Below are 138,801 nucleotides of genomic sequence, written 5' to 3' on the forward strand. Positions count from 1 at the left end.
TCCTGCCTCCTCCTTCAGCTCCAGCAGGAAGCTCAGGGAGGCTGGACCCAATAATGCTATTGCGTCTGTCCCTGCCCCTGTCCCTCCCCCATCTTTCCCTCTGCCCCCTCCCCCATCTTTCCCTCTGCCCCCTCCCCCTCACTGGCTCCCAGACACACCAGGTAGAGTGGGACAAGCTAAGGAGCAAGAGTGACATTCGAACATTTGATGGCTGTGTGACCTCGGGCAGGTTACATAACCTTTCTGTGCCCCAGTTTCCTCCTCTTTGAAATAAGAAAAGTAGTAGTACCTATGTCACCGGAGTGCTGTGAGGACCAAACAAGGTGTAAAGTAAGACAGGTCAGCAGCACAATACCTGCTACATAGTAACCAGCCCCCAAACATTGTAACCCTTGCTACCAGGATTATTATTTGTTGGGTCCCTTTAATTCACTGGCCCGCAAGCTCTCCCAAGCACAGCTCCCCTCCTCTTCTCACTCCAGGCCCTGTCACCAAACCCCAAAGTGGCAAATGAATCCCCAGCGCCTGAATGTCATGTCTATCCCACGAGAGGAGGTGGCCTGGTCAGGGACTGGAAGGCAGGCACCATGGACACAGCCCCCTAATGGTTCCGTAGGCCCTTCCGGCCCAGGGCAAGCTCGGCCAAGGTGGAGTCTCGGAGAAGGGCTAACACCCTGGAGGGTTTCTCTGCGGCCAAGAGGAGAACAGGTTGAAAGACAGTGTCAATGCCTTCCCGAGTTTCTAGAATTATTCTGAGGGTCCAGTTCTAACAATTGGACACCACCACCCCTTGAAAAATCCCTCCTCGATTTTTCCTCCCCACCCCCCCCACCAGGTTAGGAGCCAGGCAGATGTGGGTTCAAACCCTGGCCCCGCCGCTCACAAGCTGTGTGATCCCGGGAAGAGATCGGACGACTCTGAAGTTTAGTTTCCCCGTCTGTAAAGTGGGGACGATGACGGGATTGTCCAGATCTGGTTCTTGGGTCTGGAATAGAGTGCACAGCGCCGTCTGGAACGTGGCCCTTTGAGCTGCTTCTTCATCAGTTCATAAACATAAATTCATCATCCGTTTCCCCAACTTCTGCTCTTCCTCCCGGATTCCCTGTTCATCCACGGAGGAGCCGTCCCTGTTGTCCCCCGACGACACCTGTTCCTTTGTGCCTCCAGGCCTCTGCCTGTGGCCGTGGGAGAGCCTCTGCCCCTAAGACCACTCACTGACTGCTTGGCCTCCCCAGCCCCCCTTCATGGAGCTAAGCACCCCGCTTCTGGGCGCCCCCCCCCCGGCCTCTCTCAGACCCCCGTGGTGGCCCTCACACCAAAGTGTGCGTTTGGCCCACTTACCTGACCAGTCGATCCTGGAGGACACGAGGGAGCTTTGGTTGAAACCAAGGCCTCTAGAGTCATGTCCTTTGCTTAGACTTAAGTCCTGGGTCTTTGTGACATTTTACTGAGAGGATGCCTGCTGAATCGTAGGTGTGCAATAAATGGAAGTGATTCTTTTTATTCATATTCCCCCACAAGACTATAAAATCCTGGAGGGCGAGACGCGGGTCTTATTTATTTCTGTATCCCCAGGAACTAGCATGGGATCCGGCCCACAGGAGAAGTTTAATAGCTGGACGACTGGATGTGGCTGAAAGAAGAGGAAGGAAAATGTAAGAGCAGCCACGTCTCGTAATTAGGCAGAAACACGCAGAGCACTTTACAAAGTGATGCCATTTAATCTTCACGTCACCGTGGAGATAGAATCTATTTCTGTCCCCATTTCAAGGGGGAGGAATCTGGCTCAGAGAGGTGAAGGCACCTGCCAGAGTCCCGGAGGGATGATGTTGGGGACAAAGCTGATACTCAAAGTCACTTCTCTCTGGCCACAAACCCCATGCAATTTCCGTCTCTCCTCCACCCTACCTCCTTCAAAGGGGGCAGTTGGGATAACAGCCAGCATCTGGAGGAAGTAATAACTAGCATTTATTTGGAGTTTGCTAAAGATGTCAGGTGTTTCACACTTACAGTTAATTCTCGCAAGAAGGGAGGCTGCTATCACTCACCCCCATTATACAGATGAGGAAACAGGCATAGGGAACAGTAGCTGCTGACAGATACGGGGCTTTTGACTGCCGCATGAGCCATTCTGCCTCCTGGATGCTGGTGGGACCTGATTCAGCACAGAGGAACCTGGTGGGGAGAACCAGGACCTGAAAGCCAGAGGCAAACAGAGGCAAGGAGGTAGAGATGTCTCCAGACATTCAGGGCTCAGTATTAGGGTGCCCAGGAAATATCGCTGTTATTACTGCTACTAATAACAAACTCTATTATTACGGATGCTACCTAAGAAGATACCATAAAATCACTTACGTCGTCAGGGCACTTTACAATTTTCAGAGCACTTTTGCATGCACGATTCATTTCTCCTCACCACAGTCCCTCGAGATACGCAAGGCAGAGATCTTTCTCACCACCCCACAAAGCAAATAGCTTCAGAGGAGTTACGTGAATCCTCCCAAGGTCCTATAGCTACTAAGTGGTTTCCCCGGGTTCTGATCTAGGCTCTTCTGACTCCTGATCTGTGCTGTTTCTCGGGCACCTGCAGCTTCCCCAAGAACCTCGAGGGGTCGCTCAGTAGCCTGATGTGAGTGTTGGAGAGAGAGAGATGGATGGGAAAAGAGGAAGCGGGATCATTAGGGAACTAGGAAGGGAGGTTCTGTCGGGACAGGGAACAAGACGAGGCAAGACAGGCCTCTCTGGGGTTCTCCCCAGGACCCAGCTTCTGCTTGGAACCACGCACCAGGCCGGCAACCTAGATGCTGGCACAAGATGGCGCCCTTGGCTAGAGAACCAGCTGCAGTGAGCCCATCAGGGCGGCTGAGGAGGCGGGCCTGTGGTTCCCACCCTGCCTCTGATGAGAAGGGGCATCTCGGTCCATCCGCTGGTGTTTCAGAAGGGCCCTGTCAAGCGTCCTCTTCTGAAATCCTAGGTCTGTCCACTCAAATCCACAGACAACGAAGCCACATAGTTAATCAAAGGTTCACAGTACCACTCAGGGCAACCGAACATGGGCGAATGCAGATTTTAACCACAGTCCAGGCCTCCAAAGGATGTCCCTGGGAAAGGCAAAGTGGGGGGGGGGAGGTTAGGCAGAGATCTTTCTAAAGTTTACCGAGCCCTTCCAATGGGACAGGCACTATGCTAAGTGATTCCTCCGCATGTGAGCTTGTCAGATAGAACACAGGACACCCAGTTAACTTGGAATTCCAGATGAACAAGGAATAATTTATTAGAATGAGTATGTCCCAAATATCATATGAGACATACCTATACTAAAAAATTATTTCTTGCTTATCTGGAAATCAAATTGAACTGAACATCCTGTGTTTCTACTTGCTAAATCTGGCAAACTTTCTTGTATTACATCATCGTTACAGCCACCAAAGATTTTGAAACTCACTTCTGCTTCAACAGGTCTTATAACCGAGGTTCCAAGAGGTGCAGGAACCAGCCGATGTTCACAGCAGGTGAGCGGACGGGGCCGCAAGTCGGGTCCAGGTCTGCCCTACTCCTGAATCCACACCCTCGCCAGCCTCCTCTCTAACCATCACGAGGGGCTAAGAGGCTGAAGGCCTCGGTTCTCTCAGCAAATGGCCAGTTCAGACTGGACTCTGGGGGCCCTTGAGTGGCTCAGTGGTAAGCGACTGACTCTTGATTTCGACTCAGGTGGTAATCTCACGGTTCGTGAGGTTGAGCCCTGCTTCTGGCTACACATGGACAGCATGGAGCCTGCTTAGCATTCTCTCTCTCCATCTCTCTCTGCCCCTTCCCTGCTCTCTCTGTCTCTCAAAATAAATGAATAAATAAATAAACAAACAAACAAACTTAAAAAAAAAAACAAAACCCTGGACTTTGAAGGCATCAAATGTAAATATCCTCATCATGAGAATAATAGAGTTTCCGGGGCGCCTGGATGGCTCAGTCGGTTGGGCGTCTGACTTCGGCTCAGGTCATGATCTCGCAGTTGTGAGTTCGAGCCCTGCATCGGGCTCTGGGCTGACAGCTCGGAGCCTGGAGCCTGTTTTGGATTCTGTGTCTCCCTCTCTCTCTGACCCTCCCCCGTTCATGCTCTGTCTCTCTCTGTCTCAAAAATAAGTAAATGTTAAAAAAAAATTTTTTTTAAAGGAATAATAGAGTTTCCACTGTAAAGCAGGAATGGGTCTTATAAATACATCATGCAGCTGAGAAGGAGCTCGGCTTTGGGGTTTTAAGAGGTGGTCTCTGGAAGCCGGTCGTTGGATAAAAGCCCCAGCTCCATTTGTTACTAGCTGTGAGACTTTGGGCACGTTATTTGACCTTTCTGTGCCTTGGTTTCCCCATTAAGAATATGAAGGAAATACTACCCATGTTGCAGGGTTATTGTAAAGGTTAAATGGGGTAATACAGGGGCACCTGTGTGGCTCAGTCGATTGAGTGTGAGACCTTGACTCAGGTCATGATCTCACAGTTCGGGGGTTTGAGCTCCCCATCGGGCTCTGTGCTGACAGCTCAGAGCCTGGAGCCTGCTTCCGATTCTGTGTCTCCCTCTTTCTCTGTCCCTCCCCTCCTCATGCTCTGTCTCTCTCCCTCTCTCTGTCTCTCAAAAATAAATAAACATTTAAAAACATTTTTTTTTAATGGAGTAATACATGCACAGCACTCAGAACAGTGCCTGGTGCTTGTAAGAGACCAGATTTTTTTTAAGTAGGCTCCATGCCCGATGTGGGGCTTGAACTCACAACCCAGAGGTCAAGGGTCCTCGCGCTCTACTGACTGAGCCAGCGAGGTGCCCCAGGTAAGAGCCCAAAATTATGTATATTAGCTCTGTGTATGCGATCCAAACACTTTGCTTCTCAAAGGGCAACACAGAAGCCCAGAGAGGGAACTGCCTTGCTCGAAGCCACACAGCAAATGAGTGTCTGAGGAGAGTCTGGATCCCAGGTCTCTGAAGGGAAGTTTGTGGTACCAGCCTCAAAAGAAAAAGAGAGAGGAATCAGCCTCTGTGGCAGACAGAGGCTCGGTTCCTCACCCTCCCGTCCTGGCTTCTCCCATGCCGGGTGGTACAAAGGACTCCTACTTCAAACCAGAACTAAGATCTCCCAGTTCTTTTGCACCAATGCAATATTGTAAATTTATTTCTCCTTTCCCTCCACACTTACTGGGGGCCTGCCTTGTGTCAGGTGCTGTGGTAGGCACACGGGATAGAGCAATTTGGCCTTTGTGCCCCTGTGAATATGAATTCATCCACCACTAGGTAACTGAGGCTGGAAAGGAGGCCAGGTGTCACTGCATCCCCAGAGTCCCCAGAATAAAGGCTGCAGGGCTGGCTCAAGGCAGATCTTCAGCAAATCTCCATGTTTCATCTTGGTGTCCTCAATGCAGAAGATGAGTTCTAGTCACTACCAGGCCAGAGAGGTGGGCAGCTATGCACTCTGAAGTCAGGGCAACTCCAGCCCTCGATTGGAGAGCTTCCCCCACTGGCTTTGTGCTCCCTTGGATCTTCCTCTGAAGGTCATTACTACCAAGGTCATTGGCAGCACTGCATCTCTGGGAGGCCAGGGGTATTTGCTGGTTATTGGATGACATTTCTTCCGGCAACCTAAGGGAGCCTCAGTTGTGCGAATGGCAGGAAGTCTGAAATGCCCGCATGGCCGAAATTGTCGATGTCATCCCTGCCCAGCTACTCCCTCCACTGCAGGTGCTCTGCCCTCTTCTCCTGGGAGTTATTCCCCACCCCCCACCTCTACTCCCTAGAAGAAGATGGAGGTGGATTTAAGGGGGACGTAAGTGTTTAGCCACCAGAGCCACCCCAACACCATTCTCATGGACTTGAGGCTGTAAATGGCACCATAACCAGCCAGTTGGGCAAGTCAAAGCTACGGAGACCATCTCTGCCTTCTGTCTGTCCTTCAGCCCCCCTGGGCTTCAGGTCCTAGAGCTATTCCCCTACCAAGCCTCTCTGTCCGCTTTCTCCACCACCCCTCACTACCACCCTGGTCAAAGCCACATCACCTCAAGTCTGGGCACTGCGTTAGCCAACCTAGCAGCCTGTCCAACAGCCTCCAATTGTACCCTGTGTGATCTCTTTGCAATTCTACAACTAGAGGGATTGTTCTAAAATTAGAATGTGGTCGGGGCGCCTCGGTGGCTCAGTCGGTTGAGCGCCCGACTTCAGCTCAGGTCATGATCTCGCAGTCTGGGTTCGAGCCCCACGCCGGGCTCTGGGCTGACGGCTCGGAGCCTGGAGCCTGCTTCCGATTCTGTGTCTCCCTCACTCTCTGCCGCTCCCCCACTCACGCTCTGTCTCTCTATCAAAAAATGAATGAAGGGGCGCCTGGGTGGTGCAGTCGGTTAAGCGTCCGACTTCAGCCAGGTCACGATCTCGCGGTCCGTGAGTTCGAGCCCCGCGTCAGGCTCTGGGCTGATGGCTCAGAGCCTGGAGCCTGTTTCCGATTCTGTGTCTCCCTCTCTCTCTGACCCTCCCCCATTCATGCTCTGTCTCTCTCTGTCCCAAAAATAAATAAACGTTGATAAAAAAAAAAATTAAAAAAAAAATGAATGAAAAATGTTAAAAAAATTTTAATTAGAATGTGGTCTCCCTGTTTAAGACCCTCCCAGTCATTCATTAATTCAGTCAGTCAGTCAGTCAGTCACTTCTTCAATAACTAGTGTTTGGCCTACCGTGTGCCAAACATTACTGATTATGCCATTAGGAGTACATCAAAACAAAGCCCCTGCCTTCACAGCCCTCATAGCATTTGCCTTCTAGTGCACGAGTGTCAGGAAATACACAACTCAACATGTGATAGGAAGAACAATAAAGCGGAGGAGATAGGGAATGATGGAGAGGACGGCCATTTTCTAAGGGCGGTGGGGGAAGGGCCCTCTGAGGACCATTTGAGTAGATACCTGAATGAAGTATCTGGCCAGACAGAGACGTGGAATCTTGGAGAACATGTGAAAATACTTGTCCTACTGCACATCAAAACTTTATAAAGTGCTAAACACTGAGAGAGTGGAGTGTGGGTACAAAGACAAAGAGAAACGTAGAATAGAATAGAGAACCCACAAACACACCCTCACCTGCCTGGAGATTGGATTTATAACAAAAGGGTGGATGATGGTCTTTTTTGATGAATGGCTTGGGGAAAATTAAATACCTATACAGAAAAAAAATGTATCTCCTTTCATTCCCTCTTCCCCCCCCTCACCTAAATCCAAGTGGGTTATAGATCTTAATGTGAAAGACAAAAGAATAAAAATTACAGAAGATAATATAGGAATATTTATTCTCATGACTTAATGGTAGGAAAAAATCAAGCTGTACCCCCTCTGCTGACCAGCTGTGTGAACCTGGGGACAGTCCATCACCTCCCTGAGCCTCGGTTTCCTCCTCTGTAAGATGGGGTCAATATCACCCACCTCTGGTTATTGTGAAGCTTTAAAAATGGCAAACACTGTGCTTAAGACAAAGCTTGAGGGGCGCCTGGGTGGCTCTGTCGGTTGAGAGTCCGACTTCGGCTCAGGTCACAATCTCGCGGTCTGTGAGTTCAAGCCCCGCATCGGGCTCTGGGCTGATGGCTCAGAGGCTGGAGCCTGTTTCCGATTCTGTGTCTCCCTCTCTCTCTGACCCTCCCCCGTTCATGCTCTGTCCCTCTCTGTCTCAAAAATAAATAAACGGTTAAAAAAAAAAAAAAAGACAAAGCTTGATGTGGAACTGGATAATATGACCTCCCTCCCATCCTGTAGCTCTTACTCCTCTGTTCATAGGCACACGCTCTCCACAAAGGCATCCCTGGGGCAGGGAAGTCAGGTGGTGGGATTTCATTACCAGAATCTTCCAACCTCCATACACCCTTTTTTGTTTAAAAAAAAAAAAAATGCACACACACACACACACACACACACACACACAAAACACACACCAAAGACCCTGGTTCAGATCAGAGCTGATCTATATCTTTCCAGGTGATTCCAGGCCAAGGGTTCCAGACTAAATTTGGGAAAGCACCGTCCTGGAGCACTCAGGCAGAGAGCAAGCCGAAGAGCCCAGGAAAAATAAGAGCTGTCCAAGATGGGTTCTAGGCAAAGTCTAGGTAAAAAATGCAACAATTTGAGTGCAAAATATCATAGTTGATGAAAAACGATATCCCAAAGGAAACAGTATAAAGTTTTGTGAGTATATAAAACTTCGCAAAAGAGAGATTGGTCATCTTTACAAAAAGCTAGCTGTTTAGAAAAACGCTTATTAGCTGTACAGCCTGGAGCCAATGACTTAGCCACTCTGTTCCTCTGTTTTCTCATCTATAAAATGGAAATTCTATCGTCAGTATCTATTCATCGGGTTGTCGTAAGGACGAAATTAGCTAATGCATATAAAGTGCTTCAGCATGGCTGCTGGTACATGTCAGCCGTGATTGGGATCATCGTCCACACCTTTTAATGGGGATCACGGACCCCTCTGAGACCGACGAAAAATGTGCACATGTACACGCACAATTCAGCACACAATTTCAGAGGTTCATAGAGTCCCTGAAACCAGTCCTCAGTGGTGGGGGAGGGCCACATGGACAGAGCTTGGAAACTTCCAGCTCCAGGTTCAATGAGAGAAGCTGCATGTTCACCTGTCTGACATATCTGGACATTGTATTTCTATATGTGATTTCATTTCTTTTTTAAAAAATATGAAAAATGCCCATCTTTCCCTTCTCATTGCTTAAAATTCTTTGAATGTTTATTTATTTCTGAGAGACAGAAAGAGACAGAGAACGAGTGGGGGAGGGGCAGTGGGGGAGAGAGGGGCAGTGGGGGAGAGAGATGGAGACACAGAATCTGAGGCAGGTTCCAAGCTCTGAGCTGTCAGCACAGCCCTGACCCGGGGCTCAAACCCATGTAACTTGAGATCATGACCTGAGCCAAAGTCGATGGCTTAACTGACTGAGCCACCCAGGCGCGCCCCCCTCTTATTTTGCAGATGAGGCAACTGAAGGTCAGAGAGGGGAAGATACACAGCCCAGGGTCACAGTAAATTACAGACAGAGTCAGGCCAAAGTCCAAATCTCTGGTCTCCCGGGTTAGCAGCCCTGCCCTCAGAGAGAAATATAAAAAGGGACTTGGCAGAGGCCTCAATGGGCAAAAATGGTCCCATTGGAGTGGGCACAGCTTGGTGGATGAGAACAGAGGTCTGGGAGACAGGCCTGGGTATAAATCTTGAATCAGCCACTTACTCACCTTGAGTAAGTTTCTTAACCTCTCTGGCCATCAATTTCCTTGTCTCTAAAATGATGTCGAAATTACTAAGGTGTATCAAAAGTCCTTTCTCGTGAAGGGGCAGTGTCGAGCATAGAATGGAAAAGGCGACTGCGTGTAAACAGTTTGGCATCACTTTCAAATATGTCTTAAAGCCCTTGTGACCCTGCATGTCTGTGTTCCTTCTGTACAAAAGCCTTGAGTGATAAGACAGTTGCTAAATAAACCTGTGAAGTTGAAGGCAAAGGTGTGCTTGATGGGAAAAGAGCATCGAGAGCCCCTGGGGAAGAGGTGGGGGGAGAGCGGGGAGGCTCTGCGGGAGCTCTGCACCTGTTCCACGTAGTTGTGCCCTGGATGCCGCTCTCTGGAAGCCTCCATCTGGCTTTGACAAGATAATTCTGTTGTTTTATTTATTGCTCACAAACTGCATGCTTCCAGGAAAGAAATTTTGGAACACTCTAATAATATCAACCTCATAGTATTGTTGGGAGGTTTGAAAAAGATAATGGATGTTAACGAGATTCAGTCTGTGCTTAGCACGGAGTAAACTTTCAATACCCGTATACCAATTTTAGAAAGGTGAGGTCGGTGTCATTTGTGAAAGGAGAAACAAAAATTATGAGGCAGGGTCTGCAGAACCCCCAGCACTGAGCACAGGACCTGGCACATGGTAGGAGCTCAATCAATCTTAGGTGAACCATAAAGACAGAGCTGAAAGATTAACAGCAAAGGGAAGAAATGTGGGGGTGCCTGGGTGGCTCTGTCGGTTAAGCGTCCGACTTAGGCTCAGGTCACGATCTCCCAGTTTGTGAGTTCAAGCCCCGCGTCGGGCTCTGTGCTGACAGCTGAGAGCCTGGAACCTGCTTCGGATTCTGTGTCTCCCTCTCTCTCCCCTGCTCACACTGTCTCCCAATAATAAATAAACATTAAAAATTTTTTTTAATGGAGAAATGCTTTTTGGGTTAATTATAAAAAAATATACTGAACTGGAGTATAAGGGAGACATTTTTACAAAACCCTTCAGAAAATTCCTCATTCATGCCGTCCCTGCACATTTAGTGAGCACCTTCTCTGTTCCAGGCACTTTTCCCAATGGGGGGACAGAGCAGTGAACAAAGGAGATAAGGTCTCTGTTCTCATGGAGCTCACATTCTTGGGAGGGGACATCTAATAAATGAATGAACATATAGTACAATATAATAATAAGTGCCCTGAAGAAACATAAAACAAGAGTAAAAAACCAGGGAGTAACGGAGATGCTGTGATAAACAGGGAAAGCCTCCCCTAAAAAAAATGACATTTGAGCAGATATGTGAGCGAAGCCATGTGAATATCTGAGGGAAGAGATTGCCACACTTGGAAACAGTTGAAAAGAGAGCAAATGCATTTCATCCAGGACATAGGCCTCATTTTCAATCGACTGAAACAAAATAAAGACTCTTTGTAGTGCCTCGCCTGAAAGTTGAACAGAAACACACTCAACATGAAAGGCAAACCTTTAGTTAATCTGTTTTTGTTGTTATTGAAATCTTAAGTACCTTCTTTATCGCAGATGGCTCGAAACCTGCAGGGAAAGAGATACTTTCGAAACACAATTCCAAATGAAAAACAAAAAACCCCAGCAATGATAATGGCCTCACAAGAAATAACTCGAAATTGTGGGCGCGCTGCTTGATGAGATTAAACAGTTGGAGGCAAATGATGCAAGCCCCAAAGAGGAAAATATTCCTATGAATCACTGCACAAATCCCATGTTGTAGCACATCAGACACAGCGATTTTATGCTTGGGGAATAGTCATCCATTCATTCAAGAAACATTGTGGAGCACTCGGTTATTTGTAAAACTGGGTGTTTTGTGGCCTGAAAGATGAATTGAGCCCAGATCTACACTTAAGGAGCTTTAATCCTGCTCCACGTTGGCACAAATTTATTATTTATTTTTATCTATTATTATTTTCTTCTTCAATTTAATTTTTTTCTGTTCATCTTCCATTCCCCCTTCCCCATAGGCACTGTTCTCAGGTTCTCTGTCCATTTTATTTACACTTTTAAATGCATTCACATTTTAGATACATATATATCTATTTACGTAATACAACATACGGTATTATTATGTGTGCATATTTCATGTACACAAGGGCTATGTTGCCATTTATCTCATTCTGCTTCTTTGAGATCTGTTCATGCCGATTAACGTAGACCTAGTCCTTTTCTTTTGACTGTTGCGTCATATTCCATCATTTACACTTATTATATTTCGTGAGTATTTCCTTATTGAAGAACATTGAAGCTAGTTCCAACTCTGTTATTATAAATTAATGCTATATAAACTAATAAACATCCTTGAACATATCCCTTTGTGGGCTTAGGCAAGAATTTCTCTGGGGTTTATACACGAGCCAGGATCTCCAGTGTAAAGTGATGTGCATTTTGTCCATATCACTAAATACCTCCAAATTGCCCTTCAAAATGATTGTACCATTTTCCCTCTGGTAGTGCCTACAAGTTGCATTTTCCCCACATCTTTGACAGTTTGATAGTATCACATATTTTATCTTTGAATGCAAAGCAGTATCTATTTCTCACTTTATTTTGCATTTCTATGATTATTAAGGTTAAACATCTCTTTATCTGTTTATTAGCCACTTAGATTTCTGAGTTCCTCTTCAGTGAATTGCTTGCTTTTATTTCCACATTTTTGTATAGAATTTTTTTTTTTTCTGATTTGGTGGTTTCAGGCACTGACAGTCATATGTATTGAATATATGTTCACCCAGGGTTTTTAAAAAAATTTTTTTTAATGTTTATTTATTTTTGAGAGAGAGACAGAACATGAGCAGGGAGGGGCAGAGAGAGAGAGAGATACAGAATCTGAAGCAGGATCCAGGCTCTGAGCTGTCAGCACAGAGCCCTATGCAGGGCTCGGACCCACAAACCATGAGATCATGACCTGAGCCAAAGTTGTATGCTTAACCGACTGAGCCACCCAGGCACCCAAGTTTTTCAATTGCTGGTTAACTCTGTGGTGTTTTTTCATTTTCGTTTTATTTTGTTTTGTTTTGTATAGGTATTAGCTATCGTCAATAACTCCTTTTCTTTGTTTATTAAAATAGACAAACTGGGGGTGCCTGGGTGGCTCAGTCAGTTAAGCATCTGACTTGAGCTCAGGTCATGATCTCACAGTTCATGAGTTCAAGCCCCGCGTGGGGCTCTGCTGATAACTGGGAGCCTGAAGCCTGGTTTGGACTCTGTGTCTCCCTCTCTCTCTCTCTGCCCCTCCCCTGCTCACACGCTCTCTCTCTCTCTCTCTCAAAAATAAACATTAAAAAAAAATTTTTTTTTAAGACAAACTGTTTTTTAACTGGATACAAGGCTTTCTGGCATAAACACTATATTTCCCAGCATACCTTGCAAGGTGTGACCATGTGACTAACTTCTGGCCAATAGGATGTAAGAAAAGGTATTATGGGAAATTTGCAGGAGATAGTCTTATGGAGAAACCACTCCCTTCTTTCCTCTTTTTTCCTCACTGGTTGGCATGTTGGGTCATGAGTAGGGAGCCCTGATGCCTGGCATGGACCACTTATTTCTGGACTGCTTACTTCTCTCAGAGCTGAACCTTAAATCTAAATGATAGGAGCAAAAGTCTTTCATTTTGAAATAGTCTACTCCTTTGGTTTTCCTCTTTAAAAAAATTCTTACCAATTCCAAAGTCACAATGACATTTGCCTACCTTTTTCTTCTATAGCTTTGCTTTCTCACATTCGGTCTTTAATCCATCTGGAAGTATTTTGACTTTTTTTTTTTTAATAGTGTATGATAGGAGTCCAAGTTCACTTTCTTTACATTTTGAATCAATTCTCCCACTACCACATATTAAAATAATTCGTTCTTTCCTTGCTGGGTTGTGATGCCATGTCTCTCATGTATCAGCTCCCAATACTACATTAGACAGTAGTGTTAGTGGGACGTATGCTTCTCTGGTTTCCGTGTTAGCTAGAAATCGACATTGCTTTTCATCAAATATGTTGTGTGTTGTAAGTTTCTAATAGAGAATTTTTAGGAGGTTAAGAAAACTACTTTAATCACAAATAGATCTCTTTCTTGTATCTATTGAAATACTGTATTTTCTTCTTTAACCTGAAACACCTTGATAGATTTATCTGTTGTTAAGCCATCCTTACATTTCTAAACTAAATCCCACTTGGGTTTTTTTTTGAGTTAGGAATGTTGCATCTGTAACTATAAGTAAAAACAGCTTAAAATTACTGTTCCTATCTTCTATAATATCAAGGTTTAACTAGATTCATAAATTGGTTGCATGACACCCCCTCTCCCGCCTCCCCCTGCTTCTCTGCGAAAACTTGAATGATGTAGGAACTAGCTGTCCTCTAAAAGTTTGGTAGAATTTACCTGCAAAATGATTCTGGTCTGGTGATTTTTTTTTTCCTTGGAGGGGTGAGGGGGGTAGGGAGGGGAGGTGTGGGAGAGTCAGGAGGCGTGGCAGAGGGGGAGTGGTAGTGCTTACTAATCACACTTATCAAGAGTGCCTAGCACTTAACAAATAATAAGTATTTATTGAATGAATGGGTGAATGGATATTTTATACAAATATACACTGTATTTTTCTTGTTGTGCTATTTTGGGCATCTCATATTTTTCCAAGCCCTTACGCAATTTGCTTAAGCTTTCCAAATTTTTTGGCATCAAGTTTTTCATAGCAAGAGCAGACATGTTGACAGCCTCGCCAGCCGTCATCTCCCTTATACCCCCATTTTTCTCCACTTGGTCACATATTTCGAGAGAGCGTAGCCTCCTGCAGCCTTAGAGAGCCATTTGGACAGTGACCCAGATCTGGCCGATGCCAAACACAGTGGTTCCCTGTTCCTTGTCAGCGATTAGCTCAGATGTGAGTATATGATGCAGTGAGGCAGAAAAGTACAGTTCACCCTTGACCAACACGGGTCTGAACCGCACGGGTCCACTTATACAAGGAGTCTTTGCAATACAGTGCTGTAAATGTACTCTTCCTTAGGATTTTCCTAATGATACTTTCTTTTCTACAGCTTACTTTTTTGTATAATTCATAAATATACAAAATATGTGCTAATTGACTGTTTATGTTATCAGCAAGGCTTCCCATCAACAGTGGGCTATTAGTAGTTACAATCCAGGGGGTTCAAAGTTATACACAGATTTCTTTTTTTTTTTTTTAATTTTTTTTTAATTTTTTTTTCTTTTTTTCTTTTTTTTTTTCTTTTTCAATGTTTATTTATTTTTGGGACAGAGAGAGACAGAGCATGAACGGGGGAGGGGCAGAGAGAGAGGGAGACACAGCATCAGAAACAGGCTCCAGGCTCCGAGCCATCAGCCCAGAGCCTGACGCGGGGCTCGAACTCACGGACCGCGAGATGGTGACCTGGCTGAAGTCGGACGCTTAACCGACTGCGCCACCCAGGCGCCCCTATACACAGATTTCTAACTGCACAGGGCTGGCATCCCTAACACCCGCCTTGTCCAAGGGTTCACCGGATAGGTAGAGGATGAGGGGCTTTGGGGAAAGATATCTTTCTCCGAGAAATGGGAAGCCTGGAGCTGATGAGCTCTCTTGTGTCTAGGAGGGGAGCTGGTCTGTGGATGAGTCTGCTGCACTGAGGATGGAAAAGTAGGATGAAAAGAAGCTTGGCTTTGATGTCTTGATGAAGGTACTGTTCTTCCAGTTCTGGTGCTTTCCTTTCTGGCTTCTATCATGTGGCGGCTTCCTTATTAGCAGGCACTTCTCTGTCAAAGGTATGCCGGAAACCCAGCGGCAAGTACATACCAGTATCCCGTGGGCTACAGCTATACCCTCTCCAATGAGGTGCAAATTTAATTTTGGGGGGGGAGGGTGAGGGGCTCTTCCAAGTTTGTTTCTCCCTGAGTACATTCCTCAGCTGAGAGCTGGCAGCAACTCCCCACACCTCTGCTCATGTGGTAGCCACTAGTCCAGTGTGGCGACTTAGGTTTAAACACAAATTAATTAGGGGCTCCTGGGTGGTTCAGTCGGTTAAGCGTCCAACTTTGGCTCAGGTCATGATCTCGCAGTTCTTGGGTCTGAGCCCCGTGTCAGGCTCTGTCCTGACAGCTCAGAGCCCGGAGCCTGCCTCAGATTCTGCGTCTCCCTCTCTCTGCCCCTCCCCTGCTCATACGCTCTCTCTTTCTCAAAAATAAATCAACGTGAAAAACAAATTTTTAACATTAATTAAAATAAAATCGAATTAAAAACCCCGTTCCTCAATCACAGTAGCTACATTTCAAGAGTTTAATAGCCACATGTGGCTAATGACTACCACGCTGGGCAGTACAGACAGAACCCACCCAGTATTTCAGACCATTCTGTCGGACTCACGGCTTCAGAGGTCTCTCTATCCCTTTGAGGACTTAATCTCCTTTATCAGTTAATAATTCTTGACATCATATTAGTTAATATTATATGAGTTACATGACTAGCTAATAATTCTTTTTTTTTATTTTTTTAATGTTTTATTTATTTTTGAGACAGAGAGAGACAGAGCATGAACAGGGGAGGGGCAGAGAGAGAGGGAAACACAGAATCCGAAGCAGGCTCCAGGCTCTGAGCTGTCAGCACAGAGCCCGATGCGGGGCTCGAACTCACGAACCGTAAGATCATGACCTGAGCCGAAGTCAGACGCTTTAACCGACTGAGCCACCCAGGCGCCCCTAATAATTCTTTATCTTAAAGTTTCTCTGTTCAGATTTCCCTGGTTTCTGTCTCCCTATTGGCCCCTAACTGATACACACTCCGTTTTTCGTATGTATCTTTTCAATGTTTCTATGCAAATATAAACAAATACAAATATAGATTCTCATCTACACACACACACACTCATTTACACAAAAATAACAAGCCATATATCCAGGGCAGAGGTCTGACAAACCACTGCAGCAGGCCAAATCCAGCCAAATCTGGCCACACCTGTTTAGTTATATATGTCTGAACGCTTTCCTGCTACAATGACAGGTTAGCAAGTTGAGTAGATGCAACACAGATTACATGGCCCGAAAAGCCGAAACCACTTAGCGTCTGGCCCTTTACAAAAAAACGCTTGTTGATTGCTGTTCTGTATCTTGCTTTTTCATTTTAGCAATATATTTGGAGTTCTTTCCTTACAAGAATTCTAGAGCTTCCTCACTTTCTTTTTTAAGCTGCATAGTATTCCATTGAATAAATGCATCACAATATACTTAGGCCATTTTGTTTTTGGTTTAAATTCCATTTTCTTCCTATTTCATGAACTATTTCAGTAAGTAACCTTGTATATGTGCCATTTTGTACGCAGGCAGGTGCATATATAAAATGAATACCCAGAAGTGAAATTATTGGGTCAAAGGGAAAATGCATTTTAAAATTGCGAGAAGTATTGTTAATCTACATAGGAACTGTACTAATTTATATTCCAACCTGCAGTGTATGAGAGTGTCTGTTTACTATCACATGGTCACATTTCCAGAATTTTTTCCAATTTTATGTGTTAAAAAAAAGATACTCCAAGGGAGTTTTAATTTGCACTGCTCATATTATGAATGGGTTGAACATCTTTTCGTGTATTTATAGGCTGTCTGTGTGTCTTCTTGTGTGTGTGTGATGTGTCTTTTCACATCTTTGCCCATTTTTCTAAGACTTTGGAGAGAGTTTTGTTCTTGTTCCTATGAATTTCTAGAAGCTCTTCACGTATTAGGGAAATTAATCCTTTGTAGTATGAGTTGCAAATATATTTTCCCAGGATGTCATCTTTTTTTTAAGTTCATTTATTTACTTTGAAAGAAAAAGAGAAGGTGGGGGGGAACATGAACAAGGGAGGGGCAGAGAAGATCTGCACTGGGCTCCATGCTGACAGCAGTCTGCCCAAAGTGGGGCTCAAACTTACAAACCACGAGATCATGACCTAAGCCAAAGTCGGACACTTAACCAACTGAGCCACCCAGATGCCCTTCCCAGGATGTCATTTATATTTAGACTTTGTTCGTGATCCTTAAATGTGGTTAATCGATCAGTCTTTGTTCGTGATTTTTAAATGTGGTTAAGTTGATCAGTCTTTTCTTATTTGGTTTTTGGATTTTGAGTCAATTAAAAAGAATTTTACCACCTCACAGTTTTAAAGAAATTTGTCCACTTCTTTCTAGGACTTTAATGTGTACAATTTTTTAGCTTCAAATCTTTGATCTATTTTTAGTTACCCTAGCATAAGATGTGAGATATAGATAAAACATCTTTTTCAAATGATTACCCAATTATCCCCACACCATTAATTATAAAATTTACCTTTTCTCTTACACTTTTAGCATATGCTAAATTCCTCTATGTGATTTTGGTCTGTTCCTGGACTTGTTAATTTGTTCTATTGGTTTTGTTTGTCTATTTGTGTGCCCACTATTTTAATTGCCGACACTTTTTAAAAAAATTTTTTTTAAATGTTTATTTATTTTTGAGACAATGCAAGAGACAGAGTGCAAGCAGCGGAGGGGCAGACAGAGGGAGACGCAGAATCTGAAGCGGGCTCCAGGCTCCGAGCTGTCAGCCCAGAGCCCGACGCGGGGCTCGAACTCACGAACCACGAGATCATGACCTGAGCTGAAGTCGGACGCTTAACTAAATGAGCCACTCAGGCCCCCCAATTGCTGAAACTTTAGAATGTAGTTTAATATCTGGTAGAGCTGGTTCTCCATATTCTTTGTTGTCTATTTTTCCACTTAAACGTTATAATCAGCTTCTTGGCAGGAAAAAACCCAAACAACCAAAAAACAACCCAAAGCCCTATTGGTGTGTTTTGCTGAGAATCAACATTTTTACCATGTTTAGTCTTCTTGCTATTTAGGAAATGGTCTGTCTTTCTGCTCAAGTTTTCTGTTGTGTCCTTCACTAATGTTTTAAGTTTATACATTGGTATTTTTATCTTTTGTTGCTATTGTAAATACACTCTTTTCTTCCATTACCTCTTATAACTGGGTTCTGTGTAAAGTTTACACATTAATGCATCAGTCATGGTTCTCCAGAGAAAAAGAACCAATAGCATAGAGATCAAGATAGGGATAGGAATATATAAGAGGAGATTTATTTGGGGAATTGGCTTTCACAATTACAGAGGCTGAGATATGCCATGATATACCATCTGCAAACTGAGGAACCAGGAAGTCTAGTGGTATAATTCAGTCCACGGCCAAAGTCCTGAGAACTGAAGCCAATGGTAGAATTCCCAGTCCAAGGCAGAGGGCCTTTGTCTTCTAGTTGGTTTCTGCATGTTTGTTTCACACATCATCAGCTTACTTACTTTACCACCTTCTCCTCCCTCTCCCTTCCCCCATCCTCTCTAGCTTTCCCTCCCTTCTCTCATTCTTTTTCTTAGAATAGGTTATTCAGGTGATTCTTTGGGGGTTTCCAGATCTATAATCCTATTATCTCTCTTTTCTCTTATCCAATTGTGTTGAGTCATACATCCAAAGTAATCTTAAAAAAAATAATAATAATGGTGATGGTAGCCATCCTTGTTGTTCCTAACTTTTAGCAGAATGCCCCAGGGTTCCCCCCTTTAAGTAGTTGCACTGTGTTAACAGTTTTCCTTTTATTTTTTTTTTAATTTTTTTTTAACGTTTATTTATTTTTGAGACAGAGACAGAGCATGAACGGGGGAGGGGCAGAGAGAGAGGGAGACACAGAATCGGAAACAGGCTCCAGGCTCTGAGCCATCAGCCCAGAGCCTGACGCGGGGCTCGAACTCATGGACCGCGAGATCGTGACCTGGCTGAAGTCGGACGCTTAACTGACTGAGACACCCAGGCGCCCCAACGGTTTTCCTTTTAAAAAGAAAAATTGATAAATTGGATTTCATCAAAATCCAAAGCTTTTGCTCCTTGATTGACACCATCAAAAAAAAAAAAAAAATGAAAAGGGAAGCCAGGACTGAAATATTCCCAATACCTATATCTGATAAAGAACTTATATCCTTGTATCCAAAATATATAGAGAATTTCTATAACTCAATAATAATTTAAAAAAACAATATGCAAAAGGAAATGAAAATGAAAACCAAAAGCAAATACCCACTTCACAGGCATTACAATGACTACATTTAAAATAACTGACAATTGGGGCGCCTGGGTGGCGCAGTCGGTTAAGCGTCCGACTTCAGCCAGGTCACGATCTCGCAGTCCGTGAGTTCGAGCCTCGCGTCAGGCTCTGGGCTGATGGCTCGGAGCCTGGAGCCTGTTTCCGATTCTGTGTCTCCCTCTCTCTCTGCCCCTCCCCCGTTCATGCTCTGTGTCTCTTTGTCCCAAAAATAAATAAACGTTGAAAAAAAATATATTAAAATAACTGACAATAGATGACGAGGAGGTGGATTAATTGGAACTCTCAGCATTGATGTTGGGAACACAGATGTTATAGCCACTTTGGGGAACTCTTTGGTCCCTTCTTATAAAGATAAATAGTTACTATATAATCTGGCCATTCCATTCCTAGGTGTTTGCCTAGGACAAACAAAAACACACACCTACAGAGACTTGTAGACAAATATTCACAGCAGCATTATTCATAATACCCTAAAGCTGGAAACACCCAAGTTAATAGGTGAATGACTACACAAATGGTGGTCTATCAAAACCAAAGGGCCCAGCAATTAAAAGGAATAAAGTATTGATAAACTCAGCAACATGGATGAAGCTCACCTAAGTTATGCTGAGTGAAAGAAGTGAGGCACAAGATACTACATACTATGTAATCTGATTATTTGACATTCTAGAACAGACAAGAGTCGCCTATACTGACAGCGAGTTAGATCGGTGGTTGCTGGGGGGCTGCGGCAGGGCAGCTGAACAGGGAAGGGACACAAGGGAACAGTGCACTTTTTCAGGTGATGGAAATGTCTTAAGACTCTGGTTTCTAGTCTGGCACGAAAGAAACTTGGAAATAGCTACTCTGTCCTAACAAATAAAAAGCTGAATAAGTTGAAAAATCAACAATTCTTTTTAGATTCATCAGAGAAGTGAGGTCACAGGGAAAACTGCTGCCCCCCCAAGTTGAGAGACAGACAGGTGGACACAGAGAATCCCAACCCACCCGAGCAGAAACCCAGGAACAGAAACCTTGGCGGGAACCAGCGTAGGGACAGGGAAACCTGAACTATAGTTGACAAAAAGCCAGAGGCTCAGTGTGGACAAGTCTAATTAAGAGTTAAAAACTCCAGAGGGACCGGTCATGGGGGGAGGTTAGTCATATTCGTTTTTGTTACTTTACCTCCTGGAGCTCTACTAGTGAATATGAGAGAAAAGTCCCTTGGTGCTTTTGTCAGGGGGAAAGGAAATACCCCACTCCAACCCACTCTAGATGTCCCATACCACTGATATCTAAGGGATCAAACTGATTCCAGAGTTTATATGGAAAGGCAAAAGACCCAGATTAGACAACCCAATTGTGAAGGAGGAGGACTGACACTACTCAACTAACGATGGAATATTATTCAGTGATAAAAAGAAATGAGCTATCCAGTCATGGAAAGACATGGTGAAAACTTCAATGCATATTACCAAATAAAAGAAGCCAATCTGAAAAGGCCACATACTGTATGATTCCCATTACATGACATCCTGGAAAAGACAAAACTATGGAGATAGTCCAAAAGTGAATTGTCAGTGGTCAGACGGGGGAGGATGAATATGTGGAGCACAGAGGATCTTTAGAGCAGTGAAATTCTCCTGTATGATATGATAATGGTGGATACATGCCCTTCTACATTTGGCCAAACCCCCAGAATCCACAACACCAAGAGTGAACGGTCATGTAAACTGTGGACTTCAGGGGATAATGATGTGTCAATGTCGGTCCATCAACCGTAACAAATGTATCACTCTGGTGGGGATGCTGGTGGTAGAGAGGAGGCTATGCACTGTGTATAGGCCGGGGAATATTGGACATCTGTGTACTTACCTCTCATTTTTGCTATGAATCTAAAACTGCCCTAAAAAAATAAAAAATGTCCTATATCTTGATATAGTGGTGGTTACACAGGTGTATATATTTGCCCAAACTCTGCTTTAATTGAGTACATTTTCTTTAATGTAAAATGTTCTTAATAACGTTGACATGAAAAACTAGGCTGGCTTGCATGTGCAGAGTGAAGTAAAGGCTGGAGGATGAGGACATCACAATAGGTGAGAGGTAAAGGTTGACTGGATTTTGTCCGTGGAAATGGAGAGTATATATTTAGAGGTAAAATCAATAAGACTGGGGGACTGATTGAGCGTGAGCAACAGAAGTGTCAGGGACAACCTCCATGTGTCTGACCCGCAAGTGGGCAGAGAATGGTGGGTGGGTTGTCCTCTCTGAGCTAAGGAGCTGAAGAGGAGAGGCAGACTTGGCTGGAAAATCATAGCTTCTGTGGATGGCCTATCTCCATGGAGATGTCAATTTCATTTCATCATCCTGAATGCAAGAGTGCCTTTTGTTTGGGGGGAAACCAAGGCAAGGGATTCATTCACAGTGTCAGATGTTGGTGGGGCCAGACCCACAGAAGGGCCCCAGATTCCATTGGCCGGGGCAGCCCCTTTGCAGCGAGAAAGTCTCCCTCCTCCACGTCTTCTGTCATGTCGGATGGATGAGCAGGCGGCTGACCTTTCTGAGTCATTCGGTAAATTCCAACAGCTTTCTCATCTGAGACTAGCTGGTCTCCACTGGGCAAGATCTGAAGACCAAGCTTCATTTGGATTTGAGAAAAGGGGAGTGAATTTGAACACTTAAAAAGCCAGGGAAAAAGAAAGCCAAAGCCCAGATACCTACCCTAACAAATAAAAAGCGTATGCCGAGCATCTAGCAAATTTCACTTCTACAAATACCGCCACCGCCTTAGGGAACAGCAGAGACATTTGACCGGGCAGCAGCTGTGTAGAGGGTGCTATTTAAAGACTCAGCTTTTGCAGCCCAAGGACTCTGGGTTTAGGATTTGATTAGGAGGCGGAGAGAAGAGAGCAAAGACTGAGGAAAAGAACCAGATTTGGGGAAAAACATCACCGGGTGGTTGGCTGCTGCTGTGAACCCTGAGTATGTTAAATGAGTTCCTTTTAATAAAATTATGTCTCTCCACCTCTCTCTGAGTAAATTAAATGTGTTAATTCATGGAAAGTGTTTGGAACAGTGTCCAGTCCATAGTGCATACTGGAGGGAAGCTCATCATTATCATTATTACCCCTCCATCTACCCACCTACATATATATGCCAGAGATGGAGAAATGCTCAGCTATAATGATACGTTATTGTTAAGTGCTAGGATTTAGAGTGATTCTGTTTTTAAATCTCTTCTCCATTTTTTTTCCCCCCGTAATCCTTGAACTCTTTATAACAGACACATATATTTCATAAAACCCTCAAGTCATTCTGAGGGGAAAAAGTGAAGATTCTAGAGTCAGACTTCCTAGGTTTAACCCCCAACTCCATTGCCTAGGAGCTGCGTCACCGTCACTGAACCAGTTTTTATTTTATTTTAATTAATTAGTTAATTAATTTAAGAGAGAAAGAGAGCATGAGGGGGGAGAGATGAAGAGGGGCAGAGGGAGAGAGACCATCTTAAGCAGGTTCCACTCTCAGTGCAGAGCCCAACACAAGGCTCCTTCCCACGACCCTGAGATCATGACCTGAGCCGAAGTTAAGAGTCGGACGCTCAACCAGGCCAGCCACCCAGGCACACCTGAATCTGTTTTCTCTTGAATAATAATAGTAATAGTAATAATAATAATAATAATAATAATAATAAAGGTAATAATATCACTTACCTCTGCCAGGGGTTAGGAGAATTAAATGAGATATCTAGGTAGAGCTTGGCATTGTACCTGGCAGAGAATGAGAGTGAGGCTATTAGCAGTAGAAGTGGTGAAGGCTGTACTATTTCTTATGGCAGTGACCGTGTTCCATTGACCTCAATGTCCTTGGCATGTGGTAGCCGTTCCAGAAACAGCCGGTAGTTTAGCTGGAGCCACCTCAGGCAGAGCCTGGGAACATTCTCTGTCAAGGTAGAAGAAAGGGGGGAAAAGTTTTCAAGTACCTTCCTCCTTTAGGTTCAAGGATTGGTCCTTCTGGCAACTGGGAAGCACAAGTTATTTCTTCCAAATCCTTGAGGCTCTCTGGAGAGATGAGGTCCTTAGAGGTTCCCGACATTGTTTTCTTCTTCTCCCATGTGCTGGGCCAGCTATAGGCAAGAAGTTCCCCTGAAAATTTCCAATAATGCAAAACCTCAAGTGAACAATTACGGAGAAAACTGTAGCCATGACTGTGTGTGAGGGTGCTGGGGGAGGGTATTCTTTGACATCCTAAAACAATCCTTCAGAGGCAAAAGAGTCCTTCCCATATTTTATAAACACTCTACAATAAACATGCATTCCTTTCATTTTTTAAAAATGTCCATTTATTTTGAGAGAGAGAGGGTGGGGGAAGGGCAGAGAGACAGGGAGAGAGAGAGAGAGAGAGAGAGAGAGAGAGAGAGAGAGAGAGAATCTCAAGCAGTCTCTACACTCAGTGCAGAGCCCGACACAGGGCTTGATCTCATGAACCGTGAGACCACAAACTGCGACGAGATCAAGAGTTGGACACTTAACCAACTTAGCCACCCTGGCACCCCAACATGCATTCCTTTTAAAATAAGAAATCCAGGGGCGCCTGGGTGGCACAGTCGGTTAAGCGTCCGACTTCAGCCAGGTCACGATCTCGCGGTCCGTGAGTTTGAGCCCCGCGTCGGGCTCTGGGCTGATGGCTCAGAGCCTGGAGCCTGTTTCCGATTCTGTGTCTCCCTCTCTCTCTGCCCCTCCCCCGTTCATGCTCTGTCTCTCTCTATCCCAAAAATAAATAAACGTTGAAAAAAAAAATTTTTTTTTTAAATAAGAAATCCAAAGTTAAGGAATCCTATTCTTTGTAACCATGGTCCCAGGATTCATGTACCTGATAGGCACATTTCTCATGTTTTCTCCTAGTGCCTGTAGGATGCAGAGTGTTGTTAAGTGGACCAATGAGGACAGCCTACTGTTTGAGATGTTTGAACCTCAAGCCATTCACATTTACAAACAGCACATTGCCAATAATGTTGTTTTTGTGTTTTTTTTTTTTATTAAAAGAAATCCATTTTGGGGTGCCTGAGTGGCTCAATTGGTTGAGCGTCCAACTTTGGGTCAGGTCATGATAGTGCGGTTTGTGGGTTCAAGGCCCCCACTGAGCTCTGTGCTGACAGCTCAGAGCCTGGAGCCTGCTTCGAATTCTGGGTCTCTCTCTCTGCCCCTCCTCTGCTCGCTCTCTCTCTCTCTCTCTCTCTCTCTCTCTCAAAATAAACAAATAAACATTTTTTAAAAATCCATTAATTTGGGGCACCTGGGTGGCTCAGTCGGTTAAGCCTCCGTCTTCAGCTCAGGTCATGATCTCGCGGTCTGTGAGTTCGAGCCCCGCGTCGGGCTCTGTGCTGACAGCTCAGAGCCTGGAGCCTGCTTCGGATTCTGTGTCTCCCTCTCTCTCTGACCCTCCCCCGTTCATGCTCTGTCTCTCTCTGTCTTAAAAATAAGTAAACGTTAAAAAAAATAAAAAATCCATTAATTTGGGAAATATATTTTGAGCACCTACTACGTGCCAAGTACCATTCTAGGTAGTTGTGGTTTGTTTGCTAAATGTGGCAACCCTGTGTATTGGGGGCTCCCGTTAAGGGACAAGGCAGAGGTGGTGGAAATGAGTGATTAGGGGGCACAACAGCTGTGGTGCGGCTCTAGTGACTACAAGAGTGACTGGATGTCAGCTATAGTAAATCTGACCCTGAACGTGACAGTGACATGAGAGTATAATAGTGAAAGTGACTAATCGGGCAGTAACAAGGACAGCTGTGTACCCAGTAGGGGCCTGCTGAATATTGGCTTGACTATGGGGCAGTGAAAGTAGCTGAGTGACAATGACAGTGAAAACAACCGAAAGGGTGACAGCTGGGCACAGAGTCCAATTGCTATACTGTACAGAACTGTTTGAAGTTTGTAGTCCTTGACAGTGGTCGCCTGTGGTCGGACAGTGACAGTAAACAATAATGAACCCAACGACAGCAACAATGCAAGTGACAGTTCTGCCCAGCAGATTGAATTTGTGATTAAAAACGGTGATGGAGTGGGAGTCAGCCTGACAGTGTCAGCTCTCAGAACGACCGAATATTGACACTGTGGATGTAACAGCTGTAACCACAGAGGGAACTCGGCATTGTACTGAGACTGCTGGATTTGGGTGGCATGACTGGCAGTGACAGAAAAATTGGCTGCGCGTCAGTGACGGAGTGACAGTGTGAGGTTCAGTGGGCCAGCACTGATGTGACTTAATTTGTCTGATACTGTCTGGATCTGACTTAATCTCTTTGGCTGTATGAGGGTGGCAACAGGAGCTCCAACGTGGAACGCTCACTGTGCAACAAAGCGTGTGAAAGAAACTGAGCAGAAGAAAAGCTATGACCACCCCCCCCCCCACAACACGCACCCTAAATTCCTGAGCGGGAGGAGGGAAAGGCGGGATCAAAACGCCTTCCGGGCACCTCGATTGGCTGATACGACCCTGGTAGCCTATCACGTCCGAGCGGTGCCAAGACTCTCCACCTATGAGGATGCGTCTGGGGACGCGGCTCAGGTCACGTCTCTGCCTTGCACGTGAACATGTTTTGGAAAAATGTAGAGAAACCGTTTTGTGTCTACTTCTGTGCCATTCTGGAAACAAGATCCCCACTCTAGTACTGCCCAAGCGAGAGTCCGTGGAACCCCATCAAAACTTTCATAAGAGAGTGTGGGGAGGGGAGGGAGTGGCTAAGGTCATAGGTCAGAGAACAGGCTAACAACCGGTTAGCCCCCGCGCCCTAGCATTGGTGGAGGGCGCGCTCGACGCAGGCCCCGCCCCCCGAGGCCCGCCCCCGACACGTGACCACGGCGCGCGGGGCAGGCCGGGCCGCCCCCTCGCCGCTCTACTCCTTACGCGCCGGCCTCAAAATGGCCGCCTTCTGGCGTCTCTGCCGCTGTTGAATGGAGAAAGCTTTATTGTTCCCTTCGGGCAGGAGTGTTCGTGTCCTCTATGGCGCTGTCAATAAAGAACGGCAGTTTGAATCGGTGCTGAACAGGTAACCATAGAAACGGGGCTGGGACTCAGCGTGGAGACCCCTTTAGCTGTTGAGGCCCGAGAGGCGCCCCAAATGAGGGGCGCGCTGAGACCCTTCGGCGTGGCGAACTCCGTGGGGCTCTGCCAAGTCGCAGCCGCCTCCTCTTGCCCCGGACGCGGACCCCCTGGGGAGGCTCCCACCCCGAGCGCAGGCTCGGCTGTAAGTCTCCGGTGGGGAGAGGCCGCGGGGCCCTGTCGGGGTGCACCCGGCTTGGCCCCCGCCTGGGGCCTGCCCTCGCTCGTCACCGCCTGCTCCTCGGCGCGATCCGAGGCCTCCTCGCTGCTGCTTCTCGAGTCTCTCCCCCCTCCTGCCAAGTCTGCGCCAGGCTTCGGCAAACTCCGGCCTGGGGCCAAATCCCCGGTCCCCCACCCCACCCCACCCCACCCCGTTTTGGTCTGTGGGGAACTAACAGTGGTTTTTACATTTTTAAATGCTTGGGAGGGAAAAAAGAAGACTTTCTTGTAATTTACGAAATGTATATGAAATCAGATTTCAGTGTCCCCAAGTGAAATTTTGTTGGAACATAGCCATGTTCATTGTTTTATATCATCTGTGGCTCGTTTCTTGCTACGAGGGCTACGTTGAGTTGTTGCGACAGACATGGCATGGCTTTGAGGGCATGGCCCACAAGGCCAAAAATACCTAAGGTCCGGCCCTTCCCAGAAGTGTGCCAGCCCCTGCCCTAGACACAAGTAGACGGGTCAGCGTTGTCCGGCGATTCTTCTGATCGTTTCTCACGGAAAGGGAAACTCGACTTAAACTACCCCATGCACCTAAAGCTCTAGACTTATTGATCTGATCTGTTAATCAATGTGGGAATTGTTTCCCACTGTTTTTCGTAACAGTACCATCCACCAGCGCCTACAATAAGGTGCTTCGTTTCTATTCATACCCAGCGGTTTTTTGCTAACAACATTTCCTAAGTAAGTATCCATGTTTCCGCTTAAGACGGGAATACCAGATTCTGAGGTTAAGCTTCCTAAGGGTGTACTAGATTATAGGTCTGGCAGATGGAGCTCATTCCAGGGAGCCCTCTGCTTTGTGACCCGCCTCATACTGCTGGAACTTCTTTGAAGGCTCAACCTGGGGCTCTTTGGTTCTTCCCTGAAATCCTATTCCAAATCTTTGTATGGCTTATGGAGATCTAATTACAACCTCGAAGGGAAGTTTTTCTTAGCGAAATCATCAAATTTATACCACACCCTACTTTCTAATTTAGATGCATTTCTTTCATGGCAGTAGTTCCCAAACTTAGCTGTTCATCCCTAGTCGAACTAACAAACGATTTCAGAACACCCCTTGCCTGCACGTATGCATTCGTGAATCTTTCAGTGTTTTTTTAGCACCTACTATGTACTAAGGATGATTCAAATCCCTGGAAGAAAAGTGGTGGACAAGATCAACAAGCTCTTTGCCCTTTCACAGGATTTAAATTCAGCAAGGGTCTTGGACAGATGGTATACCTGTAAACAAAGCTAATTTCAAATACAGCTGTCATAGCATCATAATAAAGACACTAGTTCGTATATATTAAATGATTTCTGCAAAGCACTGTGTGCTCTATTTACATGGAATATCATTCGGCTCTCTCACCAACACTGTGACGAAGGTAGTATTAATAATCCTGTTGTAAAGATGAGAAAATTGAGATTCAGAGCAATGTCCAGGGTTACATAGTTAATGTACGAGGGAGCTGGGTTCTGAACCTCAACTGATCACACCAGTCTGTATTATTCCGTCTGTTAAATTACCTTTTCTTGGGAGGCTCTCCAGGGCAGGACCACACCTTACCTATTTTTGTATCAGCTGCTAGCCAGTGCCCACAGCCTGTAGTCTGGTAGGTATTAAATAAACAATTCAGGCCATTTGTTGATCAAATATTTGAGTGCCTGCTATGTACCAGACCCCACTGTGCTGGGCCGTATGATTACCGTGAGCAAGATGGACCTAACGCCTCGTGTCTAAGGCAAATAGTGGCAACTGTGATAAAGGTGATAAAACAGTGCTGACCCAGAGGACCCCTCTTACCGGCCTGGCCCAGCAAGGCACTTGAGAAAGGTAGTTTAAACCGAACCTGTTTGAGTGACGAGAATCCAGTCCAGGCAAGAAGGGAGAAGGGAGAGAACTGGGAAGGAAGAACTTTTTAGTAGGATCAGAGATTGTGAGGTGGCAAGAATGTGGGGTGTTGGAAGGATTGAAACAAGTGAGTAGTGGTGCCGTGATTCGGTCCCGTGCTCTGAGTCACTGGCCCTCAAGCCAGCTTTACTGCTGGGAGAGCTGCGTGCCGTGGGCCGGTTACAGATGGTCTAGTATGTGAAATGCGGATAGTGGTACCTCCTGAAAAGGGTTGTTGTGTGGATTAAATAAGAAAAAGTGTAATAACAGGTTTGCTGTTTCCTTTTTGTTGTTGTTACACATGTTGCTGAATTCCAATCAGAGAAAACCAAATTGGGCCCCAAATGGAAATGTATTTAAAGTGCTAAATAATAACAAAAGTCTAGGATTATGTTACCAACAAAGCTGAGGGTGTGTGTGTATGCTTCTATCTTTGGGGACGACAGGAACAGCTCTTATTTTTTCTCATTGTGCTTGTTGAGAGAGGAACTCCTCCAAACGAGTTTTAAATTTTTTTCAACCAAATTATACAACTATCTATTCAGAGTTCTTTTCATTATTTTAGTGTGTTCCTCCATTGAAGGCATGTGCATTTTCTTAAGGCAGTGTAAGAAAATTACAGGTTTCTTCTAGTTGGTGGTCATTTCAAAGTTTGTTTGCAAATGATTTTTGGTTTCCTCTGAAAGTTTTCAAAATAATGTTGCATACTTTAAGCAGGGCGTTGGACGCTTTAAAGCGAGTAACAGACTTTTTGAATTGGTAAAAATAGGAAGGTATTTGGGGTCATGAACGTGAAAAATTGCAGAGGCAGTGAGAAATCAAGCAGACCGTGTAAGAGGATCGGCAGTGTCAGGTTTTGCTTTAAACTGCGTCTAGTAACCCGATTGCACGTGTCCTTAGAAGGTGTAGTCCAGCCCGGCAAATGGAGCAAGGAACAGGAGGGAGAGTGGCATGTTAATGCAATGTTAAACAATAAGCCCAGCATTAAGTTGCTATTTTAGGTTTGGGTGGGACCTGCACATTTAAAGTGTTGCCGCTTTACTCTGTTATTTGGGTCTGTTGGGTTCCAGTAAAGAGAAGGTGGTAACACTAGTTTTGAAGGATAATATAAAACTGCAGGGAGAGCGAGGGCATACCAATTTGTTTTTCAATCTATTTTATTTCAGTTCAAAGCCTCATTGCAGACGGGCAGCGCAGGGAAACGAGCCACGCTTTGGCAATACTCAGCTGCTTTTGGAGATTGAAGAAGACTGAGTACAACCAAAGTGTGGCTGTTTTTGTGGACTGTCTGTCTGCAAAGAAGCTCTGAACTGAAATAAAATAGATTGGAAAACAAATTGGTATGCCCTGTTGCCTCATACTGAGTGTTTACATTACCCTTCTGGAACACTGCCTGTACCAGCACCCTGGAGGAAGGCAGTGACCCCTCAGACGCTTTCAACTCTTCAAGCGAGTGAGCTCTTTGATTTTCACAAGGAAATTGAATTGGAATTTATGGTTTTCTGGATCTCCAATAGGCTGCCTCCGAAAGCCATCATCCCGATAATGTGAAAAAAGCAAGCTGTAACCACGTAGAGGAAAGAATTAAATATTAAGGGCATTTAAATTCGGAGATGAGATTGTCACTGTCTTGAAGTCCTGCAGAGGGTGTGGTGTGTCGATTGCAGAGACCTTTGCGGTTTTGAGACGTCTGCAGCCCTCAAGGGAGAGAAGGGTAAGGAAAGAACGCCGGCTTTCCTTGTATTTCCCTGATGTTGTTATTTAACTCCAAATCCTCAAATTCATGACACCCAGGTTTTTCCTGTCCTTAGATGAAGTACATACATTCTAGCTGATCCCAGATTGTTAAACTGGGGTCAGTGGTTGAGCTGCGGGGGATTCACGAATCCTTTGAATTTGCCTGCAGATTTGTCTGTCGTTTTTGTGGGGAGTGAGCCCATTCTTTAATCAGGTCTCAGAGGGATCCTTGACCCTCGAAAGGTGCAGAGCCAACAATGAAACGTCACATGTAATAAAAACCAGTGAACCAAAGTGGTGATGAATCCCACCTGAAACCAGTTACTTCTTACTGCCGTGTGGTCTTGACTTCAGTTTTGAAAGTATCTTTCCAGGCCTCGTTTCTTCTCTAAAGTGGCCAAGCAGAGTTGGGTGTTCCTGTCTCATAGGGATATTTACCCAGTGAGGTACTTGGAAATGCCTCAGAGATCATCGTCCTTATTTTATAGGACACTGTTGAAATGGCAGTGCGTTGTCTTGGCAACCTTGGTAGCCGTTGCCCTGCTGGTTTCCTCTGACCCGTGAAAGGAACAGTGGTAGGGGCCTAATAACTCGGGCTCTAGGAATCCACTTCTTGCTAATGGACGAGGTTCCTCAGGACCACAGGAAAGTAAGGTTAGGAGAGAGAGGAAGAGGAGAGGGATTCACGGAGGCAGAGACCGAGGAGCCAAGGAGGAGGGAGGCTGCCCCTGTATCTGTCCTGGCAGCCCTGTGTATCTATGGAGGGAAAGAAAGAGCTCTTTTTGAAGCCAAACTTCTCTTTCTTATCTAAACTAAGACCTGAAAAAGTCATTCGTTGGTGTAGTTTCTGGTTTTATTTATTAGTACTCAAATGGAAAGAAAAGGAAGGAACTGTTTTAAGTCATTTTCTTAGGACATTTTGTAAACGTGGGACCTCAGTAGAAAACTGCCGTGGGCCAGTTTGTTTGGTCCATATAGTGTTTAACAGCGAGTTCCTTACATTTAAAGAGACTTTGTGTCTTTCCGGTCCCTGGAGGTATTTGTGTGAGTGACCTCTGTTATCCGCCTGAGAGTCTGATTCTGGGACTCTAGATGGTTTACGAACTTAGTTTTTATGAAGGAAAGGGCCCAAGAAGGAAGAGGAGATTAGAAACAAAGGATTACTAGCTTTTAAACCTCCAGATATTGGTTACGTGACATTTTTTTAAAATATAAAAACAAAGCGAGGGGCACCTGGGTGGCTCAGCCGGTTAAGCATTTGACTTCAGCTCAGGTCATGGTCTCACGGTTCCTGAGTTCTAGCCCCGCGTCAGGCTCTGTGCTGACACCTCAGAGCCTGGAGCCTGGTTCAGATTCTGTGTCTCCCTATTCCCTGCCCCCCCCCCCACCCCCCATGCAGTCTGTCTCTCTCCCTCAAAAGTAAACATTAAAAGAAAAAACAAAGTGAACGGTATGTGGTTCTATTTCTGATTTTGAGAAAATACTGCAAGAGGTTATCTGACCTGCTTGTTAGATCTGTTTCTCAGCTTTCTAACACTGCAGCCTGGTTATTGGATCTTCCTTCTTAACTCCTTGTCCCCACCAGCTCTGAAGGATGATGTCAGGGGCTCTGGCAGCAGTGAACTTGCCATTTTTCTTCCACCTGGTACTTACCTTCAGTTCCAAGTCTCTTCGGATGGCACCACAAAGTTGCAAAAGGCAGAAACCTGGGAGTCCCGCATATTTTTCCCCTTCCGTCAGCCTCCCACCCTCCTTCCACTCCCTACCTGCAGTTAGCACGTATTTATTTAGGCTACACGGCTACTGATGTCCCCTTTCTCTTTTGGTTTAAAGCTACTGTAATCTCTTGTCCTGGATGACTACAGCAGCCTCCTAGCTGTCCAGCTGGCTTCTTCCTTTGTTCCTCTCTAATCCATTTTGTATACTGATGCCAGTGATCTTTAGGAAGCACAGATCACATGTTACTCTGTTACCCCCTTCCTTAAAAGTCGAAGTGGCTTGCTTGCCCTCAGGGTAAATGCAGTTAGTGGCTTGGCCTGTGCTGCCCTCAAGCTCTGGTTGGGTGTGTTCAAATCTCACTTTACTCTCTTCCCTTCCCTCTCACCTTCTACTTGGGCACTAGCCAGTAACACTCAAATGGGCCACGGAACTTTATCGTTCCCTGGACAAGTGGGTCACACTCTGGGGCTTTGAAGGCTGCTGGATTTTCCTGGCCATGTTACTAACCAGCCCAGTAGCCGTGCCACTAACTGCACTGATCATTAGATCACTGAATGTTGTGTGAGTTTTCTGTTGGTTCCCTTGTCCTTAGACTATCTGCTACTTCAAATGTGTTGTCAGATTCTGCCCTGAGGCCAGTTGATGTATTTATTTCTCTGTGTGCTTATGCCACCAATTTGATAAGCTTTATCAACAGGCTCATTTGGTTTAAACTTTAAGAATTGCTTTTAAAAATCTAATTTTGTTTTTTAACTGTGTAAACCATTTATGTGGGTTCAAAATCAAAACTATGTTCATTCACGGTTTTTTTTTTTTCTTTTTTTCAACGTTTTTGTTTTGTTTTGTTTTGTTTTTATTTATTTTTGGGACAGAGAGAGACAGAGCATGAACGGGGGAGGGGCAGAGAGAGAGGGAGACACAGAATCGGAAACAGGCTCCAGGCTCCGAGCCATCAGCCCAGAGCCCGACGCGGGGCTCGAACTCACGGACCGCGAGATCGTGACCTGGCTGAAGTCGGACGCTTAACCGACTGCGCCACCCAGGCGCCCCACAGGTTTTTTTTAATAAAAATTTTTTATATATATTTATTTATTTTTCAGAGACAGAGTGAGACAAAGTGAGAGTGGGGGGGGGGCAGAGAGAGAGGGAGACGCAGGATTGGAAACAGGCTCCAGGCTCCGAGCTGTCAGCACAGAGTCCATCGCGGGGCTTGAACCCACGGACCGCGAGATCATGACCTGAGCCGAAGTCGGACACCCAACCGACTGAGCCACCCAGGCGCCCCTCACAGAAGTTTTTATTTGATGCCTGATCCCTCTTCTCTGTTTCTCTGGAGTCTTGCTACCAAAGTTCTGGGGGAGTTTTGCCCATCTGTTAGGTAAGAAATGTTTCACTATAGTTTAAATTTGTTTTCTCCTTTAATGAGATACAGGGTATCTGCCCAAAGTCTGTGCCATAAGTTGCAAAAATATTTTTTTCAATTTGTCATATGCCTAACTTTGCATATGTTGTTTTATTGCTGTACAAAGGTTTTTCATCTTTATATAGTTATATTTATGGGTCTTACAGTGTATTGCTTTAGAATTTGAGTCCCAGGAAGTTTGCCCTGCTTTTAATTTATGGGGAATTTGTTAATGTTTTCTTCCAGTGTATGTATGGTTTCACCCCCTCCCCCCCCCCCCCTTTTTTTAAACACATCTAAGGCTCCTATTCATTTGGAATTTATCTTGACATTTAGTTTGGTTTGAGGAAGGATCCAATTTTATCTTTTCCCCATTAGCCAGCCAGGTATTCCAACACTACTTATGAAAAGTTCTTATCCTTTCTCCATTGGTTTGAGATCTTGTTTTTACTGGATACTAAGTTCTTGTATACATTTGGGTTTCTTAACTGGATTTTCTGTTACGTTCCATTGGTTTGATCGCCAATTCATATGCCGTTACGAAACCATCTTAATTTTAGAGGCTTTATAATTTGTTTTAACATCTAGAAGGGCCAGTTTTTTCATATCGCTCTTTTTTAATGTTTTCCTGGCTGCTTTTGCTTGCTTATTCTGCCATATAAACTTTATAATCAGTTTGTCTAGTTTCAGGCAGCAACAACTGGATGGTGTTTCTGTTGAGATTATGTTAAATTTAGCTGAGAGAGAACTGACATCTTTATGATATTGAGTCTTCTTATCCAAGATCTTGGCCTGTCTTTCCATTTGCTCAAGGCTACTTTTGTGATTTTTCACGAGTGTGTTATGTTTTTCCCTGTGTACGTTTTGTATGTTTTCCGTTAAGTTTATTAGATTTTCTTAACTTAAGACAAAAAAATTCCTTTTAGAATCTCTCCAGAACTTCTCAGAGGAGTGTACACACCGACATACTCAAAACGTTTTATCATCTCAAACGGTTCATAGGTGTCCCCGTCATCCTGTCCTGTTACTGTCTCCTCCTTTCTTCCTCCGGTTCCCATTCTCAGTATGCAGCTCTGTGTCCTACATACAGCAGGCAGTCAATGCATATTTGTTGAGTGAATGAATAAAGCAGGAAGGGGAAGACGAAAGTGGGTGACGGAGTGAGCCTGTAAGACCGATATATGGGAAGATTGTCCTTGTATAGACATCCAGACATTCCTAGTCTACACTCTGCAGCAGTGAATTCACTGGTTCATAGTGTTTTGTTCTCCGTACCCTCATCACAGAACTTTAAAACATACCATGTTGATAATGATAGTTACCATTGAATACCACAAAGTCCCCGGCACTGGCTACGTATTTTCTGTAATTACTTCTTGTAATCCTCATAGCAACTAGGCAATAGGTATGAGTATCTCCACTGAAATATGGAAGTTTCAAACATACAAAAGTGTGAATAGCTTTATGAGCTCCTGTATAGGTGTTACCTCCCTTTTACAGTTGAGGAAACAGGTTTTGAAAGAAAGATTAAGGTGACTCAGGGTTACAAAGTTTAAAATCCGGTTTAGAACCCAGCTCTTTTTAGCTCCCTATTAAGGTTGTTTTTCAAATTTTAAACTCCCAGCTGGCCAGGGAAAAGCAGAAGCAGGGGAGACAGTCAAGAGCCACTCCATTCTAAACTCCAGCTGGTACTTTTACATGAGTCTTCCCTTCTAATTCGTGTCACAGAGATTTCCCTCACTTCTGTTTGCAAACAGTAAGTCCTCTTATCTCCCCCTCCCTCCTACTTCTCTTCATGCTCGCTCTTTCTTGCCTTCTCTTGGTCTACTTTTATTAGCGCAATTCGGTTTTACTTGATTTTAATTCTGATTTAAATTTTCTTTTATTTTGAGAGAGCGCACGTGCACGTGCACACAAGTCGGGGAGCGGCAGAGACACGGAGAGACAGAATCCCAAGCAGGCTCCACGCCATCCGTGCAGAGCCTGAGGCGGGGCTCAGACTCATGAACTGTGAGATCATGACCTGAACCGAGAACCAGAGTCGGACGCTTAACTGACTGCGCCCCCCAGGCGCCCCCAGTGTTACTTGATTTTTAAAAGCCTGCCGGTGTTTTGAGTCCCCAGCTCCCGGCATGATTTTGGGAACGGAGTAGGAACTTACAAATTTAAATCACAGTTAGACTTGCCACTCTTCATTTATCCCATGGGTTTGGTGTGGTAGCTCGTGAATGGTGCTCTGAAGCTGGCTGTCATTGGCTCTGACCGCCCTCCTACCGGCTGTGCACATAGCTGCCATTCTGCTGTCAGCTGTCCTCAGTTCCAGTCGGTTCAGACCAGAAGGAGACTTCCTAAGGTCAGAGTCCAAGGCAGCAGAATAATTGGCCCCTAGGGTTCTGGATTTTTTTTCTCAGGCAGCGAAGTGTTGAGGATAGAATCTTCCATGTCTTCCTTGGACATTTTTGAGCACATACAGTGGAATCCCATAGGCCCCTTCTCAAAGGTAGAGGCAGTAGAGGAGTTATCCTCTTTTGCATTTTTGTTGTTGTCAGCTCCTCAAGTTAACCCTTTTGTCATACTACCTGGTGGTAAATGAGAGAAAGCTAGAGATGAACAGAATTCCCACTTTGAAGACAAAAAGCTTCCAGCATTAGGAGAGGAGAATGGAGTTCATCTGTGAAGTGTGCACAGAGGTGCAGCGAAGGCTGGCCGATGTGTGTGGTCTCCTAGGACAGTGATGGGGGAGGCGGGGCTCCAGAGTCCTTGCTGCTTCTGCCACCCGACTGCTGAGGTACAAGGAAAGTAGGGTTCCAGGCTGAAAGCGGTCCGTTCTCTTACCGCTGCTGTGCATTCTGTGAGAGCAGGGTTTTGCTGAATTTCTTCTCTATGTAAGGACAAGCCTTAGTTACGGGCATTTGGCTGAGCTCAGTAAAGAGCTGCTGGACGGACAGGCGCACGCTGTCCACTGAATAAGCTGGGAAATGGGGCCTTGGAGCCCCGCTGGGGCTGCGTGGGCTCCACCTCCCCCAGCAGCACTATCACCGGCTTTGTGGCCTTGGACAGGTTGGGGCCCTTGAGTCTGTGTGTGGTGCCTCGCGTAGCACAGAACAAGTAGGCTCTAAATTATTGTTATCTCCTCTTAGTTTAAAAGCGCCTTATTCATGTACACTTAGGATGAGCACTGAGTAATATATAGAATTGTTAAATCTCTGTGTTGTACTCAGATAACAATGAGTTAACTGTCCTGGAAATGACACCGGCTTTGAAGCCAGACTGACCGACCTGGGTTTCTGTTTTACAACTTCCTTCTTATAAAAATAGTACGTATTTACTATAAAAAAAAATTGAAATGTATGGAGAAGAGGGGCGCCTGGGTGGCTCAGTTGGTTAAGCGTCCAACTCTTGATTTCGGCTCAGGTCATGATGTCAGGGTTCGTGGGATCGATCCCCTCATTGGGCTCTGGGCTGACAGGGTGGAGCCTGCATGGAATGCTCTGTCTCCCTCTCTCTGCCCCTCCTGCCTTTGCTCTATCTCAAATAAACAAACATTAAAAAAAGTATGAAGAAGAAAATAAGTCCCCCATAATGACACTACCTAGGAACCCACTGTTAGCATTTTGATATATTTTCTGTCTTTTTAAATGCAAATGTGTATATGCATGTACATATATTTTTAAATCAAATTGGAATTATACATACAGTTGCATGCTCGTTTTTTTTTTCCTTTTAGTATGTTGAGAGCATTTCCTCATGTTATTAAAAATCTTCAAGAGCCTAATTTAAAAAAATGTATTTAGATATAATTCACATACCGTATAATTTACTGTTTTAAAGTGTACAATTTAAAAGTCTGTGTAACCATCACCACTTTCTAATTCTAGAAGATTTTCATCCCTCCAAAAATAAAAAAAAATCCCAAAACTCCGTACCCATTAGCATTCTCTCCCCAACTCCCCCTCCTCCCAGCTGGCATCCACTAATCCACTGTCTGTCTCTACGAATCTGTCTAATCTGGACAGTTCCTATAAATGGAATCCTACAGTGTGTGGCCTTTTGTGCCTGGCTTCTTTCACAGAACATAATGTTTTCAAGTTTCACCCCTACTGTAACAGTATTCTGTATTCCATTCCTTTTTATGGGTGAATAATATTCCGTTGTGTGGATAGACAACATTTTGTTTGTTCATTTATCAGTCGGTGGACGTTTGGGTTTCCAGTTTGGGGCTGTTACGTATAATGTGCCAGTGAACATTGGTGTACAAGTTTTTGTGTGGATGTATGTTTTCATTTTAATCGGTTTAGATCTAGGGCTGGAATTGCTGGGTCATGTAGTATCTCTGTTTAACTTCCTGAGGAACTTGCAAACTGTTTTCCACAGTGGCTGCACCGTTTTACGTTCCCACCAGCAACGTATGAGGGTTCCAGTTTCTCTGCCTCCTCAGCAGCCCTTGTACTTTCGGTCTGTGTGTGCTTGTCTTGTTGCAGCATCCTAGTGGGTACGGGGTGGTATCGCGGCGGTTTCCATCTTCATTTCCCTAATGACAGCTGATGCTGAGTATCTTTTCGCGTGCTTATTGGCCATTTTGTATACCTTCTTTTGAGAGATGTTTATTCAAATCCTTTGCTGATTTTAATTGGCTTATTTGTCCTTTTACTGGTGAGTTGTAAGAGTTCTGGATGCTTTACTCTGATATGCTATGTTTATATATTCTGGATGCTGGACCCTTATCAGATAAGTCATTTGAGAGTATTTGTTCCCATTCTGGGGTTATCTTTTCATTTCCGTAATAGTATCCTTTGATACACAAAAGTTTTAAATTTGATCAAGTCCTATTTATTTATTTTTGGTTGCTTGTGCTATAGGTATTCTATAGACAGCCTAATTTTTCATGGCTGCATAATATTTTGTAATATGGATGTATACCCTATTTACTTAAAAACTTCGTATTGTAGGGGCACTTGGGTGGCTCAGTTGGTTGAGCATCCAACTCTTGATTTTGGTTCAGGTCATGATCCCAGGGTCGTGGGATCCAGCCCTGTGTTGGGCTCTGTGCTGAGCATGGAACCTGCTTGGGATTCATTCTCTCTCTCCCTCCTCCTCCCCCCTCCCTCCCCTCCCCCTCCCCCTCTTGTCCTCCCCCCCCCCCCGCCCTCTCTCCAAAGAAACAAAAAAAACAACACACACACACACACACACACACACACACACACTCCTCATATTATACATCTACATTTTCAGTTTTTTACTAGGGATGCTATTGTTCTGAGTTCAGTGTACATAAATATTTCATTATATCTCTGATTATTTGTGTATAGATAGATTCCTATAAGTGTCTAAAGGCATACATATTTAAAACAATCTTTTTGTCTTCTGTCATGGGCTTCTCATTCTTTTTTATTTATCTATAATTATACAACTGCCATGTAAACTTTCTGGTAAAACCATTCAGACAGGGCACATGACCACCCTTAGCACCCAGATTCTCATGTCTCTCTCCAAAGACACTTTTTAAAAAATTTACATCCAGGTTAGTTAGCATATAGTGCAATAATGATTTTAGGAGTAGAATCCAGTGATTCATCCCCGATGTATAACACCCAGTGTTCATCCCAACAAGTGTCTCCTTAATGCCCCTTGCCCATTTAGCCCATCCCCCACCCACAACCCTTCCTGCAACCCTCAGTTTGTTCTCTGTATTTAAGAGTCTCTTCTGTTTTGTCCCCCTCCCTGTCTTTATATTATTTTTGCCTCCCTTCCCTTATGTTCATCTGTTTTGTATCTTAATGATCACATGAATGAAGTCATGTGGTATTTGTCTTTCTCTGACTGACTAATTTCACTTAGCATAATACCCTCTAGTTCCATCCACGTAGTTGCAAATGGCAAGATTTCATTCTTTTTGATTGCTGGGTAATACTACATTGTGTGTGTGTATGTGTGTGTGTATACACACACATACACACACACATACACACACACAGCTTCTTTATCCATTCATCCATCAATAGACATTTGGGCTCTTTCCATACTTCGGCTATTGTTGATAGCGCTGCTGTAAACATGGGGGTGCATGTGTCCCTTCGAAACAGCATAACTGTATCCCTTGGATAAATACCAAGTAGTGCAATTGCTGGGTCGTAGGGTAGTTCTCTTCTTAATTTTCTGAGGAACCTCCATACTGTTTTCCAGAGCAAAGACATTTCTTACAGCTCTAGACGAGCAGATTACTTGTCGCATTAGTTCCCTGAAGGATTTTTACCAGTTTATACTTCCATCCGTACCATGTGGGTACCTGTCTCAGTGGTCCCTTCCTTGAGTTATTAATGCAAGTAATATGATAATAGCAGCTAACACTGAGCATCTACTGTTGACAGGAACTTTGCTAAAACACCTCAGATGCGTTGTCTCAGTTCATCTTCACAACAAAACTGTAAAGATGTTCAGGCTCACAGTGATTAAAGTGACTTGCCCAAAGTCACTGAGTAAGTGTTTAAGTTAGGCTTTGCACCAGATCAAGAGTGCATGGTCCAAAACTACTTCTTAGGGCACCTGGGTGGCTCAGTTGGTTAAGTGTCCAGCTTCTGCCCAGGTCATGATCTCATGGTTCGTGAGTTTGAGCCCCACATCGGGCCCTCTGCTGTCAGCAGAGAGCCTGCTTGGGATCTTCTGTCCCCCCGCACTCCTGCTCTCCCCCACACATGTATGCTCGCTGCTATCTCTCTCTCTCTCTCTCTCTCTCTCTCTCTCTCTCAAAAATAAACATTTAAAAATAAATGAATAAAACTAAAACTACTGCTTCTCAATTAAATATCATTGCAAAACTTTTCTAATTTGCCCCAAAATAGTATGGATGTTTTAATGTGCATTTCTTTAATTATTCAGAAGGACCAACTTTTAAAATCAACTTTTTTTTTTTTTTTAATTTTTTTTTTCAACGTTTATTTATTTTTGGGACAGAGAGAGACAGAGCATGAACGGGGGAGGGGCAGAGAGAGAGGGAGACACAGAATCGGAAACAGGCTCCAGGCTCTGAGCCATCAGCCCAGAGCCCGACGCGGGGCTCGAACTCACGGACCGCGAGATCGGGACCTGGCTGAAGTCGGACGCTTAACCGACTGCGCCACCCAGGCGCCCCTTAAAATCAACTTTTTATTTCTTTTGTAAATTGTTTTTCTTTGTCCATCTTTAAAATTTTAAATGTTAGTTTTCTTTATTGATTTGTGTGATCTTTCTATTCTAATATTAACTGTTTTTCATTTCATGTAACATATCATTTATCTTTTAGTTTTATTGATGCTGGGTTTTGGAAGTTTATGTTTTTATGTAATCACATCTGTTGGTTATTTGTGAATTTCTTCTGTTTCCTCTATGCATAAAAAGGCCTTCTCCATCATGATCTCAATTACATATTCATTAAATGTTATCTTTTAAGTATCTTAAATAGTCATGTTAGAAATGTGGTTTTTCTTTTTGTTGTTGTTAAGTCACAGATCCAACTTACAGTCTTACTGGTGACAGTGGATTGGGGAATTTGCAATCATATATTCCCTGAGACACTTTGCGGCAGTTTTCTGGCTTGAGGGTAATTATTTTCTCATTGAAAGGGATATCAGTGGTTGGTACTTAACACTCAAAGAAAAATAGTAAATGTGCTGTATGACAACACCTAGTGCTCGTGACCACCAGTCTGTGAGATACCTAGGAAGCCCTCCCCACGGAACCCCTCACCTGATGTATATATTTAGGAGTTTGGTGTTTTGGTTCAAGTATTGGCTTGAAAGCCCAGAACTCGGGTCCTGGGTTTGGCCCTGCCATTACCAGGGTACATGATTTGGCAGGTCCCTTAATTTCTGTCAGTCTTTTCATCTATGGAATGATAGACCTGGATTACATAGTCTCTGAGGATAAATTTTTTAATGTTAATTAGTTTATTTTTTGAGAGAGAGAGAGAGAGAGAGAGAGAGAAGGCACAAGCAGGAGAGGAGCAGAGAGAGAGAAAGGGAGACGCAGAATCTGAAGGAGGCTCCAGGCTCTGTGAACTGTCAAGACAGAGCCCGATGTGGGGCTCAAACCCACTGACCATGGGATCATGACCTTTGAGCTTAACTGACTGAGCCACCCAGGCACCCCTCTAAATTATCTAAGGATAATTTTAGTTGCACAATTCTCTTGATTTTTATTATCCTTCTGATCAGGAGTCATTTCACGTACATTTGGTATTGATAGATACTTTTTTAAAAAAAGTTTTAATTAGGGACGTGTGATGGAGTGGCTAGAGGAGGGCAGAGTGACAGAAGTGCAGAGTAGGGAGTAGGTGAGGGACAGAGGGAAAGGGAAGGAGTGAGGACTGAATCAGGGATAGGCCATGTCAGGTGGGTGAGCCAGATAGAAGTTAGAAGGTGGATAAGTTTGAAGTGAATTGAGAGCTTCATTGGGTGAAGCTTGTTGGAGGAGCCAGTTCCGATCTGATAGATGTTCGGAGCACAGACTGGAAAACCTGTGGCCAGGAGCACCAGGGGCGCACTGCTCACGTCCTGAGAGAGACTGAAAAATTAGCCCGTGGTCAGTGCTATTAAATACGTGCTCACGGTTACCTCAGAGACAGAGCTGAGTCCGGCTCTATCAAAAGAGAAACTGGAGCCACAGAAGGATCCAGGAACTCGGCGATAGAAGGGACAAGACAGTGTCAGTTGGCGGTGCCTGTGTAGTGTACCTTGGCCCTCAGACTCTTACCTGCCCAGTGTGGCGCCAGGCACTTACTCGCATGGCGAAGACAGATGAACCCTGTTTTCATTACATGTTGGTAGCATACAGTCTCTTCTGATGATACTTGACCTTGCTGCTTGAATCTTTTTCACAGGTAACTGTAAAGAGTAGGCCTATTTCACTAACAAATGAACTAATAAATTTACTTTCTGATTTATATCTCTTCTCTTATATGAGTTTGGACCGTGTTATCCACCCTTCCGAAGTCCGATGAACTATGAGGCTTTTATAGGATAGGTGGTTTGTATCTGCAAGGTTGACAACCAAAGTAGACCTTTTGGTAAATCAAGTTCAAGCCATCAGGGGAATTCTCTTGGCAGCCAGCCAGCCGGCCTGTTCCCATAGCACTCTTTCCAGATACGCATCTCCATCCATCTTTCAGTAGAGACCAGCAAAAGAAACAAGGCACCTCAAATGCAGGTGCTGCTGTCGGGCCAGCTAGCAGCGCGTCTCTATCTGTGAGCGGCACCGAGGAATGCTGCTGCTGAGCCCCGAAATGCTGTCAAGGCTAAGGTAGTGATGAAGAACAGAGAGTCAGCACATCTGCATTTGAGCTGTACCCAGACTTCTTAGCTGTATGGTCTTGGGCATAGGCTGTTAGACGTTAGTTTCCTCATCTGTACGTTAGGGATAATGTATCTATCTCATAGGATGTTAGGGGAATTGAATGGAAAGTGTATGGACAGTGCTTAGCATGATGCTGGACATTATTGCCATCTTGCAGCAGTTGATGACCTTGCCAAAGGCATTCAAAAGATTCAAGCGTATCAAAAGAGCCGAGACCAGTGGATTGAGCAAAACAGATGTTTTAATCACCTCTTGTTCATCCTGTTGATGAGGGAAGGATCCCCGCCCCAGGGTTATGGGGGAGTGCACAACACTGGACTCTGGCAAATGAGACTGACGGATTTTTACTCACGTGTACTCACAGCCCCAGAGGAGGACATACATAGTCTGCTACTCAGGACCATATGGGGTTGCCCTCGGGAGCAGAGTAAACAACCAGGGGCTGTGGGAGGCAGGCTTTGTGGTATCAAGAGGGTGGGGCGCCCCCTGGTTTCTGCTAGAGGATGTCATTGGCTTGCTGGAATAATTGGGGGGGGGGTGCTGACAAGGAACTGAAACCCACTACTCAGGGATGAACAGGAACTGAACCTTAGTCTCTTTGATAAGGAGGATTGTTTGGCTCAGGGACCTTGTCTACCAGAGCAGAATGGGTAGCAGAATTTGTGCTTGGGCCATTTGAGGCTCTCCTGATTTTACCAGATGTCAGGACAGCACATAATATTGAGTCTCGATTTTAGACTCTGTGTCACAGAAGAGAACACAGGCCTTGAAATGCTGTTTACTACAGTTTTCAGGGGATCTGGGTAGAAGGCTATGGAAGATAAATAGAGTTGTCTGATTTTGTGGGGAAAGGTAAATGGCATAGTGGCTAGAAAGGAAGTATCACAGTAACCCATACGGAGTGTCCTAAGCAGAGATCTCGTCATTGTATTCGGTTCAGCATACATTCATCGATTGGCTGTGCCATCCTAGGCCCTCCCAACGCTTAACCAGGTTCAGTTGACCACTCTAGATCAGGGGCAGTTTGACCCCCAGTTACTTTGGCAGCAGCCAGGAAGGCCGCACTAGCTTTGTAGACCAGATCACTGGAATGTGTTCTGTAGGAACTGGAGTTGGTGCCGGGGCCATAGATCTAATTACCTCAGGCCTTGTAATTGGAGTCCTCCATATTTGGTAGGTTGTATTCCTAGAGCGATTATGGTGTCTGTTTTTCTGATTGGAGCCAAAGGCAGGTGCAAAAGTGAAGGATTGGAAGATGACTTGAGACTTTTTAAAGATGAAGAGTTGTGGGGCGCCTGGGTGGCTCAGTCGGTTAAGCACCCGACTTCGGCTCAGGTCATGATCTCGCGGTCCGTGAGTTTGATCCCCACATTGGGCTTTGTGCTGACAGCTCAGAGCCTGGAGCCTGTTTCCGATTCTGTGTCTCCCTCTCTCTGACCCTCCCCTATTCATGCTCTGTCTCTCCCTGTCTCAAAAATAAATAGATGTTAAAAAAACATTAAAAAAAAAAGATGAAGAGTTGCTTAAAACACAATAATTTGATAGGGAAAAAGTGGAGAACAGAGAGTCTCGTGTATATAGTGCTTTGTTCCTCAGAGCGGGTTCCTGAACCAACAGTATCCGTATCACCTGGAGCTTATTAGAAATGCAGAATTCAGGCCCCACCCCAGAAATTCGGGATCAGAATCTTCTCTTTGACAGGATCCCAGGTAAGAAATCTTTCTGTGGATAGAAGCAAGAACTTTAGGTCAGGCAGACTGGATTAAAATCTCATTTCCTTTACTGATTTACTGTGTGATCTTGGGCCGGTTCCTTAACCTTTCCACTATCAGGACTTATTGTAAATTGGGTTTAATTATCTTTCTGGATTGTTAGTGTTAAAGGAGGTGACATAAAAAGTGCTCAGAAACATAGTAAAGTACTTAATTACTAGTAGCTCTTATTAGGGGTTATTTGATAAATAATACTCCTATGTAGTTTGACAGACTATGAAAAGAATGAGCAGGAGGATATCATTAGGGCTAACTCTGTCATGAGACATGAGTTGATAACTGAGAAAAATAGGGTCTCTTGAGCTGGTGGGGCAGTGGATGTGGTTCCTCACTAACCCGTTCCCTCAGGGTGAGACTGTAAGTATACTTGTTAAGTAACCAAGAGTTGACAGCTGTGCTTCTTAATGGCTTCTGAGCCCTTGGAAGGGAGAATTATCTGCAGAAGGGGTGGCTAGGTCTTGGCATCCAGCAAGGCCTTCACATTTTAGAGGACAGAACCATGGTTTGAGAATTGAACCCTGCACTCACTTCTTTGCCTCGTTAACTCATGATCCTTAACAAGGCATTTAACATGTCTGAGCCTTAGTCTTCACCTGTAAACGAGATTAAATGGAGTTTGGTATAACTCCCAGTACACAAGCAAGATAGCATGTCCAGATCATGCTTGCTTTGCGTCTGCCACGTTGCTCACTGGACAGCATTCAAATCCCCGCAGGTGAATTTTATGCCTGACGCAGCCGGCCGCTTTGGAATGCTCACTCCTGGCGTTCTTCGGAGCTGTTCAGGCTACTTGGAGTTCCCAGCAACCAGGATGTATCTTAGGAAAGCACACAGGCCATTCGTGTATTGCTATAAGTCTCAAGGATGGGAATAGTTGTGGTAGACTAGCATTTGGAATGGAATGATGATGGTAGTGATACCATTAGAAACAACAATGGCAATACACACAAGGAGACACTACCATGAATCCAGGAGTGCCAAATGCAGAAACCTCCATCCCTCACACTACACATTACTGCCTTTCAGGCCTTCTGTGTAAGAGACAAGACCAAATGACAGCTGCTTTTGAACTTGAGAAATCTGGGCCCGCGAAAAGCTGCAGTCACCCTTCTTTGACCTCACCCATCCACCTTGTATTCTCAGAAATAATTGCTAGTGGTTCTCTTTTAACTTAGCTGATTCCTTAGATACCTTACATTTTAAATCATCTTTTTGTGTGAAGCAAATGCCCCATTTCTTGTCTCTAAATGTGTGATCTTTGCTCTAATTATGTTGAGAGTGCCTGTTATTTCACCTGACTCTGGTTGTTTGTGAGACTAAATAGCCACGGGGTTGAAGCCGACTTGGATCAAAGAGCAACTCAGCCTCTCAGGACCTCAGTTTCCTCCCTTAAAAAGGGAAGAGATTGGACTAAGGTCATTTGGTCATGCGACAAGAGTACGTGATAGATAAAGTAATGAACTTCTGTTTGCTGAAAGCGATGAATAGGGCTCTCCAAGGTCTCTTCCAGCTCTCTGGTTCCAGCAGAGCGTAGGCATCAAGGTAGAGGTAAAGATTTTATTCAGGACAAAGGGGTTATCAACAGTGACGGGGCGGGGCGGGGGGGGGGGGGGGGACTTTAAGCAGATAAGGTTGCATTGAGCCAGACCATAAGAGAGATATCTCAGACCATGAGATAGGTATGCCAAAGGGGAGTGCAGAATTGTTAGGGGAACCAGAATGGAGGACCCTTGATTAAGTCACAGAGTGGCTTTTCTCTCTTGGATATTGGAACACAAATCCAGGCAGAGGTGGGTCCAACTTCTGCTCCAGGGAATTCTATGATACAGGATGTCTAAGGCAACAAACCTATGTAGACAGCCAATATAGACAATATAGGAGCCTGTTCTTTCTTTCCATTGCTAAACATTTTCCTGATTAGTCCATCCCTCCTGTCACTGGTAAAGCTCTGCTTTAATTGTGTTATTCCTATTTCAGAAGCTCCTCCCTCAAAGCAGGTACAAGTTCCTCTGCTTATTTTCTGGGCTCTCTAACCCTGCATACCCTTGTGCTCCATACTTCTCTTCCACCAGTGCTTTTGGAGACCCACCCTAGCCAGCCCGGGGTCTGTAGTAATGATGGCAGCTAGTTACTAGATGTCTTTCCAAAGCCAAGTGCAGTGCCAGTTGCCTGAACACATACACTGTTTCTAGCATACATGCTAAGCGTGCCTCTTCCGGAACTGATCGTGGTTCTTCCTCTGTCTGGAGTTCTTTTCCTTTCACCCTGGCCTGTTGACATTGTGTGTGCCACGCACCTAACTTGCGTTTACCAGCTCTAGCTCCTTTCCTTTTCCTTGCCGCTCACTGGGATCGGTCTGTTTTGTTTGTTTCCTCTTCTTCCTTTCCTTCTTCTGGTCTGTTATGGATTGAGTCTTTTTAAGAGTTCTGTTTTTAAGCATTCCAGCACGGGGTCAGCTTTATTGCCAACTCCCTGTGGACAAAGATCTTGTTTTATATTTCATTTGGTTCCCACACAGCACCTAGCAGTGTGCTGAGTAAACAAAAGGCAGATGACCCACAGTTAGTAACTGGATGACACGGGCGTGTGGCGGGCTGAAGACGGACGGGAAGTGAGTGTAGTAAATCGGGGAAGGGGAGGTCCGGTTGGTTCCTGACAGACAGAAAAGAGCCTCCGACTGCTCTCTAGCAGTAGCAGCAAAGAAAGGCCTTTGAGCTTTTTTGCTATAAGGACATTGCCAGCAATTGTGGATTTCAGAACATCTACATTATTAAAAGTAAGCAGTGCATATCGAGAATAAGCCTTTAGTGTTGTTGTAGTCTTCCTTGTTCATTGAAGGGATTTTGTGTTTTCTATGAACTATGACTTAGTTCTCACCTTTGCCTTTTCTGGTTTTTCTCATTTTCTTTTAAGTGAAGGAATCCCTTTATTTAAAAATTTTTTAAAAAATATTTATTGAGAGAGAGAGAGAGCGCACGCGAGCACGAGAGGGGGAGGGGCAGAGAAAGAGGGGAGACACAGAATCCGAAGCAGGCTCCATGCTCCAAGCTGTCAGCACAGAGCCTGACACGGGACCTGAACTCACGAACGGTTAGATCATGACCTGAGCCCAAGTCAGATGCCCAACCGACTGAGCCACCCAGGTGCCCCAAGAATCCCTTTATTTTTAATGTTTACTTCTTTTTGAGAGAGAGAGAGAGCGCACACGTGCAAGTGGGGGAGGGGCAGAGAGAGGGGACAGAGGACCTGAAGTGGTCTCTGCACTGACAGCAGCAAGCCAATGTGGGGCTTTGAAGTCACGAACCATGAGATCATGACCTGAGCTGAAGTCAGACACTCACCAGCTGAGCCACCCACGTGCCCCTAAATCCTTTTTGGAAGTAGACCGAATAAAAATATAAGTGAATGAATGAATGAATGGATGGATGAATAAGTAAATAAATATTCCTTGTGCTCCTTTTAGAAAGCTGGCCTAGTTTCCACTTTGTGTTGAATTCCCATTTGGGTTTTGGGTCGTTACGTAGCACTCGGTTCAGCCAATTAAGTTTTTTCTAAGTATCTGTATTCTATATCAGTATAGTCTTTTCTTGAGGCTTTAATATTGTTCCTTTGAGGAACAGCCATCTTTCTGGTGCTCTTTTGTTGCTTAAATGTTCTTCCCTTGGGACCTTTGACAATTTTCCCAAGCCCAGCAATTTCAGTAAGTGCTTAATGACATAAATTAGGTTTGCCTCTATCCAAGAATCTACAGGACTTCACTTAAGAGTCCAACATGCAGTGTTCTAACTCTGAAAGATACGCTTTCACAACATCGTATCTAGTGCTGTATTCTCTCTGTTCAGTTTCACATCTTTACAAAGGGAATTAGGGGAAACAGTAAAATATATGTTAGAGGCTCTTATGTCTTACGATCTTTGTGAGATCAGCAAAGTATAGTTTAGCCTCTGAAGTACTCAGTAGCCCCCGAATCACCAGTGTATCCCTCATGATTATATATTAGATTTATTTAATAACAGTATTCTGTACCTGAAAGTAGTCTGCAGAGATGATACAGTTTAATTGTTTATTTGTAGATAGATATTTCAGCTGTCCTGTCAGATGGCTACTTGGAAAACTAATGAGGACGACCCACAGTCTCTTTCTAATAGTCATAACCACTAACACGTGGAGTAGTTTCTATGTGCTAAGCACCATTTCAAGTGTAAACATGCCCACACATTAATTCTCTTACAAGTAACACATAGCTGATTTTTTAAAAACCCAATCAGAGAATCTCTCTGCCTTTTAACAAGAAAGTTCAGTCCGTTTCTGTTGTGGTTACTAATACATTTGGACTTCTTTCTGCCATCTGCAGTTGTCATCTACTTAATACGATTTTCTCTTGCCTTTCTTTCTCCCTTTTCTCACTTGCTGTTGATTAATCCTATATCCATTATTCTCTTTTGTATCCCTTGTTTGCAAATATTAATCTTGCTTCTATTCCCCTACATCCTTACTTGTTAACACTTCACTTAGGCCAAAGGCTAAAGTCAATCAGTCACCCTCTTGACCCTTGGAACACCCTGACTCTGTTCTCCTTCTCTGCTCTTCCCGTGTTGTTGTTGACTGTTAATTTCGGAGAGGCAGTGGGTTTCTAAGAATGCGGGACCTGAGAGCCAGGCTGCCAGAGTTTGGACCTTAGCTCTGCCACACATTAGTGTAAACCCTAGTTAAGTAATGTAACCTCTTTGTGCCAGTTTTTTTTTTTTTTTTTAATCTGTAAAATGTGGATAAGAGTACCTGCTTCATAAATTATTCAAAGAATTAAATGAGTTAATTTATGCACAGTATTTCGAACAATGCCTGGCACATAGTAAGCATTCAGTAAATGCTAGCTACTTCGGTTGTCATTTTTCTACCTTGTGTTTAACCTCTCCTTCCAGTACCCATTTTTCAGCAGTCAGTGTGTTTTCAGTATCCTAACACATTTCTTAATTTCTTTTTTATTGAAATATAATTAACAACTGAGCTTAGGTATTAAATTTGAAGAGTTTTGACAAATAGCTATTCTTTAAACACCACCCAAGATAAGATGTAGAACATTTCCGTTCCCCAGAAAGTTCTTTTGTGTCTCTTTCCATTCCCTTCCCTACACCATCCCCACAGCCTCCACACTCCTCATTTTTATCACTGTAAATTAGTTCTACCTGTAATTCTGTTTCCTATAAGTTGAGTCCTATGTATGTACTCTTTTGTGCCTGACTTCTTTGACTTACATAATCGTTCATTTTTTTTTTTTTAATTTTTTTTTTTCAACGTTTATTTATTTTTGGGACAGAGAGAGACAGAGCATGAACGGGGGAGGGGCAGAGAGAGAGGGAGACACAGAGTCGGAAACAGGCTCCAGGCTCTGAGCCATCAGCCCAGAGCCCGACGCGGGGCTCGAACTGACGGACCGCGAGATCGTGACCTGGCTGAAGTCGGACGCTTAACCGACTGCGCCACCCAGGCGCCCCATTTTGTTTTGTTTTAAATGTTTAATTATTTTGAGAGAAAGAGTGCACACACACGGGGGAGGGGCAGAGAGAGACTATTAAGCAGGGTCCCCTCTTAGTGTGGAGCCTGACATAGGGCTCAATCCCACGACTCCGAGATCATGACCTGACAAGAGTCAGACGCTTAACCAACAGAGCCACCCAGATGCTCCTTAACGTAATCGTCGTGAGGTTTATCCATGTTGTTGCATTTATTAGTAGTTTATTCTTTATTGTAAGAAACCTTCACACTCCCAGGTGGTTGTACTATTTTACACTTCAACCAACAACGTATGAGAGTCTGGTCACTCGGCATCTCCAACGTTGGTGTTGTTAGTCTTCCTGATTTTAACTTTTCCGGTTTATTTTAGCTGTTTCTTTGCTTGCCACTTGCTATTTTTTCTTGCATTCTATCCCCCCCACCCCACCTTTTTTGGTTCAGTTTCCTTCTTAAAGTAATTCTTCCGGTGACTGTCTGTATCTGTTTATTTGAAGATCATTTTATCGTGACCTGGATGTTGAAACTTGATTGTTATTTCCCTTAATATTCAAAACCTGTTACTGCATTTTCCTCTGGCATCTGTTATTAAATGAAAAGTCTGTATCTGTCCAGTTGTCAGTCTTTTGTAAGTAGTGTCTTTTCTCTTGTTGTTGTTGTTTTTTTACAACTTCTTTTTCTCACTGTTGTTAATATTTTGAAGTTTCCATTCTGAAGACTCATGTTTGTCTTTAATTCTAGAAATAGCTCCGCAATGATATCTTCAGATTGCTTCTACATATTCTCCATTGTTTCTATCTGGAACACTTATATATAAATTCTTAAGATTTATTTATTTTTGAGAGAGAGCATAAGCTCTGGGTAGGGGCAAAGAAAGAGCCTGTCACCACAGACTCTGTGGTGACAGCAGTGACCCCAGTTTGGGGCTCGAACTCAGGAACTGTGAGATCATGACCTGAGCCAAAGTCGGAGGCTCAACCGACAGAGCCACCATCTGGAACACTTATTAGATGCATGCGCTGCCTTCTCATTCTGTCTTCTGTATCCTTTAGCTTCCCTTTCATGTTTCTGTTTTTATAAACTCTGCCATCTTCTGAGTAATTTTCTCAGACTTCTCTTCTTAATTACTGATTTTATCTTTAACTGTATCTAGTCTATTTACTTTATCAATGGACGAATGCATTAATTTCAGTTTTTATTCCTAGGAGTTCTTTCGGTTCTTTTTCATATCTGATTATCCTTTTTCCATGTTATCTTGTTCCTTGATTATGACTTCTCTTCATTTTGCCTGTTTATTAAAATGAAACACAATTTATGGCATTTTTCATAGTATTCTATTATTTTTGTGATTTTCAGTTCCTGGGGCTGCTGTTTGTGCTGGTTATTGCAGTTAATGTCTTTCCTTCTCATGATTCATCTCATGTGACTTTTTAGTTTTGTTTTTGCCTTTTGGGGATGGTGTAGGGAGCCTCCTCCTGTGACACTGTAGCGTTTCTCTTATCTGGGCAAGGCCCCTCTTGTTTGATTTTATTTTTCTTTCTCACCTTCAACACCTACCGTCATTGCCCTCCCCTGCTACAGGTACCCACTCTAATGTATTGGATAAAATGTCTTTAGCTACATATGTAGCTTTATCTAACAAATAGTACTATTTAGATTATGTGTTTTTAGTTCATATAAATGCTTATTATGCTCTAGATCTCGTTCTGGCTGTTAGTTTTTCACTCAACACTGGGTATCTATCCATGTTCTGTCTGAGTAGCTAGTTGTTGTTTCTTTCTAATGCACTATTTTTCATAGTATGCATCCAGTGCATTTCCTTACTGTCTTTGAGTGATGGACATCTAAATTGCCTCTCATCTCCCTGCTACCCAAACAATGCCCCAGTAATCTTTCTGGCCATGTTTCCTTATGGACCCAGGTAAGAACTCTTCTAGGATATGTATGCAGGAGTATGATTACTGGGTTGCAAGGCATATATGCAGAGAAAATTTCACTAAATATTACCAGAATGTTTTTCCAGAATAGCTGTATCAATTTATATACTCACCAGTGGCACCCTAGATTCAAATTCAAGTTCTACCATGTGTTACTGTGAGACCTTAGAGAAATTACTCAACCTCTCTGGGCCTTAGGCTCTTCATCAGTAAAAGGGGATAATTACAGAATCTGCCTCATCAGGTTGTTGAGAGGACAGAATGAATTAATATATGTAAAGCATATTCCTGAATATAATAAACTCTTCCTGAATATAATAAGCATCAAATAAATGCCAGCTCTTATTACTGCTGTTATAACCACTACTTGTCAGTTAATCAAAAGTAAGCTTTTCCTTCTCTTAATTGCCTGGTTATATCATTTGCTCCTTTTACCCCTACTTGAATTTTAATTTTTTTCCTAAGATTTGCAGGAATTACTTAAATCTCATACTAACTCCTTGTTGACTTTAAACTCTGCAGATATCATCTCCTGATTTACCGTTTGTCCATTGTCTGTTAATCATGTTTTTGATAGAAATCTTTACCATCAATGCAGTGAAATTCATCATTCCCACCCCCCCCCCCTTTTTTTTTTTTGGCATTTGGGGCATTACGAAGTTTCCCTACCCCTGCTTCAAAGACACCCTCTGACATTTTCTACTGTTAACCTTTATAGATTTACCTTTCATGTTTGGGTCTTCCTCATATGGTTTGTAATAGTGAGTTCTGTTCTGTGTTTTTCTTCTTCCCTGTGTCTCTGTGCCTTGGGTTGTGAAAGTATTCTGGGTTTTTTCCGCTGCACGTCAAAGACCAGTTTGGATGTTAATTTCTCAGCTCAGGATTCCTGTATGATACAGATTTGCATACCTACACATGCCTCTGTATGGCATAGGCCTACATTTTAGATTTCTTGTGGGCGCCTTTTCCTTTTAAGGCATAGATAATTAACAACTTTTATTGCTGCTTCCCTGAGTCAGTGAGCAGAGATTTTTTTCGGACAGTGTATCAAGGAAGGATAGATATTTGAGTCTCTGGGCTTTACACAAGGGTCTCAGTTTCAACTCACCCACCTTCTACCTGCCTGAAGCTGTATTTCTAGTCTCCATGTGAGGGTTAAGGCTTTCTCCTCCAAGCCCAGGGCCTGGACTGGAGTTTGAAACCCCTGTGGGTCACCGTGGTCTGAACATCCACTTACTGTTCCAGCTTTGATTTTGATATCTCTTTCATTTTAGGTGCTTGGGGATTTCCTTTTTTTTTCTTTTTTTTTTAAGCTTGACTATATATTTTAAAAGCACTTTTAAAATGTTTTATCCAGCATTTCTGTGTGTATGAAGTGGGAGAAAAGGTCCATTTACACCAGCTCAGTGTGCCATTTTGCCAAAAGTCCGCTCTTTAATTAGTATTCCTATTAATCTCAGTAATTTGCAACTTTCAACATTGCCAGCTTACATTCATTAAGTAGCCCTTGATCACCCTTGGATGTTTTCTGCCTTAACTACCTCCATTCTCCCTTTATTGCAGGTTGATAACTATGTTTTAGTGTCTGTATATTGGTAAACCATATAGTTCAGTTCAGTTTTTTTTTAACTTTGCTCAGTTGCTTATTCTGCTATAGTTATTCTATTATTTTCTCATCTAATCTAGTTGTTGACAAAAATATGAAATAGCTCTGACTACAAGATTCTGTAGTTAATGCTTAAAATACCTCCCTCTGGATCATTGGTAGATCTTTTGTTTTTTAATCTGATGGAAGATGTGGATAATTTCCCTAGAAAAAATTACCAAAACGACATTAAAAAAATTTTTTTTTAATGTTTATTTCTTTTTGAGACAGAGACAGAGCATGAACAGGAGAGGGTCAGAGAGAGAGGGAGACACAGAATCCGAAGTAGGCTCCAGGCTCTGAGCTGTCAGCACAGAGCCCGACACGAGGCTTGAACTCACAGACCGTGAGATCATGACCTGAGCCGAAGTCAGAAGCTCAACTGACTGAGCCACCCAGGCGCCCCCCAAAAATGACATTTTAAGTATGTTTTAGTTTTTCCTGAAAATAAAATCTCAGTCACTTATTTCATATTAATAAGAATGTTTAAAAAGATCTAATGTACATCCAGGTAAGTCTTTTGATATACTGAATCCATAAGGCCTATGTTTGCTCTTAGGGGAAAAAAAGGCACATTCTGTTGATATAATTCATTTTTTAGAAAAACTTTAGTGCCTGTTTAGTAGTTTATACTTTGTGCTGTCTGCACACTGAATTCTTGTTCTGATTTTATTCTCAGTTATTAAAAGAAGTTAATTTACAAATTTTAAGAACTATCTCCTTTTTAAAAAAAATATAGCTCCTACTTTTGCCTCGTTAAAATCTTACAGCATCTGTTTTGTTTTGTTTTGTTTTCCACTAGAAAACCAGGAGATACGGATTCCAGTCCCGCCCCTGCGGCTACTAGTGTCACAGGTCAGCTCCCAGTCTGCACTTTATTTCTTTAAAAGAAGTATGCATTTTTATAATCCAGATATTAAGACAAATTGTATTCAAACAGTAGGGCTAGATATTCTTAAAGATACTGTGAGTAAGCTAAAAAAAATTCTATGAATTCATGAATGTTCCACAATGTTCAATACCACGGTATATAGATAAGGTTTGGGGTGATGAGAACCGAAAAATTTACATTCGTTTTATGAAGTTTTTTTGTTTTTTTGTTTTTTTTTTTTTTAATTTTTTTTTTTCAACGTTTATTTATTTTTCGGACAGAGAGAGACAGAGCATGAACGGGGGAGGGGCAGAGAGAGAGGGAGACACAGAATCGGAAACAGGCTCCAGGCTCTGAGCCATCAGCCCAGAGCCCGACGCGGGGCTCGAACTCCCGGACCGCGAGATCGTGACCTGGCTGAAGTCGGACGCCCAACCGACTGCGCCACCCAGGCGCCCCAGTTTTATGAAGTTTTTTAAATAAACGAACTTTAATTCTTAGAGAAGTTTTAGGTTTACAGCAAGATTGAGAGTACAGAGTACAGTTGAGTTCCCACGTAACCCTGCCTCCCCCGCAGGCTCCCCACTATCTCACAACACAGTGATACATTTGTTACAATCAGTGAACCTATGTGGACTTACTATCACCCAAAGTCCATAGTTTCATTAGGGTACTCTTTTGGCATTGTCCACTCAGTGGATTTTGACAGATGTATAGTACATGAATCTACCATTGTGGTATCATAAAGAATAATTTCACTGCCCTAAAAATCCTCTGTTCTTCACCTATTTATCCCTGCCTTCCTTCAGCCACCGGCAACCACTGATCTTTTGACTGCCTCAATAGTTTTGCCTTTTCTAGAATTTTGCCTTTTTCTAGAATACAATAGTTGGATTCATACAGTATATAGCCTTTTCAAATTGGCTTCTTTTGCTGAGCAATATGCATTTAAGTTTCCTCCATGTCTTTCTATGGCTCGTTCCTCATTTCTTTTTAGTGTAGAATAATGTTCTATTATCAGGATGTGCCACAGTTTATTTATCCATTTACCTACTGAAGGTCATTTTGATTGCTTCCAAGTTTTGGCAGTTCTTAATAGAGCTGCTATAAATATCTGCGTGCACCTTTCTGTGTGGGCAGTTCATTTGGGTAAACACCAGGGAGCACAATTGTTGGATCATATGGTAAGGGTATGCTTCCTTTTCTAAGAAACTGCTAAGCTGTCTTCCAAAGCAGCTGTACTATTTACATTCTCATTAGCAATAAATAGGAGTTCTTGTTACTATACATCCTCACTGCATTTGGCATTGTCAATGTTGTGGATTTGGGCCATTGTAATAGGTTGCTTTAATTTGCAATTCTCTTATGACGTATATTGAACATTGTTTTCATATTTGCTTCTTATACTTGCTATCTGTATCTCTTTGGTGAGAGGTCTGTTAAGGTTTGGTGCATTTTCTAGTCAGGTTGTGTGTTTTCCTATTGTTGAGTTTTAAGAGTTCTTTGGGTAGTAGTCCTTTAACAGATGTGTCTTTTGCAAATATTTTATTCTAGTCTGTGGCTTGTCTTCTCATTTTTTTGACATTACCTTTCACAGAACAAAAGTGTTTTTTTTTTTATAATTTGAAATCTGGCTTCTCAGTTATTTCTTTTAGGGATCATGCCTTTGGTGTTGTCGCTAAAGAGTCATCACTGTACTCAAGTTCATCTAGGTTTTCTCCTATGTTCTTTTCTTTTCTTATTATTTTGTGAAAGAGAGTGAGCAGGGGAGGAGCAGAGAGAGGGAGGCAGAGAATCCCAAGCAGGCTCAGTACTGTCAGTGCAGAGTCCGACACAGGGACTCGATCTCACCACTGTAACATGTGAGCCGAAGCCAAGAGTCCACTTAACCAGCTGAACTACCCAGGTGCCCCTTCTGTGTTGTTTTTTAGTTTCCTAGTTCTATGTTTCACATTTAGATCTGTGATCCATTTTGAGTTAAATTTGTGAAGGCTGTGAGGTCTGTATCTAGATTCATTTTTTTACATGTGGATGTCCAGTTTTTGTAGCACTATTTGTTGAAAATACTATCTTGCCTTGTCTTGTCTTTGCTCCTTTGTCAAAGATCAATTGACTGTATTTTTGTGGGATGATTTATCTGCTCTTTTCCAATACTGCACTGTCTCAGTTACTGTATCTTTGTAGTAAGCCTTGAAATTGAGTAGCGTCAGTCCTCCAGTTTTTGTTACTCCTTCAATACCGAGTTGGCTAATCTGCCTCTCCAAATAAACTTTAGAAACAGTTTATCAGTGTCCACAAAATAACTTGCTGCAATTTTGATTAGGATTGTGTTGCGTCTATAGGTCAAGTTGGGAAAAAACTGAAACTTTGACAAAACTGAGTCCTCCTATCCATGAACATAGAACATCTCACCGTTTACTTAGTTTTTCTTTGATCTCTCATCAAAGTTTTATAGTTTTCCTCATATAACTCTTATACATATTTTGTTAGACTTACCGTTAAATATTTCATTTTTAAAGTTTTGTTTTTAGGTCCTAATTAAGTGGTAATGTTTTAACTTCAAGTTCTACTTGTTTATTGCTGATATATTGGAAAGTGATTAATGTTCATATATTTACCTTGTATCCTGCAATCTTGCTATAATTGCTTATTAGGGGTTTTTTTGTTGTTGATTTTTTTGCTGGATTTTCTACAGAGACAGTGATCATCTGTAAACAAAGACTGTCTTATTCCTTTCTTCCCAATCTGTAGACTTTTTATGTCCTTTTCTTGTTTTATTAATTGGCTAGAACTTCCAGTACAATGTTGAAAAGCAATGGTGAGAAGGGACACCCTTACCTTGTTCCTGATCTTAGCAAGAACAAGTTTCTCTCCATTAACAATGTTAGCTGTTGGTTTTTGTAGATGTTGTTTATCAAATTGAAGAAGTTTCTCTCTATTCCTAACTTGCTGAGAGTTTTTAATCATAAATGCATTTTAGATTTTGTCAAGTGATATGATAATGTGATTTCTCTTCTTTAGCCTGTTGATGTGATGGATTACATTTACTGATTTTCAAATATTGAACCAACCTTGGATACCCCTGGGATAAATCCCTCTTGATCGTGGTGTATCATTCTTTGTATATATTGTTGGAGTTGATTTGCTAATACTTTGTTGAGGATTTATGTATCTTGGTTCATGAGAGATGTTGGTCTGTGTGTGTGTGTATGTTTCCTTCTAATGTCTTTGTCTGGTTTTAGTGTTAGTGTAATGCTGGCTTCATAGAATGAGTTAGGAAGTATTCTCTCTGATTCTGTCTTCTGGAAGAGATTGTAGATATTTGGTGTAATTTTGTCCTTAAATGTCTGGTAGAATTCACCAGTAAACCCATCTGGGGCTCGTGTTTCCAATACTAATTACTCAATATCTTTAATAGATTTAGGCTTATTCAGATTGTCTCTTTCTTCTTGTGTGAGTTTTGGCAGATTGTATCTTTTAAAGAATTGATCCATTTTGTCAGAGTTATCAACTTTGTGGGCATAAAGTTGCTCATATTTTTTGATTTTCCTTTTATTTTATGTGAAATCTATAGTAATGTCCCTTTTTTCATTTCTGTATGAGTAACTTGTGTTTTTTGTTTTGTTTCCTTTTGTTTTTTGTTTTTTCCTTAGTCTGGTTAGAGACATACTTATTTTATTGATCTTTTCAAAGGAAGAGCTTTTGGTTTCATTGATTTTTCTTTATGCATTTACTCTTTTCAATTTCATTTATTTCTTTGCTAATTTTTTTCTACTGTTTAATTGGATTTACTTTGTTCTTGTTCTATCCCAAGGTGGAGGCTTAAATTATTGGTTTTAGATCTTCTTTTCTGAAAACGCATTCAGTGCTATAGATGTTCTTCTAAGCACTGCTTTTGCTGCATTCTACAAATTTTGATGAGTTGTATTTACATTTTCATTTAGTTTAGGACATATAGATTTTTATATTTCTACATCCAACATGGGGCTTAAACTCATGACCCTGAAGTCAAGAGTCACCTGCTCCATCTACTGAACCAGCCAGGCGCCCCTTAGTTAAATTCCTCTTGCGATTTCTTTCTTGACCGATGTGTTATTTAGAAAAATGTGTGTTGTTTGGGGTGCCTGGGTGGCTCAGTCGGTTAAGGGTCCCAACTTCAGCTCAGGTCATGATCTCACGGTTCATGAGTTCAAGCCCCACGTCAGGCTCTGTGCTGACAGCTCAGAGCCTGGAGCCTGTTTCAGATTCTGTATCTCCCTCTCTCTCTGTTCCTCCCCTGCTCATGCTCTGTCTCTCTCTCTCAAAAATAAATAAAGTTTAAAAAATTTTAGAAAAATGTGTGTTGTTTAATCTCCAAGTATTTGGGATTTTCCAGCTATCTCTTTGTCATTGATTTCTAGTTTAATTCTATTGTGGTCTGAGAGCAGAGATTGTATTTCTATTCTTTTTAGTTTGTTAAGGGAGTTTTATGGCCCAGAATTGGTCTAGTTGGGTGAATGTTCATGTGATCTTGAGAAGAATGTCTAATCTGCTGTCGTTAGATGGAAAGTCTATCAATGCCCATTACACCCCGTTGACTGATAGTACTGTTGACTTCAACCGTGTCCTTACTGAAGTTCTGCCTGCTGGACCTGTCCATTTTTGATAGAGGGATGTTTAAAGTCTCCAGCTATAATAGATTTGTCTATTTCTCTTTGCAGTTCTTTCCCTTTGCCTTGTTTTGATACTCTGTTGTTAGGCATATGCATGTAAAAGATTATTTCTTTTTGAAGTATTGACCCCTTTTCTATTTTGTAATGCCCCTCTTTATCCCTGATCGTTTTTTTTTACTTTGAAGTGTATTCTGTCTGAAATTAATATAGCTACTCCTGCTTTCTTTTGATTAGTACTAGCATGATATATCTTTCTCTGTGGATTTACTTTAAGTCTATATGTCTTTATATTTGAAGTGGGTTTCTTACAGATAACATAGAGTTTGGGTCCTGTTTTTCAGTCTATTCTGATATCTGCCTTTTAATAGGTGTATTTAGACCATTGATGTTTGAAGTGATTATTGATATAGTTGATTTATATCTGCCATATTTGTTAATGTTGTATATATGTTGCCCTTGTTCTTTGTTCCTATTTTTGTCTTCCGAGTTTTTTTCATTCTTTCATGGTTTTTAATTGAGTATTTGACCTGAGTCCGTTTTCACTTCTTTCCTAACATATCGGTTATACTCCTTTTCAGACTTGTTTTAGTGGTTGCTCTGTAGTTTGCAGTATACATTTATATCTAATTCAAGTCCACTTTCAAATGACACTATACTATTTCACAGGTACTGCAAGTACCATATATACTAATAAAATAATCCCAATTTTCCCTTCCCATCCCTTGTATCACTGCTGTCATTTATTTGACTTATATATATGTAAGTATATCAAGACATAAATATACATAATCAAGTAAATTGCTGTTATTTTGAACAGTTATCAGTTATATCAATTAAGAATTAAGAAATAAATGTTTTATTTTACCTTCACCTGTTCATTCTCCAGTGCTTTTCATTTCTTTATGTAGATTCAGATTTCTGTATTTTATCGTTTTCCTTCTCTCTGAAGAACTTCTTTAACATTCCTTGCAAGGCAGGTCTAATGGCAACCGAGTCGCTCAGTTTTGCTTGTCTGAGAAAGGCTTTATTCCCCCCCTCACTTTTGAAGGGTAATTTTGCAGGGTACAGAATTCTAAGTTGGTTTTTTTCTCTTACACTTCAAATATTTTATTCTACCTTCTTCCTGTTTGCGTGGTTTCTGAGGAGGAATCAGAGGTGATTCTTATTTTTGATCCTCTAGAAGTAGAGTGGTCTTCCTCCCCACCCCACCCCCCTTTATTTGGAGATTTTTTTTTAAAGTATTCATTTTCTGTAGTTTGAATATGATATGCCTAAATGTAACATTTGCTGCTTACCCTGCTTGGTGTTCTCTGAGCACCCTCAACCTGTGGGGTGGTGTCTGACATTGATTTGGGGAAATGCTCAGTCATTATTATTCAAATATTGCTTGTGTTCCTTTTACTGTCGGCTCCATCAAATATCCCCACTGAACATGTTTTACCTTTTGCAGTTGTCTTGCAGTTCTTAGATACTCTGTCCTGATCTTTTCACTTTGCTTTTCAGTTTGGGACGTTTCTATTGTTATATCAATCCTCAAACTCAGAATTCTTTAAAAATTTTTTTTTTATGTTTTATTTGTTTTTGAGAGAGAGACAGAGTGTGGGTGGGGGAGGAGCAGAGAGAGAGGGAGACACAGAATCCGAAGCAGGCTCCAGGCTCCGAGCTGTCAGCACAGAGCCCGACATGGGGCTCGAACTCACAGACCGTGAGATCATGACCTGAGCCAAAGTCGGACACTCAACTGACTGAGCCACCCAGGCACCCCCAAACTCAGAGATTCTTTCCTCAGTTTTTTCCAGTTTTCAATGAACATATCAGAGGTATTCCTAATTTCTGTTATGTTTTTGACTTGTAGCATTTTTTTTCATTTTTTCTTATTTCCATCTTTCTTCTATTGTTCATCCTTTCTTGTGTGTTGTCTACTTTTTCCATTAATGCCCTTAGCATATTAATTGTGGTGTTTAAAAATTTTTGGTCAGAGTGGTGCATAGGTGGCTCAGTTGGTTAAGCATCAAACTCTTGATTTTGGCTCAGGCCACGATCTCACATTTTTTTTTGAGTTTGAGCCCTTCGTTGGGCTCTGCACTGACAGCACGGAGCCTGTTTGGGATTCTCCCCCTCTCTGCCCTCCCCACCCACTCTCAAAATAAATAAATAAACTTAAAAAAAAAAAAAAACCAGGGGCGCCTGGGTGGCGCAGTCGGTTAAGCGTCCGGCTTCAGCCAGGTCACGATCTCGCGGTCCGTTGAGTTCGAGCCCCGCGTCGGGCTCTGGGCTGATGGCTCAGAGCCTGGAGCCTGTTTCCGATTCTGTGTCTCCCTCTCTCTCTGCCCCTCCCCCATTCACGCTGTCTCTCTCTGTCCCAAAAATAAATAAACGTTGAAAAAAAAAATTAAAAAAAAAAAAACAAAAAAAACCAAACAACCAAACACTTCTTGGTCAGATAACTCCTGACATATTTGAGTGTAGTTCTGATACTTGTTTAGTCCTTAAAGCTGTAATTTTTGCCTTTCAGTATGTCTTGAAAGTTTTTCTTTTTTCTTTTTTAGTTTTTTTAATGTTTTTATTTATTTTTGAGACAGAGAGAGACAGAACATGAGCAGGGGAGGGGCAGAGAGAGAGGGAGACACAGAATCTGAAGCGGGCTCCAGGCTGTCAGCACACAGCCTGACACAGGGCTCGAACTCACGGACTGTGAGATCATGACCTGAGCTGAAGTCGGATGATTAACCGACTGAGCCACCCAGGTGCCCCTTGAAAGTTTTTCTTGAAAGGTAGACATAAAGTACCAGGTAAAAGGAATTGTGGTAGGGGTGCCTGGGTGGCTCAGTTGGTTGAGTGTCCAACTTTGGCTTAGGTCATGATCTCACGGTCCGTGGGTTCAAGCCCCGTGTTGGGCTCTGTGCTGTTAGCTCAGAGCCTGGAGCCTGCTTCCGATTCTGTGTCTCCCTCTCTCTCTCTGCCCTTCCTCCATTCACACTCTGTCTCTCAGAAAATGAATAAATGTTAAAAATAAGTAAATAAGTAAATATATATATGTATATACATGTATATATGTATATGTATATATGAATATATAATGAGTGAGCATTTATATTTATGTAAATATAAAAAATATGTGTGTGTGTGTATATATACATATGCACACGTATATACATACATACATACAAAGAAATTGTGGTAAATAAGCCTATAGTTGATGGGATGGTAAGGTGCAGGGGAGGAAGTGTTTTATAGACTGATGATTAGGTCTCAGTGGTTTGGTGAGCCTGTGCCCCTGGTCTGTGAACTTCACCAGTGTTTTTCAGAAACCCCCCCGCCCCCAACATACATCTTGGGGCAGGATGGCTAAAAGTGGGGTGAAGTATATTTTCCTTCCCCCAGTTAGGTATGAAGCTGGTAAAATAGTTTCTCCTGAAACTAGGCCTTGTTAAGAACAGAGTGCTCTGGTATATTTAAAAATGGTTAGTTCCCTCCCTTCCTCTGCCTGAAGCAGGAGGAGGTTTTTCTCCTATATTCACCCCTTAGAGCTCCTGCAGGTAGAACTCACAAAATTATGACTTGGTCCCTCTGGAGTTTTTAACTCAGACTTGTCCAGCCTGAGCCTGAGGCAGTTTGTCAATTTCATTTTTTGTTTTGTTCCTGGTGTGGTTCCCACCATGTGTCTGTTGGTGGGGTTTCTGTTCTGAGAAGTTGAAATTCTCCGAATCTGCCTGTCTTTCTCTCCAATTTGGGGGATAGCAGTTTTGCCCTGTGACCTCGGTTCTCTGACAGATCTAAAAAGAGTTGTTGACCTTTCCATTTTTTTTCAGCTTTTTACTTGTTGTCAGGATGGAATGGTGACTTCCTAAGCTCCTTCCATGCCCGACCAGAAACCAGAACTTGGAAATATTTATATTTTTATGTGTCAGCTTCAAATGTGGGAAATTAAAGAAATGGTGGTGGACTAGAAGGGGATCATCCACAATCTTGCTAACAAAGGCAACCAGTGTTATTCTGACATTTGTCCCCCCTACCCCACCCCCTGGTCAGTGCACTTTCTTTTCCTTATCCGAGTGAGATTATACAGTTTGGCTATGGTCATAAGATCATGAAACCCAAAACTGAAGTGGATGTCCTCGTCCCTAAACTTTTCTTATGTTGTCTGGATCATCTCAGCATCCACCTTCACGTACCATACCAGGACCTGGGAGCTGTCTCTCTCTTCCCTCGCATCCGCTCAGACTCTTAAATCGTGACAGTTAACATTTTCTGAATATTTTTGGTTGTCTCTTTCTCTCTCTTCTCTTGCCACTTTTCCGGGTCAAAGCCTTCATTGATTTATCTCTGAACTCATGCAATAATAGAGCCTGTCTCCAGCATTATCTCCCTCAATTCTGTGCAAATGTCACTTAGATGATACATTTAAGATGCCTCTCTGACCATGCAACTTCCCTACTTAAAGCCTTTGAAACCCTTCAGTGTTCCTCATTCCCTTTCAGATAAATCCAAGCTCCTAAGCATGGCCCATGTATCTGTGGCCACACCCCCTGCCAGATTTAGCCCCTGATGCTCCCTGTCCAGTATCACTGACATCCTTACAGCCCCCCCCTCCTCCCCTTCCTCACCACTGCTGGGGATGTTTTCTTGTTCATGTGCCTCACGCAGGCTCCCTGCTTCGAGCGCCTGTTGTCTTTCACGGTCTTCCCCTCGTCAGTGCCTACTCATTTATTCAGGCCGGTCAGCTCCTCCTCTAACTGCCTGACCCCCCTGTTCCGAAGCTGGGTTTCTGGGTGCAAATCTCTGCCATTAGCTTTCCTTCCATTCGTTTCTTCATGCCACCATCTAATCAACAACATCGTTTGAGGCAGAATTTTAAGCTCTGGGATATAGCAGACGATTTTAACAAGTTCCTTCCCTAAAGGAGCTTACGTTCCAGTGAAGGGAGATACATGATGATGAGTAAAGATACATGTCATAGGTGATACCGCTATGCTGATAAATAGAGTAAGAGGAATGGAATGGAGAAGAGGCTCCTATTTAAAGGACATAGGGAAGCCTTCAGTGGTGATGGGGCCTTAGAGCAGAGACCTGATGGAAGTGAGTGAGCCACGCACACGTGTGGAGACACCTGCAGATGAACATGCTTAGTGTGTTCCGTGATCGGCGAGGAAGGCAGTGTGCTTAAGGTGCAATGAGCGAGGGAGAGCGGGTGGAAGGTGACATCAGGGAGTTAATGCCAACCAGGTTATGAGGAGGAATGTAGGCCATTAGGAGGACTTTGGCTTTTGGCGTTTACTCTGAGACCAGAAGCCCAGGAGGCCTTTGTGCGAAGAAGGGACGGGATGTGGCTGTGTGCTAGGAAGACCCCTCTGACTCCTGGGGGCAGTGCTGGAAAGAGGCAGAGGCATGGAGACGGTTAGAAGGGATCGCTGTCGTAGTCCAGATAATAGGGGACGGGGGCTTGGACTGATCAGAGAGAGCCAGTGGAGGCAGCGGGAAGTGATTGGGTTTTGGATATGTGTTGAAGGTAGAGCCAACAGGATTTATAACGGATTCCATACGGAGTAGGAGGAAAAGACGGGAATCAAGGTTGACTTTTGAGTTTTGTTCTGAACAGCTAGAAAGACAAAATTGCCATAAAATGGGAAGGTGGCAGGGGAGTTTTAGATACAAGTTGAAACAACCTCTCAGGCCTCCGATTGGAGATGCTGAGTAGGTAGCTGGAGGTGTGCATCTGGACTCCAGAGGAGAGGACTGAGCTCGAGATGTCACCCTGCAAGCTGACAGGATAAGGATAAACTGCATAGTCAGGATTTGTTGACATTTATTTTTATTTTTATTTTTATTTTTATTTTTATTTTTATTTTTATTTTTTTTCAACGTTTATTTATTTTTGGGACAGAGAGAGACAGAGCATGAACGGGGGAGGGGCAGAGAGAGAGGGAGACACAGAATCGGAAACAGGCTCCAGGCTCTGAGCCATCAGCCCAGAGCCCGACGCGGGGCTCGAACTCACAGACCGCGAGATCGTGACCTGGCTGAAGTCGGACGCCTAACCGACTGTGCCACCCAGGCGCCCCTATTTTTATTTTTTAACATTTATTCATTTTTGAAAGACAGAGAGAGACAGCGCAAATGGGGGAGGGCTAGAGAGAGAGGGAGACACAGAATCAGAAACGGGCTCCAGGCTCCGAGCTATCAGCACAGAGCCCAACACGGGGCTCGAACTCACTCACGGACCGCGAGATCATGACCTGAGCGGAAGTCGGCCGCTCAACCGACTGAGCCACCCAGGTGCCCCAGGATTTGTTGATATTTCAAAAGTGTGGAATTAGATGGGACAGAAGACAGGAGGAGAGATGACTGAGTCCTGGAATATTCCAAACTGTAGAGGCCAGTGTGACCCAGAGGACCCAGCAAAGGATGCTGGGTGGTGAGGTCACAGGAGAACCAGAGAGAGCAAGAGCAAGTGAAACAGGTGTTTGCAGCGGGAGGGAGTGATGACCCGTGTCCTCTGTTGCACATAGGTCAGATGAGATGAGGACAGCGTATTGAAAATCCGTTTATGTAACCGTATGAGCGTTCTTCGTTTGGCTGAGAACTCACCGGAAGCAGGGGCACGTACCGCTCTGACACGGGTGGTACGCATATGCTGTTGAACAGCTGTTTTCCTCAGGCTGGTTCTCTCACTACCTCTGAGCTCCAGTCTCATCTGTCAAATGGGGAAGGTTTCCATTGAGTCATTGTGAGGATCCCGTGAGAGCTTCCAGATGAAGCGCTAAGCGTGGTCGCTTCCATGTATTCAACGCGTGACGGTTACCGTCATGAATTTAGCGTACCTGGCGCGGCGCCCCTCCCTGTTGAGAAACGTTTGTCAAATGCACGAGTGAGTTGCTGTTTGTCTGACTGTTTCGTTCATGGCGTCTCCCTTTGTGCCGGTGAGGTATTAACGTGGCGCTTTCTGGGTTTCCCTGGGATGTAGCGCCGATCCGCAGAAAGCGGATTCCGGAAGAAGAGAGGGGGAGACGTCCTCGGGGCAGAGCTGATGCGATGGAGCTCCCCAACTATAGCCGGCAGCTGCTGCAGCAGCTCTACACCCTGTGCAAGGAGCAGCAGTTCTGTGACTGCACCATTTCCATTGGCACCATTTACTTCCGGGCCCACAAGCTCGTCCTGGCCGCGGCCAGCCTCCTGTTCAAAACCCTGCTGGACAACACCGACACCATCTCCATCGACGCGTCTGTGGTGAGCCCCGAGGAGTTTGCCCTCTTGCTGGAAATGATGTACACTGGCAAGCTGCCTGTGGGCAAGCACAACTTCTCCAAAATCATCTCTTTAGCCGACAGCCTGCAGATGTTTGACGTGGCCGTTAGTTGTAAAAACCTTCTGACCGACCTCGTAAGCTGCTCCGTTCAGGGCCAGGTGGCGAGGGATGTCTCCGCACCGTCCTCAGAGTCATTCAGGAAGGAGCCCGAGAAGCCCGAGGTGGAAATCCTTTCCCCTGAGGGTGCCGGAGAGCCTCATTGTTCCCTGGAGGATTCTGCCCCTCCGGGGGGCCCGGTGAAAGCCGAGACCGATGAGGCGGTCCATATGGCTGCAGAGGAGATGAGCGTGGGTCCTTCCACTGCCCAGGAGATTCTGGGGAATGCAGACGCCCCGGTGGAGACTCCTCGTCCCGCTGAAGTTTGTTCCCCCTCCCCTGCCGGACAAGCCTTTAGTGCGGCGAAGGAGGCGAGCACGGAACCAGGTAACATTCACGTAATAGTTGTTTTGGGATCCGTCCCTCTGTTGTCAGTTACTATGTTCAGTGACTCTTGTGGATTTTTTGTTTCTTTTTTTAAAGTTTGTTTGTTTATTTTTGAGAGAGAGAGAGAGTGAAGGGGAGGGGCAGAAGGAGAGGGAGAGAATCCCAAGTAGGCTCCGGGCTGCCAGTGCATAGTGAACCCGGGGCTCGAATTCAGGAAATGTGAGATCGTGACCTGCGTGAAACCAAGAACCGGACGCTCAACCCACGGAGCCACCCAGGCGCCCCATGAATTCTTTTGTTTCAGTGATGAATTTACTGAAGACCACTGCTAGATAGGCACCCAAAATCCAGTCCAGTCCCACACAGAATCCGAAGCAAAACTCCTCCTGGGGCATTCTTCTTTTAAAAATTTTTTTTTTTTTTCAACGTTTATTTATTTTTGGGACAGAGAGAGACAGAGTATGAACGGGGGAGGAGCAGAGAGAGAGGGAGACACAGAATCGGAAACAGGCTCCAGGCTCTGAGCCATCAGCCCAGAGCCTGACGTGGGGCTCGAACTCCCGGACCGCAAGATCGTGACCTGGCTGAAGTCGGACGCTTAACCGGCTGCGCCACCCAAGCGCCCCGGCATTCTTCTTTTAAAAGTGTTTGTGTTTTTGAGTGTTGGAAGTCTGAAGATGAACTACAGAGCAGAAAAGCAATACTGAAATAGTGATGTATCAGTTTTGATGTCTACCCATTATTCTAACCAGGATGAGGCTGGCACAAAGGAAAAAGCTGTAGGAGACACTGTTCTTTGTTACCCATAACTGATGTGTCAGGTGTCAGTTATAGATGCAGTATATGCCCTAAAGGTCATCAGCTTAAACTTTTAAAAATCACTTCGAATAATGAATCACTGATTGTTTTTTTATTATGTTTTGTTTTGCACTCAGAGTATGAGAGGAAACGCCGTCAGCTGAATTTTCTTCTAGAAAATGAAAGTATCTTCTCTGATGCACTCTTGGTTACCCAGGATGTTTTAAAAAGACTAGAAGAATGTTCAGAAATTAAAGGTGCACAGGAGGAGGTAGGTCCTGCGAGTTTTGTTTGTTTGCTGGTGTAGACAGCCTTCCATATGGGGCAGAACAATGAAAATGCAAAATACCTCAGGTCTCAATTTTTTCAAACTTAAAATTTTTTGACATTTAGTCTCTAAAGAGCCGTCTTGCAACAGTACTAGGCAATGTGCTTTCAAATCCTGAATCCCAGCTTTCAACCAGTTTTGATCCAGGATGCTTAACTGATCATACCATTTCCTCCTGATTAATCAAGGGTAAAATGAAGCAGAGGGTAGTCATGGATAACCCCAAATCAAGATCAGATGATAAAAACCAAAGCAGAACAACAAGAAATACTCAAAACGTGGCACGTCAAGGATTTAATGCAAACCTTACATAGTGAACTGTAGTCAGTGTTTAGGAATACAGTAGCCATTTTCAGACACAAAACAGTCATGGTGAACATTTGTTGAGTACTTAATATGCTACACTTGGGACACATGTTATCACATTTAATTCTGACAGAAATCACCAGGGTGGATTTTACTCTTTTCTAGCCCCATTCTATGGAAGAGAAAACTGTCTCAAAGAGGTAATATAACATGGCCAAGGTCACAGAGCTCGTAGGACTGAGCAGTAATTCAGACCAAACCACTTTGACTTTAGAGCTAGCTGTTCCTTTGCACACTGGGTTTTACTGCCAATAGGGTAAAAATGGTACACATTTGTCATGTATGTATAAATGTTTAAGAATTGCCCGGCAGAAAACCGCCCAATGGCTTATCATGCTCTTTTTCTTCGCTGACCTTTTCTCCTTTTCAGTATCTTGGTAAGACGCATCCCCACCTGTGGGCTTCCCACTACCTGATTCCTCAGATCTTGAACCTACAGGATTGATTCCACGGCCACTTTAGAACTCCTCGTGCTTCTCTCTTCACCCAGCCGTGCCTCCCGTGCTGAGAGGGGCTGGCACAGCCAGCGGGCACTGTGCCTGCAGGCTCATCTGAGGGGTGGAGTGGGGTGGGGGAGGCCTCCCATGTTGCTGTTAGTTACCATAATCCAAGCAGTAAATGTCTTCTACTGTTTAAGTATTTCCCCGATTCATAGCAAGTTACTTTAAAAAAAAAAAAAAATTCAAGGTCAAGTATTTATTTTGACCGTGGTTAATCAGTAGTTGGCTGTAAATTATTTTCTTGAGAGAGAAGCTTTTTATAAGACTGGGTTAACCCTGATGACTCTGGTAGGGAGGTTACAGGTTGGTATCTTGGTACAAATCCTTGGTATTCTTTGTACCGATTATGTTGAAGGACATTATGATTTTATATTTTTGCACTTGGATGTTCTCTTAACTGTTCGGTGTATCATTTTTGTCACTAGTTTGTCACCTTGATAGCTTATAGACACATCTCTTCATTTGTTCTCTTAGGACTTCCTCTCCACTTAATTTTGGTTATGGAGGAACAAGAGCATCCCTTAGACCAGTAACACCCAAATTTTTAGTGTTGCCTGTGGACGGACTTGCTTGAACTGTGTGTTAAGCATTTTTTTTCTAACACTGGTACCTAAAATGTGTGGCAAATAACAAATGCTCAAGAAATTTTTGCTGTACATGGTTTCATTCAACACTTTTTCCCCTCCTGATTCTTGTCCTAATCTTTTGATGGCAGTAACATTAATAATACTTTGAAAGAACACTGATTCACTGTTGGGGATCATTATAGGTTTATGTTATTTTTTCTCAGTTTTAGAGATGAGAGTAAGAGCTCTACAAATCACTTGGTGGCTGTATTTAAAACGGAATCTGTTATAGTCCATAATAAACCTTTCAGTTACAGAAAGAAAAAGAAAAACGGCTAAAGAGCATCAGATTAAATTAACATATAGAGTTGGTGAAGTGGGGGAGGGGCAGAGAGAGAGGGAGACACAGAATCTGAAGCAGGCTCCAGGCTCTGAGCTGTCAGCACAGAGGCCGACACGGTGCTCGAACCCGCGAACCAGAGATCATGACCTGAGCTGAAGCCGGACGCTTAACCGACTGAGCCACCCAGGTGCCCCATCTGTCACTTTTTAACTTCCCTTTAGACAGCTTTATTAAGGTATGATTGACATACAGCAAGATGTATGTATTTAAAGTGTGCAGTTTGATAAGTTTTAAAACCTGAAACCATCACCACAAGCAAGATATTGAACATATCCATCACCCTTAAGTTTACTTATGCCCTTGGGAATCCCTTCTTCCTTCTCCCCCGCCTCCTCCCTTTCAACTTACTCATCCCTGGGTGATAGTGACCTGCTTTCTCTCTGTAAGTGAATTTGTATTTTCTAGAGTATTATATACAAATGGAGTCATATAGTCAGTATATATTCTTTTTGGTCTGGCTTCTTGCATTCAGTATAATTCTTCTGGGGTCTATCGATGTCATTGTATGTTTATTCCTTTTTTATGCCCCAGCAGAGTTCCAGTGTGGATATACAATTACTTTATTCAGCTCTCCCGTTTGCTAGTGTTGTGCTCTCAAACAACTTAATCTCTATAAACGTTAATTTCTTAATTTGTAAAACAGGAATGTTATCACCTACATTACAGGATCGTTGTCAAATTAATAAAGATTATTGATGTAAAACTCACACTAAAATGTCAGGCACATAGAAAGAGCTCAATTGGTGGTGACTGCTGTTGTTTGTTTTTACATCAACTCTGTTTTTAGGCCTAGTTGACTTTGAAACCCGTTTTTTACTTAATGCCTTATAATATCCTCGTTCCATGGTCGTTTTCTCTGACACATGAGATGGATCGCTGTTTCTTTAAGCTTAATTTGCAAGTCATGCTTTCAAATAGGTACCATTACCCGCCTGGAAGTACCTTCCCGAACTGCAGGTGTAGCGTCTTGTACAAAGCCATCGGTCTCTAGGACAACGGGTTCAGTGTATATAAAAATTATCTGGTGTACTTGTTAAAACTTACACCTCCAAATCTCATTTCCAGAGGGTCTGATTCTTAGGTTGTGGTAGAGTTTGGGGAATCTACGTCTTTAACAGGCTTCCCGTTTTGCTGCTTTGGTATCTGTAGACCACATTTCTCAGAAGCACTGTCAGAGAAGTTCATGGCTCACACAATTCTTCATGTATGATGGCAGATGTCACAGTGTGCTGCTGCCTCTCAGTGATTTGAGGGCCCACCAAGCACACATTGTTCCCAACTGTTACTCTTTGCTTACCCCTGATTCAGCAAATATTTACTGAGCAGCTGGTAAGTGCCAGGCATTGAGCTGGTTGCTAGGAAAAGAAAAGGAAATAAGACTGGATCCCTATCCCTATAGCAAAGAAGTCCTGCCACACGTGTAATTATTTTTTTGGAAGTCCCCAAACTATGGGAATCCCCAGAAGGCCTCAGTATTGAAAGCATCTGCAGACTGTTCACTTGAAACATCAGTCTGCATTTCAGCTACAATCGTAAAGGTTGGGAGCTTGTTTGTTATTTTTCTGTTTAAACATTTTTAGCTCCCAAGGAGCTTTGAATGCTTTTTGTTGTTGCTATTTGGTTAATCAGCATAACATTAAGAAGACAGCTTAACATTAAAAATAATCTGTGCTTGGATGTGTAATTTTGAGGCTTGTTAAGGCTTGTGAGCATTCTGTTCAGATGGACCAGCCTGTTCCTTTTCTGAAACACAGATATAGGGTGTGTAACTGGCCTGGACTGGGTTTCAGGAAGACACCATCAACTAGTGTCCTGATTATTCTCTTTCCTGAGATATATGATGAAAGGTGGCAAAGCCATTCCCCGAGCGGTGATTGCGGCAACATGAGAGGAGGCCGGGCTGCTTGGGTTGTGTGCAACCAAAGCCAAAACTGATTAAGGAGAAATCTCTTGGGTGCTGGGATGGGAAAGTGGCTTCTGCCTGTCTTTATCTCAGTGTAATATTGCTGCCCATTAGAAAAAGCAGATCCTGACCTTAACAGGCTTTCTGGCTGAGCTGAGCAAAACCTCTGTTTAAAGGCAAGCTCGTATTTTTTTCAGCTGTAATGCAGGAACTTTTAATTGTCTTTTTTCCTTATTCCTAGCCACGTCCCTGCTTTTAATTAGTTTGTGTATATAGCAGAGTGAATCTATGACTAGAATAAGGAGATAACTTCTACTATTGATTTCCTTGCTGTTTGATCCACTTTTCTCCTAAAGTTCTAGAAAGACTCCCAAAGCTTAAGATCTAGTAGCATTTTTTTCTCCTTCAACTTTGTTTCAAAGGCAAACAAGTCTCCCATGTGAATGTGATGTTTTCAAACATGTCACTACTTTGGAGGTTTGTCAAGAAGTGCAGGTCTGTGTCTTGTGGACTGTGTTCACTGACATTGTAGGGTGACCCTGTTGAGAAGTTAATAGGATTCATTTTAAAGGCCTATGAGAAATGAAAATAAGTTGTTGTTTTTCCAAAGCTTCTCTCTGCAAATTATTAAGTCTAAGATATGCAGCCATAGGTAGAAGGGCTATTGGTTTTATGGCAAGGGAATTTCATGCAGTTAAACAAGTATTTATTAAGCACCTACTGTGTACCAGTCTATATACAAATCATCGGTACCAGGAGGAATGCTACAGATAGTCAAGATATGACCCAGTGTTCAAAGTGATGTTGATTCTAGTAAGTCCAGGACAATGCAGTGTAAGCGGATTTGGTTATACTCAAAGTCTATGAAAAGGGTTCCAGGTCAATGGAATCAGCTCAGTGTTTCCTCCAGGGAACTCTACTTCCTGGCCATGCGGCCTTGGGCAGGTTACCTCACCCCTTTGACTCATTTAGGTAGTTGTAGAAGTAATGCCCCCTAGGACTGATGTGAGGGGTTAGGGAGACGGCATATATGCACAGTGTCTGGGATGGTGTTGAGCTCGTGTGGTCTGTATCATTAGTGCCATCATCTGGCTCGGCATTCAAGGGAGGAGTGAGTGAACAAGAATACAGCATAGCTCAAACAGACCCAAAGGCAGTAGGCAGACAGTTGGGAAAAATAAGTAAATTCAATTAAAACACCTTCGTACAAGGCAAAGATTAAATTTTTAAAAGGAAACTGTCCCATCTTTAAATCTACTGACCTGTAATTCGTTCATAAATCGAAGTACTCTATGAATACATGTGTGACCATAAATTGATATGAATTTACTGAAGTACCTTTAACTCTAAGAATCCAAGGAATTCCAAGTGTATGGTTAAAGAACAAAACCTGGTTTTCGGTTCATCTCTCAGAGTTCTGGTACTCGATCGCCATAAGTGAACCTCAGTCTGCCGCAATATGTGACACCCTCTGTTCAGGCAGATACGCTATTTCAGAAAAGGGCTCACCGCACGGCGGAGCCCCAGGCAGCTTCGGAGGCTGATGGAGTAACAGTTAAAATGCTGGCTCTGGTGCCAGGTCCCCAGTAGGTTCTGGAAGAAAGAGCAAAGAGCAGGGCTGTCCAGGCAACTGACTGCTCCCTCCTGGCCCTTTCATCAGCCCACCCCTGCTCATCTTCCCAGATGGTCACACCCTAGCGTCACTGCTGAGCAATGAAGTTAACAAATGTTTTAATTTCACTGCTGAGCAGTTCTGCCGAGGAGGAGACAGCAGAGAGGATAATGAGAAGCACATCAGATGCCACCATTGATGAAAGCTTTTCTTCCCCACCGGCTCATGTGATAATGCCCGACAAATTGGATACTGGAGAGAGGTGGATTCGGGATATTCAGAGAGCTTCTGGTGAAAGAACGCCGGCTTCGGATAGAAGAGGACGGCTAAATGCTGTATCGGTTAAGATGCATCGAAGAAAGAGTGGAAGGAAAGTGAAAATGAAGAGGGAGAAACCCGTTAGTTACTAAGGGCATTAGCACTGACTGGGTCTGTGTTAGTTATTTGTTGCCCTGTAACAGATTAACATTTAGCGGTTTAAAAGAGCACACATTTATGACCTCGCCGTTTCTGTTGGTCAGGAATCTAGGCATGCCTAGCCGAGCCCCTGGCTCAAGGTGCCTAGGAGGTCTGTGTCAGGGTGCATCAGCCAAGGCCGCAGACAGCCCCTGCCTGGGCTGGGTTGGAGTGGGGGCGGGGAGTGTCTCGTTCTAAGTACACCCACGTGACTGTTGGCAGGGTCCTGAAGACTGACTTCCAAGCCCGCTCACTGAGTGTTGGCCGGAGACCTAGTTCCCGCCACGTGGGCCTCTCCGTAGGGCAGCTCACAAAACGGGCTGCCTCGACAGCCAAGACGGACCACGCCCACATAGACGAGGCGGAAGTCCTAGTAGCTTCGCCTCAGAAGTGCCATCCCGTGACTCCTGCCATATTCTTTGCCTTAGAAGCATATCATCGGTCTCAGCCTGAGGGCACGAATACCTGGTGACAGGGATATTGCGATCCTTTTAGAGGCTGCCTACCTCCTACTGCCATCGGGGAAAAGGCATTCTCTGAAGAGGTTTTAGGTGGACCAACAAAGGTACAGAAGGCTGAATAAATGTGACTGAAGGGGATTAAGCATTCAACTGAGTTGGTATCTCGTTTGTCTATGGTATCTGGTTTGTCGTTTGTCTATTTTTGTCTAAAAATAGAGACAAGATGAGTGACTTCAGGTTCTTGGAAGTTACTTAATTCACTTAATATGGATTCCTAAACTGGGTTTTATCTGAATTTACTTTTGTACCTGACTAAAAAATCCTAGGAACCAGGTTTAACTTGGCTTTCTACAGCCATTCTGTGATCAGAAAGCAAGCTCAAGCAAAGCCAAGAAACACAAAGCCTAACTCGTTCCTAATTCCTGTTTATTTGGGAGGAGGAGAAAAGGATAAAAATCTCTCTCAACAAAAATTTTAAACCTGTAATTACTACCAGAATTGATAAGAACTATCTAGATGAATTTTGCAAGTGTAGATTTTCATGAGATCCTTTCATGTTGTCTGTGTGTGTAGAAAACCATAACTTTTTGCTTTCTTGTGCAAAAACTCTTCTTTTATAGTATCGACACTAAAAATGATCAACGGTAGGCTGTAGTTTTGCCAACTGGAAATACAAAGGCTATGCACGTGAAATTAACTTTCGGTTCCTTATTTTTAAAAGTAAACCCATTATTGCTCAAATAGAAATATTAACCCTTCTTTCCAGTTGGCCTTCCTCCCGCTAATTTTGTTTTATTTCACCACCAGAGTTGCTGATATTTTAGTACTCCAGGGTTAGAAGAGTCCAGATGGTGGCATTTGGTGCCAAGACCTCTGGAGGATAAGGCATTTCTGGGGGAAATTGTGTGGCTCTAGACTTAAACGGAAAGCTTCGGATTAGAGAGCTAGCTTTCAGGGGGATCTGCCTAGAGGTGATATAAAAAGTATATGTGTGAGAGCTTTTCCAAAGGGAGAGCATAATGGAAGAAAAAGGACAGAGTTGAGACCAGTTTTTGGTACTGCTGATAGGTAGAGATTTGGAAGGAAAGCCAGTGAGGAAGGCTGAGAAGGAGGGGTCAGAAAGGCTGGTGCTTATCCACACCAAATGCTTCAGGGTTACAAAGTCAGAGGAGCCCGGGGCCCCTGGGTGGCATCCTACTCTTGATTTTGGTTCGGATCACAATCCCAGAGTCATTGGATCAAGCCCCGTGTCGGGCTCTGTGCTGAGCATGGAGCCTGCTTACGATTAATTTTCTCCCCGCACCCCTCTCTCCTCCCCCTTCCTCTCTCCCCGTCTCCCCCACTCAATGTCGTCTCATGCAAGGGACACAGAAATGCCATATACCACAGAAAGGCCAGACAGGCAGGGATCAAACTGGTCAGGGCCTCACTCTCCAAATCCAAAGAGCATGGGGTTCTTGTGGCCGGCTGATCTCTCTTGTTGGTTACTTGTGTTCACAGACTATAATGGAGTGTCTTGAGGGTGAAGAAGGACGTTCAGCATTCCAGAGAATCCTGGATAAAGTAAGAGATGAGAGCCTGGATGTTCAGACTGTTGTGTCTCTGTTGAGGCTATACCAAGATTCCAATCCTGCAGTAAAGGCAGCGTTGTCACACAGAAAGCCAGAAGACGTACAAGCAGCGCAGCCAGAAGGTAGGAGAAAACCCTGTCCGCCCAAGTGGCTTGAGTTTTATTCTGGGAAGATGCTGTCAAGTTTGCTCCAGTGGCTTAGTTGCCATGAAGTGATTTTCCACATCAATTCTGCCTGTAATTCCAGAAGCTGCCTGTTAAAAATGTATACAACCTAAACTTGAGCCTCCATTTCTATCCCCTAGTTAACTAGTCCGACACCTTGAAGTTGGAGCAGACGGTCCGTGTTCTCCTGCCCTTCAAAAAGCCACACATCCCAGTGTTCTGACTGCCCAGGTCACGTGAACTGGTTTGCCAGCAGCACTTGCCGCTGAAGTTTCTCTCGCTTGGGTTAGGTACAAAGCAGTGGCCTTGCCAACCAGAAGTTAACCTCTGGCTGGCTCTGCAGCTTTGTGTTTCGACAGATAAATGAAACATTTTTCCTTTCATAGAGTTTAAACAGAATAATAAAGTATTTTCCTCTCCAAAAAGAGATTCTGCATTCGGGTGCTCAAAATAGGCTGCGAATCACTTTCCTATTCCGTTAGATCTCTCTTGACAAACCATGCTGTCATTTTCTTCAAATTGACTAGCTTCTCTGGTGTGTGTCTCTAACTCTTTCTCCCCCAGGGAGCACAGAGGAGGGAAAGACCTTGTCTGCTCTGTTACTGGAACACAAAGAGGACCTGATCCTGTGTGTCACACAGCTGAGACCCATCCTGGAGTTCCTGGAAACAGCCAAGGAGGAATTCCTAACTGGCGCTGAGAGAAGGGTAACCGTGTCGAGCATTTCTTCCTCCCTCCTGAATCTGCGTAGCACAGTTTTTAACCTCTCCGGGGCACGTAGCATTTTCTCCCTTGCAGTGTTTCTATGCCCGCTGCATAGAAAGCACCCTGAGGTTCACGTTCTTGATCCGCATCTCTTTGTACCCCCCGCGGCAGCTTGCTGAGGGCCTCGCACGTCATGGCGTACAATTAAACGCTTAGACGTGTGGGTGGGTGCGCAGTCCTGCTCCGACTCGGTGAGTTTTTAATATAAAAGTTGCCTCAAAGGTCAAAACGTCCAGGCACATTTGTAATTATTATGACGCTTTCCTTCTTTATAGAAAGGGTACACCGTTCATCGGTAGAAAAAAGTGGGGAGACCAGCAAAAACAAAAGAATTCAAATCTGTCACCGTCTCGCACTCCACGGTGACCACTGCTGACATTTTGGAGCACGTGCCCCTACGTATTCTCGTTTGAATCACCCAGAGACAGGCTTAGTAGCCAGGATAACCTGGTGTTTCCGCTTACTGTACTGCGACTACACTTCGTCCCCGTAAGCTGGATTTTGGTAGCTGCATTGTATTCTGTTTAATGGACACACCATAATTCATTAGTTGTTTGTTGCGGCAGATCTGTTTCCGATTTTTTTTGCCATGATAAATGAGGTGGCAGAGAACATCCTTGCATACACATCTTTGCATACCTCTCAAATTCTTTCCTTCGAGTAATTTCTAAGAAGTAAGATTTTGGAACAGAGAGTGTCAGAATGTTCAGGTGTTTGCTCTCTTTTGCCAAATTGCCCTTCAGAAAGGTTGTGCCAATTTACTCTCCCACCAGCCAGCTACTAAAATCCTCATAAAACTGCTAGCATGACTTCTCAAGTCAACTAGATAACTGTATTTGTTGGTGTTATTGATTTCAACTTTGTGCTAAAAATAGTTTTATATCTGGAAGGAAGGAATAGGGACAGAGCACTTCTGTGGCATCAGTTCTTAAAACCAGGGGAAGTGGCTTGTATGTTGGGGAGAGAAAGTGTTTAGAAAGTAGTGGTAGAATGGCTGAGCACTGGATTAGTAGTGAAGACTGGCTCCTACCTAGATTCTCTGTTTGCAGTGATCTGAAACTGGAGTTTTTTCATACAAAATGGGAGCAATCTATAATCTCAAAATTATGTGCTATAAATTATGTTTCCAAAATTACAACTCCTTTGAATTTCTTAGAGAAAGACGATATACAAAATAAGGTTAAACCTCTGGTTTCTCCTGAGACTTAAAATTAAATGTAATTTCAGGCACTCAGTTTAAGTAAGTTGCGGATAGCTCGAGAAGTACCTGATTCCCTGTTTAGGGATTTCATTCGATTACTCATTCAGACCTTTTCGTTATTAGCTGGATTGAATGTGTCCTTTGAACTGTTTCATTATCTCGGTGAAATAGCATTTATGGGAAGAGCCCAAACGGAGCCGCATTCCCTGCACCAAGACAGACCACGCTATCGTTTTCTTCTGTCACTTTCAGTTTACTTGACAGAAAGGACTGAAGGAGAAGAACTTAAATTAGTTCTAAATCGCAAAAACACTTCTTAGAATCGGGGTTCTACCGGAGCTTCATTAAGCTACTTCTTCTCATGAAAATTGAAGCAGAATAATAAAGCAGGAGCGTAGAGGTGAATGTTGATTCGAATCGCCGCCGTGTTTTGACATGGTGTGGAGCGTTCCCTCAGCCCTTTTAGAACTTTTCCCTGTTACGGGATGATGCTAATCAAGGCACCGTGGCCCTCATCTATCCATACCCTGGGTTCTGTAAGAAATGGTGAATAGGAATGTCTTTACTTCAGGATTGGAAACAGTCACAAGGAGGGTAACCCTACAGTTGTCTTTAACTTACTGCTTACTGTGTGCCGAGGACCTTTGAAACATCCCTCAATTCTGCCCTCGCAGCAATTCCATGCCGTCACGGATGTTACTCTGATTTCAGAGATGATGAAACAGGAGCCACCTGGGTGGCTCAGTCAGTTGAGCACCCGATTTCGGCTCAGGTCACGATCTCACGGTTCGTGAGTTCTAGACCCGCATTGGGCTCGCTGCTGTCACACAGAGCCTGCTTCGGATCCTCTATTTCCCTCTCCCTGCCCCTCCCCCACTTGCGCTTTCTCAAAGGTAAACAAACATTTAAAAAGATAATAAAATAAAGGTGAAGAAACAGACACTTGAGAAGGTTAGGCAGCTCACCCCAAGACACAGCTGCCGGCTGCCAGTCCTGGAACTCAGGAACTCTAAGCAAAGCACAGTTCTCTTAACCACTGGGCATAGTGCTTCCTAATAATACCAATAGCCACTATCGTTTAAAGATCGCATGTGTCCTAGAAGTTATGTCAGGCTCTACAAATAGCGACTTCACTTTATAGACTCCTCATAACCGCTGCGCAAGGGCTGTTGTTATTCTCTTCTTCCACAGATAGGAAGATAAGGTTCAAAGAATTAAATAACTCACCCGGGGTCACACAGGCAATAAGTTTTACGACTGGGGTTCCTACGAGGCCTGTCTGGCTTTAAAGCCTGTACCCACTCTTGACAGTTTCTGGCTGCCTCATTATGTATCAGAGAATTACTTAGGAACTAAGACATAGCAGTGAAATCAGTATGGGTTTTAGATAGAGACACTTCCACTTCAAATTATGATTCATTCAGTAGAAATCTAGTACATATTAGACATTAAACAAAGGGAGTGACTGTGTTCTGTACTGACGAGGAACATGACCGCTTAATTTATAATGTATGCACTCCTGTCGTATGTATATAGGTGTTCCTTTCGTATACGTGAAACCAACTTGGTTTTATAACTACATTTACTTTTAAATGGGAGTTAATTTGACAATGGCATCCTCTGGCATGCAACTGTGACTGACCTGCTTCACTGTTTCTCCTGAAAGCTAGCATTTTCCCAAAGGAAAGCTCAAAATTTGGTTACTGGGAATCTGTAGATTACATGTGTTGAAATAATCTCCCACATTATCTATCAGTTCCAGAAGAGCCTAGTTCCACATAGGGAGTCGTAGTCCATTAGGACTATTTTAACAGGAAAACAGCTGTAAAATAACAGTCATCTGTTTTACTTTTCAACCTTTTGCTGGAACCCCGTGTCCTTTTGACTCAGTAAATCCTCTAGCATACCGAGGAAGAGAAGGGGGCAGAGGTGGGGGCTGACGACTGGAGCTGATGTATGTGCAGAGCTGATAAGAGAGATCGAGAATGCAGAATCCACGAGAAAGACCACCCAGAAGTGCACTTTAAATCCATCATTTCGGAGGCCACAGACTAACGTGTAACTTATCTGGGCCAGTAAAGTAAAAGGAAGTAAAATAACAGGGTTGCTCTGAAATGGCAGCCTCTTACCATGGTCATGTCCTGTACTGAACAGAGGCCGAAAACCACTGTAACTGTACTCATTAATTTCCAGTCTGTTTCTCAGCGTCTGTGTCTGTGTCTGAACAAATCAGATCTGAAGAACAACGTGAGAGGTAAGCTACCTGCTCTGCCATATGGGCCTCGTGCAGGAATCTTCTCACAAAATGCAAACCATTGGGGGACAAAGAATGTACGCAGACCTGCGTTTGAGAAGGAAGGATGCTCACAGAGCTATTTGTTTGGAGAATGCTCGGGATTTGTACTGACACAACACAAAGAAGAGACTGTGGGAACAGTGGCACTAGAGACGGCAGAGGAGGAGCGGGGACAGGCGCCTCGTCCTCCCGTTTTGCTGGGCTCGCCAGCGGTGTGTCAGATGCACCGCGAATCGCTAGTAACCAGTGTCTGCCTGATTGCTTGCCGCTGCAGGTGATCCTGAATTGCTGCGAGGGCGGGACCCCCAAGGAGACCATAGAAAAGCTGCTGCACAGAATGTCTGAAGACAAGACTCTGACTGCAGAGAGTTTGGTAAAACTCCTTCAGGCTGTGAAACCGACGTCCCCAAACTTGGGCCTTCTGCTGGAGAATTTGCAGAAATTAGCCACTTCGCCAAGCACCACAGGTATTAGTTAATTGTCGGCTCTCTGGACTGGAACCTCTCCCAGAAAATTAGAGCTTAACCACCCTTTTGGCTCCATGCTGGGGAGATGAGATAATGGTAAGAGATGCCCTCGTGAAACAGAAACTAGCTGTCAGAGATCGGTGATCCTCCATAGTTCTGGAGTGAAGATCTGGAATCTGAGAATTGCTCTTCTCCATCGCGTTTCCCTCATGATGTTCCTGTGGTTCGGGGTTTGTTAAGGTGTGGTTTTTCCAGGGTTGCCTCACATGGCACCCGTGAATGCCTGAGGAGCAGACGGGCTCACAGAGCGCATGGTTTTGACAAGCTGTGTTGATAAATACAAGCAGCAGAGACTCAGATCTTGATTTTCCCACTCCCGTTTGAGTGCTGTTTGGCTCTGGCAGTCCCCCGGATTAACCTTAAGCCCCTCATGTACCTTCTGTCTGGGGGAAGTGAGTCCGTGTCCCAGCCCTTAGGATAATGGGCCAAGTCTAGCCAGTTCTCCCCTGTCCCAGAGCACTTGAAACTGACAGGGCTTTCAGAGAAAGGGTAGTTGGAAAATGAGAGAACTTTTTTCTAGCTTACAGAAATAATGAATACTTACAGACTTGAACAATTTAAAAAATAAAGAAGATGGGGCGCCTGGGTGGCGCAGTCGGTTAAGCGTCCGACTTCAGCCAGGTCACGATCTTGCGGTCCGGGAGTTCGAGCCCCGCGTCGGGCTCTGGGCTGATGGCTCAGAGCCTGGAGCCTGTTTCCGATTCTGTGTCTCCCTCTCTCTCTGCCCCTCCCCCGTTCATGTTCTGTCTCTCTCTGTCCCAAAAATAAATAAACGTTGAAAAAAAATTTTTAAAAAAAATAATAAAGAAGAAAACAACCTCGGACCCTACCACTTGATTATTTTAGTGTTAAGACATTGACCTATTTTGTCACATTATTTTTACAATGTTGAGATATTCTATCATATTTTATAATTTTATCATTTCCTCCAGTGTACCATAAGCATTCTCCCCCACTTTTCGAAAAACTCCCTGTAACCCTGTTTTTTGAAGGCTACGTAGTTTTCCATCGTAAGGGTGTATATATCATGTATTACTCATGCCCTGTTAGGGGTACATGTAGCGTAATGGTTGGGGCTATCAAGACTACCTGGGTTCGTGGGGCACCTGGGTGGCTCAGTTGATTAAGCTTCTGACTCTTGATTTTGGCTCAGGTCATGATTGCACGGTTCGTGGGATCGAGCCCCACGTTGGGCTCTGCGCTGGCAGCACAGAGCCTGCTCGGGATTCTCTGTCTGCCTCTCCCCTGCCCATGCTCACTTTCTCTCAAAATGAATTTTAAAAATAAATAAATAAACTTAAAAAAAAAAAAAAAAAGACTACCTGAGTTTGTTATCCTGACTTACTTTGTAGCTGTGTGACCCTGAGCCAACGATTTAACTTCTCTGAACCTCATTTTCTCCTCTCTCAGACGGGGGTAAGAATGGTACCCATTGCATTAATTTTTGTGGCCACTGTGAGATAATATATGTACAATACTTAGCACGTTTATTAGCACATCATAGACATTCAGTAAATGAGTGATATTTATGATATTAGCACATCATAGACACTCAGTAAATATTAAGTGTTCTGTTCATCATCATCACAAATTATATAGTGACAGATACTTTTGTACACAGACTTTTTCCCTTCAGAGCATTTCTTTTTTTAATTTTTATTTTTTATTGTTTTTTAGAGAAAGAAAGTGCATACGTGCATGAATGGGGGGAAGGGCAGAGGGAGAGGGAGAGAGAGAATCTTAAGCAGGCTCCACATTTCAGCACAGAGCCTGATGCAGGGCTCGATCCCGTGACCCTAGGATCATGACCTGAGCTGAAATCAAGAGTCAACCCACTAAGCTTAACTCACTGAGCCACCCAGGTGCCTCCCCACCTCCCTTTTTTAAAGTGTTTTGAATTTTTTTTTTTTTAAGATTTTATTTTTAAGTAATCTCTGCACCCAACCTGTAGCTTGAACTCACAGTCCCAAGATCTAGAGTCTGGTGTTCTACCGACTGAGCCAGCCAGGCACCCCCTTCTTAAGGCATGATTTCCAGAAGTGGAGTTACTGGGCCAAAGAGGAGAATATTTGTAAAGCTAAAGGAAATGCCTGATGGTTTTTAGTTTTCTTTTAAATTAAATATAACCGTTTAAGAGAGAGTTACAGATTGGCTCAAAGGGCATATACACAAAACTTAAGTATAGCTTCACTACCAGAGTCTTGAGTCATGCCTGCTAGTGTTTTGGATTGCCGCGTGGATCCTTAACCTCAGGCTCGAGGAGTAACACCCCTTATATCTGTACCTCTGGATCTCTCTTACAAGTGCGCCTTCTAATTACCTCCCTGTTGAGCAATCACTAGCTTCTGCCACTGAGCGCTGACTTTTAAAGCATTAGTGGTTTTGCGACCCTGAAGCACCAAGCGCTTAAGGGTAGACCAAAGGAGATGTGAACACATGTGTATGAGGCCCCAAGCTGGGAGCCAAATTTGCCTTCTAGAGGAGACAGAGCGCTGGCATTTCAGCTCTCTTCCTCTGTCAGCTCCCCTAACCTTGTGTAGGAGAAACCTGTAGGGGTGTTTCGTTGTCACAAACATTATTGTTTTGCTAATATCCCTGCAGTCCAAGCAAGCCCTGATGATTATGGGACTGAGCTGTTGAGACGGTATCACGAAAACCTTTTGGAGATTTTCACAGACAACCAGACATTACTAAAAATGATCCCACACATGAAGGGTTTAGCCCCCGGAGAGAGAGAGGTAAGAGAAAAAGAAGGGGGGAGGGAGGGAGGGTGGGTAAAATGCGAGAAGGAAAAAAGATGAACATATATGCATACTTTAAAAATATATTTATATTACATAAATATACACACAGCCATATTGAGAAATGCTAAGGAGTCAGTAGAGGAGAAAGAAAACAAGATGATTTAATTTCTAGGGCACAGCGATAAGTTGGAAGTTGTAACTTCTGCAGTAATAAGAAAGGCATTCAGAAGGAAGTGTGAAGAACTTGGTCTTGTATAAAAGTCTCTCAGGTTGGGAGGTGAAGAATGTTGAAAAACCCCTCCCCAGAAACACGTCCACTGTAACCCAGGACCCCGACTTGCAGCTTTGCCACTTGTCTGGTGGCTAGAAAGTCCCTCACTGTATTTTTGTGCCACATTTTGAAGGTCATGGAGAAGCTTGTGAAACAGGACTCTGGCTCGGGTGGTTTCAGTTCTCTGATGTCAGCAGTTCTAGAAAAGCAGACTGTCTCTGCAACAGCCATTTGGCAACTGCTGCTGGTGGCTCAGGAGACAAAGACCTGCCCGTTGAACCTGCTCATGGAGGAAATACGAAGGGAGCCTGGTGCCGATGCTTTCTTCCGGGCAGGTAGGCTACCTGATCTCTGTCCTAGCTTTGCCCCTGGTAGAGATTATCGTCAGCCTTGCCAGAAACTAGAAAGAGCTCTCTATGGTGATCCTCCACATCCCCACCATTGGAAGTAAGGACTGGAAATTTTGTTCAAGGACATGGGGGGTTGTGAACCTTTGAAAATATGCAGAAATCTAAGCTGATATTAATTATACTGTAATTGCAGTGATGTTTGCCATTTTCCCCACTCCCGGCCCCAGGAAGAAGATCAGTGAAGTGTATTCTCACTATGAAGAGTGGAGCTGAGAAGGAGTGAAGGAAAAATGGTGTTCATAGTTCCAGTCATGAGTTTTTAATCCCCCTTTCTTTCAGCGACCAACCCAGAAAGTGCGGCCTTAGAAGCCATGCTAAGGCATCGCAGACTGATCCTAGAGGCCATCCAACAAGGGACTGGACTCAAGTGCTTTACCGCAGAGGAGGAGCAGCTGGCAGAGGCTGTGAAGGAGGTGCGAGGGGGCTGGGGAGGTGGGGTGGGGTGGGGGAATGACAAACATTTTTCCAGAGAATTCTACCAGGCCTGGGATGCTCTTGTTCCTAAAGGAGACACCAAATTCCGCAGAGTGCCTGTTGCCTGCTGAGCCAACCCTTCGCGGCACCTCTTTGTTTTTTTATTCTCCCAACTCTGTGTGGCAGGTGATGTCATCCACATTTTATAGATAGGGGAACCCGGGCTCCAAAGGGTTCCGTAGCATGTCTGGGATGCTCTGGCTGGTCAGAGTTGAAGCCAGGATTTGAACCCAGGCTCATGTGACTCAAACCTAGCTGTATTTCATTTGTCTAAACTTAGGTAAACTCAAAGGGAACCATGAGACTATTCCCCAACACGTTCTAAGACGCAACTGCTTTCAAAGGGAGGAGAGTAAAATTGGTCTTATTACATACTCTGTTCTGGCGTCTAGGAAGAGCCAAGATAAACATAGATAGAACAAAGCTTTTGCCCATATGGGGTAGCAAATAGCGCCAGCTCATTTTCTGTAAGGCTTCTCGGTGTGGCCCGCATCCCAGAAAAACCAGGTGGGGACTGGGGGGGATTCATGGCTGTCCAGCCCAGGATCGTGTGTTTCTCCGGGGGGGGGGGGGGGGGGGGGGGGAAGAATTCTAAAGGGACTGAAATTCAACTACAGGTTCACCTGTAGTGCTTTTTTTTTTTTTTTTAAATTTTTTTTCAACGTTCATTTATTTTTGGGACAGAGAGAGACAGAGCATGAACGGGGGAGGGGCAGAGAGAGAGGGAGACACAGAATCGGAAACAGGCTCCAGGCTCTGAGCCATCAGCCCAGAGCCCGACGTGGGGCTCGAACTCACGGACCGCGAGATCGTGACCTGGCTGAAGTTGGACGCTTAACCGACTGCGCCACCCAGGCGCCCCTGTAGTGCTTTTTAATCCAAGTAGGCGTGGATGGTGTGCAGAAGGGCTGGTTTCTAGCTCTGTCCACACAGGTGACAGCCCCACCTTGGCCTGACTCTCAGATGTGACGAAGGTGGTGCGTATTTCTTCGGGGCTTCAGAGGAAAGACGTACCACTAGGCTCTCTCCAACTCGCCTCGTGCTTCAGGAATGGGGCTCCTGCAGTTGATGAGTTTGAGCCTCGCTAATGAGTCTCAGGCCTGCCTCCAGGGACATCAGGTTTATTTAGATAGGCTTGAAAAGAGCAGAAATAAAATGTCTTCCCGAACGAAAATTCCATTTGGCCATCTGTGGATGGTTTTAGCTTTATTTTCTCAGTGTACTGACTCTTTCTGCTGATAGCTGTAACATTCTGAAAGAGGATGGCTTTGAAATCATATTCTTGGCCTCTTTAAAGCCCCTATTTGAACCTTCTTTAAAAAGCTGAGTTTTTTCATGAAAGAAAATGTTTAAAAGGGTACATCTAAGTGTCTAAAAATGTGAGGCCACTGATCATGCAGAATCACTTCCAGACGTTGAGACAATTATATATTATGAAAAATGATCTTGATCTTCAAGACAGAACCACCAGCTACCAAATCCTACAGCTTTCCAAGCTTTTAATATTAAGATCTAGAAAAGTTCTTTTGGAGACTCCTGGTTTCTGAGAAGATACTTCTCATAGAAAATGCTTAATGCTTCCTTGCTTGTGCCTTCTTTGTATTTGCACATTTGTCTTGACATCTGTCTCTTTTTTTTTTTTTTTTTAATTTTGCCAATTTCCCTGTTCTTGGGGAAAAGAGGGTTCTCCACATTTATCACAAGAAATGTAAACTTGTTACAGAGAGAGCGGTGCCTTCCTGAAATCAGCTTTTTTCCCTTAAGTTGAAAACCATGGAGAAAACTGCTGATACTAACCACAAACCTTTGTCTCCCGGTATTCATTTAGATTCTGAACATTTCCCCTGAGACAGCCAGCCCTGAAGCTTCCCTGAAAGCAGTGCTGAGCAGAGCCATGGAAAAATCTGTCGCGGCCGTTGAAATATGTTCCCTCCTGTGCAGTGTCCACAGATCTTTCCCAGGCCTGCAGCCTGTCATGCATGAGTTGGCATACACTGGTAAGGAACAGAGTGGGGTGGGGGTCCTGTCAGGCCCGCGGGTGGTTTCCCTATTAGAGAGAAGAGGCAGTAGTTTGCACAAGAGTTCATCCATTGCTGCCCTACTCCTTCTGTATGCTCTCGGTACCTGGAGGAGTCCTAGGCTACGTGTGAAGCGATGCTCTTTACGTGTATCGGCGAGTCAGGATGACAAGGGTATCACTTGAGAGTGTGAGGAGGGTCTCAAGTAGTCTCCAGTGTATCCTAAGAAGAAAAGTTGGGAAGCAAAGTAGAAACACAGGAGAATTTCCAGAGCTATGTGATTTCTCTTACATGCAGGCTTCCTTACTCAGGAAGGTGGAGAGAAGGAAAGGTGGAAAGTGAGCAGTAAATTTCCCCGCGCAGCCAACGACAGAACAGATGAGAAGGTAGCCGAGCCAGCGGAGGAAGGCTGCCGGTCTGGGAAGCAGAGCAGTCAAGGAGAGACCGGCTCCTTGCCAGAGCCACAAGCGAAAAACACGTCTGCCTCCCCCGACCCTGCCAAGAAGAGCTTCGTCTGTAAGGCCTGTGACAAAAGCTTCCATTTCTACTGCCGTCTGAAGGTGCACATGAAGCGCTGCCGGGTGGCCAAGAGCAAACAGGTGCAGTGTAAGGAGTGCAGTGAGACCAAGGAGTCTAAGAAGGAGCTGGAAAAACATCAGCTGGAGGCCCACGGTGGAGGAGGAGAGCCCGATGCCCCGAAGAAGAAGAAGAAGAGGCTTCCGGTGACATGTGACCTTTGTGGGAGAGAATTTGCCCACGCCTCAGGTACTTTGAGGCGGGCGAGGTAACTTAAGAGGGTGATAATTCTGGACATCACAGTGTGGATTCCAGGCCTTGTGTCTCGTATGCAGTGAGGGCCGTGGACCGGCCTGGGGAACGGAGCGGGTTCCTACAGACGCAGGGTCATGTTTTGAGAAGAGCATGAGCTTTGGCGTCAGCTCTCTTAACTTCCCCACCTGTTAAGTAGGCGCCCTGATAGCACCCGTTTTTTTGAATTGTTGTCAAGATTTAAGATAATACGGTTACACACCTGACGTGCAGTGCCTACGACAGAGTTAGGACTTCGTGAACTGTGGCCGTTATTATTCAGAATAACAGCCAGCTATTTAACACTCGACTCTTAGGTTTCCATGCTGTTACTTGTTTCTCGATAATAAGTAAGTCACAGAAACCGTGGGGTGTATAGCCAAAATTGTTTACCCTTGTCCCAGATGTCGGGGAAACCTAATGAAACGTAAGGGGAGTTTTTGTTCCTCTGTGGCAGGTCCTATTTAAGAGAAAGAGGGGATGGGAAAGATAAACCCAGAACACTTCGTGCCTGAACCAAACGGGTGGGACCGAGGTGACCTCTGGAGTGCTGGGCGGTGGGTGGGTGAGCAGCATGGCTGTGTGAGGTCGGAGGGAGCGTGGCCTGCTGTCCTGTGATTCGTGCTGGGCTTCCTCTCGGGGCCCGGTCTCAGACAGTGCTCTCGTGTCCTCCTGCTGGCTTCATCACGCTGCTTACTGGTGTCCCTCTGGTCCCTAGGCATGCAGTACCACAAACTGACAGAGCACTTTGATGAGAAGCCTTTCTCCTGTGAAGAGTGTGGGGCAAAGTTTGCGGCCAATTCTACCCTGAAGAACCACCTTCGCCTTCACACTGGGGACCGCCCGTTCATGTGCAAGCACTGCCTCATGACCTTTACCCAGGCCTCTGCCCTGGCCTACCACACCAAGAAGAAGCACTCGGAAGGCAAGGCGTGGAGAATTTCTTCATTTTCCCCGCCAACTTTAGCTGTATGAATTGCCTAAAAACCCGTGGATCTAGGCATGATAAAGATCTCAGGTAGCTTACAAACAGCGACCGTGCAGCCCGTGGGCACACGGATGACCAGGAGTACATAGGTGCACAGGTGTGCAAAATGCTCCGGTGAGAGTTCGTGAAGAGAGGCTGGCTCACCTGGGCTGGTGACTTCATAGTTGGAATCTACATAAAGCCAGGGGTTCCTTGGGCTTCGAGGTGGAATTCAAGCGTGAGAAGAACCTTGGTTTAGCACCTGCTGTGGCGCTCGCAGCGGCAGGGGCTGAGTGATGAAGCTGGACGTCCTGTGCTCACAGAGCTGACGGTCTAGGGTGTGTCTGGGAAAGAGACCGGTGCCGTTGGAACAGGGAGTAACACTACCAGGGAGATGGAGGAATGAGGGAGGGGTTTCTAGTCCAGTCAGAGGGGAGGTGTGTTGTCAGAGAAGGCTTCTCGGGAGATTCTCTGCATCGTTCGGCACATTTCTGTGGAAGTGACGGTCCCACCGTCCTCTCACCCGGACTGCGGGAATAGCCACCCAACTGGCGTCCTGGCTCTTCCCTTCTCCCTGGACTGTGTTCTCGGTCCACAGGCCCCAGGGATCCTTTCAAAACTAAACCATATCCTCCCCCTTCTCTGCTCAAAACCTGTGTGCGAAGCCTGTTCGCCTCGCTTGGTGGAAAATCTGAAGGCCTTACGATAGCCTGCCAGGCTCCGTGTGACCAGGTCCCCTGGGACCTCTCCCCTGCCCACACCCTGTTCTCTCCGCTATACCTGCCGTGGGCCCTGCATTCTTGTCCTTCCCGCTGCTTGGAATGCTTTTCATCCCTCCCCACCTCCTTCGGCTCTTTATTCACACTTCTTCCCGTGAGTCCTTTCCTGACCGCCCCGTGTGAAATCTCAGCCCCAGCCCCCGTTCCCCTGCGTGGCTTGTCTCCACAGTACTTGTCACCGGCTATCTTATCTGCTTCATTAATTTACTGTGTTTCTAGTGAGTCTCCTCCTGTCAGAATGCCAGCTCCCTGAGGGTAGGGCTGTTAGTCTTTCCCCCCACCACTGCGTATTATTGGAACTTAGAATAGTACTTAGCAAGAGTAGATAGACACTCAGTAAACACTTACTGACTGAATGACTTTCCTGAGCACGATTCCAGGTAGGAAGGGCAGAGTCACTATACACAGCCTCCTCTCGTGGAGTTTACATCCCACTGGGTAAGAGAGACCATGAACAAAGTTATAATATACAGTCAGACAGTAGTACTTGCCCTGACGAGAAGTAAAGCAGGGTGAGCGGCAGGAGGGCGGCAGGGCTGGGGTGGGGCGCCCTCTGTGTCGTCAGAGAAGGCCTCGATGAAATGAGGTTTGTGTGGAAACCCGAGTGAAGTGAGAGCCGGAACCGGTGGCAGATCTAGAAAAGCCTCACAGGCGCAGAACCCCCTCTCCAAGTGGGGATGAGCCTTGCCTGTTTGAGAGACCACAGGAAACTAGAAGGGGCCAAAGCAGCGTAAACGAGACAAGAGGGTGAGAGGTAAGGCCGGAGAGGTTGCCAGAGGCCAGGTCTCGTAAGGGTCTTGTTTTGTTTTGTTTTCTAAGTTGTTGTTTTTTTTAAGTTTATTTGTCTATTCTGAGAGAGAGAGAGAGAGCACGCGTGTACACACACACGAGTAGGGGAGGGGCAAGAGAGAGGGAAAATGGAGACACCCCCCCCCCCCCCCCCGGGCAGGCTCTGCACTGTCAACATAGAGCCTGATGTGGGGCTCGAACTCACGTACCGCAAGATCACGACCTGAGCTAAAACCAAGGGTCGGACGCTTAACCAACTGAGCCACCCAGGTGCCTGTAAGGGTCTTGTAAGTCAAGGTCGGGACTGGTTGTTATGCAGAAAGTGCTAGTTTCTATTGCTGCTGTAACAAATTACCACACACAGTGGCTTAAAACAATGCAAACGTATTATCTTGCCATTTTAGAGGTAAGGGGGCCAAAAGAAGTTTTAACGAGCGTAGAGTCAAAATTTGGCAGGTGTGTTCCTTCTGGAGGCTCGGGGCAGAACTCGTTCCTTGTTTTCCCAGCTTCTAGAGGTTGTCTGCCTTCCCCAGCTCGTGGCCGTGGCGCTGCAACCTCTGTGTCCCTCATCCCGCCTCCTCCTCTGACCCTCCTTGCTCCCTCTTCCAAGGACCCTGGTGATTATGTTGGGCCTGCTGGTATAATCCAGGATAATCCTGTCATCTGAAGATCCTTAACTTAATCATGTCTGCAAAGCCCCCTTTGTCATGTGAGGGGACACATTCCCAAGTTTCAGGGGCTAGGACGCGGACGTCCTTGAGGGCCATGATTCTACAGCAGGAAGCCATAGGACAGTTGTGAGCAGAAGATCCCTAGGATGTGACTTAGGGGTTTTGGAGTTAATTCGGGCGACTCCAGCCTGTCAGCTGTAATAGGGCAAGAGTGTGCCCAGGGAGGCGAGGTGGGCCAGTCATCTGGTATGGAGGTGATGAGGCGCCCAGCTGGAGCTGTGCTAGGAGCGGTTGTAAAACGTTCATGTTTGAGAATGCGTTGTTGACACAGAAGTACAGGACCCATGCTGGGCTGGGTGCCGATGTGAGGGGGGAGTTTAGGGCGGCCTGAGTACTAGAGCAACTGAGTACTAGATGGTGCTGCCGTTCACTGTGGTGAGGGACCTGGAGCGCGTGGGGGTGGGGGGTGCCGGGGTTGCTGGGGTTGCTGGGGACAGGGAATTGGGAGCTGTGTCTGCAGTATCGGTTAGACCTCCGGGCGGAAAAGGAGGGTGATGGGCGGTTGGATGTGCAGGTCCGCAGTTCTGGGGAAAGCTGGGAGCCGGAGACAAAAACGTGGGCGTCGTCAGGGTACAGATGGCACGTGAGCTCCGAGATAAGGTTCTCTACAAAGTGTGAATGAGGAAGGCCAAGGGCTGAGTCCTGGGCTTCTTAAGAATTCCACTCTTGATTGAAGAAACCCTTTTTTCCCTAAAATGTCATTGATTGCTCTCGTTGAAGCAGGCCCTAGGGTTTGAGGGACCTGGACCCTTGCCTCACCGATTTCTCCACTTCTCTGTTGGCCCATAATGGACATTGGAGGCACAGCTGGTCGAGTGGCTTACAGATGCCGGCGTCCGAGCCTTGCTCTGTACCTGTATTTTCTAACAGTCTTTGGCAGTCTGGTCATTGTATTCTCATAATGTGCATGAGGAAATAGAGAAGCCAAATGATTTATGATAACTTTATAGCAAGTCAGCGGGAGAAGGCTTCCATTCTCTGAGTCCCCGTCTGTCACCTTTACGTGAAGTCACAATTCTGCACTGTGGCTGTGGCAAGGGATCCAGACCCTGGGCATGAGGATGTATGTGGGCATGAGAATGTACCTGGGCATGAGAATTTCTGGGCACGAGGATGTATCTGTTTCCTGGGAGTGGAATGAGCTCTTCCATACTTGGGGTGGCCTGGTTAGCAGATGGGTGGTCTGTGTGATGAGAACTCTGTCCTCATTCCTCACGGGAGAGAGACCACACTGTGCCATCAACTGTGTGTGTGCCGCCGTCTGATAGAGGGGCTCAGACCTCTCACCCGGTGTGTTGCAAATTGCTTGTGGTTTAATGTCCTCTCCCAGATCATATTCCCCACCACGTGCCTTGCAGTGTGAGCTTGTTTTAGGAATGCCGTAAATGTTTGGTGCTGTTTCTAATGGGTAAACTCGTGTGTGTTTCCAGGGAAAATGTATGCCTGCCAGTATTGTGATGCTGTGTTCGCCCAGTCCATTGAGCTGTCCCGCCACGTGAGGACCCACACCGGGGACAAGCCATATGTCTGCAGGGACTGTGGCAAGGGCTTCCGGCAAGCCAATGGCCTGTCCATCCACCTGCACACCTTTCACAGTACGTACCGAGATTGTGGAGTGGATGTCGGGCTCTGGCTCTGAGAGGGCTCGTAGCAATCATGACAGAAAGTGACACTCCACCAGAGCCAGCCCCGTTTGCTGCCTTCCCCTCCCCTATTCTCCTGCAAAACCGAGTCCCTTGTTCCTATTCCAAGAAAAATCCCATTTTAACGTGTCATCGTGTAACGTCCAGGCTGTTTCCTTGTCTTCCTTTTTAGCCCACCTGGTACTGCTTGGCTGACAAAGGCAAATTATGCTTGAAGGAGATCCTTGATAACAGGCTGCAGAGCACCAGAATATTCCCATTAGTCCACCGAGCTTCTCTTTCCACGCCCCCTCCCGCCCCCACTCATCTCATAGCCCTACCCGCCTTCCCCACAGGAGCGGCCGGACACTGTCTGAGCTCACGCACACCGTTGTACGTGGTCCCTGCTCACACCGCCCTGAAAGCCTTCTGCCCCGCTTTCTCTCTCCAGGGCTCCCCTGGCCACTTGGTCAGTGGGGTCTGCCCCCATTTTTGTCCCCTTCTACTGACACTGATACAAAGACGTGCTACTGTTCGACACACACATAGGAAGGTAAAGAAAACTCCGTCCTCATTCCGGCCTCGGGAGATGGCCAGTGTGGTGTGTGGCTGGCCACATTGCGTCTTCTCCAGCAGCAGGCGTGTGATGAACACCGTGTCCCCGGGGGTTAGGAGGAGCTTGGGCTCTGAAATCACACGGGCCTGGACTTAAATCTTGACCCTGCCGTTGTCTTCCTTGAGACCTTAAGCAGATTTCTTTACCTTTCTAAGCCTCCCGTACCCCTTCTGTACATGAGAGAAAGTGATGCCGCCACCTTGGATCGCTGTGAGAGTTAGTGAGGTATCCCGTGTAAAGCGTGACACAGAAATGCTCACTAAACGCCAGATGTTATTACTGGATGAAAGCAGCCCTCCCAGATGCCATTTGTCACCGTCAGAGCCGGTCTCTCTAGCACGTCATGCACCCTGCATACCCTTCTCCCTTCTCCCCTCCCCTCCCCACCTCTGTTTCCCTTCTCCCCTCTCCTCTCCCCTCCCCGCCTCTGTTTCCCACACACCAGTTTCTAGCTGTCGGCAAACACAGGGCCTCACAAACATGTACTTAATGTCGAGCCATGCAAATCTGTTATCTGCCAGCTGGCAAAGGACATTGTTGGGGCTCCTCTGTGCCCAGCCCGGGGCTGGACACTGTGGACGATGCAGGAGGCATACACAGGGCTGCCCCCTTCCCCCGAGGTGTTCCTGGGTCCCCACGTCCAGCTCGTGAGGCTCCCAGATGAGTGAGATCTGGCTTGGATCTAGTGCCATCATCTTATGTCCTTTCAGCCTTTTTGAATGCCATGCTCCTCTGGTCTCCTTTTCCTGGTAGCATTACCGGGGAGAGGGGTGAGGGCGGGACCGGTCAATTGTCAGGACGCAGAGGACCCCAAAGACTTCTGGGTCTTAGGAAGCGTCCCCAGTGACAGGCCAGCATCCAGGCCCCTCTCCTGAACTGTTCCTGGCCTGTGTGACAGGCCCGCATCGTGGCTTGCGGAGAACCGCTTCAGAGCGCCCTGACAGCAGTGTAAACTGAGATTTCAAGAGCTCGTGTCCACAGGGAAACTAGTTGATGACACCGAGTGCTGCTGCGCGTCCAGGTTCTTGAATTAATCTGACTCAGTGCACGTGTAGGATTGGCTCGTGGGCAAAGGATTAAAACATTCTGCTTTCTGTTGCTTTCAGAAAAAATAAACTGAAGTTTCCTGCCAAAGGGACAGCACACGTTTCCTGCATCGGTGCTGGTTCTTGTTTGTGAGGCCTCACTGCAGGGTTGGCATGTCCAGTTAAGCAGGTGGCTCGGAGCAGGGCCACGGGAATGAGAGCTGGGACTGTCACCCAGTTCACCCATTCCCACTCGTGTCACTGCGCAGGCAGTCTGTAAGCCTTGCTTTTCCTAATCTCTAAAACAGGATGATAATAGATCCCACTCGTAGGATTATTGGAAGGATAAAGGGAGTTAATATGTATAAGGCACTTAAAACATGCCTGTCGCATGGCACTCATTAAACATTGAAAATGTTTTTTGTCTTGAGTCTAAGGCGAGGAGCGAGGAAGCCTTCTTCCTGTCAAGTCATGTGCTGACAATTAAGGAGATAGCATGCTCCGGGGAGTTTGCTGGAAATCTCTGTAGAAAACGAGAAAACTCAGCAATGCCCACCGCGAGCAGGGAAAGAGCAAGGGCACTACTCCGTGCAAAGTACTTACGCGGAATTTAACTTGTCGGGTGTAACGTGAGGAGTCGGGATGAACCGCTTGATGCCGCAGAGGTGGTTAGTACAGAGGCCTCGGGGGAGTCCCTCCTCCCGGGACGAAGGTAGGGGGCAGTCAGGTGACCACCGCACTCGCAGCTGGTCCTCAGAGTCTGCGGCCGTGCCTGACGTCTGCACGGAGTCTGGCACCTGGAGCCGCACACGGCCCGCGTCTCACTGACTGCTGCCTGTCCTATCTTTTCCCCTCCGTCTCTTCTCACGATGGCCTGTGGCACCAGACATAGAAGATCCCTACGACTGCAAGAAATGCCGGATGAGCTTCCCCACCCTGCAGGACCATCGCAAGCACATCCACGAGGTCCACTCCAAGGAGTACCACCCCTGCCCCACGTGCGGGAAGATCTTCAGCGCCCCTTCCATGCTGGAGCGGCACATGGTGACCCACGTCGGGGGGAAGCCCTTCAGCTGCGGGATCTGCAACAAGGCCTACCAGGTGACCTCAGGCTGTGCCAGGAGCGCCTCCCCCTGTCCCCAGGCTGCCCTCCCCTCGATCTGCTGGGAGCCCTGGAGACGCTGATGCGGCCGCTTCCCGTGCAGGATGCAGCTTGTAATTACTCAGACTCTCTAGGGTGATCTGGTCAGAGTAATGCTGTTGGGAGCTTTAATTGCCGAGAATTCCTACACCTCTCCTTTCAGGTCTCAGCCTTGTCACGAACTGAATGCTGCTTTTCCCTGCGGACATTCACACTCTGTGGAACCCATTGACCCTGTGTGTCAAGGGATGTGAGAGTGACGATGGCTGCGTAACACTCCCTGGAACTCCCTGATCTAGCACAATTACTGGGTGGTGGTTGTCGTGTAACTCCCAGGGAAGGGGGTCTGCTTTTTCACCTTCGAATTTGGTATATGATTGAAGGGAAACCCCATATGGAACTAAAAAGAAACCACATACGAGAAACTCAACTCTAAAACTACAGAGAAAACAGTGGTTCTTGTGACAACTGTAAGATTTGGGTATACGGAGAGAAGCACAGCAGCTAATTTCAGCTCAACAGAAATGGAGCGCTAACTTTGTGCCGAGCTGGTGCTGTGACGTCAGGGTTACAGAGCTGAGTAAGGCCTGGGCTTGGCCTCTAGGAAAGCGGAACTGTAGGCACAGTGTCTCGGGGCTGCTCCTGCTCCAGGAGGGTCTCTGCTGCTTCCCTGGGCCTCTGGGAGGCAGTGGGATACAGCTCACACACTCCAGGTGGAAGGCCAGGGTTTGAATCCTGGCCCTGCTCTGTACTAAATCATATGATGTTGGGCAAATCATTTAGCCCCTCTGTGCCTCAGCTTCCACCTCGCTAGAAAGGTCTGGCCCCTCTCTCATAGGCTTGTTGTGAGGGGTGAAAAGTTTCTGAAGGGCCAGGCTGAGCCCTGCCCCATAGTAGCCTCTTGGCAAATACACGGGTGCCTTGTTCCCCAGCCTTTCCGCTCACGTGGTCTCTCAGTGTGACAGGTAAGAGTGTGGGTCTAGACCCATAAGCTCATTTGTCTCACGAGGGCCTGGTGAACTCTCCAGCTTGTTGGAACGTTCCAAGACTTAACATGTGCCGTATTCCTTGCAGCAATTGTCTGGTTTGTGGTACCACAACCGGACCCACCACCCTGATGTGTTTGCCGCTCAGAATCATCGATCTTCCAAATTTTCATCGCTCCAGTGCGGCTCCTGTGACAAGACCTTTTCCAACACCGTTGAACACAAGAAGCACATCAAAGCAGAGCATGCAGGTGAAGTTTGGGTGCCTGTAGATGGGGTGGGAGCTGATGGGTGGAGTGGCTAGATGACAGCATCCTGAGCTCTGTCCACAACCCCAACTTCCGGGGCTGTGGTGTGGTGTGGCAACTGCCTTCGTTCTGTCCCAGCACACCACCGCACTGGCCCGTCGGTAACGGTAAGCAGCAGCTTGAGTGGCGGTGGTTCTCAAACCCAGAGGCCTAGAGCACCATAAGCTCCTACAGGCCCCTGAGCGACAGTGATTCATCATTGTACCCGGGAAGTGGCGGACGGGCTTGGGTGGACTCCTGACTCCAGCACTGATCGGCTGCATGACCTCGGCCGGTGACCGCTCTCTTCTGAGCCAGATTCCTTCTCTTCAGAAAGTACTTAATACCTACCTCGCAGGTCAGCCTGCGGGGTAATCACTGCGGGCTTGAAGCATCTCCTGTGTGCGAGGTGCATGCTGAGCTCTGGTGGGTGCCTTCTCCTTCCTTCCCCTCTCACGGCAGCCCTACTTTCCTCCGGGCGGCCCGTTCCGATCTGGTGCTCTTTACACTAGACCGCACTAACAGGTCGTAGGCACGAGGTTCCCGGCCCCGGGGAGACGCTGGCTAAGTGTGGCTTCGCCGTCACCACCACCCCCAGCCCTGTCCCTCTCCAGCCCGAGAGGGCCGTCCTCTTGATTGTTCCCCGCACCTCTTTCCTTGTGTGCCCCGCAGATACGAAGTTCCACGAGTGTGACCAGTGTAAGGAGCTCTTCCCCACACCGGCTTTGCTGCAGGTTCATATCAAGTGCCAGCATTCAGGTCAGTGCCCCTTCCACGATGTTCCTGGGCCCCGCCGCCCCGGGGATGCTCTTCTCCACCGTCCACAGCTGTGCAGTGAGCGGTCCAGGACCCTTAATCAACGTGTGCCTCAGTTTCCTCATCTATTAAACGGGGACAATCGTAGTGCCTCCTTCCTCACGGCGTAACTGCAAACTGAATGTGTTCGTACCCAGAGAACACGGGAGGCGCGACCCCGGTGAGCATCCCTCAAGCGCCACTGTGGTTATCGTAGTCAGGGCTGTGTCTCATCAAACCTGAAATGCTAGTTTTTAATGAGCCATTAAGAAAGAAACACTGCTGCCAATTAAACTATACTTAGTTGTCACTTAGAATTTGCAGGCCATTCTCAGTGCCGTTTGGGACTTAATGTGACGTAGGCTGTACCCACTCCTGTGTGTGCGCGTCGGGAGGAAGGTAGACAGAAATCACGGTGAGCAGCCGCTTCTCAGAGTAGCTCTCAGTTTGACCGCCAGGGCGTGTGTCGTCGTGCGTGATGTCTGCTCCGCATCAGCAGCACTGGGGACGGACACACGCAGGCCGTTGGTGTTGGTCCCCTGAGCGTTAGGGAAAACTAGCCCCCTTTGTCCTGCTCTGGGGAGGTAGCTGAGCGTCCACCGCTTACCGCGTCCCTCCTCAGCCATTTGGTTCCTGTGAGCTAGCAACGTGCGCTGCTCCCGTCTCGGGGGTTTCCTTCGAAGCCCTGGACGCACACTCCGCAGGGCTTGGTGCCGCCACCTTAGACGTCTGTCCCCGTGCAGCCGTTGGTAATTGTACGTCGCCCGCCGCCTGGCCTGCAGCAGTCGTGAGATGCCGTTGGCTCCGCGTCAGGGATGTTAAAATGTGCCTCTGGGACCTGATGAAGTGTAGTATCAGCGGCACCCTTACCTGCAGTTAAGCGAAGAATGGGCTTCAGCAGAGGCACTTGGAGCCTGAATCTGGAGCTGTGCTGCAGAGCCTCTCACCTGCGTGGGGCCCATTCCTGTATCTTTCACGTTGCGTTGCTTTTCCTAAAGAGGATCCCCCAAAGCTACAAGCTTCAGGGCCCTCAGAACCTACATCTGCGTCTGCACCTTGATCCCGGCCGCGCGGCCTCCCCCCGTCCCTGCTCTTCCTCCTCTCAGTCATTCCACCCCCAGCCCGTCCTTTGTGTCCCCCTCTTCCAGGGTCGCAGCCGTTCAGGTGCTTGTACTGTGTGGCTACTTTCCGCTTCCCGGGAGCGCTGCAACACCACGTCACCACGGAGCACTTCAAGCAGTCAGAGAACACCTTCCCCTGTGAGCTCTGCGGGGAGCTCTTCACCTCGCAGGCCCAGCTTGATAGCCACTTGGAATCTGAACACCCAAAGGTGACGGGCTCTGAGACTCAAGCAGCAGCCTCACAGGTGGGGCAGGTGATGCTGGGGCCTTCGGATACGAGGGTGCTAACACGGGGTTCCTAAGGCTTCTCTAGAGGCAGCTCTGTCATGCCACCCGGCCTTTCTCTCGGGCTCCCAGAGGGTCCCATGAGTAATTATATTCACGACCAAGAGGGCCTTGTAGAAGAGTCTCTCTGGACCTCTTAAGCAAACAAAACAGAAAATTCTAGTCTCCTGGCGAACACATGCAGATGGCCCCTGGGTAGAGGGATCCTGGAACGAGAATTTCCACAAGCACAACAAGCTTGGTTTCTCCTCACTCACACACTCCCCATCTTCTGCAAAACACCCTGGGGTACGGCAGGAGCTGCGGGAGGCCTCAGAGAAGAGGGGGTGAGCTCTCTGTCGGGACCCCTGCCGTTGAAGCCTGAGACCAACCACCTTCAGGGCCAGAGACACCTTCGAAACACATTGGGTGTGTCAGGGCCATTCACCTTTCCCGGGGGGAAGCTCGCCTCTTCTGATGTTTTCAAAACTAAGCTTGCTCCAGCCCCTGTCTGTGTCCCTGGTCCTCTTCCTGCTCCTCCTGTCTTCTCCAGCGAGGGTGGGTAGAGGAGGAAAAGAAACCCAGTTCTGTCGATCGTCTGTGGGTGGACTGGAACGGAAGCGTTAACTGCTTGAACGTCCTGCTGTCCGGCCCCACAGATGAGTCCTTTGTGAGCCGTGTTCTTACGGGCCTCTGTGCGAGCAGAGAGCAAGGCCGGTGGGCAGGCTCCAGGGAAATCCCTGCTGCTGTGTCACCCAGGATGGCTCTGCTTTGATCTTTTTTATATATTAGGATTCTTGGTAAGTTATGATGTCTTACGAAGAGGGGGAAGAAAAAGGTTCCCGATGCTAAAGAATAAGGAGAAACAGTTTGAAAACTATCCCGGGTGATTTTTATTAGACCTCAGAATTAGTCCCCTCACCCCCACAGCACAGACAGGTGACTGAGCTTGGCCTCCCCCGCTCTGCTCCCTCGGGTCTAGCGCTCTGCTCCTCACTCCGGGCTGATTCTCAAGGGCCAGGGCGGCTGTGCCCACTACGGGCTCTCTGGTTTCAGAGTATCAGGGGGCACCAAGCTGCCCCGAGCTCCACAGGCCACGAGCATCAGCGTGGAGGTCCGGGCAGGAAATGGGTGTTTCGCCACAGACTGGCTCTCCCTGGGATGGGAAGGCCGTCTGGAACAGGTGACCCGGATTTGGAAGAAGTCCGTGTGGCCTTGGAGGGGGGCTGCCAGCCTGGGGAGCCACACGAGGGAGCTGACGGAAGTCACATTTCCTCCTCTCGTCCCTGCTCCCAAGTTCTGCAGCCACACAGCCTCCAAGGAAGGCTCTTTGCCTGACTGAGGGCCAGAGACACCGCCTTTGGCAAGCCAAGGCTTCCGATAAGTCTTTCCGTTTCTGTGGTCAAGCCTGAGACCGGCCACCTTCAGTAGCATTCCTTTCAGTGGCGCTCCCCTCTGCAGCGTGATCCTCGAGACAGGAAAACCCAGTGTAAGAAACTGAGCCTGTGTTCACCGGTGGGTAATCATAGAGTCCGGGCACCCTGAGATGGCGTACTGAGCTAAATTATAGCAATTTAGCACACGGAGTTATTTAAATTGTTTGCCTGCCTTCTCTTTTGCATCGCTGCTGTGTTAGACTTGCCTCTTCCCATTAGGCACATGTAATTGCTCTCCTCAGGTGAAAACATAAATATCATCATTACAGCATGAGACGAAAACCACGTAAATTCTGGGGAGCCCACTGTGGACACTGCCCAGAGCGGTCTCGCGGTCTTTCCCTTTCAGGTGATCCAAACCCCAGAGCCAGCGGCCCCGACGGAGCAGGTGATCACCTTGGAGGAGACCCAGCTTGCTGGGTCACAGGTGTTTGTGACCTTGCCGGATTCACAGACATCTCAGACCAGCTCTGAGCTTGTGGCGGTGACCGTGGAGGATTTGCTAGATGGTACCGTGACCCTCATCTGTGGCGAGGCCAAGTGAGCGGCTGCCCATCCAGGGGAGGGCCCTGCGTTTGCCGTAGAGAGAACGCTCCGCAGCTTTGCCCTTTGCCCTCCGCCCCCAGCTGGCCCGAGTAGTGGGCGTCTTAGCCTCCACCAACCGGAACACTCTCACTTCGGTCTCCTAGAACCAACAGTGTTGGAGTCATCGGCACCGACACCGCTGCCCTTCAGAGGGGACGGGCCTATGGCAGTGGCCTCTGTGATGAGCAGTGGGACGGGAGCTGGTGGCCAGGGCACCAGAGAGGGGCTGTGTGCCGGCAGCCTTCCCTGCAGAATGGCAGGTGCCCGTGGGACGGCGGTCACATATCGGGGGCAGCCTTCCCTGTGCAGAATGGCAGGGGTGTGGGGGACAGCGGCCCACAGATCGGGGCTTCCGGTGCCTTCTGGCCGTCTAAAAATGAGAGCAAAGCACAACGGACCATCCAGAGACCCCCAGGCTGGTGCACACTGGCCTCTTCCTCACCCTGTCATCCTCCCATCTGCTCCGGGGGCCCAGCCCACTCCCGGTGGATGGGGAGCGGCATGTTAACGCGGGAAGGCCTCGCTTCCATGCCGAGTCCCACCTCGTCAGGACCGTCAGCCCTTCCCCAAACGAGAAGGAGTCAGTGTGGGGCCGTCCCGCCGCAAAGACAATCCCTGCCTTTCCAGGATGTTTTCCGTGGTGTTCTGTACCTGAAGGCTGGTTCCCGCAGCCTTCCCGCATTCCCCTCACCCCTATTTCCAGTCAGAGCGGGAAATGCCTACGTGGCCTACAAGCCTGGCTCCCTCACTCTGGAGCTGGTATTACGGCCAATGAACCAGTGCCAGGCCGGGTGCAGTGGTGTCCGTGGTTGCCCCTGGCTCTTCCTCCGGCCACGCTCCCCCTGCCTTGCGAGGGGCCTGTCCGACTCTCCAGGCTGCCGCTGTTACCACAGGGTCGTGAGCCTTTGGAGTCTGAATTTCACCAAGTTTTTTATGTGCGGTTCCTAAAATATAATCTGATAATTAATGGTTTGTGGAATCCATTATGAAGTGCAATTAGATGGATGTAGGTTCCCGCCATTTGGAGGGAACGACTAGCATTTGTCTTCCTTTCCTCGATGCCAGGAGGTCGCAGTCTGCTAGTGCTGTGTTTACACAGCAGGCAGGGCTCCCTGCCACGGCGAGGGGCTTGACCCCCGCGGAGCTAGTGCCCAGTGGCATCGGCCCCCCGCAAGCCCACGCCTCCTTGCCGAGCACATTTCGCGTCACCCCGTACAAGCAGGGGCAGGGGGTCAATTTGGGACCTGGTGAGGACTTCACCGCCTACGCGCCCCGCTGGAAGGGCGGAAGGCGGAGCCTTGCCGCTGACCAGGGCGTTCGCTGCGGCCATCTGGCCGAGCGCGGGCGGTGAGCTCCAGCGCAGGCCTGTGCACACCAGGCAGCTAACTGCTCCTGCCTCCACTCGTGTCGTCGTTTTGATATGCAAGTCACTTGAGCTTGTCGGCTCAGGGATCTTCCATTGTGGAGTAAATGAAGTTTTCAAAGGCAAGTCCTCAAAAGCCAAAACCTGACCAGAAGATGGTGCTCAAACCCTTAAGACGTGGCCTCCACGTGAAGCCCTCACTGCTCCTGCCACGGCAGTCTCTTCTGAAGGTTCTTCGGTCCTGTGAGCTGTCAGACCGGGACAGCTCTCGATCTGCAACTGGCAGAGTGGCACCGAATCGCCCCTTGGGACCGGACGAACCCCTCCGGAAGAGAATGGAGTGGCCGTGCCTACAGGGCCACGGGGGCCAGCCCGGCGGATAAGAGTGCCGCTCCCCACGAGCCTCGGCGGTGGCTGGGGATTGCAGCGCCGTCAGAATCCCTTCTAGTCGAAAAACAAATAGCAACTTAATTGCTAAGGGCCTGTAGGGAAAAGTGATTTTTCTTTTTAAAAAAGTCTCCTGATGAAGGAAAGCTGAAGTTTTTAAACCAAGTTCCAGATCTTGTCAAGTTCCCAGAAATCCTTTCTCAGGTCTCCGGTGGAGCCCCACGTCGTGGCCCCACGTTTCCTCCAGAATCGCCAGACCCGCAGCTCACTGGCTGGGAGCAAACAGAGGGGTCGGACCCCGTGGCCCGTTCTGCAGGAGGCACGGACCCTGTGCCGCTTCTAGTCGACAGTGAGGAAAGGTGCGTCCTGAGTTTAGTCATTGCTCCGAGGGGACCTCTGCAGGGCACTGCGTGGTGGTGATTTTACAGTGTCCCTCCCCAGAGATGCCTAAGCGTGGATTTTAATCCTAGGAAGACTTTTTCTAGCTCTACTGTTTTTGTTCTTTCCTCCCACTGCTGCCCAAGAGACCTTCTGAATGTCTGCCACAGAGGACATTGTCATTGTGCTCTCCTTGGTCCCCATCACTTGCTTTCTTATGGCAGAGGTGTCTGCCAGGGGTGTGCCCTGCTGGCCTCCAGGCTGAACCCTGGCGCATTTGCGGTGGCGTGGAGGAGCCTGTGGGCTTCCCGGCTACGTTCAGTAGGACCGCAGACTCTCTCTGCTTCCAGAGCTCGTGGAGCAGCCGGTGAGGAGTGGAAAGGCAGTCAGATTCCAAGCTGGAGTCTGCTTCTGTGGGAATAATGGGGATCATTTATGGAACGGGATTTGCCATCCCAGGTAAGTGAGACGACAGATAGGAGATTCAAGAGCAAGGGTTGCCCGAGGAAGATGGGACTGTCCCAAGTACCTGAGCAGCACCTGGGGCCGGCAGGCCAGCAGAGGGGCTGAGGCAAAGAGCCTGTCTCTTCTGTCTCAGAAGCTTTATGTTTAGAAGCCTTTGAGCCCAGCGAGTGCCAGGGTCTATGCTGTGAATCCTGGGTTCCGTGATGAATCCTGGTGATCCGTCCAGGGCTTCTGTGCGGAAACACTGACCCTCCTCTCCCACCAACCACGGGCGTTGGCCACATGCCCCAGGGAAGAGCTCTGATGGTCAGGTGCTGAGGGACAAAATGAGGTCCAGTCCGACAGGGCGAATGGGTTGGGGGGTGGGGGGGGGGGGAGGTGGCCTACTCTGTTCATGGTTTTCAATAAATCAGGTGTACTCTCAGAATGAGAAAGATGAGATGGGCCCTAAGAGTTTCTCACTGCAGGTGATGTCGCGGTCTCCACAGGCTGATGACATGTTAATGAGATGGGAGGGCTGTGCCTTTAAATCTCCATGTGCCTGAGATCTATGAATTGCCTAAGGGATGGAAGAAACTGGTAACCTCGCATAGAACGGTTGTAGGGGACAAGCAGCATTTCTATTAAATCGGGACTGGAAAGCTGGACAGTGACAGAGAAATTGCTGGGATGTTTTAATTATTCCTCCCAAAGAAAGAGCCTCAGCCTCAGCCCTGCTCTGCTCTGCTTGGTCCAGTGTATCCCAGGGTCCCTTGAGTTGTAGGGAAGAAATGGGATTAACAGTAAGATTTGTGGGTCGAAGAGGGTATTGGAAGCAAGTTGATGATGATTGTTTTGTTGTCATGGAAAACCTCGGGGCTGGTAGGACTTGGGCCAAAGGCTCAAAGCACAGCCAGAACTCAGAAACTTCCTGCGCATACAGCTGTGCCTCTAAGGACGAGGGAAGCCGCCTGTGTTCTGGGGATCACGTTGAAAAAATTATTTCCTGGGCTAATTCACATTGCGTCCCAACCGTGGAAATGTTCGTCGTTTCTCTTCCCAAGGCCAGCCACACCTCCCACCACGGTCAGGATAACTAGCCAGCACCTGGTGCTGTGTAAATTAGATTACAAACCATTATTTTCATTTAACTTGCACTATTCTGTATAAATAAAATACGTACTTTGAACATCTTGTGCTGCCTGAGTTTCAAATGGACTGTGATGTTACAGACCTGTTTCCTCTTTGGTTCTGGCCAGCTGTCAGATGGGCACCGGCTTGATAGGCCTGGTGTCCTCGGGGCTCTTGTGTGTTCAGGCCACACGAGCACGGCCTGGCCTGCGGGCGGCGGGGGGGGGGGTGGGGGGGGTGGACGGATGCCGTCCTGTCACGTGGAGGCCCTTTCCGAAGCCCTCTTCCCAGGGAGCAGGTGTGCTGCAGTGTTTCAGAGATGGGCGTAGGTGCGCCACCTGGGTGTGTCCGAGCTGTGCCACTTTCTGACTGTGTGACCTTGGGGGAGACACCCTCTCAGCCTCCCCCCTCCCCACTCCCATCTATAATGGGGGATACTGCCGCACAGAACTGTAGGGAGGTTCCAGGTCTGACTTTAATGAGCTTAGCGTTGAGATGGTAATTGTTCGCGACGTCTTTCACGTGGAGGTCAGCCGGTCCCTGCGATGGCTGGCACTGAGGCGGGTGTCCATTCCTGCACCTTCATGTTTCTCTTCTCCCTCCCTCCCTCTGCCTCCCTCCCACCCTCTCTCTCTCTCTCTCTCTCTCTCTCTCTCTCTCTCTCTCTCTGAACCCTCGGGGAACCTTCTAACACCCACCACTTTTCATTTATCTCTTGAATCTCAACTGCCCCAAAGCACAAAGTGCTGAGCGGATGAGTATAAAATAAGCAGAAACCTTTTGTGGTAAATAGCTGAAAATGTCACGTTGCTGGCAGCCAACGAGGAAACCGAGAGGCCGCACACGGGCAGGATGTACCTCATTTCTGCGGGAAGAATCAGCGTGAAAGGCGAGGGGAGGCGCGTTCTATCCAGAGGTCCTCTAAGGTCAGGTCAGCCCTGAGGCTGGGGAAAGGCGGGGGGGGGGGGGGGGGGGGGGGGGCAGGGTGGCTCTGTGCTCACGTCTCCTGGGACAGTCCTGGAGTGGCTCGAATGGATCCCTGTCCAGAGCCCACAGGGCCTCTATGAAGCAGTGCCCCTGCCTAAGCGGTCTTTGGAGAGAGGCTGGAGCCCTCTGTTGTAAGCAGTAATCCTTACAGGGTGCTGGGTGGCTCTGGATAATGGTAACATACCCCTGGGCTCCAGCCACGAAGGTGAATGTGTGCAGAGGTGGGAAATGGGCCGAGTGATCCCTCGACAATCCAGTTATCTCCGCCCTGGGCCTGGGGGCTGCTGTAGGAGGCTAAGCAGCACAGTGGGAAGGGCATGGACTAACTAGACGAATGACCTTGGGCAAGGCCTTCCTAAACTTCTACCAGCATATAGATGCTTTGGAAATGATGTTTGCAACACGTTTAAAGAGCCTGGGGGGAGAGGGTAGAGAAGGGCAAGGAGGAGTACGTCCAACACATCCTTAAGGTAGAGGGCCTGGAATAGAGTGCCGGGGTGCCCAAGACCAAGGTAAGACTCCCCTCTCTGGGCCGTACCGTGTAATCCTGGGGCCTCTGCCCCAGACCCAAGTGAATGGGGATTAGAGGGGGACAGGACGTCCCAAGTGGAGCAGGGACTGTCGGAGCCCCTCAGCAGCACAGCCGAGGAGTCTTATCTGAGCACAGGTGGGGGCAGCACCCGGTGAGAACCAGGGAGTTGGAACACGGAGTATGTAATGATGCCTGGTCTTCCCACCCTGCCTCTGGAGTGTTCCTGTTCATTGTTTCTCTTACCCTCCACGCTTATGCTCAGGGATGTGTTTGGGTGTAAAGAGAAATGTAGCTTCTGCCTGCCTCTGTGTGAACTTGTCCTAGACCAAAGGGCTTCACCCTTCGCTGAGAAATACTCCAGTACCCAAGGCTTCACCTAGAACAGAGGGTCTAGGACATGGGCATAGAAACCAGGTTCGGGGGTGCCTGGCTGGCTTGGTGGGTATAACACGCAACTCTCGACCTCAGGGTTGTGAGTTCGAGCCCCATGTTGGGTGTAGAGATTACTTAAAAATAAAACCTTTAAAAACCCACAAGGAGGTTTATTTCTTCTTGTGAACGTTCTTTAGGCTTTATTCTTGTGCCCCGGTGCCATCTTCTGCCCTGTCAGTCAGCGCGTGCCCACTAACACACCTGCGTCTGTTTGCACACTTAGCGCACCAGACGGTGCCCTCAAGTGCTTGGTAGATGCTGCTTGTCTGGCTTGCCCTCGTGCCCCTCGGGGAGAAACCCCCTCCCACGTCTCCCCCCCTGCCAGCGAGGCTGTTCCCCAGGCCACCTGAGGGCTGGTCTATCAGAACATCCTCCTTCCTTTGTCCTCCTCCGAGAGATTAGCAGAAGGCTCAGAGCAGCTAGCCAGGCCCAGAGCTCCCCAGCTGCTCTGATCAAACACCACTCCTGCCACTCTTCTCGCACCGGTTCCCCCAGCGTAGGCCAGAAACAGCTGATCAAACACATCAGGACAAGGTCAGTCCAGGGACCCATAGCCCCCTCCAGGGAAGATTTCATAGACCTGCCATCAGGAGGGTCTGATAAAAATGGGCAGGGGGTGGGAAGAGGGCCCACGGGGCTGGCGCACGACTGAACAGCTTTTCATTCCTTTTAAGGTCGGAACCTCTGTGCTCGACACAGGGTCCAGACCAAAGCCAGCGCTTGCAGAGAGGCCGGGGCTGGAGCTGCCTGTGAGCCCAGGGAGCGGAGGTAAGACGGGGAACAGGGCGGCTGTGCACGCGCACGCCATGGGCTGAGACATGTCAGGCAGGAGCGAGGGTGGGTTTGGGAGTATGGGGTTATCAGGTTGTCACAGGGTGACTTAAGATCCTCCCTCACTAAAACGTGACCCCTTCAAGGGCAAGAACCGTACATCATCGTTTCTGTTAGCACACACAGACGCACACGTGCACACAGTTAACCAGGCACCTCTGGTGCCTGATGGCAAAAGGTCTGTTCTCCCTGGAGTCCTGGGCTCTCTGAGGTCCTGTTGTGGCGTCCGTCCCACGCCAGATGCTGTAGAGGTCGGGTCGTGCTGGGGACCGATAGTCATGTTGCCCAAACCAAGATTATTTATGAGAAACGAGAACCAAAACATCCATGCCGGTCCAGACCGAGACCTAAAGTACCTATAAATGCTGTGTTTCTCTCTCTCTCTCTCTCTCTCTCTCTCTCTCTCTCTCTCTGTTTTCTTTTACATAGGCGTGGTTAATATTTTTTCGAAATATTCTCCTAACAATCCCTGTTAAGTGCTTACTGTTTGTAAGCGCTTGGGACGCAGAGCTTTGTGTAATTTTACTTCCCCGGCGCCTTGACGTCGCTGCTGTTACCCCGTGTTACAGGTGAGGAAACCAACAGCAGAGAAGTCACTTAATGAGTGACAGAGCTGGTGAGCAGGGGCTTTTTCTTACGTGGACGCTGTATCCAAGCATTTCACGCCTGGGACGCCTGGCTGGCTCCGTCGGCAGAGCATGTGACTCTTGACCCTCAGCGTTGTGAGTTCGAGCCCCACATTGGGTGTAGAGATTACTTCAAAATAAAACCTTTAAAAAAAAAGAAATTGCCAAGCATTTCTTGCTTAATACCTAGTCGGCCAGAAAATATCTAGTCAGCTATGCTACCAGTCCCTGACAGCCCGGCCTGCCGTACCCGGACTGTTGTCAGAGGGCCTAGCAAGGCTCCCTGCCTGCTGTCTCCTTTCCCTTCCCTTCCCCCCATCCCTCCCGAGATGGCCAGTCAGGCCTAAACCTCTGCTTTTATCTGCTAGAAATGTGGTGTCATGCCCTTTGCCTTGGCTTTGGGACTAGCTGGTCTGTGGCCAAGGGCCCACCCCGGCTTCACCAGCCCTCAGTCAATACTTGCCACCTCAGTCCAGGCTCACTCCAGTCCCTGGAGCGTGGAAGGACAGTCACCTGACCAGCCTGAGCCCCGCAGGAGCAGCAGAGGCCTGCACAGCCTGGCACAGGTATGCGAGGGTGGTTCCTGGACCCACACAGCTCCGGGAAGCATGTTGGCCTCTCTGACTTCCCCACCTCTCCCCTAATCCTGGGCTCCTAAAAGATAAATGTTTTCCAGAACAGCAGCCAAAGTTATTGGAAAGTATTTCATTAGAACACTATATGAAATGTGGTTCAGGGCCACCCTTCCGAGCTATTCAGATCTAAATTCAATACCCTGCTGTGTCCCTTGTTAGATGTGTGACCCGGGGTATTAGCTTCTCTTTACCTTGATTCTTCTTTCTTTTTTTTTTTCTTTTCTTTTTTTTTTTTGTCTGTAAATGGAGGTAATAAAAACTCTTAGGGTAATTGTGGAGATTAAAGGTAACACATATAACGCTTTGGTATAGGTTATTGCATGTAGAAAGTGCTCAATAAAAAAATACCACTCGTGGGGTGCCCAGGTGGCTTAGTCAAACATCCATCTGACTCTTGATTACAGCTCAGGTTGTGATCTCATGGGTTCATGAGTTCGAGCCCCACATCAGGCTCTGCGCTGACAGTGCAGAGCCTACTTGAGATTCTTTGTCTCCCTCTCTCTCTGCCTGCTTCTCTCTCTCTCTCTCTCTCTCTCTCTCTCTCTCTCTTTCTCAAAGATAAATAAACTTTAAAAAAAAATTCAACTCATGCTAACAGGGGCCCCAGAGCTCTGGAGTGGTCCCCGCCCCGATGCAGAGACCCCACTGGTACTTCTGAAGCTCAGGCAAAGTGGGCTTCTGGGTGGGGGAGGAAGAGAGAAAAGAGGGCAAGCTGGACAGAGTGTCCGGAAGGCAGGGCCTCCTCAGCCGCCTCTCTATGCCCCATTCCCCTGGAGTCGTGCATGGCCGGGGCTCAGGAAACACCTTGAGTGACTAGGTGAGCAGCAAAACCAGAAGCAGAGCTGGGGTCTGGATGCCCGGGAGCCACGCTCGGGCTGCTGCTTCCTGCTGCCCCGCCGAGCCGCCTGGAGCTACAGCCTGCAGCCCAGGGGCGTGCCACCAACCGCAGGCCCACTTCTCAGCTCGGAGCACACCCCGAGGTCCTGGCCCTGTGGCCTCTTGTTCTGGCATGAGCAGAACAGGGTGTCTTGGTCCATTTGGTGCCTCCAGTTCTGTCCCCCGCGGGTGTGCCGGCTTGGAGCAGCGGGAGGGCTCCCGGCCGGTGGAGCGGGACTCGGGCAGGCGGAGCGCAGCGAGGAGACCAGGTGGCAAACGCCTGGCCCGGCGTGGCGTCCCTAGTGTTTGGCCTCCCTGCACGGGTAGCAGCAGGCCCATAAGGCCCTACTCTTCGTGGCGCTCTACCGTCCTCGGGTCGTTATCCGGCCTCACAGCAACACGGAAGGTTAAGTCTCTTCGTCGTTACTGCTTTTGCAGCGAAGGAGCTCAGACGCGGCCTCCTCTCTGGGCTCCGGCGTCCTCGGCCGGTCAGAGGTGGAGTTGCCGTCCAGGTGTCTGGCACCAGACGTGGGCTTTTCCCGCTCCACTGGGCTGCTGTCCCTTTTGTCACCGTGGCCCCCATACTTCAGAGCATTTGGAATCATTTGCTTGCTTGGCTCTGGCAGCAGTGCTCTGGGGCTAAAAGAGCGTGAATTGTTATTTTGCAAATGAGGAAATTGAGGCTCCGGGAGGCGACCTCACCTGGTCACCCAGTGAGTCCGCAGCAGGACGGCGATCCGAGCAGCCCGACCCAGCATTACGTGCACTTTGCCGGGAAAGGCACTGCTCAGTCTTTGCGGCCGGGGCGGGCTGAGCACTTCCATTCGTTGCCCTCTGCCTCGGGCCGGGCCCTGTGCGCATCGTCCCCAGCGCAGACATCGCATCCCGTTCGGGTCACCAGATGAGCCCTGCCCGGTAGGATTCCCTGTGATGAGGGAAACGGTCTGCTCTGCACTGCCTGGTGTGGGAGTCATTGGTCAGATGTGGCTTTGAGCCCCTGAGATGTGGCTAGTGTGACCGAGAAACCGAATTTTCTATTTTAATTTATTTCTTAAACATACTTATTTATTTTGAGAGAGAGAGCACGTGCCTGTGAGCAGGGGAGGGGCAGAGAGAGAATCCCAAGCAGGCTCCATGCGGGGCTCGATCTCACAACGAACGGTGAGATCACGATCTGAGCTGAAATCAGGAGTCTGACGCTTAACTGACTGAGCCACCCTGGCGCCCCTACATTTTAAATAGTTGTATGTGGCTAGTGGCTGTCGTGCTCAGTGAGAGACATTCAGGAAGCGGCTAAACCCGAATTCAAGCCCAAGTCTGTCCCCAAAGCCTGTGACGTTTCCACTGGTGCCCAGTGCCAGGAGGGACAGGCACTTGAGCGGTGGACGGTGTCAGCGAGGTCAGGAGTGCCTCCTTTTGTTCACTAAGGGTGTCCCTCGCCGTATGCGCCTAAGGCTCGCACCATCCCCGTTCTGTCCCCTCCTCCGCCGTCATTTGAGTCAGCGTAGATACCAGGGGCTCTCCCTGCCCCGTCGGGGATGCTGATTCTCTAGTGACATTACTTTTAGCCCATTTTGCAGGTGGGTACATTGGAGCTCAACAGGGTGGAGGAATTTGAGGTCAGCCAGCTTTTGCTGGAAGGGTCACCCTGGTGTAAACACAAAGTCCAGACCAGAGCTAAACAAATGAGAAGTTGCCCCAGGGGCAGCCAAGAAACCCTCTGCCTGCCCCATCTTTGAGAGGACACGGTTACACTGAGCGTGCTGCCCCGGGCGCCAGCCGATGTCCACATAGAGTGAGCTGTGGGGGCCGGGCACACTCTCGGAGGGCAGGCTCACCTTCCTGTGTCGGTGGCATTGTGACGGCTACCGTAGTAGAAGGTACTTGCCTCAAACACTTAAAAAATTTTTTTTATTTAATGTTTATTTTTGAGAGAGACAGAGTGTGAGTTGGGGGAGGGGCAGAGAGAGGGATTCACAGAATCCGAAGCAGGTTCCAGGCTCTGAGCTGGCAGCACAGAATCCCCCATGGGGCTCAAACTCACAAACCGTGAGATCGTGGCCTGAGCTGAAGTCGGATGCTTAACCACCTGAGCCACCCAGGTGCCCCTCAATTAAACAATTTTTTAAAGCATACCATAAACTTACACGTGACTTTTGTTTATCTTGGAACTAACAAGATTTGTGGCAACGTGTCAGCATGTATGTAGAACAGAAGTCCTAGGAAAACTGGATGCATCATCACCCACGAGCCACAGGCCCCACCCCGGTGACTGGACCAGATGGCCTCTAAGGGCCCCTGTCTAGCAGTCTGTGGTTCCTTGCACAGCTCTGGTAGTGGGGCAGTCCAGGTTCCGGGCATCGCTCTGCAACCTGCACCTGTGCGACTTCTCCCTGGGCCTCGGTTTCCTCATCTGTGCCGGTGCTGCCCCTGCAGTGTTGTGAGCACCGAGCCCGGCCTGGGGCAAGCACGCAGCGAAGTACCTCATAACCACTCGTGGGGAGCAGACGTGGGAGGAACTCCTGTCCTCAGTGGGAGGGGAAACCCGTCCTCTTTGGGCCAAAGTGCTGGCGCAGGTGCTGAGAGTGGCACCAATGGGAGCCTCCTGCGGCAGCTTCCGTCCAGGGCAGCGCTGCCTCCCCTCACCTCAGGGAGGGCTGGGGCCTTGGAGACCGTGCCCCCCAGGAGCTGGCAGGGACGGGTGACAAAACCATCTAGGCCTAGGAAGAGGGAAGCTTTCCAGAGCTGGGGGGAGGCGCTGCCCCAGGAGGAGAGGGGGACACAGGGACAGTGGCCAAGCCATCCCTCGAGCCCTGGTCTGAAGCCAGCCCAGAGCTCAGGGACTGAGAGTCAGACGGTCACATGCCAACCCGAGTGCTCTGGCTTTGGGCAGGCCATGTAGCCTCTCTGAGCCCTATTTTCCTTGCCTGTGAAATGGGGAGGGTACCAGTACTTGTCCGTCCCTCGGGATTATAAAGTAATACCCATGAAGACCCCCGTGCGGTGCCGGCAGAGAAGGGACTCGGTAGGTGGCTGTGATTAGCTCCCCTGGGCCTGAGCCTGGAAAGGGCAGCGGTTGCAGGAGACTCTGCTTTGTCATGTGGACTCTAGTGCCCACAGGGCAATGGCGAGGAGGGCGTCCACGCGAGGCATTCGGCCCTGACCTTGCAGACGTCATGGCCCCGGCACTAACGGGGAGTCTGGGCCCAAGGCCCAGAGTCTTGCAGGGTAGTCCAGCCTGGCCGGGTGAAGAAGCCCGGAACCCTGCGTTTGTGGGGGCGTCCTCACCCCACCACTCAGCAGGCCTGAGGAGCTAGGATTCCCTGGGTACCTTGGGCTGCCCCCTATTTCCTGGCCAGAAGCCTCCCCATGAGCCTTTCCAGGAGCTCAGGTCCAGGCTGCCAGGGGGCAGGGGGAGGTGACGGGGCTCCAGGGTCCCCCATGTGGGGCCTCGTGTACCCCCAGCCAAGCACACATACACGGGGCCAGACTTACCTCCTGGCCATCCTCTTCCCCACCCCCACCCGCGTCCTCTGCCAGATCTTCCCACCCTCCTTCTCCCCGTCCTTCAAGGCCCATCCCAAATATCCCCCACTCCACAAAGTTGCCCCCGGTCACACCAGCCACAGTGCCTTCCGGACTGCAGCCCACGATTCTGAGCATGTGGTAATCTCTGTTCATTTTTTTTATTGCCTTTTTTGTGTGTGCTAAAGTACAGCAAAAGAATTTACCATTTTAGCCATTTTTCAGGGCAAAATTCTACGGCATTGAATACATTCACGTTGTTGCGCAACTGTCACCACCATCCATTTCCAGAACATTCTCAGCACTGAAACTCTACCCGCTAGACATTTTCAGCACCCCCCAAAGAAGCCCCAAGTCTGCTAGCTTCACTCCAGCCCCCCTCCTCCCAGGCCCCCGGACACCTCTGTGCCTATGAATTAGTCTGTGTTTCTCACAGAAATGGATGGTGCGGTATCGGTCTGTGTTCGTGTCTTAACCCTCCACAGAGCCCTGGGCCTCTACTGAGTGACCGAGTAAAAAGAGCAGGTAAAGAGGCCAAAGAACAAAGATCATGCCATGCCAGAGGCTTCCTGAGACAGGCATGGCCCCTCCACACTGCTCTCCCGTCCCTAAGCCAGAATTCCTTCCTTCCTTCCTCCCTCCCTCCCTCCCTCCCTCCCTCCCTTCCTTCCTTCCTTCCTTCCTTCCTTCCTTCCTTCCTTCCTTCCTTCCTTCCAACAGGCATCAATTGAGCACTTACTAAGGGCTAGACAGTGTTCTAAGTGCTACAGACACCACAGTGAGCAAAAGAGAATAAAACCCCTGTTCTCATGGAGCTCATATTTTAGTATGGGAGACAGACAATAATTGAAGTATATAGTATGCTAAATAATGCTAAGCGTCACGGAGAGTGTTGGCAACATCAGGCAAATGTAGTTTTAGAGAGGGAGGCCAGGAAAAGCCACCTCACTTAACAAGTGTCTTCAGGAAAGATCTGATGGCTTTGAGGGATTGGCTGTGTGTCTGGGGGAGACACCCCGCCCCCCAGCAGGGCCAGTGCAAGGGCCCTGAGGCAGGAGTACACGTGGCCTGTCTGAGGAGTATGGAGGAGGCGATGTGGCTAGAGCAGAGTGGGCAAGGGTGGTGGGGGAGTAGTGGGAGATAAAGCTAGAAAAATAATTGGGGTCTGGAGTATGTAGGACGTTCTGGGTGATGTCAAGGATCTGGCTGGTGGTGGCTTTGGGTGCGGTGCTGCGGTTGTGGGTAGAGAGTAAGTATGGGGAGAAGGGTGAGTGCTGGGAGATTGCTTTGGGGCTGTTGCCATATCTCATCACAGCAGAGTCGCTCGAAACTTGAAAATGAAAATGAGGCTAGGACCTAAGTAAGTTTCTGAGCGGCTTGTCAGCCAGGCAAGGGGAGATACGGCAGCCTGACCAGGGTGGTGGTGGAGAGGGGTCAGATGCTGACAGCAGAGCCAGTGGAATCTGCTGATGGACCGGACGTGGGGTCTCAGGGCAAAAGAGAGGACCCCCCCCCCCCCCCGCCAAGGGTGACTCACGAGATTTCTGTGTGCTGCGATGGGGAGAACCACGAGAAGTCGGGTCCCAGAGGGAAGACGGCGGGTTGACTTCGAGGCATGCTCGGTCTGAGGTGTCTGTGAAATGCCCGAGTAGAGATGGAAAGGAGGCAGGGGAAGCAAGAGTCTGCAGTCAGGAGAGTTAGAGGTCACTCTGTCCGGCATTCCTGTTTTGTTTCTGGAGGCCTACCTGGCACCTGACGTCACCAGAGCTTTCCAGAGGCCTGGGCTGCAGCTGGGACTCTCACCTCCTCAGTGCGGGGAGGAGACTGGGCATCAGTCTGACCTTCCTTTGTCCATCAGTCTGACCTTCCTTTGTCCATCAGTCTGTCCATCCATTCATCCACCCACCATGCCCTGCACATCTTGGTCCCATTGATGGCCTAAGAACGAGTCCCCTCAACAGACTCACAAGCTGGTTACAAACTCTCTCACCCCCGGGCCTCCACATTCCTTCTTTGGCGTCTGTCTCTCCATCAGTAAAATTAGCTAGGACCAGACAACTGGTTCAAGAGACTCACCAACTCAGACCTCCCAGTACCCCAGTGAGGCCGGCTTGCCCTTGCCCTCCTCTGAGCTGGGCCCCCACGGCTCAGGCGGAGCTCCCTGCTCCCGGAACACCCATGAACAGCAAATGCGCCCTGACGTTCATTTTGCCCTCTTCATGTTTCACCCGGAAGTGATTAAGTGTTGAAGCAATCCAGTCAACCTAGCCAGGGTGGCTTACCGTCCACAGGACTCACAGGTGACTTGAGTTAAAGCTTGCATGCTTGAGAGGGCTGGCAGTTGACTGTGGGAGGGTGACAAAATCATACTCTCTATGTAAACTGCAGACACGTGTAGAGTGCATACACAGGCATGCAGTGTTATCTGTAGTATTTGATTCCATAGGGGTGGAGATTAGGGGAGAAAATGTCTTACAAGGCTCCTTGGGGAACAGTACTGAACAGAAGAGTAAGAAACACCAGGTTAAGGGAGGGAGGGAGTGTCAGGGCTTAGAGCACACACTCATTTGACCACACAATAATAGAGGGCTCAGTTCTGGTGCTGGGGACAGAGGTGACCAAGCAAAAGGACACTGCCCTTAAGCCCACAATCTAGTAAGGGGCAGACGAAGAAAATAGGCAATCATCATACCCGATGACGAGGGCCATGCCAGGGGCAGGGAGTGGAGGTGGGGCCCTAGCATCAGGAAGGTTCCAGAGACTAGGCCAAATGGGACTTCAGCAGGTGGATAAGACAGTTCTGGGCAAGGCCAGCCCATCAGATCCTGCCTAGGGGCAGAGAATGCAGATGCCTACGTAGAGTGATTCCTTTGGGTAGGTGGGGTGCGGAATGGGTTTAGGGGAGACTGAGAAGATCTTTCTGTCATGTCCTCAGCTTAGAATAACGCTGTGCTACTGGCTGATGCTTGGAATCCCCCCATTAGAGCTTCATCCCTCAACTCGAGATACTGCTTTGGATGACACCTGACATGGTGGAAAGAATTCTAGACCATGTGCCCAAACAGGACTTGAGTCCTGGTCCCAGCTGTGCCCCTGATGTGCTGAGTGAGTATCCTTGGGCAGGCCACCACCTCCCTCCAGTCTCAGCTTCCCTGTCTCTAAAATGGGAGATTGCACAGTCCCTTCCCCCTTCCTCTTCACACAGTGTTCACCAAGTGGGAGGCACACAGAGGCCATGGGTCATGGCTTCTAGATATGTGAGCTTACACACACACACACACACACACACACACACACACACACACACGAAGATTCCACCCATCTCCCCATTTTATAGGTGAGGGACTGAAGCACAAAGTCACTTGTCCAAGGTCACACAGATAGTAAGTGGAAGAGCCGGGTGGGTTCAAACCCACCGGCTGAAAGGCATGGGTGGGGTGAGAAGACACAGGTAGGGGTGGGTTTAGGAAAGCAGATGCATGGGCCCTAACAGGTCCTCTGTGCTCAGCTTTCCCGTGGGTGGCCCTGGCTGTCCATCCAAGAGCCACAATCTCTAACTGTCCTTGGGGCCACCTCCAAGTGGAGGCCACACTGAGGAGGTGGGATGGGGGGCAGCCGGAGGAGGCCCTGGAGACCCCAAGCCAGAAAAGGGAAGGCCCAAGGGGCCCTAAAGTTGTCTTTACAGGCCTCTCAACTGTCAGAGGGATCCGACTTCGCGGTGCCCTGGCTCCACCCGCAACAGCACCTGAGAGAAAGTCCTGGAGGCTCAGTCAGCCAGGCAGGGCCCTCGGAGACCTGGCCTCTGCCGGCCTCCCCAGCCTCCATTACTCACCGTTCCCTCGTTTGTCACTGTCTGGTTATCAAACTGCCAATGGCCCCTGCCACCCACTCTGCCCAGCCCCACCTCTGGGGCAAGAAGGAGGAGTCCCTCCCTGCTCCCTGAACCTGGGTCAGAATGCCCATCTGTCCTCTGTGGTTCGGCTGAACCTTCTCCTTTCCCTGTTCCTGGGACCCGCGGCTGTCGCCCGGCCAGCTCGGCATCAGTGGGAGGAATGAGAGCCTCAGGGCCCCTCGCCAGGAGCCAGTGCAGCCTTGCAGTGTCCCCCATTATCCAGGTGAAGAAACGGGGTCTTGGAGAAGTAAAGGAACTTGCCCAGAATCACGCAGCTGCTGGGAGGTGGGGCTGGGACTGTCACAGCCTCTCGGCTGTGCTGGGAGAGCCCTCCTGGGGGACGGGGTGGGGGGGGGGCTAGGGAGGTGGGGGGCTGTGAGGTCAGCGGCCTTTGTAGACCTCTCCAACACCGGGATTCTCGGATCGTGTTGATAGGAACAACAGCTCAGAGGCCTCCTTCCCGGAGAGCCGTCCCTGTCCACGCTGCCGAGATCAGCCCCATGCCACCGTCCACCTTCCACCCGCCTTTGGTGTTTCACAGCACTTATCACGATCGAAACTTTGATCAAGTACCCACTGGCCTCTCTCCTCACCTGCATCATAAGCACCGCAGGGGCGGGGACCTGCCTTGTTCGCTGTGGGATCTCCAGGGCCCCGGACAATGCAGGTGCCCCACCATTGTTCCCGTGTGTCGGCAGGGGCTGAGCACCGCCCGGCTGTCGTCCGCGCATCCTTCCAGCAATCCTTTGAGGTAGGAGTCAGACACTTTCCAGATGAAGAATTGGGGCCCCAGAGAGGTTAAGTGGCTGGCTCAGGGTCATGGATAATGGCAGAGCCGGTGGCCAGGTTCGTCCGATTCCAAAGCCTGCACTCTTAGACACCAGGCCACAAACGAGAAAGCTGGCACCCAGAGAGGCTAATGGTGTGGCCCGAGGTCACCCAGCCGGCTTCGGTCTGGGACGCGGGCTTTGTTCTTCACACAGCCCTCTGCTGGGTCCCCTGAGGGTGTTAGTCGAGGGACGGGTCATGTTTTCAGGGCGCCCCTGCTGCCTTTTATTAAGCAGGTAAAGACTACAGCCTTCATAATTGCTCGTGGGTCAGCTTTTCCTTTTTCCCGCTTTTTAAGCGAGGACACTCCTCCAGTGGTGACAGTGGCATCGTCGCTTCTCTGGCCTCCATCCTTGGGGAGGGCCCGGACCCCGGGTAGGGACCCTGCGACTGCCCAGCAGGAGCCTGTCCTAGCTCCTCACCCTCCTTGCCGGTGTTGGAACGGTCAAGAACTATGCCGACGAACTGGTGGTCTGTCGATGCCAGTGTTTGTCTCCCCAGCTCTGCCCCTGAGACCTAAGCATGAATCTTCCAGATGCCCCTTTTCAGCTGTGTGACCTGGAGCAAGTCCTTTTCCTTCTGGGCCTCAGTCTCCCCATTAGTAAAACGGAGGTTCAGAGTCTTGGATGTCTAGACGTTCTAGAATAGTGCAGCCCCATAGAAAGATAATATGAGCCATGTAGACTTTTAAATTTTCGAATAGCCACATTAAAAGAGAGAAACAGGTTAGGGGTGCCTGGGTGGTCAGTTAAGCATCCCACTTCAGCTCAGGTCATGATCTCATGGTTTGTCAGTTCGAGCCCCGTGTCGGGCTCTGTGCTGACAGCTGGGGAGCCTGGAGCCTGCTTCGGATTCTGTGTCTCCCTCGCTCGCTCTCTGCCCCTCCCCCACTGGCGCTCTGTCTCTCTCTGCCTCTCAAAAATAAGTTTAAAATGTTAAAAAAATTTTTTAGAGAAACAGCTGAGACTAATATATTTTACTTAACCAATGCATCCAAACTATTTTCATTTTAACATGTAACTGATACAAAAATACTCATGAGATAGTTTATATTTTTTTCATAATAAGTGATCTCAATTCAGGCCACCTACATTCTAAGTGCTCAATAGCCACACGCGGCCAGAGGCTGCTTAGCACAGTGGTTTGGACAGTGCCGGGCTGGAACTCCCATCTGGTCCTGCGCCCGAGCTTTCCCTCCTAGACACCCAGGAGCACTCTGGTCCCCTCGGGGACTGTGGGCTGCCTCTCCCTCGTAGTCCCTCCCCACCCTGGACTGCAGCTGCAGGGGCTCTGAGGCTGGTGGAGACCTGTGGAGCTGCCTGGAAGCTTGGAAGGAGAAGGGGGAGGGGCGCTGCCTGCCTCTTCCCCCAGGAGGAGCGACGTCACGGGGAAAGTAGACCTCGGAACCCAGGGTCCCTGCGCTTGGATGGGTGTCCCCTCGGCTGAGAATCATCTGAGCCAGGGCTGGACTAAATTGCTTGATTATCTGATCTCACCACCCCAGGACCCCACGGGACGTGTGCTGTTCTCTCCTGGGTTTCCGCGGAGGAGGAACCTGCAGTTCAGAAAGATGGACTGACCTTTCCCTTGCTCCCAGATCCCTCTTTCATTCTGTGCCTCCCTTTCCTCTCTCCTTCCCAATGCTGTGTGTGCGTGTGTGTATGTGTGTGTTGGGGGCGGCGGTGAGTGTGTGCCCACATGTGTATGTGCACACGTGTGTCCGTGTGGGCAGTGCACATGTGTCGGGGAGGGCTCCATGGGAAATGAGCCCCATCCAGCCCACAGCCTTAGGATAGGGCCCCAAAGGCCCACGTTGCAGGGCCCGGGTGCAGGTGGAAGGCAGTTCTGAGCGGCCTCAGTGGGAGCGCCCCTCACCCCTGGAACAGCCCCACCAGCTAGGATGGGAGGGGCTTCTGGGGGGGGCTGGGGGACAGACTCACTGCCCCCCACCCTGTCTAGATCCCCCTGCAACCCCTGTGGGCCTGGCACTGAGCTCGCTTAGCAAATGGGGGTTGGCCGAGGGCATCTTTCGCAGGGTCTCCTCACCACCCCCATCCTTCTCAGTTTGCCCCTCTCCCTCCTCCCTTCCCTGTCTTTCCCTGCCCTCTGCTGTCTTCCTGTGTCCCCATCTCCACCTCCGTGCTCGGGCTCCTCCACCTCTCCTCCACTGTCGGTCTGGTCTCTCTTGCTCCTTCAGTCCGGATGTTGGCCATCAGTTTGTCTTCCTCCCCCCTTTCTCTTGCCTCTTCCCCTCTGGGTTTCATCTCCCCGCCTCCCGCCTCTGTTGTTCTCCGAGGCCCTCCTCCCCCCAGGCCCCCCAACCTCCCCCCCGTTTGGACTCCCTTTCTCTCCTCCGAAGCCTCCTGCTTCTCTGTGCTCCCGTCTCTGCTCTCGGGTCCCCTCCCTCGCCCGCCCTCTCCCTGTCACTCGCGTGTGCCTCCCCTCCCTGAGCTCCAGTGGGGCCCCAGCTCCTCTCAGCCTGCCGTCTCTCTCCTCCTCGGGAAGGCAGGCGGCTGCGGCAGCCAGCGGAGGCCCCACTGGATGACAGCCGAGCCAAGCATTCCTCGGAGCTGTCACCGAGGAAATCACACACCCGCGCCTGAAATTCAAATTAGAGTTTTGCTGAAGCTGCTAAAATTCCTCAAATACTCTCTTTGAAGTCCCCTAGCAAGCTGGCCATTGCTGTTAAAATGAGATGGTGGCCAGAGGGTGTGGACGGGCCACCACGCCAGGGACTGGGAGTGGGCTCCCCACACGCCCCGCCTCCAGTGGTCACCCCCGGGGGCTCCCTCAGAGTACGCTCACTGGGTCAGCCACCAGCCTCACCAGGCCACCAGCCTCTGCCCACGGGGCGCCAGCGAGCCCCAAGCTGCTGGGAACCAGGAGCTAAGGGTCAGGGAGGAGGCCCCGGGCAGAGGGCTGAGTGTGGGCTCCCCACAGACCCCGCTTTGGGGTCCTTGTCTCTCTGCTGCTCCCTGGGTGACCCAGGGAAGGCGACCACGACCCTAGGCCCGCTCTGCAGGCCCAGGTGAGAGTTTGTACACACAGGGTGTGAGGGTGAAGTGAGCGGTCACTTGTGTGGCACCTGCACACACAGTAAGGGGTCACCGTCTCTGTGGCGGTAACAGCAGCCCGCACGGGTGCTGGCAGTGGTCATCACGGGCACGGCAAATACTTCCGCGTCCGGCATCGTTCTAAGCTGTGTCTATTTTACAGATGAGGACAGGGGGCCAGAGAGGTTAAGTGGCTTGCTCACAGCCCCTCCCCACCCACCGTCTCCACCCCCCCCCCCCCGCCCTCTACACACTCTACAGCGTGCCCTACCCCGGGGTCCAGACTTCTGTCCTGAGCCTGCCCCTTGCCAACCGCCTGCACTTACATTTCCCCTGGCAACCCTCTGCCCGCCCCCGTGTCCGTCCCTTCTGGCGGACGTGGCTTTTGCCGAACGAGGGCCTGTCGCCATTCCCTCCGCTGGCCCGGAGCCATCACACTTTCCAGCACGGCCTGCCTGCTTTCCCACCGTGACCTGTCCCCCACCTGCCTGACATTTTCCACCGCAGATAATACTCTGCAGTTAGGTCTTGTCACAAGCTACCATCAGGCAAGGATGGGCAGCTTTCCGTGCAAGAACTTTCAAATAAAAGTCCTTGGCACCCTGCTTCCTGTGATCTATAACAAGTGACCCCTGGGAAGGTCGACAGTAAGTGAGACAGACGGCAGATTGGGCCCTGAGGCCCTGGCGAGCCGGAGAGAAGGGCCGGCCCTGGAAGGAAATGGTGCCCGGGAGAGAGTGGCTGGCTTTTTTTTGTGCCGGCCCTGTGCCCGGCACTTAAGGACGGTCCCCGGCCGAGACTGACTGCAGCCCTGGGCTCTCCGGAACGGGCAGCCCAGGAAGGCATCTGGGCCCCAGAAACAGCCACGTGTGGCAGGCCCTCAGGTGCTTACACAGCCAGGTGGGCTTTACAGTCACGAGGTGGGAACCAGAGACCTGCCAGCCCGAGCCACTCTTGGGTCATTGATTCTTTCAGCAAGGCCGTGTCGATGCCCACGTGCCCTGGGGCCAGCCATGGGGGTGACCCCACGCCCGCCTTCTCACACTCCCAGGCGCCTGGAGAGACACGGCCCAGCCAGCAAGGACGCGCTGCTGTGATCAGCTCTGTGACGGCAGAAGTTCGGGAGGCCGAGCTTCCCGAAGACGCACCCAAGCCAGACGTGGGGAACCAGGGAGGGCTTTCTGGAGACCAGAAGTTTGGGCAGGCCGAGGCTGAGCTCACCAGGCAAACGGGCAGGGCAGAGGAGTATGCTGGCCGCGGCAGAGGGGGGAGACTGCAAGTTCCGAGCGGTTGTTTCTCTGAGTGAGGAAGTGGGGGTGGCGAGACCCTTGCCTGGAGAGGCAAGCGAGAGCCAGGAACAGAATTCTCGTGGTGGGGAACTGACACAGAAGAGGTTCCCAGATGCTTCCTGAAAATTCACCCTTTCGGGATTTGGTGGCGACATTCAGACCAACCGTCCCTCCTGTTCCACGTGCCTGTGCTAAGTTCTGTGTGAAGAATGATTGCCCACAGAGGAAGCAGCCCCCACGGAGCCTCCTCAGCCCCGAGGGGCCTGGGGCCGCCATTCCCGGCCAGGCTGCAGGAGCCACAGGTTCGATGCTCCAATGACCGGGGCGGGACGGGGACTCTGCAGATAAGGAAACTGATGCCAAACAGGGGGAGGCCAACCAAGGTCACGCAGAGGAGTTAGTGGCAAGGCCAGAACTCAGAGCCCAGGCCCCCCAGCCAGAGCTTTCAACTCAACTGCAGGGAGGTCTCAGACCAAGGTGCCAGGTCTCGGGAATTCTCCTTGATGGTTGGTGCTGCCGAACGTACCCCGTCGGCACCTCCCTCCCGTGCCTGCTGTGTGCCCGGCCCCGCGCTGCACATTCGGAGGCTGTGCCGTGGGGCCAGAGGAGGCATGGATATTAAACAGCAGCTGACCCACATCGAAGCCTCCGGGAAGGATGCGGGGGGTGGGTGAGCGCGGTGCAAACACAAAGTGCCGTCTGGAAGAGGAGGCTGCCTCGAGGGAAGCCGGCCTGGGCCTCCACCTGGACCCCGGTCTCCCCATCCTTCGGCCAAGGGGACCACTGGAACCATTTCCCGAGGTCCCCTATCCTCCCCTTCTGTGGTGCTCACCGAGACCGTGTGTGCACGCACGCATTTGCACGCTGTGTGCACGGCCCGCATGTGCCGGAGCTGCAGACAAGTGCCCCAGGTGTATTTCAGGGGCCGTTAAAGCTCCGTGTTTAATGGCGGGAGCCACAGTGGTCACGGCTGTCATCGGGGATTTCACGGGCTCGTTTACATCTTTAGCTTCTTCCTTCCGAGACGACTTCATCATCCCCAGCCCCCACCGCCCCCCCCCAGCCCCTCAGCAGTGGTAGGGAGAGGAGGTGGGGCCAGAGTGCTAAGCTCCCTGTTGGGGTTCAAAGCTCTGGTGGGGGGGGGGGGACAGGCTGACGGAACAAGCCCAAGCCCAGACTGAGGGCCGGGGGCAGGGCTTCAGGCAGGATCCAGGGTCAGAAATGCTTATTCTCCCCATCCCACCCCCAACCCCAGCCACCACACGCCCCGCAAGCTGGAGAGGGGTGGGGGGCGGGGCTGAGGGCCGGTGGGAAATGCGAGGACGAGGACGGAATTATTGCATCTGCAGCAGGCAGGGTCCAGGAGCCCAGAGGTCAGGACCGGGTGGGGTCAGGAGCTCCAGGAGTCTGCTGAGGGGCTGAGGGGCCGGGAGGGCCAGAGAGGAGAGGCTATGGATTCCTGGCTGCCCCGGGAGCCTCAGCTCCTCCCTGCCCCGGCCGACCCCCACCTCCAGCCGCCATGGAAAGCTGCTCACAACTGTCAGGGCCCAGAAGCCCACGGCTGCTGGGGTTGGGGGTGGGGGAGCCGGTCCCTGCCAAAGTCCGGCTGAACAGGGCTGACCTCCAGCCAGAACTGGGCAACAGCCCCCAGAAGCTGAGATACCGAGGGCGGGTGGGATCCGGCATCGAGTGTGGACAGTCAGGATCCTTGAACTCTTGACTCACTTTCAGCCACTTCCCTGCTGGTGCCTTCGAGCAATCGCTCCCCCTCCAAGTCTTTGTTTCTTTCTTTATAAAGGGAGTACACATAAGGCACCCCAGTTTGGTGGGTGAGATGGACACACAAGCATTTACCATACTCTGGGCGGAGCCAGAGGGAGCGAGGCAATGTGGGCACTTAGCACTTGCCCTGCAGGCGTGGGAGTCTACTACAGCCAGCTGTCAGGATGAACACAGTGACAGTGACCAGGATGACAAGAGATAAGTGCCGAGGACCTGCCCCCCCCCCCCAACCCGGGCTGCAGGGTTTCAGGTCAAGGAAGACCTCAAGGAGGAGGTGAGTCCAAGCTGAGACTTGAGGGAGAAGTAGACTTTAGGCCCCATGGGGGTGAAGGAGTAGCATGTGCAAAGGTCCGGAGCAGAGAGAGAAGAGTAGGAGATGGAGCCCCAGAGAGAAGCAGAAGCCAGACCCAGTCCGTCAAGGGCTTTGCGTTGCAGGCCAAGGAGCTAAGCCTTCTGCTGGGGCAGTAGGGCCGCTGCAGGCAGGTGAGCAGGGGCATGTGGTGTTCCAGAAAGATTACCCTGGCAGTGGGCGGGAGCAGGATTGGAGGTGGGGCACCTGGAGGCAGGGAGGCTGTGAGCAGGAGTGGGGGAGGGGGTGGAGTTGAAGAGGGGCCAGATGCAATGAAAGGTTGGTGGGAGCTGGGACCGGGCTGGTGGCTGGGTGATTTCTGGGGCTTCTCAGGAGGAGGCCCTGCCCAGAGGCCAGGGGCTGGATCACTGTCTCCAGCCCCAGGGCCAGGCTGCCTCCACCTCATCAGCACTCCCTCCACAGCCCGGGAGGCTGTCACCAGGAGCCCCAGGAAACATCCCCTCGGAGAGGCGCCTGATGGATCTGTCACCACAGTGCCATCCCGCCCAGCCGGCCCCTCACACTCGCGGGGTAATCTGCTTCCACCGGGAACATTGTCCTTCAGCCTCCCCCAGCTCCCAGCTCAGAGCAGGGAGGGCGGGGCTCGCAGGACGGAGAAGCTTTCTTCCCTGAACAAATGACCTTGGGCCAGAACGGGAACAGCTTGGCTAGAATTCAAACAGCCTGGGCCCCCAGCAGCCCGGGGCTCTCAGCCCCTCTTCCACTTGTATCCCAGGGAGTAAATCTGCTTTGGGGACAGTTCCAAATCAAACTAGACCCTTGGGGGCTCTTTTCTAGGTGACCCCAAGCCACTGAGTGTCTCCAGCTTCCAAGTTACGCTCTGTCTCCTTCCCAAGAAACCTGCCCCCAGGGGGTTGTCTGGCCGAGAGCGGGACACATACCCAGGTTTGAGGGTCAGATACCTTTGGGTTCACATCTCAGTTTGGCTGCCTCCTGGCTGGGTGACCTTGGACAGCTTGCTCTCCGGCTCTGAGTCTTTTGGGGGCGTAATATAAGAGGCCCTGGAGTGGGGTTACTGGAGAGGGGAACTACAAACCATCCAGCCCACCGTGGACGCCTCACAAGTGACGACCCCTTCCGGCTGATTATTTCCTCCTGCCCTGCTGGGGAGGAGGACACAGGCTCCCCTACGGTGCCTCGCCCCAAGGCGTGAACAAACCCATAGCCCGGCCCTTTCTCCATGTTCTGGCTGCTCTCACGAGGTGGTCTCATGTTAGGGCACTGGGCTTGGACCCCGGAAATTGGGTTCTGATCCCACACTTGCTGCTGGCTGTGTGACATTGGGGAAGTCAGCTGCCCTCTCTGGGCCTGTGACTATTCTCCTCCTCCCTCCCACATGCACACCATCACCCTGCTGTTTAGCATTCCTCCCTTAGCTTCTAGGAGTTCTTACCCACCGCCAGGAAATGGCCTATTCTGGATCTGTCTGTGCCATCAGACTAGCAGTTTCCGGAGAGCAGTGGACATGTCCTCCGCTCCCAGCAGCCCCGGATCCTGCCCCAACACTGCCCGGCCTCAGAAAACATGCACGGAGGGAACGAGATGGAGACAGGACAGGGGTTCTTTGGCCATGTGACAGAGGAGCACGTGGGCCCCAGAGGTGGGGGAGGGCGATTTGCCCACATGGAGTGCGGGGGGGGGTGGGGGGGCAGCCATCAGTTAGCAGGGGCCAGCTCAGTGACCAAGACGTCCTCGTGTAGGGCCAGGGTTTCCCCTGGGCTGCGGTGACTAGTGACGATAATAGTGGTGGGCCGGGAAAGGCGGCAGGGACCTCGCCGTGGTCATGACCCCGGCTCTGGCTCCTGTCATCAGATCTGCCCAGGCAGCCACTGCCCTCCCAGCACACCCTCTGCCTCAGCAGCTTTAATGAAAATCAGACATAGATCTTTAGAGCTGCTTAGCATTTCAATACCTTCAATAATGGGTATTACTAAGTCACCCTCCTAAAACTCTGCTCTGGAGAGGTGCCATCACCACCCACCCACCCACCCACCCCTGCACTCACACCCACATAAACCCCGGCCTCCCCATCCACAAGTCACTGTCACCCAGGCTCGCTCTCTCACACACTGTGTGCTCGCACGCTCCCTCCCTCCCTCCCTCTCCCTCTCTCCCGCAAATACCCGAAAACACAGAGAGCTGCTCCCCATCTGTCAGAATGCTGATGTGGGCTCATCTCCTCCCGACAAGGCAGAATGATGATAAGGTTATTTTTTAATATCAGGGATATTAATACTCCTCTTTCTGATAATGAGCCGTGGCCTGATCCCTCCTGCTCCCTGAGGGAGGTCTTGGGTTGGGGGCAGTTGAGGCGGGGGAGGGAGGTTGGGAGGGGTGTCAAAAGGCTGAGATGCAGGAGGGCCCCCTGGGTGCCAGGCACCCTTTCAACGTTCGCGATACAAGGGCGGGCGGTGGCGTCTCCATTGGACAGGGCGGGGCCTGAAGCTCAAAGAGGGGGAGTGGCTTCTCGAAGCCCACAGAGCACACAGCAAGGGTCAGGCCCGGGATGCCAGCAGGTCTGACTCCAGAGCTCAAGCTCTTTGCCGCCTCCCAACACATTTAGAGACTTTCCCTCAACTGCTGCCAGGAGCCCATTATCCTGGGGCTCCACAGGGAGGGTCCCCGCTCCACCCCATCGTCCGGCTGAGAGGTCAGGCCCAGTTTGGCCCTGGCCCCGGGCCTGGCTGGGTAATCCGGCCTTGTGACAGGGGCCGAGGCCCTGTAGACACCAGACGTGGCAGAACCTCCCTGTCCCATCCCCTGTGGTGGCCTAAAGGTGGCCTCCCCTCGGGGCCAGGAGCTCCTTTTTCAGCACACCCACCCGGTGACCCACAGACCAGTAGCCCCCGTGGTATCTGCTCCCTCCCTATGACCGACCCCAAGTTCCGAACTTTCCCTTCATCTGAACAGCCACCGCTCTGCGCCCTCCCACTGCCTCACGACTAAGCGTGTGGGCTCTGGAAACACAGATCTGGGTTCGAATCCTGAGCCTGCCACTTAGTGGCTGTGGCCCCTTGGACAAATATGTCACCTCGCCCGCTCCCAATTATTCTCATATATAAAGTACAGATAATAACAGAACTTACTTCAAAGGGCTGTTGTTTAGCTTAACAAGCAGAGTGAATATTGCGACATATCATCCTAGATGTTGGGAGCCCTTAGAGACCTTCCCCCAGGCTGAGCAGGGCCCCAGAGAGCTCGTGAGATTTGCCTAAAGTCACACAGGCAGTTAGTGGCAAAGAGACTCTAGCTCCAGTTCCAGGCCTCACAAAGGGAGCCAGGGATGAGGCAAAACGTCCTTCTAGAAGGCTGCCCGTGTGCCAGGTGTCAAAGGCTTGGTGCCCAGCAAGGGCAGAGGGAGTCCCTGCTCTCATAAGAAGGTGGTTTGAATCAAGGAATCACATACATGCAGGCAGAATTCCGGACTGAGCCAAGGGTGCTGATGGAGATAGGCAAGGTTCTCTGGGAGCTGACCCGGGCCAGGGGTCGGGTGTGGCTCCCTGAGGACAAACAGGAGTTACGGAGGTAGGAGAATGTTCCAGAAGACAGAACTGAGGATGAAGTCTGCGTGTGGGAAGGGGCACGGCACATTCAAGAAAGCACCGAGAGGGAAGAGGAAGTGTTGGAAAGATGCCAGGGTCCAGACCACCTGAACTGGGCCTTGTAGGGCGTGATAAAGATTTGGGTCTTTGTCCAGAGAGAAGAGGGGAAGGCTCTAGAAAGGCTCTCATCAGCGGCGGGGAAGGAGCGGGGGTGTGTGACTGAACGGACCCAGGGAAGGGGCACAGAGGCCAGTCGCCCTGGTGAGAGGTGATGGGGCTCAGAGGCTCACAGGCTGGTGGCCGTGGCAGGTGGCTGGCAACGTATGTTTTGGTGGTAAAACCCAAGGGTTTGGGACGTCCTGGGTACTCGGCCGACGGAGAAGGAGGTACAAGACCAACTTCAGGTTCCTGACTTGTACAGCTGGGTGGACGGTAGTGTTGGATGAGGGCCAGGCACGTGGCAGAGAGCCGCGGGGCGTGAGTCTGGGGCAGGTGGAGTTTGAGGGGTGGCGGAGGTGATACGAGATGAGGAGAGACTGAAAGAGAAAGCAGTGGAGTCCACAGAAGACACAATTCCTTCAAGAAGTTTACTGGGGGGGGGGAGGGGGCATCTGACTGGCTCAGTTGGTGAAGCATCCGACTCCTGATTTCAGCTCAAGTTACGATCTCAAGGTTTGTGAGTTCAAGCCCCGCATTGGGCTCTGCGCTGACAGTGAGGCACCTGCTTGGGATTTTCTCCCTCTCCCTCTCTTTCTCCCTGCCCCTCCCTCCCTCATGTTTTCTCTGTCTGTCTCTCTGTCTGTCTCTCTCTCCAAATAATTAAACTTAAAAAAAAAAATGAAGTTTCCTGGGAGGGGGAGGAGAGAGGGAGATAGCCCAGGTCAGGGGAATGAGGCACAAGGGGATGGCATGGTTTGATTTTCCAGGACAGGAAGGACTTGTGCACAAGGAGTTAGCAGCCCAGAGCTCGGAGGCCCATCCCGGTGTCGTCTTCCACCGCGTTCTGCTGCTGCCTGTGGCTCCAAACGGTGGAAGTGATTGATTATGTGGAAACAGGAGGAAGCAATTAGTCTGTGCATGCCCGGCCATTAATAAGCCTCTTAGGTATTTATAACAACACTTCATTTACCCTCCAACCTGAGAACAAATATCCTGAGAACAGCCAGAAATACACCGAAGGGACCTCTGAGCAGCCACAGCCATGGACACCGAACTCAGTCTTTACTAACAGGGAGGTCCCTCACTTAGAGCCCACTGAGTCTTACTTTACATACAATTCTAATAAGCGTTCATTTTTTCTTAGTCCACACTAGGAGCGGCAACTCAGGAGACAGGTGGGAACTGTCAGGGGCAGGAGCCCCGGCGGCAGAGGGAAAGAAGCTGGCAGCTGGGGAGCCAGGAAAGACACGGAACCCTCTAGCAGAGAAGCCCCGGGGGCGTGTAGTGAACAGGGCCAGCAGGTCCCCCACCTGTGGTCCTGAAGGCACCTCTGTCTTACGCTGTCCCACCCCACCAGTGGCTTGAACTAACTCATCTCAAAGTCCCTTTCCCACATCAATATGCAATGATCCTTTGTTCACAGTGACGATTCTGAGCCACTGAGCCAGGGCTAAATTACATTCGGTATTTTCTGCTTAAAGAGGACTCTTTTTTTTTTTTTTTTGAAATGTTTTAAATTGTAAATTTTATTTTAAGTTTTGGTGCCTACAGTTTCTGAAATGCTCCCTTATGTGGAGAGGGATTTTGTAATTGCCTGTTTAATTATCTGCCTCCCCGTTAGGCTGACGCTCTGTGAGAAGGAGGGCCACGTCTGCGTGGTTCACGGTCTTAATCCCAGCACCTCGCACGGCGGCCCAGGAGGGGCTCGAGACGGAGTTGTTGAATTAGCGAACGGATTAGTAAATTAATATCGCATACCAGGCAACATTCACTCAACAAACATTATCACATTTAACTTGGCCTATTTCTTTTCTTTCCGTTCTTTCTTTTCTTTCTCTTCCCACTTTGGTCACACGGCTACTAGAAAAGAAAAGCGAAAAAAGGTGGCACACACGACCTTTCCATCTGCTGGGGTTGTCTTAGGCATGCCTGCCCTGGCTCTAGAGGCAGAGGACAAAGCGTCAACACGTTCCCCGCGGTCCGGGTGACTCTTCCCTATGTAACGGAAGGAACTTCCTCACGCGTGTCCCGGTGGCCGTCTCCCCTCCAGCCTGTGAGCACTTCCTGGGCAGGGCCGTATCTCCAGTGGGCCACCAGCACGTTCCCTTCGTGCCCATTAGAAACGGTAGAGCCCTTCATGCCCATTAGAAATGCCCATTAGAAGAAAACGGTAGAGGGGGCACGTTACAGACGGGAACACTGAGGCCCCAAGAGAGGAAGCAACAGGGGCCTCATGCTAGGAATCCGGCTCTTCCTAAGATCTCAGAGGCTCCACCCTCCAGCCAGTCCCCTCACAGAGTAAACCCAGGGAGAGTGAGAAGGGGCCTTGGGGTGGGCTTCTCATCAGGAGTCTGAGGGAGACGGCCTGGGGGCAACAGGATGTCCGGGGCGGGGGGGTTAGGGTGGGGTTTAACCACTCTCCACTGCCCCTACCCCAACACTCACACCCACCCACCTCCTGCTAGAGCATCCCTCCTACCTACGCCGGAAGGGGTGCCCTGTGGAGTTCTCCCCTTGGGTGTAGGACTGCCCCGTGCCAGCCCCATCCTCTAAAACACAGTTAGCACCTTCCCGTCTCAGATCTCTTTTTAAAATGTTTATTATTATTAATTTTGTTTATTCATTTTTGAGAGAGCCAGCATGAGTGGGGGAGGAGCGGGGGGCAGGGGGAAGAGAGGATCTGAAGCGGGCTCCGCGCCGACAGCAGTGAGCCCAATGTGGGGCTCGAACTCACGAACTGTGAGATCATGACGTGAAGTCAGACACCCGGCTGACTGAGCCACCCAGGCGCCCCATCTCAGATCTCGTTACAGGTTCCCACGCGTGTTTGCACCCGTGACTACACATGAGTCTCACAGCAACCCTTCGAGTTGGTACACATCCTCACTATCCTCAGAGAGGGAAACTGAGGCTCAGAAAGGTGAAGTGAGAAGTACTTCTGAGAGAATATAATGGGGCTTGTGTGAGGCTCCCTGCAACTCCCCTTCCCACTCCTAGATGGAAAAGTCAAGGCTGGGGGGGAGGAGCCATGAAGTGGGGGAAGGAGTCAGAGGCGGAGCCCCACCCCCACCTTACCGGTCCCTTACAGCAAGGTCCCAAGGGGCCCACGTGCTGGCACAAGGCTGGGCGCTGTTCAGATTCGCCTCTCGGAGAGTCGAGGTCAAGCCCACTTAGCAGGCCTGGCTAGCACACCTGCACAGCGATCTAGAAAGCAAGCTGTCCTGCAGCCCAGCATGGCCTTCAGCAACCGTGGCCTCAAGCACTTGGCCAGCGGGGTGTGGGCCCCTTGACCGGCTGCTCACTCATTCACTCACTCAGCAAAAGTTCCCGGAGCACCCAGCCAGGACCCTCCGTGGCCGCTGCCCTCGAGAGGCTCAGAATCCAGTCAGGGAGGGGAGACAAACCAGACACAAGCATCCCAAGTCCTGCCGGTGCACTTCACAGAGCTTCCCACCCCATCCTTAGGGCCTCCCGAGTCTTCCTCTCCTAGCCTTGAACATGGGGAGAAAGCAGGGAGTGCGTGAGAGAAGGGATGCAGAGTCGAGCCTGGGAGATGCACAGTGAATGACAGCATTGACGGTGATGGTGACAGCGATCATGACACTGGGGAGCCTTGCCCCTGCCTTCACCCACGGCCCCTCCCCAGCTGCCCTGCCTGCCTGACCACTCAGGAGAGGAAGGAAGGCCCCCTCTTCCCGAAGGTTCTGCTGAGACACCCACTTCTCTAGAAGAAGGGTCTAGTGGCTTCTTCCTTCCCATTGGTGGGTGGGCGAGTTGCCACTTGGGAACATAGGACAGGTGGAAGGGGAGGGCGTGGGAGGGAGAGACCCTGGGAAAGGGCACACCTGGGCTGGGACACCCTGGGAGTTTCGGAGGGCGAGGAGACCACCGAACACAAGCCGCTCTTCCCCCCCACGGAACGCGGGTGAGATACATTTCTAATCTTGCTAGAGAGGATTCGGAATATGGAGCACACCCCTGCCTGACAGAGAATGGCCCCTCACGCTCACCCAGTCCTTCAAGGGTCCCCCAGTTCCAGAAGACTGCAATATGGGCAAAACCCAGGTTTGGCTGACCTGGAAATGCAGAACCCCAGCCTCCTCCCATCAACAAATATTTCTGGGAGCCCTGGTCCGGGGTAGGAGATGCCCACAAGTGCTCGTGACTGCATCCTGCGCTCTGTCTGCAGTTTCCGGTCCTGCCTTGCTCACTCCCCACCGTGCTCCAGGAGCGAGTTGCCAGCCACGAACTCTTCCATCTGGGGTGCCCCGCAGGGAGATCTAGAGCCCTGGTAGCTGTGGCCACTTCACCTACGGGTTTGCCCACACTGTGCTGTTATTAAAAGGTTTGCATTCACTGCCAGATTTGTACCTTGGGAGATAACCACATAAAAATTCCAGTTATAAGACCTCTCTTGAAAACACAGAAAATCAGGCCCCCATCCCCGCGGCAATGGTGGCTGAAGCTGGAAAGACTCCCCTAGCTGGTGTCATCGGGCTGCCTGCCCGTCTCACGTGAGCATTTGAGTTCGCCTCTCCAAGTCTAGTCCAATCTGCTGCCTCGACCCCAACACCCCCTCTTCGTAGCATCCCTGCACGGCTTTTGGCTAGTGTCTGCTTGAATGCTCCTGGTAACAGAGGGCTTACTACATCTTTGAGGCAGGTGGTCTGAGCAGTTGGTCTGAGGCATTTGGTGCTAGGAAAGGGCTCCTAACTTGAGCTATCTTCCCCCCTTCTAGAACGAAGAAAGATGCACGGAAACGAAGTGGGTTTTACAGTCCAGTGGATCTGGATCTGAGCTCCTCGCTAGCATTTAACCAGCTGTGTGATCTAAGGCGAATGACGATGGTCTTTCTTTGCTTCAGTTTCCTTAGCTGCACCTCGCCTGCAGGCTGTGCGGGGCTTAAAGTAGAGCAAGTTTATAAAGTGCCGAAAGCAGGGTCTGGCACGCACTCCCCAAATGGCCTTGATCATTCCGTATAACCTCCAGCCATGGGTCCAACCAACTTTTCCTGGTGAGCTCAGGGGCTGGGAGTGCAGCTGGAGGAGCTGGGCAATGGTCTGTGCCGGCTAAGTCAGAGGCAGAGTCCAGACTTGTCCCAGCAGGCACCCACACTTGAGGGCCAGCCCCCAGGAGCTACAGGTTTCTTATCTGCTTCCTGGACAGCTCGGCCCTCCAGGTGCTCAGGGGCTTTGAGGACAGCAGGCAGGGCTGCAGGAGGGAGCCCCCACTGTCCCTGCCCTCTGCAGGCAGCCTGTAGCCTTCCCAGGATGAGGTCCCTACTCCTGGGAATGGAAGTGGGGATGGGGAACGTCAGGGGAGGGAAGAGCAGGCAATGATAATCCCCATCGTCCAAGAACACCTGCCATTACTGGGCGCCTGGCTGTGTGCCTGGCAGTATGCTGGGCCTTTACCTGAGTCCTTGAATATGAGTCTCACAACGACCCTAGGACGGAGAGGCTGTTATCCCTGTTTTATAGTTATGGAAGCTGAATCTCAGAGAGGTTCAGAAACTTGCCCAAGGCCACACAGCCAGGATTGAAAGTCTTGTGTGTCTGGTGTCTGAGCCTGCGCCCAGGACCGCTGCACTCCGCTGCTCCCTAAAACTCTGGGCGTCTTCTTCATGCCCGGCCAATGGGGAGGGGAGGGGAGGGGAGAGGAGAGTTTTTGCTCCAAAGTGCTTCCGAGCCTCCGCCCGGGACATCGTGAGTGTGCATCCCAGTGTGTCACCGCGCGAGGCACTTTGGGCGCGCGTGTCTGAGAGTAAAGCGTGTTAGCGTGAGTGTGCGGGAAGACGCCTCGCCTCGGTGTGCGTGTCCGACACGGGGACTCCCCCGGTGGTCTGCACGTCCCGGTGTCGCGGGGGCGCCCTGACCGTGGCTCGGCGCGCGGTGGCTCGGGATCCACGTGCGGACGTGGGGCGCGGGCGGGTGAGTGCGAGCGTGCGCACGTGCGGCGGCGGGGTCCGCGGGCCGGTGTCCGCGGTGCGGCTCCGTGTCCCCCACCCCCACCCCCGCCTCGGTGCTGATTGGCTCGGCGCCGTGACGGGCCGGCCCCCGCCCGGGGCGGCGGCGGCGGCGGCGGCGGCGGCGGCGGGCGCGGGTGCCCGCGTGTGCGCTGTGTGCCGGCGTGTGCGCCGGGGTGTGCGCCCGGCCGCCGGGTGTGCGGGAGAGCGAGGGAGCGCGCCGACGCGCCGGCCGCTGCGGCCGAGCTGGAGGGTGCGCGGCGCCCCCGCCCGCCCGGCCCGGCCATGGCCCCCGCCCGGGGCCGCCTGCCCCCCGCGCTCTGGGTCGTCACGGCCGCGGCGGCGGCGGCCACCTGCGTGTCCGCGGCGCGCGGCGAAGGTGAGCGGCGGCGGCGGCGGCGGCGGCGGCGGCGGGGCGGGGGCGGCCGAGGGGCCGGGGCGCGGTGCCCGCTGCCCGAGGCTCAACTTCCTTCCCCTCGACCCGAGCGCGCGCGCATAAGGGGCTGGGATCCCTGGGTTTTGGGGGCGGGAGGGGGGGGGGGTGACAGGGATGGCACCGCGGGAGAGAACCGAGGTCAAGGGACGGCGCGATGGAGACGGGGACAGGACTGGGGAACAGGGACCCGTGGGCTGGAGGATGAGGGACAGAGGCCCCCGGGGGTCTGGGGAACAGAGGGCTAGGACTGAGGGATTCGGAGCTGGGAACAGAGAACTGAGGGTTGGACATTGGGGATGATGGAACAGGAGGGGGGCGGGTGGAGGGGGGTGGGACAGAAGACAAGAGGTATAGAGGAGAGGGAACAGGACCAGGGGACAGGGCGGGGACAGAGGACAGAAGACAGGGATACGGGGATACAAGATGAGGTTCGGAAGGCTGAAGAAGAAGAGGGCAGGGGTGGCCTTGAAAAGGGGGGACCAAGAACTGAGGAAGGAGGAGCAGAGAGCCGGACCAGGTTGCAGGAGGACAGGAGAGGGGCAGGGAGTGAGAGTCTTAGGTGGGAGGGCTGGAGGGCTGGGGAGGTCACAGCTGGAGGGGAGGGGCAGCTCTGAGGGGCAGGACGTGGCCCTGGGCGCAGGGCACAGTGAGGGGCAAGCCGAGGGACTGCAGAGGGGCTGAGGCAGGCAAGGCCTTGGAGAGCAGGGTCTTGTCCAGGGGCAAGGCCTGGGCAGTCCAGTCACCCAGGGGACGAGGGGCCAGGGGGATGGGGGGTGGACGGTGGGAGCAGGAGTGTGGGCTGAGCGGTCAGGACAAAAAAGGTCTGGGAGGTGACCTCCTGGCAGTGGGTGGGAACAAGGAAAGCTGGGAAGAGGCACCCACCAGGTTCCCCCAACACCCAAGGCCTCACAGCTGCACACCTACGCACCTGCACGCACACACTCATACACACACACAGTCAGTCCCACTGAACACTCCAGGTCCAGCCCAGGATGCCACCCTGGATTCTGTTCTGGACCCCACCCCTTGTCCCCCAGGACCTCCTCTGCCCCTACAGCTCTGCACAGAGGATGCGTATCCCGGTGCTCTGTGCAGCGTCCAGGGGCTGATGTCCTGGGTCCAGGGCTGCATTCTTACCCCGGCAGGATGAACTTCTTCCACCTGCGAGGGAGCTCCAGAGCCAGTGTGCCTCATCCACGCTCAGATATACCAGAGATCCACCCCCTTGCACACGAACAACTCAGAGATACAGCTGTCCCTGAAAGCACACGTGCGCACACAGACACGCATCAGGATTTGCACACATAGACCCAGGCCCGTAGAGACTCACTTGTATGGACAGCCCCCACCTCCAACGTCACCCACGTCAGATACACAGAAGTGCAGCCAGTACACGTGTTCACACACATGTGGGGACAGATGCACGCACATGAAAATATGCACATTTATGGGCAGATACCACGTATGTAAGAGGACCCTTAAACCTGCAGTTATGCCCACAGAAATGCATATGTACATATAAATGCACCCACAGATAAACTTACAGTCTCCAGTGAAAAAGGGACCATGTAGGGAGCAGGGACCATAGCAAGGGAGCTAAGAGGTGAGGTGGCAGGCAGAGCAGGACCAGCTGGGCGGCTAGCGATGAGGTGCAGGTTCCTGGGACACCAGAAGAGAACTGAGTGAGGGTCGGGCCTGTGAGCCAAGAGGAGGGCGGGATTGGGCCTGGGGGCTCTCGGAGCTATGACCTGAGAAGACAGTTTTCCCAGGTTTGGGTTGGAGGGAGGGGAACAGTTTCTCATCAGTAGATGCCGAGGGGTCCACATCTGGGATCCGGGCTCCGGGCTCTGGGCAGTACACCCTCAACTCCTCTCTTCCATTATCTTCTCCAGGAAGGAGGCAGCACCTTCCAGAATTGCAGGCTGGCAAACCCCAGAGTCCCCCTGCAGAGGTGACTTTGAACAGGCTCACCTGCCGAAGGCAGGCCACTAGCCTGAGAGAGAGGACATGTCTAGGGGAGGGGCAGCAGTTGGGGAAGAGGCAGGGTCCACAAAGAGAGGCAGGAGGGAAGTCTTTGTCCAGGACAGGGCTAGGCATTGTCCAGGGGCCAGTGCATGCCATCCAGTCAATGCAGCAGGGTACCCACAGTGGGGCGGAGGGCAGCCACGCAGGTTGGACAGCCTGAGGCGTAGGTTCCACGAAGGACAGTCCTTCCTCCGGAAGGACACGAGTCCCTCCCGGGATCATCCCTGGGCTGGTACAGTGCCAGGACTGGCAAGGGAGACTGTTGGAGCTCCGGGAGGGGCGTCTATTCCCAGCCGGGCTCTTGCAAAGGTGGCAGTGCCCCAGCCTGGCCAAGTGCCCCTACGCCAGGCTCCTGCCAGGGGAGAGGAGGGCCCTGCACCTGCAGAGATGCCCCCCAAGCCCCACCAGGCTCATAGCCCCTTATCACTCTCTGGTGTGGATTATCCACCACTTTGGGGTGATCACCGAGGCGTTCACAGCCTGGCTGACATCCCCTGGCCACCCGAATTCTCCAGCCTCACCATCATGCACCGCGTCCTCAGGGAATGTAAATCAATTTAAGTATTAGTCTCAGCGAAATGGAATGGGGGAAGGTGACAGTGCTGGAGAAAAAAAGAAATCGCATAATGCCTTCCACAGTGGAACAGGAAAGGCTTAGGAATTATCTGTGCTTCTCAGAGCAGGAGAGGGACCCGTTTGATCTCCCAGAACAGCCCAGGCGGGTAGGCCCAAGAGGGATGCCCATAGACATCTTGCAGATGAGGAAACTGAGCACAGAGGGGTTAAGTGATTCAGTTCCCTGAAGGCCCTGAGAGATGGTGAGTTCAGTCCTCCCATTGGCAAATGCGGAGACCGGGCCCAGAGAGGAGAACTGACTTCACAGATGTCACACAGACCCATAGGCCAGCAGTGCAAGAGGCAGGAGGGAGCCCAGGCCTGGTGACCAGAAGGGTCTGAATTTCCAAGGGGACTCAGGCCTGGGCCAGGTGGGCCTCACGCTGGAATTCTCTCCAGTCTGAAGAAACCTCCGGTGGGCCTGGAGCTTTCCCGGACAGACATCCTGCATCCCCACCCCACCCCCGGACCCCCCTAGGAGGGTGTGTGAGGTAGGGAGGAGGGGCACAAAGGGAGAGGAGAGGAGGGCAGGGTCAGGGAAGCTTCTGGAAGGAGTCACAACAAGCAGCCCTGGAATCCTGTAGCTCTTCCTGAATCCGATAGAATCGACTTTTGACTTATCTTTGGATTATCTGAGCCCCCTGGCTGGCTGATCAAGAAAGAATCCGCAGCAAATGTGGTGAGGCTTCCTGGGGTGGGAGGGGTCTGGAAAGCAGGGTCTGCAGACACCCACCCGCCCTGAGAGTCAGGACCCTCCAGCGGGGAGGAGTCTGAGTGGTGGACATTTGTTCTGATTGCCCCTGGGTCCGGGCAGGTCTGAGCTGCATTCAGGGGAAGCTGGAGAAAGGGCCCTCCGGCTCCAAGACCCCATCTGGAATGTGGGTTGGAATGGGGGAGCCCCCGGGTCCCCGGCCCCGTCATCTCCCCGGACTAGGCTCTGCTAGTCTGGGGGAAACTGCAGTGCGGCCCCCTCCCCCTCCCACCAGCCAGCAGGAGGAGAGAGCTTGCCTGACCCAGTTTTCTCTCCATTGCCTGAGAGGAAGGGAAGGAGGCGGGAGGGCTTCTCTCTGCCTGCGCCCCTGGCGTGGGGCTGGCTGGGGAGGGGAGATCCCTCTGCGGACGCTGGCTCCGTGGCCTGATCCCACCTGACCCCTGGGGACCCAGGGAGGCGGGCGGAGGCCCGACCCTCGTTCTCTGAGCTCTCTCTCCAGCCGGCCTTCCCTCTGGGGGCTCTGACAATGGGGTGGGAGGGTAAGAGGAGGGAGAAAATCAGCAAATAAGAGAGAGCATCCTCACTCCAGCATTTCCTGAAGACACTTGTCTCCATCTTTGAGGGGCAGGCGCAGAGCTATGCAAATCACAGGCAGAAGGACACCCAGCCTCCCTGCAGAAAAGTTCCAGGAGGGCCCCAGCTTTAACCCTCTGTAACCTGGCCCAGCCAGCCTAGTTGGAAGCCCATGATTGAAGGCTGGGAGAGGGGGTGCGCGGGAAGAGAGAGCGAAATGGAAAGCCGTGGGGAGGTGGAACCCAAAGCCCTCCGAACAGTCATCACCAGATAGATCAAAGGAAGCAGGGGCCCAGAGAGGGGAAGGGACTTACCCAGGACACACAGCATTTGAGATTCAAACCCTGATTTCTGAACAGGTGAGTGCTGCTTCCTCACCTCAAAGTGAATGGGCAGGTCTGAGGTCCAAGGAGAGAGGCAGGAGGGGCAGGACTTCGGGAAAGGGAATTCGCGTTAATAAGGCATTGACTCCGGGCTCCACAGTTTACCCTCCGTCAGCGCTAGGTATTATTATCCCCATTTTACAGAGGAGGAAATTGAGGGTCAGAGAAGTGAAGGTCACCTGCTACTGTGTAGCTGCATTGAGAGACGAGCCCAGCAGTGTCTGGTTCCAAAGGCAAGCTCTTCTCTGTTGTTCCAAAGGCAAGCTCTTCTCTGTTGTGTTGTGGAGGCTTTGCAGGGTCCCCTTGGAGGATCTGGCTTAGAATAGACTCGCCTTCCAGGCCATCCCTCCTTT

The 138,801-nt window shown here is 48.8% G+C and overlaps 1 protein-coding gene across 1 annotated transcript; it reads left to right on the plus strand.

Moving 5' to 3' along the window:
* Positions 1-26,269: 26,269 nt before the first annotated feature.
* Positions 26,270-104,438, plus strand: ZBTB40 (zinc finger and BTB domain containing 40). Its single transcript, XM_043574048.1, has 18 exons — positions 26,270-26,433; positions 66,128-66,892; positions 67,828-67,961; positions 75,786-75,978; positions 76,585-76,727; positions 80,557-80,749; positions 83,411-83,547; positions 83,958-84,159; positions 84,514-84,647; positions 86,537-86,705; positions 87,024-87,491; positions 88,252-88,458; positions 92,230-92,394; positions 94,949-95,163; positions 96,278-96,440; positions 97,149-97,235; positions 98,420-98,637; positions 100,442-104,438. Exons 2-18 carry the CDS (start codon positions 66,196-66,198, stop codon positions 100,634-100,636), a joined length of 3,720 nt encoding a protein of 1,239 aa, XP_043429983.1. The 5' UTR covers positions 26,270-26,433; positions 66,128-66,195; the 3' UTR covers positions 100,637-104,438.
* The last annotated feature ends 34,363 nt before the right edge of the window (positions 104,439-138,801 follow it).

This window comes from Prionailurus bengalensis, chromosome C1 (assembly GCF_016509475.1).
Source record: "Prionailurus bengalensis isolate Pbe53 chromosome C1, Fcat_Pben_1.1_paternal_pri, whole genome shotgun sequence".
NCBI classification, from domain to species: Eukaryota; Metazoa; Chordata; class Mammalia; order Carnivora; family Felidae; genus Prionailurus; species Prionailurus bengalensis.

Coding starts and splice junctions, on each gene's coding strand:
- ZBTB40 (XM_043574048.1), top strand. CDS start 66,196: ATGGAGCTCCCCAACTATAGCCGGCAGCTGCTGCAGCAGCTCTACACC. Junction 87,492..88,251: donor AGAATTTGCCCACGCCTCAG/GTACTTTGAGGC, acceptor TCTGGTCCCTAG/GCATGCAGTACCACAAACTG. Junction 98,638..100,441: donor CTCAAGCAGCAGCCTCACAG/GTGGGGCAGGTG, acceptor TTTCCCTTTCAG/GTGATCCAAACCCCAGAGCC.